This window comes from Pan troglodytes, chromosome 2 (assembly GCF_028858775.2).
Source record: "Pan troglodytes isolate AG18354 chromosome 2, NHGRI_mPanTro3-v2.0_pri, whole genome shotgun sequence".
NCBI classification, from domain to species: Eukaryota; Metazoa; Chordata; class Mammalia; order Primates; family Hominidae; genus Pan; species Pan troglodytes.
Genome location: NC_086015.1, coordinates 158,294,182 through 158,438,360, shown reverse-complemented (window position 1 = coordinate 158,438,360; position 144,179 = coordinate 158,294,182). Strand labels below are relative to the sequence as shown.

The window sequence follows — 144,179 nt, the reverse complement described above, 5'->3', positions numbered from 1 at the left end:
AAAAATATGGACTTCTCAGTAATAGGTATTGATATAATTGTGTAACTAACTGGGAAAAAAATAAGTTTAATCTCTCACATTGTCTACTGGTATAAATTTTAAATGGATCAAATATTTAAGTATAAAAAAATGAAACCATATAATTACTGAAAGAACATTAAATAGGTTATAAGATTTGAACAAGAAGGGTCTTCCCATGACTCAAATTTCAGATGCCATGAAAGATAAACTAAGTAAAACCCAAAAATCTCTGTATGATCCCCCCCCAAAAAACTCACCAGAAATATGTTTAAAAAACAAAGAACAAACTGGGGAAAAATCCTATTTATTTACAAATGAGAATTAATATCCCTAATGTGTATAGAGCTTCTTTAAATTAAAAAGTATATATATTTTTAAAAAATTAACCAAATAAATGAACAGATATAGAAAAAATAAATATAAATGGCCCTTAAAATGTATGAAAAGATGTTTATTCAGGGAGAGGCCAAGATGGCCGATTAGAAACAGCTGTGGTTGGAAGCTCCCTCTAAGAAGAATGAAAATGGTGAGTGAATTCTGCACTGATAACTGAGGTATCAAGGTTCTCTCATTGCGACTGACTAGGCAGTTGGCACAAGCCAAGAAGAGTGAGGAAAAGCAGGGTGGTGCCACGGTCCACCTAGGAATCACATGGGACAAGGGAGCTCCCACCCTCAGCCAAGGGAGGTGGTGAGTGATCATGCTACCCTGCCTGGGAAACCATGTTTTTCCACAGATATGTGCAACTTGCAGATCAGGAGATCCCCCTCATGAGCCCATGCCACCAGGGCCTTGGGTCCCAAGCACAGAGCTGTGCAGATTCTCAGTGGCCACTTGGTTGGAGACTGCCTAAGACTACTGAGGTCCCGGGGGTTGGGGCCGCCATCATCACTGTGGCTGCCTGCTGCCTAAGACAACTGAGCTCCCCAGGGGAGGGGTGGCAGCCATCATTGCAGCTCCAATCTGCCATTTTTCCCCTGCCGGTCCCAGGGATACTGGGTGGTTTAGAACCAGGAGGAATTCCTCACAGTGCAGCTCAGTAGCTATGGCAGATCATGGCCAGACTACCTCTTTAGGCCAGACCCTGACCCATCCCTCCTCACTGGGCAGGGCCTCCCTGCAGGAGTTTCAGCAACTCCAGCCCGAGTTTTAGGGACAGAACTCTGATCTCCCTGGGACTGAGCCCCTGGGGAAAGGAGCAGCTGCAGTGTCCATGGATCAGCAAACTTAGCTTTTCCCCCTGCTGGCTCTAAGGAATCCAGGCAGTTCGGACAAGTGGAATTGCCCCCCGTGCAGTGCACTCTGTCTGCCAAGGGGCAGCCAGAGTGCTTCGTTAAGCAAGTCCTAGATCCTGTGCCTCCTGACTGGGTGAGAGCCCCCCAACAGGGAAGGCCAGACACCTTATACAGGAGCATTTCTGCTGTCATCAGGTTGGTGCTGTTCTGGGACAGAGATCCCAGAGGGAAAAGCAGGCAGCCATCTTTGCTGTTCTGCAGTCTCCACTGGTGACACCTCCAGGTGCAGGAGGGACCCAGGTGAATAGGGTCTGGAGTGGACCCCCAGCAAACCACAGCAGTCCTAGGGAAGAGGGCCCTGACTTAAAAGTAAAAAAAACCAGAAAGCAACAACAACAGCATCAACAAAATAATCCCCACAAAAACTCCATTCAAAGATCAGGAGCCTCAAAAATCGAAGCTGGGTAAACTTTCAATGATGTAAAAGAATCAACAAAAAAATGCTGAAAACTCAAAAAGCCAGAGTGCCTCTTTTCCTCCAAATGATCACAACATCTCTCCAGCGGGGGCATAGAACTGGGTGGAGGCTGAAATGGATGAATTGACAGAAGTAGGCTTCAGAAAGTGGGTAATAATGAACTTTGCTGAGCTAAAGGAGCATGTTCTAACCCAATGCAAAGAAGCTAAGAACTATGATAAAACATTACAGGAGCTGTTAACCAGAATAACCAGTTTAGAGAGAAACATAAATTACCTGATGGAGCTGAAAAACACAAGAACTTCACAATGCCACCACAAGTATCAATAACTGCATAGATCAAGCAGAGGAAAGAATTTCAGAGCTCGAAGACTATCTTGCTGAAATAAGAAAGGCAGAAAAGATTAGAGAAAAAATAAGAAAAAGGAATGAACAAAACCTCCAAAGGCTATGGGATTATGTAAATAAGACTGAATCTATGACTGACTGGGGTACCTGAAAGAGATGAGAAGACAGGAAGAATGGAACCAAGTTGGAAAATTAACTTCAGGATATCATCCAGGAGAACTTCCCAAGCTAACAAGACAGGCCAACATTCAAATTCAGGAAGTCCAGAGAACCCCAGTAAGATACATCATGAGAAGATCAACCCCAAGACAAATAATCCTCAGATTCTCCAAGGTCAAAATGAAGGGGAAAATGTTAGGGGCAGGCAGAGAAAAAGGACAGGTCACCTACAAAGGGAAGCCCATCAAACTAGCAGAAGACCTCTCAGTGGAAACCCTACAAGCAAGAAGAGTTTTGGGGGCCAATATTCAACATTCTTAAAGAACAGAATGTTCAACCTAGAATTTTATATCCAGCCAAACTAAGCTTTATAAGTGAAGGCGAAATAAAATCCCTTTCAGACAAGCAAATGCTGAGGGGATTCATCACCACCAGGCCTGCCTTGCAAGAGCTCCTGAAGGAAGCACTAAATGTAGAAAGGAAAAACCATTACCAGCCACTGCAAAAACACACAGAGGTACAAACACCAATGACACTATGAAGCAACTACATCAACACGTCTGCAAAATAAACAGCCAGCACATGATGACAGAATGAAATTCACACGTAATATTAATCTTAAATGTAAATGGGCTAAATGCCCCAATTAAAAGACACAGAATGGCAAGCTGGATAGAGTTAAGACCCATCAGTGTGCTGTATTCAAGAGACCCATCTCACATGCAAAAACACACATAGGCTCAAAATAAAGGGATTGAGGAAAATCCACCAAGCAAATGGAAAGCAGAAAAAAGCAGGGGTTGCAATTCTAATTTCTGATAAAACAGACTTTAAACCAACAAAGATAAAAAAAGACAAGGGCATTACAAAAAGGTAAAGGGATCAATTTAACAAGAAGAGCTAACTTTCCTAAATATATATGTACCCAATACAGGAGCACCTGGATTCATAAAACAAGTTCTTAGAGACTTAGAGGCTTAGACTCCCACACAATAATAGTGGGAGACTGTAAGACCCCACTGTCAATATTAGACAGATCATCAAGGCAGAAAATTAACAAGGATATTCAGGACTTGAACTCAGCTCTGGATTAAGTGGACCTCATATATATCTACAGAACTCTCCACCACAAAACAATAGATATACATTCTTCTCAGCAGCACATCACCCTTACTCTAAAATCGATCACATAATTAGAAGTAAAACACTCTTCAGCAAATGCAAAAGAACTGATATCATAACAAACAGTCTTTCAGACCACAGCACAATCAAACTAGAATTCAAGATTAAGAAACTCACTCAAAACTACACAGCTAGATGGAAATTGAACAACCTGCTCCTGAATGACTCCTGGGTAAATAATGAAATTAAGACAGAAATCAAGAAGTTCTTTGAAACCAATGAGAACGAAGAGACAACGTATCAGAATCTCTTGGGACACAGCTAAAGCAGAGTTAATTTATAGCACTAAATGTCCATATCAAAAAGCTAGAAAGATAGCAAATTGACACCCTAACATCACAACTGTTAATAAAGGAACTAAAGAACCAAGGGCAAACAAACCCCAAAGCTAGCAGATGACAAGAAATAAGCAAGATCAGAGCAGAACTGAAGGAGATAGAGACACAAAAAAACCTTAAAAAAAAAAGTCAATGAATCCAGGAGCTGGTTTTTTTGAAAAAATTAACAAAATAGACCACCAGCTAGACTAACAAAGAAGAAAAGAGAGAAGAGTCAAATAGACACAAAAAAAAGTGATAAAGGGGATATCACCAGTGACCCCTCAGAAATACAAACAACCATCAGATAATACTATAAACACCCCTATGCAATTAAACTAGGAAAGCTAGAAGAAAAGGATAAATTCCTGGACACATATACCTGCCCAAGACTGAACCAGGAAGAAGCTGAATCCCTGAATAGACCAATAACAAGTTCTGAAGTGGAGATAGTAATATATAGCCTACCAACCAAAAAAAAAAAAAGACCAGGACCAGACAGATTTATAGCTGAATTCTTTCAGAGGTACAAAGAGGAGCTGGTACCATTCCTTCTGAAACTATTTCAAACAGTTGAAAAGAAGGGACTTCTCTGTAACTCATTTTATGAGGCCAGCATCATCCTGATACCAAAACCTGGCAGAGATACAACAAAAAAGGAAAACTTCAGGTCAATATCCCTGATGAACATTGATGCAAAAATCCTCAATACAATAATAAAATACTGGCAAACCAAATTCAGCAGCAGCACACACACACACACGACAAACAAATAAACAAAAAAACTGCTTATCCACCACGATCAAGTCAGCTTCATTGCCAGGATGCAAGGCTGGTTCAATATATACAAATCAATAAATGTAATTCATCACATAAATGGAACTAAAGACAAAAATCACATGTTATCTCAATAGGCACAGAAAAGGCTTTCAATAAAATTCAACACCCCTTCATGTTAAAAACTCTGAATAAACTAGGTATTGAAGGATCATAACTCAAAACAATAAGAGCCATTTATGACAAACCCATAGCCAATATCATACTGAATGGTTAAAAACCAGAAGCATTCCCCTTGAAAACCAGCACAAGACAAGGATGCCCTCTCTCACCACTCCTATTCAACATATTATTGGAAATTCTGGCCAGGTCAATCAGGCAAGAGAAAGAAATCAAGGTATTCAAATAGGAAGAGAGGAAGTCAAACTGTCTCTCTTTTCAGATGACATAATCCTATATCTAGAAAACCTCATCATCTCAGCCCAAAAGCTTCTTAAGCTGATAAGCAACTTCAGCAAAGTCTCAGGATACAAAATCGATGTACAAAAATCACAAGCATTTCTATACACCAATAATAGGCAAGCAGAGAATGAAATCATGAAGGAACTCCCATTCACAATTCCTACAAGGAGAATAAAATACCTAGGAATACAGCTAACAAGGGAAGTGAAGGAGCTCTTCAAGAAGAAATACAAACCACTGCTCAAGGAAATAAGAGATGACACTAACAAACAGAAAACATTCCATGCTCATGGATAGGAAAAATCAATATGAAAACAGCCATACTGACCAAAGTAATTTATAAGATTCAATGCTATTCCCATTAAACTACCATTAACATTCTTCACAGAATTAGGAAAAAAACTATTTTGAAATTCATATGGAACCAAAAAAGAGCCAGTATAGCCAAGACAATCCTAAGCAAAAAGACCAAAACTGGAGGCATCATACTACCTGACTTCAAATTATACTACAAGGCTACAGTTACCAAAACAGCATGGTACTGGTACAAAACAGACACAGACCAATGGAAAAGAATAGAGATCTCAGAAAAAAGACTACACATCTATGGCCATCTGATCTTTGATAAATCTTTCCCATGCCTATGTCCTGAATGGTATTGCCTAGATATTCTTCTAGGATTTTTGGGGGTTTTACATTTAAGTCTTTAATCCATCTTGAGTTAATTTTTGTATAAGGGATAAGGAAGTGGTGTCTAGTTTCAGTTTTCTGCATATGGCTAGCCTGTTCTCCCAGCACTAGTTATGAAATAGGGAATCCTTTCCCCATTTGATATGGTTTGGCTGTGTCCCCCCCAGATCTCATCTTGAATTGTAGTTCCCATAGGCATGGGCAAAGATTTCATGATGAAAGTGTCAAAAGCAATTGCAACAAAAGCAAAAATTGACAAACAGGATCTAATTAAACTCGAGTTTCTGCAAGTAAAAGAAACTGTCATCGGAGTGAACAGACAACCTAGAGAATGGGAAAAAATTTTTGCAATCTATCCATCTGACAAAGGTCTAATATCCAGAATCTATAAGGAAGTTAAACAAATTTACAAGAAAAGAAAAAAAAAAACAACCCCATTAAAAACTAGGCAAAGGACATGAACAGACACGTCTCCAAAGAACACATTTATATGGTCAAAAAACATATGATAAAAAGCTTAACATCATGATTATTAGAGAAATGTAAATCAAAACCACAATGACATACCATCTCATGCCAGTCAGAAGGGTGATTATTAAAAAGTCAAGAAACAACAGATGCTGGTGAGGCTGTGAAGAAATAGGAATGTGTTTACACTGTTGGTGGGAATGTAAATTAGTTTAATCATTGTGGAAGACAGTGTGGTGATTCCTCAAAGACCTAGAACCAGAAATAGCATTTGATCCACCAATCCCAATATGGGTCTATACCCAGAGGAATATAAATAATTCTATATTGTAAAGATACAAACACGCATATGCTCGTTGCAGCACTATTCACAATAGCAGAGACATGGAATCAACCCAAATGCCCATTAATGATAGTCTGGATAAAGAAAATGTGGTACATAAACACCATGGAATACTATGCAGCCATAAAAAGGAATGGGATCATCTCCTCTGCAGGGACATGGATGGAGCAGAAAGCCATTATCCTCAGCAAACTAACACAGGAACAGAAAACCAAACACCACATGTTCTCACTAGTAAGTGGGAGCTGAACAATGGGAACACATGGACACAGGGAGAGGAACAACACACACTGGGGCCTGTTGTGGGGGATGGGGGAGGGAGAGCATCAGGATAAATAGCTAATGAATGTGGGGCTTAACACCTAGGTGATGGATTGATAGGTGCAGCAAACCACCATTGCACACGTTTACTGATGTAACAAACCTGCATGTCCTGCAAATGTATCCCAGAATGTAAAATGAAATGAAATTACATTAAAAAATGTTTATTCCTCATAATAAAATAAATCCAAATTAAAACTATATCAAGATACCGTCTCTCACATAGTGAATTGGTAAAATCTAAAAGTTTCCCTTCAGGTACATTCATATGTTGCTAGTGGGAATATAAATTGGTACAACTCCTTTAGAGAGCAATTTGACACCAATGATCAGAATTACAACTGTCAGAAGCATTTGAACCAGGGCAATGCCATCTTGAATAGGGGCTACATAAAATTAGGCTAAGACCTGCTGAGCTGCATTCCCAGATCATTAGGCATTCTAAGTCACAGGATGACATAGGAAGTCAATACAAGATACGGGTCATAAAGACCTTGCTGATAAAACAGGTTGCAGTAAAGGAGCCAGCTAAAACCCACCAAAACCAAGATGGCAACCAAAGTGACCTCTGGTCATCCTCACTGCTACACTCCCACCAGTGACATGACAATCTACAAATGCCATGTCAATGAAAGGAAGTTGCCCTATATGGTCTAAAAGGGGGAGGCATGAATAATCCACCCCTTCTTTAGCATACAGTCAAGAAATAACCATAAAAATGGGCAATCAGCTGCCCTCGGGGCTGCTCTGCCTATGGAGTAGTCATTCTTTTATTCCTTTATTTTCTTAATAAACTTGCTTTCACTTTGCTCTGAATTTGCCTTGAATTCTTTCTTGTACAAGATCCAAGAACCCCTTGGGGTCTGGATCGGGACCCCTTTCTGGTAACACAACTGCATTTACCCTTTGACTTAGCAAGGTCACTTCTGGGTATTTATCCTATGAATATTCCCTCCCTCGTGCAAGATGATGTATGTATGAGGTTGTTACAGCAGTGTTTGTTGGAAATGGTCCAAGTGTCCAGCAAAAGAAGACAGGTTAAGTAGCTCACGGACATTCAAGAATGGGAGTACTACTTTGTCACTAGAAACATGTGGACACCATGCACGGATATGGAATGGCTCCAAGATATATGGTTACACAAAGAAAGCAAGGTTCACAGCAACATGTGTAGGCTAACCTTTGTGTAGGAAAGAGAGAAGAGTGCACATTCGCATTATCTTGTATTTGAATTTAAAATCTCTGTGATACGTTTACCCATGTAACAAATCTGCACATCCTGCACATGTATCCCTGAACTTAAGATATAAGTTGGAAATAAAAAAAAAAAAGAAAAGAAGTGTTGGGCATGAGGTCTAAAAGAGAATTGATATCAACTAAATCCTGTCAACCTACAGGATATGACAAAGAATTAATACTGACTAGCTACTAGATATAAAGATGCATACATATAAACAAGTGTATTTTTCAAAATAAACATCTTGAAACTAAACAAAAATCTCTGTGATAAATAAGAAACTAATAAAATGGTTGAGGATAAGGGGGGCAAATTGGATTCAGGGATTGGTAGGCTTGAGACATCTTTTTCTTTGTTTTGCAATTACCATGTGGCTAATAGTTTTACTGAAAAGAGGAATATCTGACAATATTTTTTAACACTTGGACCTAACAATGAGAAGAAGACTTTTTACTGTATTAATTTCTATACTGTTTCATTATGAATCAGAGGACTATATTTCCTATCTAAGATATAAAAAAATATGATAAAGCCTCTGTGAAAAAGCAAGAATGGGCAGATCTCAGATGAATAATGTCATAAATCAAAATAACATTTTGTTCAGATGAAAGTGAAGGGAACTATAGAAAATCGCACACCAACCACAAGAGGAAAACTCCTGAAGAAGATTGTGTAATGAATGAACTGCAGGGACCTTCAGATGCATTTTTCCAGGGTGAGAGCGGGACCAGCCATGCTACCTCAAGCAGTGTGTTGAAAGACTACTTTTTTCCCCCGAGACAGAGAAATCCATCTACTGAAATGTTATTTCAAATAGGCTAAAAACCGCAAAGAAAAGGTGTTACTATTCTTCAACCATGTATTTTAGCTGCAAATAAATATTTTCACAGTGCTGTAACCACGAGGAAGGAGCCTCTGGCATTGCTTAGGAGATTCAATGTCACAAAATTGCTTCCAAAGCCCCAGACAAGGGAAATGAAAAGGAGAAAATGGTTGCAACCATTGCTTTTATAAGAAAAAGATTTAAAAAAATAACTTTGCCCAAATCCTAGACAACACTTGCTGTTGCCTCATTGGTCTAAACTGTGTCACTTGGCTGTTCCTAAATGCAAGGTGGGGTGGGTCAAGAAAGTGAGTATTTAGCTTTGCCAGCCTTTGTAGTAGAAGCAGGAAGTGAGAAGAGTGTTGGAAAGGCTGGTTGGGTTAGCTAATGTCTGCCCTGACTGTAAGTAGGGGGCTACCTGGTGATGGGAACACTCTACCCATGCTCTCTTCAATTGCCAGTGCTCAGTATAGTCCCAGGCGACTAATTAGATCCTTAGCTGAATGCTTATTTGAGGCTGATTTTCCCTCTATTAAAGGAAGATGGAATAACAAATTTCTTTGAATTTCCCGGGCCTTTAACCTTTAGGAACTGCCCAGCTGTTTTTCTTTAGCTGTCCAAGTCTAGTGCACTTTAAAATAATGCTATTCAAACCCCATGTTTGTGTTAATTACTATTATGATATTTTCGACTTTATTTAAGAAATTAAAAAAAAAATTTAAAGATGGGGTTTCACTGTTGCCCAGGTGAGTGCAATCGCCCACTCATAGTTCACTGCAGCCTCAGTGTCCCAGGCTCAGGCAATCCTCCTGCCTCAACCTCCTGAATAGCTGGAACTACAGGTGCACACCACTATGCTTGCCTAATTTTTAAATTTCTTTTTGTGGAGAGGAGGTCTTAAACTCCTGGGCTCAAGCAATCCTCCCATCTCAGCTTCCTGAGCATCTGGGACTACAGGTGAGTGCCACCAAGCCTGGCTAAGTTTTAAATTTTTTTTAGAGACTGGGTCTCACTGTATTTCTCAGGCTGGTCTTCAAATCCTGGGCTGAAGCTATTCTCCTGCCTCAGCCTCCCAAAGTGCTGGGATTACAGGTGTGAACCACGACACCCAGCCTATTTCCAACTTTAAAATGGCTCTCAGTAAGTACTTGAGTAACATTTGAGAAAGTTATTCACTGAATATTTGAATGTCCTGAATGGCACATTCCTTAAGAAATCCCAAGATAAAAAATCTCTGGTTTGAGTTACTTAGATTATTTCAGCACCTTTGGCAGCTTGGGAGGCATTTCTAATCACACGACTGTTAAAGATTTGCATATAATCTTTCAGCCCAATCAAATAATTAATGTAAGCCAATTCTGGTAAAGTGGGAGTGAATATTCTTAATCAGAAAGTAAAAATTTAAAAAGGTGTTACTTTGCCATCATGGAATACTATGCAGCCATAATAAAGGATGAGTTCATGTCCTTTGCAGGGACATGGATGAAGCAGGAAACCGTCATTCTCAGCAAACTAACACAGGAAGAGAAAACCAAACACTGCATGTTCTCACTCATAAGTGGGAGTTGAACAATGAGAACACATTGACACAGGGAGGGGAACATCACACACCGGGACCTGTTGTGGGGTCAGTGGCATGGGGAGGGAGAGCATTAGGACAAAAACCTAATGCATGCGGGGCTTAAAACCTAGACGACGGGTTGATAGGTGCAGCAAACCACCATGGCACACGTATACCTATGTAACAAACCTGCACATTCTGCACATGTATTCCAAAACTTAAAGTTAAATAAAAAAAAATGGTGTCACTTTGCCATTACTCCCAGAGCATGCCTCTCCAACAGGTTTATGTTACACTAAAGAACAATGTAAGTATTTTTCTTATTAAAATTCAATGTTAACTTTTCAATGATCAGCTTTTTCAAGAACGCACTGTACTTAACATTGTACAGCCATTCCGCAAATTGATATTTACAATATTCAGGCACACGTGGCATTTCAATGCAATGATCTCCCTGACAGAAAATTGCATTGGTGATTTTATTCTAACGTTATTTTCAACTCCAGCTAATATACTGTGATTTTGTGGTTGTGCATGTTTAAATATGTCATGTTTTTTTGAAAATCTGCACTTAAATTTTTTTTTTTTGCTTGTAAATTCAGGTTCATAAAACCTGATTTTAGAGTGAGAAAGGTATCCTGAAGGACTTCAGGCTGCCCCACAAATACAAATGTTGACTACCTGCTTTCTGATGCTTGATATCCCTACAAAAGGAGACAGATTTTTCATGTTACTATTATAGAATCCTTTGAATGTAAAATCCCCTGGAAGAGGTAATACCTAACCTTAATGGGAAAAGGCTTTGCTCATCCTGGTGATGAGATGATGATGAGAATGAGGAACAGATCCTAACAACTGGGCGGAAAGAGACCTCAGTGAGGTATTTATCACTTGTTCAAATAAACATTTCTTAAGGGAGGGACAATAATCTACCTCTAGAATTCACAATCTATCTATTCAATTGCTCATTCAACAAACTTTTACTAAGCAACTACTGCGTAAAAGACACTGATACAGAAAGAAAAGTCACTGTGGGAGGTGAAAATATAGAAGGCTCAAGGGCAATAGTTTCACAACATATTTAGTGCCCAAGAAGCTCATAATTTTTTTTTTTTTTTGAGATAGAGTCTCACTCTGTCACCCAGGCTGGAGTGCAGTGGCACGATCTTGGCTCACCACAACCTCCGCCTCCTGGGTTCAAGCAATTCTCCTACCTCAGCCTCCTGAGTAGCTGGGATTACAGGCATGCACCACCATGTCTGGCTAATTTTTGTATTTTTAGTAGAGACAGGGTCTTGCCATGTTGGCCAGGCTGGTTTCGAACTTCTGATCTCAGGTGATCCACCTCAGCCTCCCAAAGTGCTGGGATTACAGGTGTGAGTCACCACGCCTGGCCAGAAGCTCATAATTTAAGAACATTTACACAGATATCCTATACCTAAAGCAGATCCAGACCAAGTGTGTAGTGGACACAGACCCCTGACAGTCCAACTGCTCTTCTCACTGCCTGAAGTCTCTACAGGGTGCAACTTGAACTTTTTTGCTTAAGGGATTGAAATGAGCACCCACACTGAATGGTGCACCATTCTGAAGAGCTGCCACTCATAGCTCAGCTATTGCACATCAAGACACCTACTATTCAGTTAGTGGCCTGGTCACAGACGTTGACATCCAGCCTCCAGAATTCTTGCAATGGCCCTGATATTCTACAGGAATGAATGGGTAGGAGTAGGAGGCCACCTAGCTGGCACCAGGGCTGCAAATTGAATGTTTACAATAGCACATAGAGGCAAAGTAGTTAAGCCAAGTGACACAGTGGGGCCCAAGGTGACTGTGCTGCATATGTCCCATCCAAAGAGGACAACAGCTCTTCAGCTCCAGCTCATTGCTACCCAGATCTTTACATTTTTTGAGAAAAGCTCTAAATTTATATTTTATATTAATAACTAATACAGATCTTTAACAGTTTGGGAGCCAAATGAAACATATCTGTGGACTGCTGTCCATTTGAAATTTCTGATTTAGACCTTACTAGAATATCTTACTCATTGACCAAGGTTATGTTTTCTGTCTTCATCATTCCATATAACTGAGATTGGCCTTATAGATCAATATATGCAAGAGAGGAGGAATTGAGAGGTAAAAAAAAAAATCCTATAAGATGCACTAGTTATAGTACAATTAAATAATTTGCATGTTATATGAATGACAAAATCAGTCACCGCTGGTAAGTTACTTAACCTTTCTTTCAATTTTCTCATTTGTAAAATAAGGATATACTAGTGTCTACCTTTATAGATTGTTGTGAGGATTAAATGAGATAATGCACTAAAAGGATCATGCAGAATTAATGATACATGCTATTGAGGTTTTGAAAGGAGGCCCAAAATAATACCTCATTTTGTTGCCCAATTTCTGAACCAGTTAAAATAGAATTATTCCAAGGAGAACTAAAATATCACCATTATCAATGATAAGGGCTAGGTTGCAAGACACAACTTAGTTTGACCAAAAAAATGGGCTTGCTAAGTGCCTATCCCCATTATCAGGCTTGGAACAGCTTACCTGAGGGAAATTTTGCTTTAGAGGCGCACTTAATCCAGGTTACTAATTACCCTTGGTCCAGATGCAGAGGAAAGAGAAGAGGCTTGATGTCTTTTGTTGCTTCCACTTTTGATACATAACTTCTACTCTACTGAGAAACATTGGCCAATGGCTGTTCCCTAATAAAAGCTCTTCCCCAAGGGAAGGAGTCAAGGGTGGGACAAGAGGCCAGAGGTATTGAAGAGAAATCCTCCTCATGGGAAAAAAGGTAGGGAGTGAGGAAGAAGCATTTTCCCTAATTATTATTATCATTAATTATTATCATAATGATTATTATTATCTTAATATGTAGAACCCTGACAGTTTTCAGCCTGACAGCTTTTCAATGAATTGCAAGGTAGGCCCTGCCCAAATGTAAACAATGTATACCCAAATTGGAATTCTGCAAACTGTGTTTCCTAAAATGCTAAAAGGTGTGCTGGGAAAAATGGATTTCGGCCTCAAATAATTCCTGGATTAAGGAAACCAAAATAGACTTCTTCACTATAGAGTATACTATCTTTTTTTTTTTTTTTTTTTTGAGATGGAGTCTTGCTCTATCTGCCAGGCTGAAGTGCAATGGCGCGATCTCAGCTCACTGCAACCTCTGCCTCCTGGGTTCAAGCGATTCTCCTGCCTCAGCCTCCCGAGTACCTGGGATTACAGGCACCCGCCACCACACCCAGCTAATTTTTGTATTTTTAGTAAAGACGGGGATTCACCATGTTGGTCAGGCTGGTCTCGAACTCCTGACCTCGTGATCTGCCCTCCTCGGCCTCCCAAAGTGCTGAGATTATAGGCGTGAGCCACTGTACCCAGCCGCACTACAGACTATGTTAGAGTTTTTTGTGTGCTAATGTAAAACACTGGATGTACTGATAAATACACATAGTGAACATCTCTTTTAAATTTATTTCTGCTATTATACTTTCTTCTAGTATATTTATTAATAGTTGAGGAACAATATTCTGGGAATGACAGTTAAGGAAAAACTAATTCAGATTTAATTTAATAAAGTAGTTTATCCCAATACTTAGGAAAACCAACACAGGTTGTTGCATATGGTACATGTAAACTCACCACCAAATTTGACCAAACAAAATGAACACACAGAAAGCAAAGTACATTTTGTAAAGTACACCCACCTTCAAAATATTCCTTTTTTTTTTAACCCTGACCCCCACTCACCCCTCCCAAAATAACAGCTGTTAAGCAAATTCTCTCTTAGGCAAAGTTTTATTGCTTTGTCCAGTTTGGTTTATCAGTGGCCTTTGTCATTTTCAGCTGGGCCCCTTACTCTGAGTGGGCTGACTCTGCACTGAGCCATGATATACACTGTTGGGAGGCAGGGGACATTTGAATTTTGGACCCATTAAATTTAAGTTTGTAATGAAAACAAAAGTTTCTTGAAAAACTGGTTTTGACCTGGCAGTTTATTGCTTTACTTGTAAGGTTGTCATTATAAAAATAAAAGAATTAGAAGTCATCTGCTGCCAATTCCTTTATAACTCTTGTTCCCAGATGTTGTATTAAAAATTATTTGTTTAAACATAAAGTGCTGAATATTTTTATTTAATTCAACACATTTATTTTAGCTTTGTATTTGGCAGGTATAGAAGTCTAACACATTTCTACAACTACGTACAATTGTTCTTTCAGTTAATTTGTATGATACCCTGTTTCAGCCTTGTTGCTCTCATTAATTAAAAAAAAGCAACTAATATTTGCAGAAGGTGTGCCAAGCATATTATTCTGTTTGATCTTCACAAAAATCTTCTGAAGTAGATGCAATTATTTTGTCCATTTCACTGATGGTGTCTGGGGCTTATAGAGAGGCTAAATAATTCCCAAGGCCACCCAGTTGTACGTAGCAGTAGCTAGATGGGAATCCAGGCCACCTGTACCACAGTCTGCCCTTAATCACCATATCCAGTTTAAGAGTAGTACTTGGAGATACAGTGCTTAAAATCCATCTGGTTCTTCATGGTCTTTCCAGAGTCATAAATTTGTGTGAATCCAAACATACTTTGTTTACTGTTCACATGAATGAGTCTATATTTGGTAACTCCCAGGGCTTTCTCAATAATTAAAAAACCACAATGTTCAAATCATCCTGGGAGGGAAAGATTAATAGGAACAAAGAGTTAGCTAATCTTGCTTAATTGGGCCAGCATGAGTAGCTGAATAAAAAAGAAAAAGCCTAGTTCAGTAATGGATGGGAGAATGTGGATTGTGTCCTGGAGCTTTAAATGGAAATGGATGCAATGCATGGCAAAAATCCATGCTTCTTAGGAACATGAAAGATACTTTATAATTAAGGCCAGGGTGAAACAAAAGTAGCAGAAATGCTAAGGCCTCAGATACCTGAAAACTGCTTTCAAAACATTTACCACAAACTATGATTTCTTGACATAGACACCTTGGCAGATGTGCCAAGATTTATGCTTTAGCTGCTTTGAGTTCTGAAAGAGCAGATAATCACAAATGAGGAAAAACTGCCTTTTCAAATGCAGAAATATTTCTTCACTTAGATATGTTGTGGCTTTGTTTTTCCTTCTTTCTGTTGTTCCAGCTTGAGAAATGTTCTATCATGTGAAACAGATTATAATCTGTGTGATCATCTGAAAGTATATTAAAGCCACATTGTCATTTGGCCGGCATGCTGCTTAATTTGGTGGAAAAACTGTAGTTCCTAATTTTAATAATCAAATACTCAAGCAGTTGCATTCTAGGAAGATAATCAAATTATGCTCCCTTGTCTTTTCCTTCCTTCAACCCCTGCCCGATTGAGCATGAAGGTTTTCAAGAAACCTTTTATTGAGCATTTACCAAAGCTATTGTATGAGATAATAATATGCCTGAAAGAGTCCTTTCTTCAAAGAAGACAATATGCGTAGTCTTATGGAGTGTCCCACATACACATCAAATATCTCACACAATGAGGAAGACTGTGGTGAGGGCTCTAATGGGGATATGAAACTTGGTGGGGCCCAGAGTAGGCACAGCAAAAGAAACTACCATCAGAGTGAACAGGCAACCTACAACATGGGAGAAAATTTTTGCAACCTACTCATCTGACAAAGGGCTAATATCCAGAATCTACAATGAACTCAAACAAATTTACAAGAAAAAAACAAACAACCCCATCAAAAAGTGGGCGAAGGACATGAACAGACACTTCTCAAAAGAAGACATTTATGCAGCCAAAAAACACATGAAAAAATGCTCACCATCACTGGCCATCAGATAAATGCAAATCAAAACCACAATGAGATACCATCTCACACCAGTTAGAATGGCAATCATTAAAAAGTCAGGAAACAACAGGTGCTGGAGAGGATGTGGAGAAATAGGAACACTTTTACACTGTTGGTGGGACTGTAAACTAGTTCAACCATTGTGGAAGTCAGTGTGGCGATTCCTCAGGGATCTATAACTGGAAATACCATTTGACCCAGCCATCCCATTACTGGGTATATACCCAAATGACTATAAATCATGCTGCTATAAAGACACATGCACACGTATGTTTATTGTGACATTATTCACAATAGCAAAGACTTGGAACCAACCCAAATGTCCAACAATGATAGACTGGATTAAGAAAATGTGGCACATATACACCATGGAATACTATGCAGCCATAAAAAAGGATGAGTTCATGTCCTTTGTAGGGACATGGATGAAATTGGAAATCATCATTCTCAGTAAACTATCGCAAGAACAAAAAACCAAACACCGCATATTCTCACTCATAGGTGGGAATTGAACAATGAGATCACATGGACACAGGAAGGGGAATATCACACTCTGGGGACTGTTGTGGGGTGGGGGAGGGGGGAGGGATAGCATTGGGAGATATACCTAATGCTAGATGACGAGTTAGTGAGTGCAGCGCACCAGCATGGCACATGTATACATATGTAACTAACCTGCACAATGTGCACATGTACCCTAAAACTTAAAGTATAAAAAAAAAAAAAAAAAAGAATAAGGAAGATTTTGACTGGTAGAAAAAAATGTTAGGGGTTTGGTGTGGTGGCTCATGGCTGTAATCCCAGCACTCAGGGAGGCCAAGGTGGAAGGATCACTTGAAACCAGGAGTTTCAGACCAGCCTGGGCAACATAGTAAGGCCCTGTCTCTATAATAAAAGAAAAAAAAAAGTTAGGTAAAAATTTTAAACCTTAAATTAGTTGCAATCAAAAAGCATTTGTGGGGTTGATGGGTAGTTAAACGTAACATACTTACTTAAAGGAATCCAAATCTACTTGAAAAACAAAACACAAACACGTTTGTTTCAGACTCAGCCTGTGGGTTGTCAGTTTTCAACCCCTTGGGTTAAAGAACAAAGGGCATGAGACCGTAGTCAATAACCCCCATCTACCAGGCAGACTGTCAAATCAGCTTTTTTTAAAAAAATAGCCTTACTCTTAAATATGAGCAGACAATCAGATACCTGAAGAAAACCGTTACCATGAAAGACAAAAACTAAAACAAACACATATACACAAAATAGATAACTTAGAGGAAACCAAAACTATGCAGAAACATGAAAAAATGAAGAGGAAAACTACCATAAACATCCTGGGTGAGACAGGAAAAGATATCGTATCCTTGAAACATGAGCAAGATGCTATTGCAAAAGGAACATTCAGAGAACAAAAAAGAACCTTAAACATAAAAAATGTGAAAGTGAATATAAGAAAAATTTAAGATTAATGTTGGGAAATCAAGTTGAGAAAAGTTCCTGAAAAGCAAACTGTATTCGTTTGCTATGGCTGCAATAACAAAGTGCCACAGACTGGGTTGCTTAAGTAATAGAAATTTATTTTCTCACAGATCTGGCTCGAAGTCTGAGACCACGGTGTCAAGAAGCTTGGTTCCTTTGAAGGCTTCTCCCCTTGGCTTGTAGGTGGTTATCTTCATGTTCAGATGGCATCCCCACCCCCTCCACTGTGTGTGATTGTGTCCAAATTTCCCTTCTTATAAAGACACTAGTCATATCAGATTAAGCCCACCCTAATGACCTCCTTTTAACTTTATTACCTCTTTAAAGACACTTCAAATACCACCTTCTGAGGTATTTAGGGTTAGGACTTCAACATATGAATTGGGGTGGGAGGGGAGAGAGCACACAACACCCCATAATATAGACCAAAAAGACTTAGAAATGGAAACTGAGAGCCAGGCAGGTGGTGCATGTCTATCATCCAAGCTACCCAGGAGGCTGAGGTGTGTGAAAGGAAAATAAAATCTCAGGACCTCAATTCACTGTGCCAAGAGGTAAAAATTAAGCTGAAAGCTGAGTCATGCAAGAAACTGCCTTTCATTTTGTTCCTAAGCAGATAGTTACAGAAAAAAGTTTAGATATCTCCACAGGTAGCTACTCTATGTTCATCTTATGTAATGTAAACTGCCAATTTACTGAGTGCCAGATGAATACACAATTGACTTTTCCCCAACTGCACCTTTTCTCCTGCAACATGTGGATTCAGTAGTGTAACCATACCTCCCTCTTTCCCCTCAGCTCACTTTTCCCCTTTAAATACTGAAGTCCTCAATCATCTTTGGAGAAAGGCACAGACTACAGACTGTTTTTGTGATTCTGTGTTCCTTTCCTCCAGGCATGTCCTTAACATTGGGAAAATAAACTAAATTGACTGAGACCTGTCTCAGATACTTTTTGGTTTACAGGTGGTAGGACTGCTTGAGCCCAGAAGGTCAAGGCTGCACTGACCCACGATCATACCACTGCATTCAAGCCTGGGTGACAGATCCAGATCTTGTCTCAAAGAAGAAAAAAAGAAAAGAAAGAAAAAGAAATGGAAACTAGGAGAGAAAATAACAGTATAGGAGTAAAGAAGAGTATTGATTAAGAAGATCCAGCGTCTAAAAAATGAGTTCCAGAATTAAAGAGAGAGAGAGAGAGAAAAGAAGAAGAAGAAGAAGAAGAAGTCGTCATTAATGGAGAAATTTATGAAAATTTCCCTGAATTAAAAGACTCAAGTTACAAGATTAGAAGGGGCTATGAATATGCAAGAAAATTGGTAAAAATAGACCCATACTATGGCAATCATTAAAACATTTTTTAGAATACTGAGGCAAGAGAAAGATCCCATCAACATCGGGAGAGAAAAACACAGATTATATGCAAAAGGTCAGGAATCAGAATGTCTTCCAATTTCTCAAAAGTATCGTTGAAAGCTAGAAGACAGTGGAGCAATGCCATCACAACTTTGGAGGAAAAAAAATATTTTTCAGTATGAATTCTACATTAGTTAAGTTATAAGTCAAGTGGAGAATAAAATAAAAGCATGTTCAGAAAAGCAAAGTATCTAAATTTGTTCTTATGTGTTCTTTCTCAGAGCTTCTGGAGGATGTGATCCACCAAAATTAGAAAGTACCCAAAGAAAGATTTAGATGGACTAGTGGTTTTTATCGTTAGCTATTCATTGGAATCGACTGCAGTGCTATGATGCATTCTGTCTCAAAATGTTCTGAGTTAATCGGTCTGTGATGAAACCTAGGCATCAGGGTTTTTTAGCTTCCCAGGTTATTTTTTTATTTCCCAGGTTAAGTGTATTCAAGGTAAACATGGAGAAACAAGAGCCAGGAAGAATCTCCATGATGATAGAAAAAAGGATTCTGGGGCAAATATTCTGCACTGAGAACAAGGTGCAATCCATCCAGAATAAACTAGGGAGGAAAACTCCATGAGAAATTTCTTCCAGTAGATGAAATTGGTATAATATCTACTGCAAAGTATAGAGAGGAGCTTTAGACAATTAGTGGAGAGTTTGGGGTTGAACTAATCAGGAGTATATAGGAAACCAAACAAATTTTAAAGCAAGAAAATTACTAACTCCATGGAAGCAAAAATATATGCAGGGAAGGAAAAGTTCTCCGAGCTGACTACATGACTCAATTGTGGAAAGAGTTTGACTATTGGAGAAGAGGGGGAAAGGAAGTGTACAGGTGTGTAATGGGGTGTGTGTGTGTGTTTAAGAGTTAATTCTCTTCTTCCGTGGTGGGAAATCAATAGATAATGGTCAAAAATAAAATGTCAAAAAGTAGCAGTTCAAACATGCCATTTAGAAAGCTAAAAATTTTGTAAGTGGTTGCTCTGGAGTGTGGGAAATAGGTTAGAGGGCTGGAGATTGCTGTTTTTCTTAACAAGTTTTGTGAAACTATTTGACTTTCTACGTGATGCACAGATTTAACTTCATAAAAGTAAAAATTAAAAAATACAAAATCCAGAAGCACTAGAAAAGAAAAAAAAGAGGGTGGGACAAACTGCTGAGGGATGACAGTGAGAAAAATGAAGACAGAGAGAAGCTAGACCTTGCCTTGATTTAAACATTGATATCTGGGAGATCAGCCAGATCCTTTTACAGAAAACGCTTTGAGTTGAGATACCAATATGGAAGACATGTTAGGATGAAAGAGCTGTAACTTCTTTGAGGGGTTAGACCTGTCCTAGATTACCTGTCCTAGATTTTCTTTAAGGTCAGAGAATATCAGAGAGTAGAGCCATCTAAAGAGATCAAAAAATATAGGATTTCATTATTCAACTATTTATTCAACAAATATTATTGACCATCTGCACTGCACTGGATGTTTGCTATAACATTGTCCTGGATGTCTATATATATATATATATATGTGATATTCTATATATATATATATATGAACACCACAAAAGCTTGTGGCTAAAAAGGAAATTATTCAGAAAAGATCAAATAATGCCTAATAAACTCTGGTTAGAATTATGCAGCTTATCAAAGAGAAACAAAGAGACATCAAGAGTTATATGCAGGACTGCATTGTAGAATAGATTAGAAGGGATAAGAATGGATAATGAAAGGTGATTGCAGCAACCCATGTAATATTGGCTTAAACTAGGGAAGAGTCAGTGAAATGGTGACATGCAGACATGTAGGAGATATTAAATTCCATAGAATTCAGAATTTAGTGATTGACTGAATACGGGAATTGATGACAGAAAAGGAGTAAAAAAGACAGCCAGGTACTGGGTGTAATGGCATGAATGATAGCATCATTCTCAAAGATATGAAGAGAGGCAGATTCCAAGGGAAAAGTATCTGGTTCCATTTTAGACATATTGAGTTTCATATGAAAGGACAATAGCCAATTAAACATGTATGTTCAAATGTGTAGAGTAGAGCTCTAGAGAGACAACTGTACAGATGACATAAAGTTGAGAGTTCCAGTTGACAGTTCAAGGCATACATAGAGAGAAGATTATGAAAGAAGAGCCCAGAGAATAAGAAGAAAAGACACTTTTGGACAGAACTGTGAGGAGGACAAGTATTTACAAAATAGTCAAAGGATTAAGTAGCTGAAGAAGAAATTGAAAGAAGTGGCAAACTGGCAAAAAGATAACCAGAAGACAGAGATTCAATTAAGAAGAAAAGGAGTATACATGGAGGTGTGGAGATAATGAATAGAACAATGCACTTGAGGAGATAAGCAAGCTTCAGATAAAGAAGGAGGAATGCTATCTCCTCCAATTCAATAGGAGAGAAGTAGAAAAGGATAAATGCAGATACTTGTAAATTTTAACTGTTTATTTGTTTTTACTTTTTATACAGATGGGGTCTACTGTGTTACCCAGGCTGGTCTCAAACTCCTAGACTCAAGCAATCCTCCTGCCTTGGGCTCCCAAAGTGCTTGGATTACAGGTGTGGGTCACCACACCTAGCAGTAAGTTTTAACTTAGATGGCAGTAACTCAACTTGAGTCTAAATCCACTTGATTCTCTTTTATCTTTGAAGTAGTAACCAAGGTAATATGCTGAGAGTAAAAGGGGATAGTCGATTTAGAGTTATGAGGAAACTGGAGAATGCATGAAATTCCTTTCATGGAAAATGAGAAATAAACCTATTAAGAAAATATAGAAAGATTCCAGATAGCTTTGAGAGCTCATGTGGTGTTGGGAACCATGCAGTTTGTATTATATAATTTTCTCTAGCAGCCTTGCAACCTGTTAAAACGACAGCCCTTAAAACCTGCTGTCTTTGGCCGGGCACAGTGGCTTACGCCTGTAATCCCAGCACTTTGGGAGGCTGAGGCCAGTGGATCATCTGAGGTCAGTAGTTCAAGACCAGCCTGGCTAACATGGCAAAACCTTGTCTCTATGAAAAATGAATCGCAAATTAGCTGGGTGTGGTGGCAGGCACCTGTAATCCCAGCTACTTGGGAGGCTGAGGCAGGAGAATGGCTTCAACCTGGGAGGCAGAGGTTGCAGTGAGCTGAGATCGTGCCATTGCACTCCAGCCTGGGCAACAAGAGCGAAACTCCATCTCAAACAAAACAAAACAAAACAAAAAAACCTGCTGTCTTTAATTTCCTTTGTGTCTTCAGTCCACACCATCACTTACAAAGCACTTATTCTTAGTCATTACCTTACTGCAAAAATTCATGTTCACAGCCAGGAGTGGAGTAGAGGTGGGTGTGTTTACTCAGGATTTACTTGAGGGATTTCTTGTCTTAGGTGGATGGGGAGGTTCTGGTAACTAGACATAGTAGCTAAGTTTCATCCTAGTTGGACGTAGACATAAAACAACATTTTTTAGAAAGTTGAGAGTGATAACTGAGACTGCCTATGACAACAAAACTATAGACAATCTAAGTCAACATGATTTTGTTGTTTGTTTCAGGAAAATTTTGTCTTGGGAAGAAATACTCTAACCAATAAATAACTTTTCTATTTGTTTCAGGGAATTTCTACATATCAACTAATTGGAGACAACAATCTGCTCATCTGGGCAAATTCTTGCTTATCACTGTTTACATATCAAGTTTGGTTTTAAGACCCTGGCCTTGCTGGACCCACCAATCTTAAACTATTATGTCACAGACTTTGCTGAATCCCAATCAGTTCCTCACTTTGAAAGCCCCACCCTCACCTTAAACAACTTGAGCTTCGACCTGAAAGTCCTATAAAAATCCCAATTCTGGCAGGGCACGGTGGCTCATGCCTGTAATCCCAGCACTTTGGCAGGCCAAGGCGGGCGGATCACGAGGTCAGGAGATCGAGACCATCCTGGCTAACATGGTGAAACCCCGTCTCTACTAAAACTACAAAAATTTGGGCATGGTGGCAGGTGCCTGTAGTCCCAGCTACTCGGGAGGCTGAGGCAGGATAATAGTGTGAACCTAGGAGGCGGAGCTTACAGTGAGCCGAGATTGCGCCACTGCACTCCAGCCTGGGCAACAGAGCAAGTCTCTGTCTTAAAAAAAAAAAAAAAAAAAAAAAGAAACCCAAAAAACAAACAAACAAAAACTTCCAATTCTGATGTCCCCTTCTGAGATACTGCTAAGACTATGTCAGTTCATATTTTAGGGAGGTTCAAGGGAAAAGTTTAAAGAAAACAAATGATTGCAATTCAGAACTTCTCACCAGTTCTGGGCTATAAAATCTCTCCCCCAGGAACCAGGTTCAACCATTTTAAATTCTCCAAACTTTTCTCTACTCCTCCCTGATGGATGGCATATTGTAGAAACCCCTCCTTCTAAATACCTCTCGTGCTGAATCCATTGTCCCCTCCTTCATCCTTACCTCCCACAAGAACTCAATTAGCAACATCTGTTGATTCTGCCTCATAAGTAGCTCCCAAGTCCATGTGCGCTTTGCCATCACCACAGCTGCAGCCTCATTCAGCTCATCTGGACTTGCGCAACGGCAACATAATTCTCTGCCAGTGCTTCTTAACCGCATCCACAGCGTGCGATGTTTGCATTGCACATTGATGTCAACGAAAAGGTGTGCTTGTGGCTGGAAACAGATATAGATTCTGGCTACTCCAGTTTCCTCCTAGTTGTCCCAAAGACTGAAGAGATCAATATCTTGAAGCATTTACAGATACAGGTGTTATATCCTTCCTAGTACCCTGGGTAGGAAGTTTTGCACTAGATTCTTCCCAGTACGTTAGCTTTCAGAGCATTTATTTATCTTGTATCACCAATTCTTAACAGTGTGCCTATCACATACTAAGTATCTAATGTGTGTCATTGAATCGATACAAAGTTCTAAAGCTGATATCTTGAAACAAAGATTCTTCATTTCATGATGAGCAAAAACTTTTGGGGATCCATAATAAAGCTGTACTTCTATGCATTCATCTATGTTTCTTTCAAGACCATTTTATAGAGCTCTCCCTCTCTCACTACAAAGCACCTTTTCAATTTGTCCTGGAGTTCTACTTGGGAGATGCCTGGACTATCACTTAAGGCTCCTGGCCCCTGCTCTGTATTCTTACATTGCTCTATGCTTTCTTATGTTATGTGTTCCACTCAGCACACCCCTGATCTCATTTTTGAATGAGCCTGAAGAAGCTTGTTAATCCTTGAAAACCCAATTAACTGTTGCTTCCTCACTTAAACCTTCTCAACATGACTGTTTCCTTTTCATATTTTCCTAAAGTACTTGATAAATAGTCTGTAGTGGAGTAAAAAAAAAAAATCTCATTACCAGGTAACAGAATTATTCTTAGGAAAGAAATCACATTTGTTTGGGAAAAGGTCTTCATAATCCCCAAAATAAGTAACATGTTAGCAAAAGATCCAGCAATAAAAATAAATGGTCCAATGATTGTGAATGAGAAATGAATAGAAATTAGTGAGTAGAGGGGACTGGGCAAAAATAGTTGACTAACACGGTACAGCAGCTTAAAGACTTACAACAGGGTTGTCAATACTTAATTTCAGGGCATTTGTATCCTTATATTGTGCATCCCATCTGTATTTCTAAAGCTTTCAGTGAAGTATGCCGCACATTCAAAAGCCTCATGAAAATGTAGTTATTTTATTTATTTTGGAGAGGCATATTTGGTTTAAAAGTAGTGGAAATAAATATACACTAAAAAGGCATAGAGTTAAAAATAAGAAGTTGACAGACCAGAAAGTCAAGGCTGCAGGTGCTCATGAGTCAGGGAAAAAAAAAAGGGATTTATGTCAATTTTCTCTAGATTTCAAGGGACAGGAAAACTTTAGCTGCTTCTGAGTTTCACTTCAATCTTAGCAGTTATCACAATCCATGTTACATCAGCAATGATTGTAGGTGATGTGTATAGTCTTGGGGGCAGGGTCACATTGAAACATAGCTGCCTCTGCTTTAGTTATGGATGTCGAATGGGGAATGGGCCACTTCCTAGAAGAAGGGGGTTCCAGGCAGGAAAGCAACAGGAGTCTGTTTCAAACAATAATCTTCTTTACTTAACTAAGATATAATTATTAATGTCACTATTGGGTCATTAATCCTGTGTTGTATATTATACTGTCAATTGAGAGATCCATGTAGGGCTGGCCGTTACAATACACCATAAACTTCTTGTTGGAATATTACATTTTATAAGCACTCCCTTTGTATCAAACACAAGAGCTCAAGGTTAGTTTTTATGAGGGCAGAAATTAATCAGTTCTGTTTGCCATGGTGTCCTAGGACAGTGCCTGGCCCACACTAGAAGCAAAATAAGTATTTGTTGAACAAATAAAAATTTAATAGTTGCTCAGTTAATTTTTAAATAGTTTCTTGAATAATGTATTCCAATGAGCTGGGGCCAGAAAAAATGTGGTGTTTGATGACTGATGAAAAATACCTACAGAATGTGCTGATCTATATAAGCTACGATCGTGTTCTCTTTCTTTTCTTGGTGCCAACTAACCTTATGTGATACACAGTGGAAACACAGTTATCTCAACTCTCTGGCAATTTTCTGTGTAATTCACAAATGAAGTTCAATATTTGCAAACGAATTGAATTGGGTTGACTAAAACACAATCTTATTTTCCACACTGTTTGAATTCTATTCCCTTTGTGCTTTTTAAAGCAAACTAGAAATGCATATGAAAGCATGACCAGGATTGGGCTGTTGGAGGCTAGTGCTGAAGGTTCTAAGAAAAGGTATCTATGAAGCCTGTCACTGTTCACTCCTTGGATCACCAAAATCACTACCTGCCTGCACTGAGCTGAAATTTATGACTAAGTTGTATTAGTTAAACATCTTTCGGTTTCTGAGAAATATCAATTTCCTCTGTGAATTAAAAATACATCTGTCAATATCATATGCTTGAATCTTGGAAAATACAGTTCTAGGAAGCATTAAAATCACTTATCAGACTAAAAGCTTTTATATTGTAAGCAATTCATGTAATTAAAATACTTGGTTATGTCTGATGGCCTCATTTTCTAAATACAGTAGTGGTCAGAGTAGAGTAAATATTGATCAAATATTGTATTACTTTTGCCTTCTGAATTTTTTATTTTTCTGAATAATTTTGTGTTATGTAATTTGCAGCTATTTGCTTTTGCCCCATGTCTTAGTGTTTACTAAATGGTGGCTGTCTTAATTTCCTGGGGCTGCTGTACAACAAACATGGTGGCCTAAACAACAGAAAATTATCTCAGGTTCTGGAAGCTAGAAGTCCAGGATCAAGGTGTCAGCAAGGCTGTGAGGAAGCATCTGTTCCATGCCTCTCACCTAGCTTCTTCTGGTGGTTTGCTGACAGTCTTTGGTGTTTCCTGACTTGGTTTCCCAATCTCTGCCTTCATCTTCACATGGGCATTCTCCCTGCGTGTCTGTCTTGGTGTCCAAATTTCCCCTTCTATTTATTTATTTTTTGAGATGGAGTCTCGTTCTGTCTCCTAGGCTGGAGTGCAATGGCGTGATCTCAGCTCACTGCAACCTCCGTCTCCCAGGTTCAAGAGATTCTTCTGCCTCAGCCTCCCAAGTAGCTGGGATTACAGGTGCATGCCACCACGCTCAGCTAATTTTTGTATTTTTAGTAGAGACGGTGTTTCACCATGTTGGTCAGGCTGGTCTCGAACTCCTGACCTTGTGGTCCGCCCCCTCTCGGCCTCCCAACGTGCTGGGATTACAGGTGTGAGCCACTGCACCCAGCCTCAAATTTCCCCTTCTTATAAGGACACGAGTTATACCGGATTAGGGGCTACCTAATGACCTCGCCTTATGTGCAAAGATTATATTTCCAAACATGGTCACATTCACAAGTACTGTGGGTTAGGACTTCAACATCTTTTGGAGGGACACAATTTAAATCATGACAGTTGCATATTATTGTCAAACAATAGTGTAAAGTAAGGTGAATAAGAAGTAGAAATTTCTTGGGAATGTTGAGTTAGGCCCTGAAGGGACAGGGTACTACAAGGTCTAGTGGAGAGAAACTGAATGCTTCATGAGCTGTGGGAATACAGATTTACTGTGATTCCTTTGATTGCTATGTTATACCTGAGTCAAGCACAAATGGAAAAGCTTTTTTGAAAGAGATAAATAGCAACAACAACAAAAGAGCTAGATTTCAGTCCTCGCTCTGCTATTTTTCCAGCTAAGTAATCGTGTTTGAGCAAACCAACTTCAGCAAACCTCGTTTTCTTTGTAAAGGGAAGATCTAATAGCTTGAGGCTTAAATGAGACACCCTAGGTAAGTACCCAGAAGTGTATCTGTAATTTAGCAGAGCTCAAAAAAAGGACTTCCCTTTTCTTCTGCTCCTTTTTCCATTCTTCTTCATTCTGTCCATTAAGTCTTAAAATTGCCCTTACTAAGTGAATTTAAATAAGTGAAAATTTTATATCTTCATACTGTAATTTTTAAAGATAAGTCACTGAAGGATAAGGTTGCAGTATGGACAATATATATTGTAAAACCTGAAGAATTCTGAATTGCTCTTCCACTTCCTATTCTGAGTCCTGGAATTTAGAGTAAAAGCATTTGGTCTCAGCAGTTCCTTTTCAAATGCTTTCCTCTGACCTAGGAGACTGTGACATGAACATATGAGCATCCAATGGCTCTTGAGGGGTGGGGCTGTTTATTAGATAAGTCAATAGTCTTGAGAAAATATGAGATCAGAGTTGTTAGGTCCAAAATGCTTTGAATCGTTTACTTAGTATTTATTAAGCTCCTATCCTGTGCCAGGCATTGCGATCAGCGTGGGTGTCTGCCCTTGAAAAGCTTGTCTTTTCCTCCCTTGGGAAGCCTGTGCTTCTGTATGTGGGGAACTGCCCCCACAGGTAGGTTCCTGGATGTGGGGGCTGGGGAAGCCAAAGGTAGGGAACTTGAGGAAAGGATGCTATCAAAGCTATGGGCAAAGAGGGAAGGCTCCAAGGACCCACTTCATTAAATGCCTTAGAACTGGTCCCGATGGAGAAAAAAAATAAACTTTGCTCCTTAAACCATGATTATTGTGATAAGGCAAAGGTAAATATTTTTGTTGTGGGTATCCCATGAAAAATACACCTCAAAGCAGAGCACATTGAAAAACGAGTGGGGGAGTTTGTACAATATCCTGAAGGCAGCCATGTTGTTTAGCAGGCACAAGTAACAATGCCCTATTACGGGAATTAGGAGAGAGCATTGAATTTAGGCATGATGGACCTAATTCAATGGTAAGAAATAAGGCAAGCATGTGCTCCCCTCAGGCTCTTGTTCTTATTCTTCACAGTAACGTATCACTCCCTTTATTTAGTCATGCTGAGACTTCAAAAGTGTTTTCATGAAAAACAATGTTGGAGCTGGAACAGATTATAGACATCATCTAGTCCAAGTCCCTCAACTTAGATGAGGAATGGAAGCATGTGAAGATGAATAACTTGCTCAAGATCATGGTTTTTTTCAGGACTGATCTCCTTACTTCCAATTCTCTTTTCTTTCCTTTTGAAGTTGTTAGTAAAAAAATAATAATAAATGATTATTTACATTTTTAATTGTCAATTTTTCCATGTATGCTTACAAACGGGGCATAGATTTTCTACTTTTACCTACCTCCATCAAATTAAAGTTAAATGTTGGTTTTAAATGAGATTTTCTATGATTTATACTTGAATTGTTTGAAATAGACTTCATTAGCTCAGGAAACTTGAATTCTTTCCCTTTTTTGCAGGGTTCCTTCTTTGTCTGTAAATAGTCATCTTGACGTGCTTCGACCATTCCACTGGCTATTCTTACCATTTGATTTCAGTTTTTATTAACTTCCGGGTTAGGCAGCTGGTCTCCTCTTTTTGGGTTCATCTTAATTTTTGGGTTACTCCGTTATTAGCCTGGACTGTTTTGTATAGACTATCTTAATGGCTTGGCCTAACTCCAAATTACAAAAGGTTTGTAATTAGTGAGATACTTGCCAAATTCAGTTGATTTCAGAATAAGCCATGGTTTTTAAATATTTCTCACTAAATTTTAATACTGGCCTTATATGACAAGTTTATTTATGATCTTAGAATTAAAAAAAAAAGTCATCTCAATGTTCAAAGCTGGGAATGTCAAGTAATTCTAAGTTTGTTCTTCAAGGTTCATAAGTCACAGGCATTCAAACAAACAAAGGGATTATTATGTCTGTTTTATATTTCTTAATAAAGCTGGTATCTTGCAGGCATTTATTGCACAAATACCCAGTTTTATTAGTGTCAAGAAAGAAGCAGTCTCTATCTTCCTTTTGAAGACCTAAGTGATACATAAGCCTATTAGCCACCAGATTAACCAGTGTTGATAGACATTTTGGAAGACTGCATGGCCACAAATGTGATCTTATTTTGACATTGCATGTCACTAAGCCTATTAACAAGAATTTCTTGGATTGTCAAAGTCTTCATCAGTTCAGATTATCTGCACTGACCCCCAAGATGACTCATCAGGGAAGAGGTAGAATCCTAGGAAGGGAAGAGTGTAAGCGGGTACTTGCATGGCTAGGCTGAGGCAGCTTTACAGGCCATGATTTTCCTGCTCTCAGCTCAGAGGCAGAAAGTCCCTGGAGAGAAAGTCCTTTTGAAGAAGTGTTGCTCTTTTCACAGGTCCCTCAGCAATGTCTCCAGCTGGATTGCCCTTCTGGGTAATACAGCCAATCTACACATTAGCAACAATTCTCTCCAGGAAGGGTGGCGTGGCATATTGATTGAGCAAGCTGCCTAATCTTTGGTAGAAAGCATTCAGCCTGCTGAATTTGTTCAGGTCAGAGACCATTTAGGCTAATAACCCGTGTAATTTTTAATTTTTACGGTATCTGTTCCCCATTTTCTTGCAGCTCAACTACTGTAAATAATGTTCCCACACAATATAACATTTCCTTGCAAATCTTTAAACTGTTTAAATACACCCAGTTTCTCCACAGTCATGTTCTGAGAGTGTGTACAAGCCATCAGGCTGTGGGCCCACATTGCTCAAATAGCTTTGGGTCTATTTGTCACGTTAGGTTGGCCTTTCTGCCAATCCTTGTTCTAGCTCTCTTGTTTTCCCAAGTGAGGGTAGTGACTTGTGTGTGGTCACTGTTTCTTAGGGATAAAGTGTTTTAACATCTGTTCCATTTTGTAGGAGTTCTGCACTGTGGAACACACTGAGCTGTACTGAAACCCATTTTGTGAGAATCTGGAGAATGGTTCTTTGGAGGATCAATGTATCATTAAGCCCTCTAGGCACAGTGTTAACATCAGTAAAAAAGTTTAGACTTGAAAAGGTTATTGCCTCCAACATATGAAAACTTTTGTATAGTTATACATAAACCATATTTCATGTGGGATCTGTGTACATTTCAATGTTTAGTGTGAAATAGGATAGAGCATCTAAAAGTGAAAATGCACAAGGTCTAGGAAGCTCTTCAAAAGCCCTGGTTTCTAAGACATAAAATTTTAAATTAGAGATCCACTGAATATTAAGTGGAACAGACACCTCAGTAATCACCTAGTTCCACTCCATCCTCTCCAGTTTCAGTGTTTTGCTTGCTTATTGGCTCCCAGATGAGGACATGGAGTCCAGAGAGGGTGACTCTCCCAAATCTGCTCAGCCAGTTAAGGACACAGCCTGAGTGAGTGCACACGTCTATCTCCTGGCCCATCACACAACAGTTTATAGCTATATCTTGATAAGGCCAACTAAACTCTGCGTTGGAACTAAGAATGCAATTTCCGCATTTCACCAAGGATCTCAAATGAAATGAGAAAATAAATTTTAATCTCTTAACTCCCATAAAATTAGGACCAACATTGCAGAATGAGGACTGTTCTGGATCCTTCCTAACTCTGGCATATGTTAGACACTACACTTAAGGGCGTACTTAACCGCAGAGAGCAGCAGTTACAGAACTGCAGTGCAGAAGTGCAGAGAGCAGCAGTTAGAAGGACAATAAATTACAACCAATGTTTAAGGATGTTGCTTTTTAGAGCAGTCAAAATAACTGCTGTGGAAGAGACAGAACATATATGAATATTTATGAACTCCCTACATTTCCCAGTCTTGAATGTGACTAATTCTGATCAGTGAAGTGCATGTGAAAATTTGGGCCCTCGCTTCTAGGTCCAGGCTCAATGTGCTCCGTGTCTTCCCCAGGCTCCCTCTCTACCGCCCCCCTCCAGTGACGTGTTGGGAAGAAAATAATTTCAAGTTGGTAAGTAAAAATACTAGAAGGTGGGCATGGTGGCTCACACCTGTAATCCCAGCATTCTGGGAGGCCAACGCAGGAGGATTGTTTGAGCTCAGGAGTTCCAGACCAGCCTAGGTAACATAGGGAAAACTGTCTCTACAAAAAATTAAAAATTACCCAGGTGTGGTGGCACATGCCTGGGTCCCAGCTACTTGGGGGTTAGGTAGGAGGATTGCTTGAGCCCTGGATGTCGAGGCTGCAGTGAGCCGTGATCATGCCACTGCACTCCAGCTTGGGTAACAGAGCAAGATCCTGTTTTAAAAACAAAAAAACTAGAAGGAGCCCAGAAAGTGGAGTCACAGGTTAGAGAAGAACCTTCCAGGAAACCTGCCTAGTTACATAGGACTTTGTGTGAGGGAGAACAGAACTTTTATTTTGTTTTTAAATTTTGGGAGTGTGTGTTTTAGTAGCCAGTATTAATTGCCCCCAACAAATCCAACAACTTTAAACATTTAACTCATTCATTCATTTTCCTATGATTGGCTGGAAGGTCATATGAGAGAAGTGGCTATAGAGGACATCATTAAGAAATGACTTTAACATAATTCTATTTTGTCTTTAAACCCCGAATGGGGTAGATTTCCAGACTGTCATGTAACTTTTAGCATCTAAATCTAAAGTTTAGGCCTACAGTTTTTCTTCCCAATAGATATTATTTCCATGTTGACTACACAGTCCCTGGCGTTCTATCATGCATTTCTCTGGTCACTCCTATACACATATTCAAACATTTGTTTATTTCTTCCAGAGACTGATAGTTGTTTGCATTTGTCAGCACACAGACTAAGTTGCTGTAACAAAGAGACATTCCTTCTCCATCAAAAAAACAAAAACAAAAAAACTCAAAGTTAACAAGTCAAACTCATACAAGATAGGAGTTTGTTTCTCTCTCAACAGTCCAGAATACGTCAACAGTGAGAGTGACCAGTGACCCAGGTTTTTTCTATCCTGTTACTTTACCATCCCAGCTTGAGGCTGCCTCATCAGCCCCACATTTGTCAAGTCCAGACTGCACCTTGCAGTTCAGGCAACTTCATTTCTAAATGATGTGACCCAGGTAGTATATATAGCTTCATCTCATATTCTAATCACATGTCCACTCCTGGCTGGAAAATGTAGTCTCTAGCCAGGTTGGCTATGTGCTCAGATAAAACTGGGGAATTCTGTGATGAAGAAAAAAAGAAGAGAATGGATGCTGAGACACAATTAGTAGTTTTTTACCTGACAAACCACTTTGGGACCTTTAGGTTATGCTTCAGTATCAGAAGGAATCTGTTTTGTCATATTCTGTACTACGCTGCAGTGTATTCATCTGTAAGTGAGAAGCACTGACATCTCCTCAAATAACAGTCAATACCTTTAATATGATGTAGCAATCTTATATTTTTCCCACTATTAAGAAACTAAGGCATGGAAAACATTTTCCTTTGATATTTTTAAAAGTACCGTTCTGTGAGCCTCCACTGTGTTTACCCTAGGGCTGAGGTAGGCCTGGAGATAAGGGACTAGCCAGAATATTTAACACCAGTCAATCAGAATGGGTGCCAGCTGTGGATGGATGGCACACTTACCTAGGCACATACCAGCTGAGTATCAGCCCTGTCTAGGGGCTGAGGCATCTCAATAGGAATTTTAGAATGAAGTGAGGAGCCTCATAGGAGATAATTTAACCTAAGGGAAGTGAGTTGAAATTCAAAAGTTTGGTTTGGGAAGGAAAAGATTCTAAACTCACTGCATTATCTGTCACTTGGAATGCCACCATAAGTTCAAATTTGAGTCCCACGTGAAGAAGTCAGCAAACAGGCAAATAAACATGATAGACAGAGATATGTTCCCCTCCCCCCATAAAAATCCGTCAGATGTGGGAACATGAGATTTCAATCATCTAGTAGTTGATGCAATGGAAAGATTCTATGCTGCAATCTTTGGCAGTAACAAGAGATAGTGCCCTTGGGTCAGATGACAATGCCATCAATGTCTGGCATCAGCATGCTCAGAGATATGTTACTAGGGATAGGTAGCTGTGGCTGTCCCTTTGGTGTGGATTGGCAGCAGTAGCCCCCTTTGTGGACACTGGAGCATAGCTGCTGCATTAGGAATTGGCATTAACAGAGGAAATCTTTGTAGAAGACTGGAGCTGGGGAGCAGGGAATTCTTTAGTAGTCAAGGGTCCTAAACCTGGTTTTATATGGGACTTACGTGTGGGCCATGTAGGACTCTCAGAAATATTTGAGAGAAGCTTAAGAGGGCCTGGAATTTTTCTCTACATGATGATGCGAGTTAAGACAGACTGTTTGACATTTACTGTGACACTTTCTCTACCATCTCTGTTTATTGTTTTATATATACGGACCTCACAGTTAGTGCTCTTGATCTGTTCCATCTAGTGCTTGAGCCCTCATCAGGTAGAGATTCAAGCCAGTTACCTTACTGCCCCACCATACTTGTCCTGTCATTGATTTGCCAGGATTCCCAGAAGAGGGAAGGGTGCCAGTGTAGCACCCTTTCTATTCAGGAACAGGCAATCTTGAGGCTGAAATAAAATGGGCCTCTTCACTAAAGTATCTCATTTCATTCAACTTCAGTTTCTTTTCTGCCTTGATCTCACTTTGAGTACCATTTGCTGCTGCTGATTCACAGCTCCGTGACAGAATGAGAATCATACTATTAAGCAAGTTTCTCGTGTTCTAGCCTTTTGTCAACAATTTTTCTAATTATGTTCTTCTTATCATTAATTTTGTTTCTTAGCATTTTAATCTGGCAAGATGTTTTACCAGAGGAAAGGATACAAACATCATTTTATAAAATGACTCAAGAGATGGTTCGGGGGTTGGCTTAGTTGGATATGCTGAAGATATTTCAACAGGTGTGTTTTGTGGTAGAATAATTAAGGACAATAGCATAAACTCACCTTTTAGTTCCCAAACAGAAAAAAAGAAAGAGTGCTAAAATATGCCTGGTGCTGTAACAAGCCCTGAAGTTTCAATGGTAAAAAACAGACATGAAGTCTGCTTTTGTGTTGTCTACCAGGTCTCTATTTTCATGTTAGCGCAATCCTCTTTTTGGCAGAAAATATGGCTTTAAAATTTCAAATGCACTTCCAAAATTAAAACTTCTTAGTTTGAATTCTAGATGCCCCCAGTTTGGCTCTGAACTACCTTGAAAAATAACTCTTTTGTCTGGTTAGTTTGAGATAACCCAACTGACTCGAAGAACTGTCCCAATTACGAATGTTGATTCAGGTTGTATTCTTCTCTTGGAATTCCCATCCTACCATTCACTCTTGGGGAAAAAAAAAATCTCTCCATCTTTAAAACCTACCTCAATGACACATTTTACTAAAGACTTTGCAAATATTCATAGGTAAATGTAATTTCTTCATTTGATTCCTCCATCACTTCGATCATTATTGAATCCTATATCATATTCTATTTATTCTGATAATCTTAAGTCAGTTCAGGCTACTACTATAGAAAATTGTAGATTAAGTAGCTTAGAAACAACAGAAATTTCTCACACTTCTGGAGGCTGGAAAGTCCAAGATCACAGCACCAGTAGATTCAGTGTCTGGTGAGGGCCTTCATCCTGATTCATGGATGGCTGTCCTTTCACTGTTTCCCCATATGGCAGAAAGGGCCAGGGATCTCTCTGGGGTCTCTTTTACTAGGACACTAATCTCAAACATGGAGGTTCCACTCTCTTGATGTAATCACCTCCCAAAGGTGCCACCTTATAATATTGCCTCTTTAGGAATTAGGTTTCACATGAATTTAGGGGACATAAACATTCAGTCTCTAGCACTGACTTAGGTTAACCCCTCAGGTTAGCATTAGCACACATATTGCCATTGTGTGAAGTAGAAAAAGGCACTTCTTCCTCAAGATACTTGACTTTCATCTGTTGGAAGGTTCCTTTAGCATACCAATTCTATAAGAATAAGAAAATTATAGCCATCTGTCTGAAAAGCTACAAATATGCAAGTCTACTTTAACTAAGGTAAGAAGTCCCATAGATTGTATATGCTTTAGATGATGGCCCTGGTTTCACTTCCTGGACTGTAAATTGCCTTTGTAAAGTGCAAATGCTGAACAGTTGATTCTCCAGGAAAAACAAGCCAACCTAACCTGACTTCTAGTGTTAGCTGATTTCAAGCTAGCAGTATGACATCAGCTAGCTCATGGGATTTCTGAAAATTTAACAATCAGCTCTCATGAACTGTTGAGGCTGGCTCCAGCACATTGTGGGCTGGGCTTTTTTCATGTACTTTGCTATCTATAGAACTCAAAGGTTGAGGAAGCCCTGAGCAATGTAAATATAGAACTTATAGATGCTGTACACTTAAAAACCAGCAATATTCTTTATGTCGTTACCAAGGACAGCACACACTTGCCAGTGTGACCATCCTTCTTTATTCATAATGCTTAAGCATTTGGAATATCTATTTTTAATGACATGCTCTTTAAAGCTGAAGTGCAGAAGTTCCTTAGAACAGAGCAATTCATTATTAGCTTGCCTAAGGTAAAAATAATACATATAAATAACTTTCAGGAAAATGCAGTGTGCCAAGTGCAGTAAAATCTGAAGGCTGCCTTATGATTAGTATTTCTACGGTCCCGAGTTTCTATTTTCTCAAAGCTTTGCCTAAACAATTTATATTTTAGCTACTTTAGTGGATAAAGCCATAAATATTTTCCTGACATATTAGTGCTTATACAGGGAAGGTCCTCTCAGTGGTTAATTAGTTTGCATGCTGTGATGAAAGGTGGGTGATAGGCAAGGCTTGTTAATTGCCAAATACCTAACCTCTGTATGATGAATTATGTTTATTTTATAAAGGCCAATGTTTTAGTCTTTGCATGAGTGAATCAATTATGATCACTAATTTTAGTTTAAAATAATACCAACTCATCTCTAGTTATCTCGAATTGATGTTGTATCCCTAAAGTCACCATTTAAAAACAGGTAAGTGAAGAATAGTAAGTAGTTTGAGATGAAATTTTTATAGTTGCACATACTTTACCACTGGAATATCTGAGATTAGAATTCTTTTCAAAAGGTTTAAATAATTCTGAAGTATTATTTGCTAAATAATTACTTATACTATGTGTTTTCTATAGCTGCTATAACAAATTACCATAAACTTAGTGGTCCCCAAACAACACAAACTTATCTTACAGTTCCGTAGGTCAGAAATCTGACATGGTCTCACTCAGCCAAACAATGGTGTCAGAAGGACTGTGGTCCTTTCTGTGGGCTCCAGAAGAGAATCAATTTCCTTGCCTTTTTCAGCCTCTAGAAGCTGCCTTTATTCCTTGGCCTGTGACCCTTCTTTTCCATCCTCAAAATCAGCAAGAGCAGGTCAAGCCCTCCTCACATCACGTCACTCCGACTTTCTCTTTCGCTTACCTCTTCCGCTTTGAAGAACCCTTATTACTTTGGGTTATTATCCACCTGCGTAATCCAGCCTACTCTCATCTTCTTAATGCCAGCTGATTAGCAACCTTTATTCCATCTGCAACCTTTAGTTCCCCTTTGCAGTATACTCTGACATATTCATAACTTTTGGGAATTAGCATATGAACATCCTTGGGGGACCATTATTCTGCCTACAACACACCTAAATGGCAAAAATGTGTTTACGTTTTAATAGTTCCTTTCTGAGCAAACTAAGTTTCAGAGGCGTTAAATAGCTTTCCTGAGGTCTCCAGGCCAATGACATTTTCTGAGCAAAGTGAAGATATCTGCATAATGCTATAAACTGTTTTCCCCAAAATTATCATCTTGCACAAAACTTCAATTTTGGACCGGGCGCTTGGCTTACACCTGTAATCCCAGCACTTTGGGAGGCCGAGGTGGGCAGATCACTTGAGGTCAGGAGTTTGAGAACCAGCTTGGCCAACATAGTGAAAACCTGTCTCTACTAAAAATACAGAAATTAGCCGGGCGTGATGGTGCACACCTGTAATCCCAGCTGAGGGTGAGGCAGAAGAATTGCTTGAACCTGGGAGGCAGAGGTTGCTGTGAGCCGAGATCGCAACACTGCACTCCAGCCTGGGTGAAAGAGCAAGACTCTGTCTCAAAAACAAAAACAAACAACAATAACAAAAACAACAAAAGAAAACAAAAACCACTTCAATTTTGTTTTGAGTATGTTCCTGCTTTTGCTCTTTCAACTTTTGAAGAAATCTCTTACTATTTAAAGGATTGCACTTTTTGTGCCTTTTCTGTTTCAAGAGTGTCTAGTGAGAAAAATGATTCAAAAGGGACCAAGCAAGTGATTCACTGAAAGCAACATGAAAGGTAATATGGTAAAAAAACAAAAAATAAAATCCTGGTCTTTTAGCCCAAAGCCCTGATTTTTAAAGATCCATAGAGCTTAATGCTGGGGAAAAGTCAGAGGTAAGAATAAAAGTCTTAAATTTTAATGCAGCTGCAAATATAATTTATTGGCAACTGGTACAGTACCCTTCCCAGAGAGGTGCAAGTGATTATGACCATTTTGCAGAGGAGGAAATTGAGGAGCCAAATGCTTATAGACATTTGGAGGGTCTTTGCTTTGACTTTCTGTGTCCCTAGGTCTATGTGACTCTCTCTGGATTCAGAAGTTTCACAACACTGTTCTCTAGTTCCTGGGCAGTCTGATATCTCTCACCATTCTCCAGAAGTGTGGTTTGCAAAATTCTGCCTGTCTGCCTTCTGATTTTCACAAGGCCTTGATCCTAACTATGATTTTAATTCTGAGACAATAGAAATGCAGAGAAGTTAGTTATTTGCTCAGTGCAATGAATTAGCAACAGGGCTGAAATAAAAGCAGAGTTCTACATTCTCCGGAATAGGATGAAATGTTATCCTATCATGCTTCTAGCAAAATGCCAAGAAATGCTTAAGGCATCTTTCACATCATGAATAAACTTTGAGAGTAGCATAAGATGTTCAAATACATAAGGAAGGCTTTTCTTGGTACAGGCATCAAAAAGGCAACTGTAAATAATGAATAACTGTGTCAACAGATTCAGAGTGCATACGTCCCACTGCTATGTTCTTTCAGATTTAGCATTGCTACAGAGTAATTATGGGGTTCTTACTATTTTGTTATCTAATTTTGCATGTGAGATACCTTTAGGCCAAAATATTTCCTTATGTCCTGCTTTAATTGCCAAAATCCCAGCCATATTGTCAAGTGCAAATTACATTCTATCCCATCCAGGATGTCTTTACCATGATAGGAAAGGAAATTCTCCTCAATTTTCAAATTTTGTTTTCTCTATATCTCTTGGCATGTCATGTTTAGCTGTGTAATATGTTTGTGTACATTTTTCATGTCTCTACTATATTAAAAGGACAATTGTTTTCATTTGTCTTCTAATGGATCTGGTATAGTGCACCACACATAAATAATGCTCAATGTTTCACCAATGAATAAGTGAACACATGTAGTAGAGAAGTACAGTACTGGCTAAACAATATTGCTTTATCTTGCTTTTCTTTTCTAACTTTGTGTTTCCAATATAGTATCTTGAACGTATCAGATGATTAATAAATGTTTATTGATAGAATTACTTAAAATACTTGATAATATGTATTATTTCTTTTAAAATAGGAGACATATAAGTAATATACTACTTTTCATTTCATTTTTCTAAAAAGATATATGTTTTGGGAATTATTAGCTATAAATAATAAGTAGATTTTTTTTTTTTTTTTTTTTTGTGAGATGGAGTCTCGCTCTGTCACCCAGGCTGGAATGCAGTGGCACAATCTCGGCTCACTGCAAGCTCCGCCTCCTGGGTTCATGCCATTCTCCTGCCTCAGCCTCCCAAGTAGCTGGGACTACAGGTGATGGCCACCACGCCCAGCTAATTTTTTGTGTTTTTAGTAGAGATGGGGTTTCACCATGTTAGCCAGGATGGTCTTGATCTCCTGACCTTGTGATCCTCCTGCCTCGGCCTCCCAAAGTGCTGGGATTACAAGCGTGAGCCACCTTGCCCAGCCAATGAGTTGATTTTGATAGGATTAAGTGCATTTTATAGTGAGGTACAGATTTGATAGTAAATTTACATAGACTTTGCACTTCAATATAACTTGGTTTAGTCCCTGGTCTTGTCATTTTCTGTGTGAATCTGGATAAGTCAGTTAAACTCTCTGAAACTTAAATTCACCATCCATGAAATGGGGGTACTGGCTGGGCAGAGTGGCTCACACCTGTAATCCCAGAACTTTGGGATCACGAGGTCAGGAGTTCAAGACCAGTCTGGCCAACATGGTGAAACCCTGCCTCTACTAAAAATACAAAAATTAGCCAGGTGTGATGGTAGGTGCCTGTAATCCCAGCTACTCGGGAGGCTGAGGCAGGAGAATTGCTTGAAACTGGAAGGCGGAGGTTGTAGTGAGCCGAGATCATGCCACTGCACTCCAGCCTGGGGGAAAGAGCAAATCTCCGTCTCAAAAAAAAAAAAAAAAAGAAAAAAAAGGAAAGAAATGGGAGTACTAACATTAACCTCACAGGTTAGCTATATTAAATGAACACTTTATGCAAACAACTTAAATTATGTGCCCGGCTCACAATAAATAGTAAGTATCATTGTTCTTCCTGCCCATCCTTCTTTATTAATAACTTCATTTTCTTAAATATTAAATCTAACTAAACTATATAATGTCTTCTTTTTGATCAAAATGAAAATTAAGATAACATTTATTCTAAGAGTAATATGCACAATATAATCCAACCCGAAATGTTTTGTGAAGCTTTTGAGAATCATCTGGTAATTACTGGTGTTTTGAATGTCTTTTTCTTTTCCTTCTTCTTCTAGGAATGGTGCTTTTCTTCTTTTGAGAAATTGTCCTTCTTTGGCTCCATAGGAGATGAAAGATCATAATTCTACAACCTCCCCAATTCCTCATGCATTATCCACAGGGGCGGGCATGTTTCTAAAATAAGCCAATCGGTTTTTCTCTAGGATTTGTCAAATGTGTATTGTGATAAGAAATCTATCCTTCTCTTGGAGAGGAAATGGAGAATCTCTGAGCCTGAGTGTGGCTGACCATCATGACTTGACTTTAGAGAAAGCAAGTCTGCAACAATAAAGTAGACAGGGAAAGAAGGCCCAGTTATTCACACTCACCCCATATTTGGTAAGGCAGGTCAAAAAAATCTCTAGTTTTGGTTTACTTAGAGTGATTCTGACTTTCACATTTGCAACTAAAGTCTTACCAAATTTAAGCATATTTAAGCAGTGAGTCACCTGGGATTAGCTGTATCCTGCTCTTTCCTCCCTATTCAACCTCTAAATTTTAGCATCTGACCACAAGGTGAATTGTGGTGCCTACCAGGTGAAGCATTTAGATCTAATTACCACATAATCTACTGGTTTGTCTTTCACAGCCATACACTGTATCCTCATCTGGGTCAGGGTTTGGCAAATGCTGGGGTTTGGGGCAGGTTGGGGAGGTGCGGAGGACCAGGTGGGAGAGTGTGGCTGGGTCAGTCAACCTTTTAGCATTTTCAGGAAAAAGCCCCAAACCTCCTCTAGATTACATGCTTTGTTCTCACAGAAGCACTTTAAGTACCAGAGGAAGGTCCAGCAACTTCCTCCATTCTGTGTTATACAGTGTGTGTCAAAGTTACTTTATAAACAGATCTGGCCTGTCCTGGAGGCAGCAAGCTCTTGACCAAAATCTACTTCACCAGGTTCCTTGGGTCTAAGTTGCCTGAGACATCAAATTGAATAGGTCCTTAAAAGAATTAACAACCCTTTTATTTAGGGAAATTATATTTTTCTTTTTGGGTCAATTTCCCCCTCACTCCCCTCCCTTTCATATTCCTTTTCTTTTTCTTTCCAAATAATATTTTTAAAATGACTTTTTAAGAGTAACATTTTCCTATCACAGAAAAACTTAAAATATAGAAAACCAAAAAAGGAAAATAAGAACTGCTTGTAATACTACCACCCAGAGATAGCCCTGGTTAATTTTTGCCATATATTCTTCCAACTCTTTTTCTATGGAATAATATTTTAACATAGTTGATATGATAATGCACACTCAACATTGTGTCCTTTTTCTATTTTCATTTACTACATCTAAATATTTTCTGCTGGTTAGGTTTTCTGTTTTATTTTTTGGTTTTTTTTGAGACAGTCTTGCTCTGTTGCCTAGGCTAGAGTGCAGTGGCATAATCACGGCTCATTGCAGCTTTGACCTCCTGGGCTTAAGCGATCCTTCCACCTCAGCCTCTCGAGTAGCTGGGGTCACAGGCATGTGCCACTATGCCTGGCTAATTTTGTATTTTACTTTTTGTAGAGATGGGGTTTCCTTGTGTTACCCATGCTGGTCTTGAACTCCTGGGCTCAAGCAATCTTCCTGCCTCAGACTCCCAAAGTGCTGGGATTACAGGTGTGAGGCACTGCACCCAGCCCTAGTTAGTGTTTGAATCCCTATTTCTTTGGTGTTATAAAGCTGCCATACGTCCTAGCATTACATCTTTGATGCAGTAAGTCAGAGGACATAGAGCATTCATAGCATGTAAGAAGGATTTACACCAAGGTAAAACGATAATACAGATACTTGGCTCCATTTGTCTTCCTGGATATAGCATAAATGTCAGATTGGAGATTCTATCAAGTGTATTTATAAGAGCGAAATGGGATGCTAATATGCCTAATACCCGCAAAATTGTTAGTTTCTGGGTAGAAGGAAAATCCAGAGTATAAACATTTATCATAAATATTAGGCTTTCCAGTCTTTCTATACTTCCCCAAGTTGGAAACTCATCATTATTTCTGGCAAGAGCCAATGATTATTTTTCTGCCAGACTTCCTTTGTACAACTGAGAAGATCTGTTTTGTCAAGCAAAATAGAAGCACAACATTTTGTCTATGAGGTTGAAAGTGAAAGTAGTGTTTCTCACTGTTTTAGAGGAAATGCAAAATACAAAGAAGCAGAAATTAAGAAAACATTGTTAGATAAAAGATTAGAATGCGATAAACATGTGCCACTTTGACCACCAGTCAGATGTGACTCCTTTGTCCACTTGACCAACCAAATGGTCAACTTCTTCAGACTAGAGACTGTGGATAAAGACACTTACTTTTGGCTTTTGCCTAAGTCATCTGATTATGCTAGTGACTCCATATAACATTTGATGGCCATTTCACTTTTGAAAAAAAATCCAATCAGAAAGTCATGGTGATCTTTGAAAAAGGGTGGGGAAAACAAGGACATAATGGATACAAAGTTTATATCATTCATTTTCTAAAAATTCAATTTGAAGCTAGTGCGACATGCAAGACTACAGAGATAAAAGCTCCATTTAATCTTAATATTTTTCAAGAAATAAACGGGGTAGAGATTTACACAGGAGTTGGCAGTTTGGAACAGAGTTGACTAGGCATAAAAGCAATAGTATTAAAAATGTTTGTTTTTATTTTGTATTTTTGAGACTGGAAACTGATAAAAATTTCTGATTAGGAAACTTTGAGAATAGAGTCTTTCTTCTTTCCAAAATAACAAATGTCTTTTAGTTTGAGAGCTCCAGCTGTGGCAACAAGAATGATAAATGCTTTTGAGAAAATTAGCAAGGTTTTGCCCCACTTAAATGGTTAACAGTAACAGCAGCACAGACCCAAACTTGATAAAACTTTGGTACTTGTTATTTGGACTAAAATTTTGTCTCACTCGATTCAGACACTTAAATGGGAGTTTTCAGTTTATCCTGCCCACTGATTCATAACTGGGAGACAGATTCATGGGAAGGCAGCATTGGACACATACTCCTTCTCTTGCTGAGAACCACCAATATAATCTAATTCTCTTTTTTTAGGTGAGAGAAGCAGAGGCCCAAAGGAATATTGCAAATACCCAAGGTCACCCTGTCAGGAGTGGCAGAATAGGGCTGGAACAAGGACTCTTTTCTCTGGACAGCTTGCACCTACAATCCTTTCCATCTTGCACCTACAATCCACTCGAACACTGCAGCATGGAGGCAGACTCCTTGCCAACGGGTATTGTCGAGAGCTTCTTCCTACCATCATTTGTGAGTTTCATCAGCTCCCAACCCTTTGTGTCTCAGATTCTAAACTTTCTTTCTTTGACCAGAACTCAGCCATAGTAGAACTGGATTTATGGATGGGATTAGAGATATGTCTTATCTGATGTGACAACTCCAAAGAATCGGTAGTGCTTTAGAGACATCAGAAGGCTCTATAGAACTCAACAAGAGTACCATGTAAAATTCATGATGTCTGGATGTGTGAGGGATAGGGAGGCATTGCTATTTTTGACTTTGATCTATCCTTTAGGCCCAGAAAATCTTATATTTATAGACAGAGGGGATCCAGGCACTGGAGAGTTGTTCCTCCATAGGGATGGGAGCCTAATGTTTTAAAAAGCTAACAGTGAAGAGTCTAGTGGCTTTTTATAATTTGTACTAGTCACTCTTCACTTCTGGCTCTTCACCTGCTCTGACATGATGGAAATAAAATAAGTTAGAGATAGCTGTTTTATTAGAGCTGGAAGCTCCTATTACTCCAACTACAAATGTCACTTAGGTAAGTTTTAAATGTATTTTAAGGAAATATAGATATAAGTATACTTGTAACGGTGGTTGTGATAAAGGAGGAAAGGGTAAGGGTATCCACAGTTGGCTTGAAACTATAATTTCAATGCTTATAATAATTTTTGGAAGGACTTGAAGAAATAAGTCCATTAAAGGCTCAAGTAAGATGGTAACATGCAGTACATTCATAGTTGCACTATTTGTAATAGCGCCAAACTGGAAAGTTCTCAAGTGCCCATCAACAATAGGATGAACAAATTGTAATAAGTCCCACAATAGAACATTATTCTGCAATGAGAATGAAAAGATCCACAATCAGCACAATACAGAGGAATCTCACAAATGTAAGGCTGAGAGAAAGAAGCCAGGCACAAAAGAATACATACTGATTGATTCTATCTACATAAAAGACAAAACCAGGCAAAGCTAGTGAATGATATTAGAAGTCAGGATAGTCGTTGTTCTGGGAGTAATAAAGTGACAAGGAGGTGCTTTTAGAGTGCTGGTACTGCTCTGTTTCTTACAGGCGCTGGCTACAGGGCCATTGTTCAGTTAAAGTTAAGTTTATTGAACTGTATACTTATGCTTTATGCAATTTATGTACATATGTTATAGTATTTCTGTAACTTTTTTTTTAAAGGCAAATGGGCATTTTTCAAGAGACAGGGAACTAATACTCATCATTTAGATAGAAATTCCCTGCTTTCATCTTTTGTTAGGAAAAATAAGAATTTTGGAAGTGCTCCTCTTTTGTAAAATCTTAATCAGGTAATGAACGAAAATAGTCAATACAACAGGAAAAGAGAGGAACAGAAGCCTCAAAAGATGAATTCCTATCAAGCAGTAAACAGTTCTTTTCCAGAACTCTTTGTGACTTAGAATTCTAGAAGGTCCATCAGAGGCCTCCCATTTCTATTCAGAAATGCACTTCTAAAGTTAGACAGTTGTCACAGTCTTAGGGAGCAATGAGTTCACAATTTCAATTTATTATCAAAATATTTCCATCTGATGACAAACCTGAAAAGACAGGAGATGCAGAGCTACATAGGTGCAGATTTGCCCTTTTATCAGAGACACTCTCAGGGACAGATTTAATTTTGAAAGTCCAATTTGAAAACCACAAGTATATATATCTCTAGACAACTGTCCAATGGCAATTTTTACCCTAAAGTTTGTGCTTAAATCTTTTCATCAATATGATTTATAAGTTTAAATAGTCTCAAATTTTCATCTGTATATCGCTTTACAGATCTTGGTTCACAACTGTTTATTTTAAGCTGAAACTTCAATATTCATTGATTACCTATAATAATAGTTACTCATAAATGTAGTTAATAATTAAATATAAAAATTATTATTTTTACATTTATATAAATCTCTGAAAAATACCAAGTTTTGAGAGATAGAGCAAGAAATTGCTTAGAAAATTGCAGGAAGCCTGAAGAATCTCAGCATCAGTCAAAGCAGGTACAACAAAAAACAATTTTAGACATTCATTTTTTGCTTTAAGAGTGCTTAAAATAAATGATCACAGAATGATTAACTGATGTATGGCAAAAATGAGTTTAAAACTATGTAAGCTCCAAGGCCCCAATGTGTATAAGAATTCTTTGGAAGGATTTTGAAGGACTGTAAATCTTGCAAATAAAAGTAAAAACTAGTAGTTAGGCAATGTGTTTTAAACTATAGTGTCACCTACTGTTCTTCTGGTGCCTAACTGTATTCTTCAACATCTTCTTTTCCTTTTTGATTAGAAATCTTGGTCTACCTCAAAGGTTTTGCATTGTTTTCTAGGGACATCAGCAAACTGGTAGACCATATGAGAAACAGAAATAAACAGTAATATTATCTTTAGAAATTAAGCATTATGTACACAGTGAGAAGTGATTGACTTGATAGACCTTAGACCCCCTTCCTCCCTCCACACCCTTTCTAGAACAACCTAATGTTATCTGTATTGTGATGGTGCCCTCTCTGTTAATCACCCTCAAGTCAGTACAGTGACCCCTAGGGCCCATTTTCTTTCGATTAGAGAATTCCCCATTTCTGCGGTGTTGGCAAGTCTAGCCAAGGGCTGCAATGCTTCTTTTGAAGATCACCAAACCCGGCACTTCTTTTCTGGATTCATGTATGAATTCTTGCGGCAGTGAAAGGCTTCTGAAAACTCTGCAGAGTTCTGCAAAGTCCCAATAATCCTTTGAAACAAACAAAAAAAGTCACCGTCAGCATTTGATACTCACGTCCATACCACACTGGAGCCCTGAAGCATTTCCCTCTGCAGGTCAAGTGAATGAATTTGGAATTTAAAGTTAAACTTAAAATAACCTGGTACAATGAGTCAGTGCCTTCTCATTAACAGAATTTTTAAATGGAGAAGTAACAAAGAACAGGAGTTAAAAGCAATTTGGGAGACAGACTACATGGCTTGAATCCTGCTTATGAAGCTTCTTTGTGCCTTGGTTTCTGCACAATAGAACATGCATCTTAAGGTTGTCATGGAGAGTTAATAATTTATAAGCATTATATGTGTTTGTAAAACATGAATAATTCACATTTGAAAATGCAGGTATTTGGAGTTGTATTATAATAAGAGTTTGGTCAAAGAATATAATCATGATTTCTCACTATGTCTTGAAAGGGCTCACATAATGACTTAAATATAATAGACTTTAAATAGATATTTTTTACTGCTTTGATAGAGGATTATTTTCCTTTTTTCCAAAAGGGCTCCTTAAATATCAGAAGCTGGATTCAGCTTGAATAACTGGAAAGGGCTGGCAAAATGCCATTTTCCTCTTATCTCTGACCCCAGTGGGCAAAAACAACACAGTCCAACTCACTATCTGCACCTAGCAGTGTTTGAGGGGAGAGATGGGTCAGTACATTGATGCAGAGGTGATGTTTTCACACCCACCCTGAACCCTGAACCACCTCCTTCCCTTCTCTTCCTGCTGAGGCCAGCCTACCATGCTTGCTTGGGTTGGGAGGAGGGGCCTAGAGACAAGTTGACTGGTTTGGAAGGACTAGGCACAAATGACAGGTGAGTCCATTTTGATTTATGGAATTCTCCCTACGTGGCAGGTGTACTACCGTGTGTACATCTTAGGACTTCTCTCTCCTCCAACCATTCTCCACACCACAGTCAGAATGATCTGTAAAATTTAAATCAGATTCCATAATCTCAGATTTAAAACCTTCCATGGACTTGAAGGAAATCTAAACTCCTGTCCATGGCCTCCAATGTCCTCCTGATGGCTCCAGTCTCCTCTCTAGCCTCCTCGTGGTACATTTCTCTTCCTGTTCCTCCTTAGGCTCAAACTATGCTGACCTACCTTCAGTTCCTCAAACCAGCCAAACCCTGTCCCTCTTCACAGCCTCCTGCTACCTGCAGACCCTACTCCCTGGAAAGTTACTCACCAGTCAGTACATGGCTAACTCCTCAGCCTTCATGCCTTTGCTTAAATATTCCCTCCTTGGCCCCCTTCTTTGAATGCCATCTAAACTAACTCCTCTTACAGGGACTATCCCTATCAAAGCACTTACCACATTTACAATGATTTGTTCTCCTTTTTTACTTCCTGACACACCCACTAGACTAATTTCTATGAGGGCAAAATACAGCCTTTCTATCCTTGAGTTCCACATCTGTGGATTCAACCAAATGCGGCTGAACATATGTGGGGGTAATATTTTGTCTACTGAACGTATGGACTTACTTTTCTTATCATTAATCCCTAAAGAATACAGTATAACAAATATTTACATAGCATTTACATTGTATTAGGTATTATAAGTAATCTAGAGGTGACAAAGTATAGGAGGGAGAAGGTGTATAGGTTATATGCAAATACTACACCATTTATATCAAGGAGTTGAGCATCCACAAATTTTGGTATCTGCAGGGAGCCTGGAACCAAACCCCCACAGATGCTGAGGGAAGATGCTGTACTGTGTATGTCTTGCTCACTGCTGCACCCCCAAAGTCCAGCACAGGACTCAGTACATACTGAATGAATTAACCTGTGACCTGGTTGGTCACAGTGATTACCTATAGAGAAGCAATAGGGCATTAGGAAGAAAAACACGACTTAGTGTTTCTGTTGTTTGTTTGATATTATGGACCAACTGGAAGGGAAAGAAAGCATTTTCTTTCCCTTTCCTCATTCCAGAAAAGAGAGATCCATATGGATTTTTTGTAAGTCTGACTTTCTAATATGTCACCCATCAATGCATCAACTAACTTCTCTATCCCTTTCCACCACAACTCCCCTATCTTTCATGGAGGATGTAATCTTTTCTGGTTGTTTGTTTTTTAGGATTCCTAGAGGAGTCTTAAAGATGAAAAATAATCTCCTGGTGTGGGAGAGTTGAGGTGAAGTGGAGTCAGAAGCTGGAATTTATATATTAGTCCACTTGTCAGGGAGATGATTGGCCTTCCCAAGAATGGGGTAGGTTCCAGTAATGGCAGGTTGTGTGAATGACAAGAAGATGCTTCCTGCTCTGAGCAAGGCCCTGAGAGGCCCTCTGATAGCATGGCGTGTGGTTGTTGGAGAACCTGGACATGAAGAGTGGAGGCTCTGGAACTCATGAGCATTGGAAGGAAATGGAACCACTGACTCCAGCTGGAGCATTTGGACTGTAGGGATCTCAGCAGTGACCACAGTGGGCTGAAGATGGAGGCTATTCTCTAATTTCTATGCCTGTGTGATGATTTCAGATTCCTGAATAACCCTGAAAGAGTACATTGAAAAACCACTGAAAGTAAATGGCTCATCTCCTAGCTTGGTCTAAGAGCTCAGAGTTTGGCTTAATTTGATTTAAAAAAACAAATGTCCAGGCCGGGCGCGGTGGCTCACGCCTGTAATCCCAGCACTTTGGGAGGCCGAGGCGGGCGGATCACGAGGTCAGGAGATCGAGACCATCCTGGCTAACACGGTGAAACCCCGTCTCTACTAAAAAAATACAAAAAATTAGCCGGGCGTGGTAGCGGGCGCCTGTAGTCCCAGCTACTCGGGAGGCTGAGGCAGGAGAATGGCGTGAACCCGGGAGGCAGAGCTTGCAGTGAGCCGAGATCGCACCACTGCACTCCAGCCTGGGCGACAGAGCGAGACTCCGTCTCAAAAAAAAAAACAAAACAAAAAAACAAAAAAACAAAAAAAACAAATGTCCATTTCTTACATCTGAAATATTGAAAAACAAATTCACTATTTGGACCATGTGAGAGTACAAGAAGTCTGCAGTCTGCAAACCAGAAGATGGCCCTCACCAGAACCTGATCATGCTGGCACCCTGATCTTAGACTTCCAGTCTCCAGAACTGTGAGAAACAAATTTCCATTGTTCATGAGCCAAAAAAAAAATCACTTCTATAATGTAGTCAAAAGTGACTGTTTATGTAGGAATTAAAAGAGCTTAGAAATTAGGAATTTGCATTGGTCTTTAGTCTTTCAGGTTGCGGGACTCAAGGATTCTTTATGTTAGAGAGGAGCTTTGATTCATTAATGCAACCTTCTTCCCAATTCAGGATGCCTAGCTACTGGCTAAAGACGGTCATCCTGTCATCCTGGGCATTCCTCACACTAGGGAGCAAGCTCCCTGGTTGACAGGGTAAGCCATGAGCGTCACTGACTGGAAGAGTTGCATGTTTTTGTTTTTATTTTATTAATTTTTTCCAAAGGATTCTGTCTTAGATTTAATCATATGGGAACAAGTACTTCGGTAATAATGTCCAAACCCACGACTTAATTCTATATTTTTCTTAAAAAGTATTTTTAGGATTTATATTTATAAATCTCAAAATAAAGTTAAAACAACAAACAAAAAACACCTAAAAGAAAGAAACGTCTTCAGATAACACTGCGGAGAGTGGGCACTGCAGAAACACTCAGCCTGGTGTGCACTCAGCTCTCCATGCCCATTCTGCCCATCCTCTCTCCATCCAAAGATTCTACCTAATTTGATCCTGAATAGATCAACAACACACTAGGGCTTCACTTACTTTCTTAGTTAACATTTGGTGTTTATGACATCAAATCTTTGAATAGATCATCTATTTTTTCTGAGACAGGGTCTCGCTCTGTCACTCAGGTTGGAGTGTAGAGGCACGATCACGGCTCACTGCAGCTCACTGCAGCCTTGACCTCCTGGGTTCAAGCAATCCTCCTGCCTCAGCCTCCCAAGTAGCTGGAACTACAGGCATGTACCAGAATGCCTGGGTAATTTTTTTGTTTTTAATAGAGACGAGGTCCCACTATGTCACCCAAGCTGGTCTTGAACTCCTGAGCTCAAGTGATCCTCCCTCCTTGGCCTCCCAAAGTGCTGGAATTAACAAGTGTGAGTGACTGTGCCAGGCCTAGATAATCTATTTTGAAAAGTGAATACATTATCAATAAAACACCTTTTTTCTAAGAGTGAGATCACATTACGTGAATTATCTTCTGTTATTAGAAGATATGTACATGAATTTCATGCTTTACAAAACTGTGTGCTTGTGTTTCTAATAACAGAAGATAATAAAGCTTTTATTAATTATTTCTTAAGGTGATTTACTTGAAATTTTTACTTTATTATGTAAAATAACTTATTGTACTGCTGATGTTTATTCCCTTGGCAAACAGTTACTTGTATTAAAAACATCTGAGAGATTTGGCATTGGGACCAAGAATGGACTTTATATCCTATCTGACTATTCCTGCCTACTACAATTGGACTTCTGAATTACTGTTTGCAATTAATGGGTCCTCAGACAACCTTTTGTTAATTCTTGTAAATGAATGACTTGGCTACAAAGTTGACTGCCTTCATTCAGGAATAAGGTATCCAATCTTCATCATTAATTAATTTTTATGATTCTTTCAAAGCAAAGTCATATTGATGAGTGTATGTTCTGCTATACAGTCATAAAGAAATAAATGCTGTAATAGATTTCTAGTTATCAGCTAAAGATTGGAGGGGCTAACAGAAATTCTACAAAACTCACTAAAATCTATGTTCATATCTATAAATATCAGGAACCAATGCTAATATTGAAGGGAAATGGAAGAAACAGAAGAATTTCAAAGAGGGCTTATTAGCATGCTAAATTACAGAGTTATGAAGGAACAAAATAGCCATATTAGTTGAACATGTCTATATAAAACACTAGACAAAATATTCCTTCAAAATATTAGAAATTAAGCTGTGAGAAACATTTCTTGCTTTGATAGTGGTGTCAGTTCTAAAAGTGCCCTTTCTTCCTGACTGGAAGATAATGTTGAGTAATCTAAGCACCTAAATCATTTTGTCTATTTGGACTTGCTTTACAAAATTATCAGACCCTTACATATCATATAGAAAATTACATCTAAATAATTTTAGAAACATATTTATAGATTACATATAAATATTATAATAACTATTCCCTGAAATGACTATAGATGGCTAACCAAAAACTGGATTTCCAAAATGAAGTTAATATTTAAATTATAGATTCAATTTCTAGACTATTAAAAGAAAAATGTTTTTGGATTAAATACCATTTAAATTTAACAAAATGTTTTCTGAGCTAATCAAAATGGAGGAATTAGGGAACTAAAGGCAGGCAATACAATAATAGGAAAGAAAACTAGGAAAGAAACAAACACACAGAAAAACCCTACTAAAAACCCAAAATAAGTCAAAAAGCATCACAATTGGTATAAGAATAAATAGCTCCACAGGCTAAATTAATAAACAGTAAAACCATAACTAATAATCATAAAGTAGTCTGTGTCATCAAAATTTTAAAAAAGGTTAGGCTTTTTTTTTCAGGATATTGTTTTAAGGCAGGAAGGTAGAAATGTGTTTTTAATAGATAAATTTTAATCCAGTGGTTAAGATAAAAATGTTAATACTTAAAAGAGACAAACTTTACCTATCAAAACTTAATTTGCAACCTCTCATTCTCTGAGGATGGTAGATATGCTAGGTATTACAATAATATTACTGAAATTCACCTAGGTTTTTATGACATATGTTTTAGTTTATGGAGATATGCAGGGCAAACCCTTGACAAATTAGGTTGCATGGTGGTTTGTATGAGCTTATAAATGCTAGCTGCTATCCTTAGAATTAGATTCTTATACCTTAACTTCTAAAGTTTATTTTAAAGTACATAAATAAAGCTTTAGTCAGGAAGAATAAAACAACAATAGGTTAGACATAGCAAATATGGTTTTATGATGCAACTTTGTATCAAGTGTATTTTGCCTTTTGTTTTAATACTATGGCTATTTAAACATAAGGTTACAAATCTCTCTCTAATTCAGAAATATTTCTATATAACCACCAAGCACAATTCTTAAATAGCAACTCGATATCTATTAGTTTTTAAAGTTTTTTTAAAAAATATGTTTTACTTTGTACAGCCAGGAAGTGGCCTGTTTCCAAAACTAAATGTAAGCTCAACCTTTTGCCAAGAAAATCTCCTTACCTCCAGAGAAAATAATAATTTCCTTGACAAAAGGTTGGCATTCCATTTACCCATTCCATTTACCCTTCACACACACACACACACACACACACACACGCTTCTGTTGTTATGAATGAAAAATAGTCGATGAGGGATCTTTGGAACCAGAACAACAATAAAGACTTAAAGATACAAATAATTTAACTTATTTATAGCAAAATATTGTTTTCAGTTTAAAATTGGAGCTAGAAAACAGTTATATACTTATCTACATTTTACTTAACTGCTGATCAGTTACTAACATTCTGAAATGTGCAGAACATAAGAAATGAGCACCAAAAAAGCCTTGACTGATAGGGAACTATTACAAAACGCGTAAGAATTCTTATTCTGTTCATACCTCTTGTCTACAAATAATCCTAGTATGGACTTTCAAACACACACACACAAAATAGGCTCTTCATTTATATTAACGTTAATCCTCTAGCAACTCTCATGATAATTTAATCCTTATTTTACGTATCAAGAAACTGAGGTACAGAGGTACATTAACAGCTAGTAAATGGTGAAGCCATGGTTGGAACTCAAGTGTTTCTTACCTCAAAGCTTAAGTTCACTTTAGTAAGGAAAAAGACAACTTAAAAAAAATTAAAACTAAAAGTTTTTTGAATAAACCACAATGGGAATTAATCCAGTCACTTTTGTTGCTCATTACCTATAAAGCAGTTAATTTGAATATCTTAGCAGAACTAAATTTAGCTTGGATTACAGAGATAATAGGCATACCATAAGCAGTTATTGAGTGAATGAATATTGAAAGAAATGTTAAGGCAAATACTAGATGATGATGATGATGATGACAATGATGATACTAACAAGCTGAATAAATTCTTTAATTTTTAAATGAGCTACTTTATTGCTTCATAATTAAATGTGTTTTTCTCCATAATCGAATGTGTTTTTTCCCAGGAGTAAATGATCTGGGCAGTATGCTTACATTCATTTTATGTAGAGCTTTTGAAATTTAGCCCATTAGTTCTCTTTTGTTCTCAAATTTCATTTTCCAACTACCCTACAAAATTTTTAGGTTTTTTTTTTTTTAACTTTCTTGCCTGAGAGGTGTTGTTGATCAGCAAATGAGTGACTAAGCGTTCTAGTACATGGGAAAGGGGTAGCATTAGGAATTCAGTTCTTAAACAAATACATAGGATCTATGATTTAACATTCAAATGTTGGTTGGAATGACTCTCTTCAATCATTGTTCTCTTTGATTTTCTAATTTGGGAAGAACTTTAACTTCTTCTAGCTCAGTTTTCTACTCTGTAGAGCATTTTTCTCTCACATCCTTGATGGGCTGTGCTTCAATGTACTCTCTCCTGAAGCTTTGGGAATAATGTTATTCCATATTGAAGAACCTCTAATTAGTAGAAAGTTTCCTTTATGTTGAAATTTTTCTTTGCAAGTTGGAGCTCATTGGGTCTCGGCCTAAACCATTCACAGCCTCTTAGAAATGTCTTTGTGCTAGCTTTAAATTGAGCCACTGTTCTGAGGCGACATCTTTGTTGGAATAGATCAAGCCCTGAGCCTTGTAGATTCTAAGGAATTATAATTATTGTAGATTCTAAGAAAGAGAGTGGCCAAGGCTATGCTTATGTAGAATGCTCCAATGTGTTCTCTCGATCCTACCTTTGACTCTCAAAAAAAAAAAAAAAAAAAAAAAAAAGCACTGAATTTCCAAATGTAAAAGAATCAGAGTTAGAAAAGTCTAAATTCCAAATGTGGAAGCAATGGACCCAATATAAGAGCACCTTGATTGCTGTTCATACCCACGCACCTGAAATTGCCTGGACTGTGCACATCTGTTTTAATGGAGTTAACCGCATACTCTGGCCTATAGGTTCCACACCACACCTAGAGATAGGAATAGGAAAAGCAAAGCATGTACTCAGGTTCAATCAAGGATTATTTGTTTGAGCAAGTTGAGGGGAAGGAGAAAAATTAAATTGGAATTCTGCATTCCTCAACCATTCGCTCTTCAAATAATGTTCAATGAAAGGCAACCAGGAACATAGTTATTTATCATTAATATGATCCAACAGTCTATTATAAACAATGAAAGTGAATCAAGTCAAATGCTCTGTAAAACAAGGGAACTCAGCATGTGACATCTAACTTACTGTGAAATTATAACTCAAAATGGTTTTCATATCTATCAATCAAGAAAGACACAATACCTGTGCAAAGTTCAAGAAAAATAGTTGTTTGTGATTTAGGTCAAGTCCAGGAAGTAATTTTTCTTCGCCATTCTTTTTAATATAATTCTGATAGGCCTAGGCAGTTGATAAAATAGAAAAACAATAATAATAATTCCTAAGGTTATATATAAACCTATGTAAAAGATCATGCCACCAAGTAATTAACATTTTATGTTAAAATCACCCTAATAATACATTTAGTTATGGTAACCTACAACTATTTTATGGATTAGAAAGACAAATCAAATTTATTTACAAATGCTTTGAAAAGAAGAAGCTACTGAATAGTAGATGACAAGAGCCTGGCACATGTCAGGTGATCAATAAATGTCAATTGAATGAATGGATGGCCTAAATAAGTGATGAAAAACTTATCAAAATGTTGTTTTATAAATTGATGAATAAGACCAGTCAGGACAAATGAATTGCCAAGGAAGTCTGCAATTGCTACATTTAACTTAGTTACTACTATCTTAGCAAAATAGACTCACCAGACTAAGATCGAGTGATTCTTGCCAAGTCAAAGGATTCTCTTGAGATCCCTTAGAGGCCTAGTCTCCAATGAGTCTGAGGATAATAAAATGCAACTATTCTGGTCTTTTGAAGACAGGACAAAATGGACTGAGCCTCAGGTACATTTGAAGGAAAATATTTAGGTAATTTGAATGTCAGAAAATCCTCTTAATTCTTAAAGATTTATGCTACTGAAAAAAATGAGTTTCCCTCTACTAAATAAACTTTTAAAAGGAATTCATAATAAACGTTCTGAGATGTGTCATTTCCAATTTAATACAAAGGAAGGTGACCAACTAGATGAGCAGAAAATATATTTCATTTCTTCCACTTACCGTCAACATAGACTTACTGAACCTCTACTATGTAAAGATGCTGGGGATATGGGAAAGGCTTGCACCTGCTCCCTCTTAGAGAGCTCGCAATCTAGCAGGGGGGCAAGGCATTACACGTTAAGAATTTACATATTTCCAAAGTGTAATAAAATATTTGCACAATTGTAATTTGCTTCATCATTAACAATTCTGTACTTGCTCTAGGTGAGGATCTCCATGGGAGTACTATCAATCCCAACTTTGGCTGGATTTTATAGCAGTGATTCTCAATCTGGCTGTGTATTAGAATCACCATGGGAATATTGAGTGCCAATGCCTTCCACTTTCAGCCAAGATGGAATGATAGGGACTGGATTTAACTTCTTGCCGAAACAACTAAATGATGAACAAAATATTTAAAACAATGGTTTGCATAACACTGAACATCAGGCAAAAGGAGAATGACCCCTGAGAGATGTTAAACTTTACTCTCAGTGAGTCCCATGACTGCTGAGTTTATTGTCCTGAGAGTTTTCAGGCCATATCATAGGAGCAAACCAGTCAGAGCTGGGGGGACTCCTTGAGTTGTGGATAAGGAGCTGAGAGTTCAGGGACACCAAGAACAGGTTACCAAAGAGGAGAAAGCTACACAAAAAGAGAACCTCAGAGATTACAGATGGTCACCCTCAAGCATTCAGCTTAGTCTTGATCTGAAGATGTGTGTGAGCAAAATACCCAATGCTAGGAAAACAATATCTCAAAAGGATTAGAGATAACAATTTATGGTACTTACACAGGACAAGAATGGAAATCCCCAAGATTCACAGAGTAGATTCTTATCTCAGCAGTTGATAATAATGTCCCTAGACTGAACACTGTCCCCATCCCAACCAATAAAAGTTACAAAAGGAAGACCCAAAAGGATCAAACCATTTTCAAGGAATTTAACTGTATCCTAGAATAAAGCTCAAGAATATTTATAGGAACAAAAGAACATCCAGACCCAAAGAGGTAAAGTGCGGCCAGGCACAGTGGCTCACACCTGTATTCCCAGCACTTTAGGAGGCCAAGGCAGGTGGATCGCTTGATGTCAGGAGTTTGAGACCAGCCTGGCCAACACGGCGAAATCCCATCTCTACTACAAATACAAAAATCAGCCAGGAGTGGTGGCACATGCCTGTAATCCCAATTCTTGGGAGGCTGAGGCAGGAGAATTGCTTGAACCCAGGAGGTAGAGGCTGCAGTGAGCCAAGTTCGTGCCACTGCATTCCAGCCTGGGCGACAGAATGAGACTCCATCTCAAAAAAAAAGAGGTAAAATGCACAATGTCTGGCATCGAGTAAAAAAATTACTAAACATTCAAAGTAGCAGCAATCTACCATGCCCCTGGAACTGGTTGGACTCATTCTTTTGGAAACCTTGTAGCTGACTTAATCTCCCAAGCTTCACACTCTGATCATCTTTGGTCACTGACAAATTGCAGGCCCCATCAGTCACCTCTTCCTCCACTTCTCTGGTGCTTCCTCTTCCCTGACCCAACCATTGATGTTCACCTCCTCCACTCTAATCCAAACATTTCTATAATGAACAAATGATTCTACATCCTCATTCACTCCACTGATCATTCCATCCATCCTTGTCTTAGAGAAGCCTAGTTCTAGCCTAGGAACAAGTTGTTCCTTGTGACATCTCAAGTAGATGCTGCTCTTTCTCCTACATATGGGCTACTTCATAGTTGAGAAAAACACTCAAAATCATCTTCATTCCTTTTTGTTGCTTCCTAGACCATCATTCCTCCACCCTTTTATGAAATTCCCTGCTTTGTCTTATGCACATGGCATCCACCAGACTATTTTTTAACCCTTGCTCAGATCCTCAAATAATGACCTTTCATAAAGCATTCGTTGCTTTATCTCCAGCTCTTTGAATACTGCCAAACCTATTAAGCCTCAATGAATATGTATTGAATGCAAGAATGAATGGAAGGCTAAATGGGATTCTAACGGATGCTCCACTGTTAATAGTCCTCTGTGTATAATAGTGTGGTTGACTACAAGGCCATGTGCTGGAACCATATCACGTCAGTCCCTTACTGTATGATATATGAACTATGGTTTAATATGCCTGTGATTTACATTGATTTTTGTTCCCAAATGCTACTTCACCTGCTACAAAACTGAAGGTCCTGTTTCTTATATTGGTCAAAGACCCTGAAATAATCCTTCTTATGGGACATTTCTTCTAAAAAATTATTCCAGAGATTATTTCTTGGAAAAATGTTGCCTCCTTTGTGAACCTGCTCTCTCCTCATTTCAGTTGATATAATATTCCATGTTTTCTCTTTTTCTTGGCTCTTTGCAAACTTAAGTGTTCAGCTCCGTCACATCAATGTATTGACCCTTATGGTTAGCATATTCACCACTCTTTCTTCTCATATTTTTTTCCATTTTCTATTCATCATTTACTGCTTATATGAGTTTCTTTTTTTGCAAAAGGTTTTAAATGAATTATTAAATATGAGAAACATTCTAAATCACTAAAATGGAAAGAAAATCTTTTTTACTTACTCTGTATGCTTGACCAAGACCTCCATTATCAGCAATGTTTTCTCCCAGTGTATTAATTCCATTAAGCTGTTAAAAAAGACACTTTATTAGGATTGTTAAAAAAAAATCCCACCAATAATACACTTAAGATTGAACATGTCTAAAACTTTTCAAGAGAATGCTAATGACATACGTGCTGTCCACCTGCCAGGTCCCAGGAAAAGTTTCCATACTGATACACCATGCACTGGGATTGCTCCTTAAAGTTACTTGCAGACTGTTGAGTCCACCAGTCAACGAGGTCTCCATCTTTGTTAAAGTTTCTGCCTATAATATATTTATTTAAGTAAAATGGGAACTCATTGCAACAAGAATTATAAGATATCTTTAATTCAAAGTGCAAGGACTGAAATACTGCTGTGTGACAGAACATTAAATTAGGCAGGCGATGAGAGAAACTGTCATCCCTCCTCATCACAGAGTTGGCAAAGCCTGGACTGCCAGAGCTTTCTTTACTAATGCTTCTCAGCATTGACCCAGACATTTCACCCATTTGGCTCTTGATATCTCAGAAGAGGCCGCCAGACAAAATATTCTTGAAGTTATGCCTTGTTCTGTTGAATGGTTTTTACCTGACCCAAGTCTGTTTAGTTTGATATTCTGAGATTTTTTAAATGGCCAACATTTTTATTCTGGCATTTTTATATTCCTGGACCCTTCATAGGACACTGTGGACTCATAGTTTCCCTCTACTTCAAGCACACAAAAAAAGTCTTTTTCTCCTATAGCTTCCCTGCCAACCACAAACTACATCGATCTTTCTCCCTTTTGAGCTCCAATTGCATTTATATGTATCATGTGTTTTGACACAATATTACCATCTTTTTCATATTTGTCTATGACGTAGTGATTAAGAAAAGGGCTATGTAGCCAACCTACTTGAACTCACCTTCTGGTTCTACCAGTTCCTATCTTTGTTACCTTTGGGCAAATCTTTCATGTGTTTTTATTTTTTTCCACTTGGAAAACAGAAACAGTATTAGAACCTACCTGTAAAGACTGTTGCATAGTTTGAGTTAATAGACACTTAGTAAGTCTTTTTAAGAATTCTAACATTTCTGTCTCTTTTTCTTTCTCTGGCTCTCTAAAATGGGGATTAAGTATTTTCTCTCTATTGTTCTCTACTTTCTTTCCACTTGTGAATGAAATTTGTCATAGATTGAACTATCACCTCTTTACATATTTCATGTCTTTATTCCTCTCAGGAATTCAGCTTTGATTGAAACTCTAAATTGATTTTGCCATTTAGGGTGGCATTTAAGTGCCTAACTGTTTGCAAAGACTTGAACTAGGTAGTAGGTACAAGACGAAAAAAAAAAAAAAAAGGTCTCTTAAGCAGCTTAAGAGTCTTATGAGCACTTGGAGAGGCAATATTTTCTGATTTTACATCTGATTTGAAGACATAGACATGCAGCCTGTCCTTTAAGAGTATGACAAGATACGTCATATACAATCAGGAAACTAAGACCAAGTATTATCACTGCCGCTGACAAACACCATAGTATTTTCCCAATGGGAATATTTACTTCATTCTGCCAGAGTGTAAAGCACACATTGCTTAACTCACTATGATAATTTTTTGATCTCTTTAAGCAACAATTTAAAGGGAAAATTGAAAGTGTGGTGAAAATTAGAGAAATGATACATGTTTGAATAAATGTAGCTTTGTAGTAATAAATTATAATAACTCTCAATCAAATTTATGAGCATATACCTCAGCCAAAGGAAAATGTCAACTGCACTTTACCATTGTCATCGAAGCCATGGGTGATTTCGTGTCCTATGACCATGCCGATGCCCCCATAGTTCAATGAGTTGGACTGCTGGGCACTAAAGAAGGGGGGCTGCAGAATGCCGGCTGGGAAGACTACAAGGAGAGAAGATAGTTAGAGATTATTTGTGGCATAAGTTTTTAAAATTTTTATTTTCTTAGAGACAGTCCTCCCTCCTCAGTCTCCTGAGTAGCTGGGACTACAGGCACATGCCACCATGGCATTATTCAGTAATGGCAGGCTTGGGGTTGGCTTTGTGCTTGCTAAGCTGCTGTTCACTATGTCAGTTTCACTTAGTGATATAAAAAAACCTTCTGTAATAGAAACCAATGCAGGCATTTTATTATGGATGACAACAGAGTTCACCCTGGAGTGGTGCTATAATCTATGATTTATCATCACGATTCACTTTACAATCCAAGATTGTTTTGTGCTGTAAGGAGTTTGAAGCAAAGGGAAGTTATAACCTTCATTCAGAAGGTCCTTTCTGCCTTATAAATATTTGGAAGAAATAGTTACTCAGTAACACCAATATTATTTTTAATGTTATTGCAGAAATTGTATCCATCTACAATAATATCTTAAATAAGTATTGCCACTCAATTGAAGGTATACCTCAATCACATAACCTTACCTTATTTTCATCAAGGCACTTATGACTACCTCATATTCTATTTATTTCTTTATGATCACAGTCCTTCCTTTTCTTGTCTGCGCTAATCCTACCCCAGCTCCTCAAATATTAGCCCTTTGAGAGCAGAGATTTCTGTGTCTGTACATATATTTGTTTATTTTTTAATTTCATACATTTTTCTAGTTCATTATCTAAATGCCTAAAATTGAACAATGCCTAAAACTAGAATAGTACCTGGAACATAATCAGGGCTCAGGAAATGTGCTGAATCAATGAATAATCAATGATAAATAAATGAATGATCACCCTAACTTACTAATGTGTCCTACAGAGTTTAGTGAATAAATAAATGAATTGTAGTTTTCAGTATGTCTACTCTGACATCTGCATTAACTTGCTAACTTTCTCCATTCAGATGTCTCACAAATGTGTAATATTTAATGCATCAAACATCAAATTCATTTTCCCCTCTAGGCCCTCAGTCTTTGTATTATTTCTGCTAACGGCCCTTGAAGGGTCTCTATCAGCAAAAGTAAATGTTTCTACTTATCTTAGATGCCTCCTTTCTTTTACAGTCTTTTACAAGTCTGCTTAGGCAGAGGCTGGGTGAGGTAGCTTTCAGGAGCATCTTTATCTTCTCCTGTCAGTATTACTGTTTACACATACTCTCATTCCTTGTCTCAGGAATGACTTAATTTCCTAATCAGTCTCCCACTTTCTGTTTCACCCAACTACAATCTATTCTAAATCTAATCTACTCTCTGAATCTATCCTGTAGCCAGATTAAAGACAACTCTGGGCATCATCATTCTCCTGCTAAAAATCTTTGGAAGGCTTACCATTGCTCTCTAGCTAAACACATCTTTCTGGCCTATGGCTCCAGGGTCCTCTCCCACCTCTCCACCTCCATCATACCCTCCCCTTCCCTGCCCCATTCCAGTATCCTCTTATAATATATACTCTCATGAAATATATTTCACTATTTCTGAAATATACTAATAATGTGTCTTAAATACTAATACAAGATGGAGAGTATCTTCCCTTGGAATATATTTCCCCTGTTTAATGAAATTTTGGGTCATGTTATTTGGAGGTAACTAATCTTTGACCTTAGAAAGAAATTAAAATTAAATTAATTAAATGTTCATAGTTTAGTAATTCTATCTTTAATGGCTTAAAACTCTAGCATCCACTGAATAACTGAAACATTACTTTCTGTAATTAAAAAAAACCCTTCAGTATCAATACCTATTAAGTGCAAAGCCCTGGGTCATTGCTATGCAGGACATTAAGAAAATAAAACAAGGGCCCTGACCTTAAGAAATTTAAGATCTAGTTAACACAGAGTAGCACATGTTATTTCTTTGTCTTTCAGGAGGGCTGAACACAGTATAACCTTGCATGGGCTTCAGGGATAAATATTAGATATTTACAGAGAAGACTTCAAAAAGCATCTGAGCAATTTAATTGCTCCCCAGACCTCTACAAAAATTTGGAAAGTTGCCATAACATTCAAATGACACGACAACAAAAAAGTACTTTTGTCTTTAGAGAATTTTTATGAAAGTTATACCTCACGTGTAGCAGCCTGAGCTAAATGGAGCCATGAACTTATTTTTAGCTTAAAGTATAAAAATTATGTGCAGTACTTTATTAAGTTAAAGTGAATACTATCTCCCACACTATGTACTTTGATTAAAATCCACCCATTATATAAAATGCTGTTATGAAATGTGCTATCAAGACTAAATATTAACTATAAAGATCCTGCTGCTTTAATCATACCCTGATATGCCATTCTTCAGGCAAGTGATAAGACTTTTATGGTTCTTATTAAATATTAGTCTTCAAGTTCAACTTTGCTAATTATGACCTCCCCTTTTACTTTGTCAGCTAAATCTCCGTAAGGAGGATTTTCCCCACTAGCCTTATTGCTGTTACCTAGTAGGCATCACAACTGTTGTTTATAACCAACTGCTTAGTTGTGCATTTTTTATGTTCATGATTGTCAACAAGTTAGTTAATTAAATAAGTCATTGGGCCATGAAGCAAAAGACCATGTCTCCTCTTCCCCCTGTTTTTGCCTCCCCAGCACAACTTCTGTGGTTTATTTTCTGAAGGCTGCTAGCAATTCAATTTTAGAATATTTCATATGTAGCCTAAGGCTGCAATTAAGTAATTTTTTTGGTGGAAAATAATTAAACATTCTTTTTTTTTTTTTTTTTGAGACAGGGTCTTACTCTGTCACCCAGGCTGAAGTGCAGTGGTGTGACCTCAGCTTACTGCAACCTCCACCTTTCAGGCTCAGGAAATCCTCCCACCTCAGCCTCTCAAGTAGCTGAGACCACAGGCATGCATCACCATGCCCAGTTAATTTTTTGTAGTTTTTGGTAGAGATGGGGTTTTACAGTGTTGCCCAGGCTGGTATCAACTCCTGAGCTCAAGTAATCAGCCTACCTCAGCTTTCCAAACTACTGGGATTACAGGCATGAGCCACCATGCATAGTCTAAACATTCTTTTTATATTAAATGGAGTAACAATATGTTTGGAAACAGTCTTAATTTTCAAGTCTGAAAATAAAACTCCTAAGAATAAATAAGGCAATTTAGAAAATTTAACTATCTCAAGGTATTTATAGTCGACACAGACTGAGCACACTAAAGAACTTATACATTTGAGAAATTAAAAAAATTGATTTAAAAGATCCTTTCTGCAATTTTAATGAAAAAGGGGAATACACTAAATTATTTCCTTGACTGTGATTTTAAGGTTTAATAAGATGACTGAACAGCACCTAGAACTTACAGAGAACCATATGACAAAACATTGAAGCGCAGCTTTCCTAATGTCATGGCACAGGGGCCTTCTAGAGCTCCACGAAGTAAACATGCAAGGAAGAGGAACAGTGGATTAAGCACTTTTAGTTTGACTTCTTTCTTGGAAATTGACTTTTTTGTTGATATGAAGAGTAGGAATGCATACAAATTGGAATGTAGCCTACATGTGTGAGTTCTAACAAAATGGTGAAAACTGAATTAAGAAGTAGAAATTATTGATATGAGTAAGTCTCTATATAACAAAACAAGTTCTTTTTTTAACATAACAACATAAAATGACCAATCCCGTGAGAAAGTGTATGCAGTCTAATTTGGAGTATTTGTATGTCTATGTGTGTGTATGGAGGGAGGGGCTCACTTACGTGGCACATATTACTCTATACCAACCGTAATTTTATAATGGACATTATCCCAAATCCATTAAGACAGTGTTGCAGAAGACATGTATATAGGTAGGTATGTGTGTATTTATATACACATACACATTTCTTTTTCTTTCTTTCTTTTTTTTTTTTTTTGAGACAGAGTTTTGTTTTGTCACCCAGGCTGGAGTACAGTGGCATGATCTCAGCTCATTGCAACCTCTGCCTCCTGGGTTCAAGCGATTCTCGTGCCTCAGCCTTCCGAGTAGCTGGGATTACAGGCACCCACCACTACACTGGGCTAATTTTTGTATTTTTAGTAGAGATGGGGTTTCACCATGTTGGCCAGGCTGGTCTCGAACTCTTGACCTCAGGTGATCCACCCACCTTAGCCTCCCAAAGTGCTGAGATTACAGACATGAGCCACCACACCCAGCCCACATAAACATTCCTATCAAGAAAAAAGATGGAGATTTGACTCTTCAACTACTTTTAGTTAAGACAATCCCCACTTTGAAGATTTAAATTGTGAAAGAAAAAAAGTGTACATTTCAAGGATTTCCCTTCTTCTGCTGTTCAAGAACCAGACAAGCATATGAAAAGAGGTTAACAAGTGTTCTTATTTTATATTTCCATTGGATCCTTATTTTAAGGATCTTGGAAAAGGTCTTTTTTATATATTCAGAATTGTTATTATAGCTAATTCTTGATTTACCAGAGGATTATTGTTTATTTTGTGAAATAGACCACTATTGGGCCACTTTTACCTTCTTTTTCCTTTTTCTGTGTGCTTCTTTGGTTTCAAGACATTATACTCAAAATGAAAATATTTTCAGCTCTTCTCTGATCGGGGAATCCCTGAAGTGGGCCAATTTGGAGCCACCTCCAGGGGCTTGGGGTAATTCAGAATCAAACAAGGTCCTGTCTTGGCATAAATGCCTGAGCCTACTCTAGAGAAGGGCTGAAGGACTGAACATGCCAGAGTGGTCCTACTGAGGATGCACCAGCATGAGCTCCGATAGGATCCAGGGTCCTCCCTGGGCTGGACTGAAATGAAGCTGCATCCCTTATTCTGCTCTAATGCAGCACTACGGAGTCTAAGTTGCCTTGCTTTGACTTGGGATTCCATTGAAAGTTAATTATTACGTTTGTCTCAGTACCAAATGAACTAGACACTGACAGAACTACTGAATATTAAAAAGAGGGCTTCAAAGTGAAGACTCTCTAGAGATAAAGGCATTTTAAAACAAGATCTGAATGGTTTCAAATAATATATTATAAAGGACTGACTGCAAAGGTTCTGAGGAGTTGATTATTAAGCACGTTCTGGTATGGGTTTGGGTAATCATTTCCCTAGCCAGAAAGCATTAGCTTAGACTTTGAGCTAAGTAATTTTAAGCCAAGTAAACATATCTTACTTATTATTTATATGTTATACAAAACAGTCTTTTCTGGTTACTTTATATAATTCAGTTTCAGGTCATGTACCAACGTAAATTCCAGATGGATTCAGGTTTTACTCCAAAAACAGAAATCATAAAAATACTAGAAGAAACTGTAGATAACTTCTTAACCTAACTCTTTTTAGACTTGAAAGCAACGGGGAAAGGTATAATCAAACTTTAACATAAAAATACACAATTTATTTTAAGGTTAGTTTTTTTTTTAGCCAATGATAAATATCTTGTAAGATTTTTTATAATTTCTAATCTAATTGGTAATAGAATTCAATAAAAATGAGGCTTACAACAGACTCTGAGCTATAAGAAGAATGGTTTAGAATAATGCTGAGATTATCTTCTCTCTTAATTCTAGACCACGTTTAGAAATGAAGGGCAGGACTGAGTGTACCTGGAGAACTGAGTGCACCTGCAGAAGCTTGCTCTACTATTTGTTTAGAATATTTCTGGCAGTACTGAATCAGTTGAGTACCTTTCTAATGCTAAAAACCCCCTGAAAAAAAATGAGCCAATGTATGTGATAAGTGATATATGTGAGCCAATGTATGTTCAAAGATGTCCAGGCCTTCCCAAGAAGAAGAAAATATTTTTGTCATATTATGTCACTCAGTTATTCATCATATATGATAACTTATTCATGTGTTAATGTATATATATGTCTGTAATAATACTATAAGTGAACTTATGAAATTTTTTCTTTTTTGATCAATTGTGGCTAGGTAAATACAATTTCATACGATTCAATCGAATATAATTGAGATTCCAACTTTCTAAACCCCTTGGAGCCTTCCTGAATGAAGATGACACAGAATAGGATCATCTCTCACAGAGCCAGCATACAGAATTGCCAGGAGGACTGGATCTGTGAAAAGTTGGCTCTTGAAACCTTAAACCACTTTAAGAAGCTAATGCTTAATGAGTCTTAAAGTCAATATGACTTTATATAGATATATTCAAGGGACTTTAAAAAAGGTACTTAGAAATAAAATAAAAATATTTAGAAATAAGATAAACCATTTTAGATATAAATAAGAATATTGTAAAAGAAACAAAACTACTTAACGTGATTTGTACCAATCTGAATTTTCCCACTATAGTGAAAGAAGGCACACGGATGCATTTACTTTCAAGAAATGCATTCAATAGAGCAATAACTCAGCCTCAGCTGTGCTTGTTTAGAGGTATTGTAATTGGTCATACAATGCACTACAGGTTGGGAACAATAGAGAAATATTAAATAATTATTTAAGAATACACCTTACCTATCTGATTTCTTCCTGAAGAGTAAAATGCATTGACTACAGCTGCTCCACTTATCCACCTGTAGAAAACATAAGAACTCTTTACAAATGATACTGCATTATCTGATTCAACCCACTCACACAATTAAAGCATTATTACCATTCCTAGATGAATCTTAACTTTCTGTTTGAAACATGATCAACAAATTAAAATTAGTTCACTAGGTGAGAGCTCATTTGAAAGCATTTCTATTTCTTGAAAAACATCAGCATATATTCAAGTCTGTAATCTTTTATTTTATTTACATGGATTTTTATGGAGGCCTCTGATGTTGCAAAACCTATTAAAATGTATCACTTCAGAAATTGCAATGGGTTAAGATTGTATTGAAATTTATTTAGCTTTATGTTCCTGATACTAGGTAACTATGACAACGATTCTGGAGCAGTCGACAGAATACTGAAGTGTGGGTCATTAAAACTTCAGATCCAAGTATATTAAAAATAGTTAATTCCTGGTTTACAAAGAACCTTTTTGGGAACTAAGATATCTCAAGTAGTTGTCTTAGAGTAATATGTCTCTGATTATTGCCATTTAAAAGTGTTTTCAAAAACTACAACATTCCAGCTAATTGAGCAAAGATATATTTTTGTATGACTTTAAAATGAAACCCAGGTCATTCTTAAGTAGATTTGTCGGTCTGTCTGTCTGTCTATACCATGTCTAAGGCTCTGTATAGAACCCAGAGATTTTATAAAATACAGTTCCTGACTTCAGGAGACTCTAGTTTAGTTGAGGAGATGAGAAAAATGCATAAATAACTATAGGCTGAATGAGAAAATGGAAAAAAATGGCTCCCAGATGATAATTTGAGGGATGAGGATAGGAGCCAAAGTTCCCATGTCTCTCTGCTCAGATGTTATGAAGACTGCATATTAATAATCATGTGTTCAGAAATTTTGCGCAACAGGACTAAAGTTCTCATCTCAGTAGACTACTACATATATCGTTACTTGCTCATTGGAAAAATGGATACTGCTTGACTTCAGATAACCTCTTAAATGTCAGCATACATGCATACATTTAAGGTAGTCAGAGATCATCATCTAATGGCTTCACTGCAGTTGTTCTACTTTCATGGCAACTGTTAGTACGACAATTATCCTACTCACAGAAGGGGTGTACAGTAATTAGCACAATTAGGTTACATCAGAACTGTTTCTAGACCCTGCTCTGCCAGGTGAGCTGTACAAAGTAGGCTTTAGTTACAATGTCGCTTTAGTTACAATGTCAGTAACTATTTTGGGCTGTCAGAAGTGAATTTTATTTTGATCTCTTAAAAATAACTAGCACAGGGCAATATATAACAACTGACTGATAAATTCTAAGAATGGGTTTTGTCTACAACAACTTATTAAGACTTTTTATATAAAGGATTTGGGACTTAAAAAAATTTAGTTAACATTTCTGTGAATTTTTCTTTAGGAAGAAAAAAAGCTTGGAGATGGGGAAGAATGATTGATCAACATGTTTCTTCCTTAGTTTGTTACTGCTGTTGTTTTAAATCGAGAAAGCATTTTTAAACAGGATTGGGGGGGACTGATAATATCAGTCCTCCTTAATTTCATTACAGCCGAGTCATCAGTATTTTAGTATTTCTTGCAGGTTGATGATTACAACAATATAATTTTATTTATTTTAATTAAACTCTATTTGCTTCCCACATAATTTGTGTTGACTCACAAGAAAAACATGTATGTGTAAACCCAGGGATATTAGACTAAAATTGAGAGATCAGAAACTATGTAGAACAAATAGATTGCGTTGACGTGACTACGAAGTATTATAAAAGAAAATAAACAAAAATCATGATTAGGAAATATATTATGACTATGTTTATATATATTCAGACAGTTACTATAATTCAGGTTCAGATACGATTCCAAGCTGTCTGGCAAGAAAGTCAAAATGGAAAATGTGCTCTTACTACTCCTAGGGGGAAACATTATTCCTTGCATGACTTCTGAAAGGTAATTCTGATGTGTCCTCGACATTTTCATAGCAAACGTGGCAGCAAATTTTTTAGGTAAACAGCTTATAGTTATTAAAGTTTTAATTGCTATAAAAGTTAATTTAACAGGTATCTAGGTCCCAGTGGTTTTAGGGTTCAGTTTCTCAATTGCGAACTTCTGGTTTAGTGACAGTGAATTCTACATGGGTTTTACAGGTAATTACAAATAACAGTTGCATATTTTTTGGCTCTGGACTAGTCAAAAATCCTAATATTGAAATAGAAAAGGTGCCAATCCAAGTTGTTTTTAAATTGTGATTACAGAGGAGAGGAACAGGATATATGAAATTAACGTTTCAGATAACAATAGATCACAAAAGTAGGACACGAATGAAGTTTATATATTATCCATCTTGTGTCTATTGCTTTTGTAAAAATAAATGTCATACCTTTTGTTTTAGTGCTTTTCTGCTCTTCTGTTACATTACATTGAGGGCTTTAAGACTGCATTTTGATTTATGTTTGCAAATTTCCAGCAGGGAGAGTTTTGCATATTAAAATGTCCACTGTGAATTATACCTTAAAGAAAATAGGTAGCTATTTATCACCACCAAACATTCAAATAAAATTAGAATTATGGTGGTTGGGTTTACACAGCACTAGTGTGTAGTATTTGCCTTTTCTTCTTTGAGATCTTTCTTGATGTGCCCTCAAACCAGTCTGGGAATTACCAAAAGCACAGGACATTTTGTCCCTGGTAATAATCAGAACCTCTGGAAGTACTGTGATTAGATCATTACATCTTAAATAAGGTGATGATAACAACCATAGACTGAATGTCTAATATTTGTGATCAATCACAAAATATCTCTCAATGTTAATATAAAAACTAAATTAACAGGGCCAACTAAACAGTGATGTAACAAAAACTGTAAGTTCTTTTGGTTGGAATGCAGTCCAAATTTGATGCTGACTGGCAGCACAGAGAAGAGAAAATTCACAAAGAGAAAGTGTAATTGTTTAGGGGCAAGTGATTCTTGCCCCTAAAATAATAGATAGTGTAGGTTACCTGAAGATACCTTTAAAGTGTGGAGGCCAAACACTAATAGCCTCCACAGAGCAGTATCAGACTTTAGAGATGAACCACTGTTCTTCCATTTCTCATCCTTCCTCTGGTGGTCTGTATGCATACAAATGTGGGCATGTATGTGGTATAAAGTGAAGAGTGGGGAAGCAGGAAGGAAGAAACCTTATTTTTAATTTATGAGATGTAATTTTGTCAGGTAAGCTTATTCTCGTTTGGGGGCATTTGGCAGTAAAACAAAGAGGGGCCACTAGAAGCAGTATGGCCCTCAAAGCTGAGCTAACAATGTGGGTGGGGAATAGAACTGAAATATACCTGACAGAGGAACCAGGTGTTTCTCTTCTACCTCTTATTGCCCTGAAGAAGCTTACTGCTGATGAAAGTGTGCAGAAATAATTTTTATAGCTGGGAAGAAAAGCAGAAGACAACAGACTGATCCTATAGCCTTTTGGGTATTATAAGCCCACTAGATTGCAAAAGCACCTAGAATAAATTTTTTTCACCCACTCTTGTGTAACTTAAAAACTGAAAACAACAAAATTGTTAGTGAGCCGGTACTGCCAGTGTTCAATTTCTCAGCATTTAGTAGTCTCAAAGCAACTCCTTTGAAATCAGCAGTGCAATACGATAGATTTTCTGTGTCTTCCTCCAGTCGCCTGGGTGGAAAGAATTCTTACCTTGTAATCACAATAATCACTCTAATCCTTTACAATTATCAATATTCTCTCATCAAGACTTTGAAGTTTTCTGTATACTTTTATTCATCTTTCAAACCATCCATATATTTGCAGGTATAGAAACTGAGGCACAATATGGTTATTAAACTCTTTCCTAATACACCTACAAACTACGTTATATAACTGGGAAAATTATATTTAAACTAAGAAGAATAGGAACCTGCTCACCTTCCAATCAAATCTCCTACTCCTAAGCTGTTGATCTGCACCATACACAAAATTTCATTACAGGGATTAATGCCATTTTCTTGCCATCCTCTTTAAAAATGAAGATGACCATTTCTTACTACTATGTCACACTGGTTACTATTTAATGAGCACCTAAGTTATGTTCTAGGTGCATTATACAACGTAGAACACAACCATGCAGGACAAAAGTGAAGTCATTATCACCAGATTATAAAGGAAAAATTCTAGGTTCAGAGGTTAGGAGGCAAAGCAGGAATTCTGACTCAGGTCTACTCCCCTCACCCCCTGACTCCACAGCACAGGCTCTTCCCAATGATCCATAAGTGTAACTTTTTACCCAAAGGCAAAAGCACAGTAGGACCAAAGAACTTCTATTGTTGCATATGGTTGTTAACATAACTGAAGTACTCTGGGTGACTTACCTGAATCTGTCTGAGGCTAGGACTCTCATTTTGACACTAAACTGGGAGAAGCCACTTCTCTTTCAACAAAAGGTAATGGAAAATTACTACTGCTTTCCTAGATGTTACCAGTTGTTTGTGTGTAGTTCTGTTTGGCAACAAGGCACAATCTTTTTAGTCTTTGCTAACCTCATATATGTGTACATGCACATATATGTGCATACACACTTGGTATGCTTTATTTCGGAGAGATTCCTAATTTTGGAGACACTTGGGTGGGTGGATCATTTCTGTCAGAATTTTCTTTGGTGACTTTTCTCCTGATTTAAAGTAATTCTGAGAACTTCCAGGAAAGAACTGAAACCTGTTCCATACTGTATAACCCTCAGTACTTACATAACTTGACATAAGACTATTGTCTACCTAGCTCATTAGAAGGTAATTCCATGAAGGCAAGAATATTCCATGTTTTGTTCTTAATTGAATCCTAAGGCTAAGACCAGTGGTGGGAGCATAGTAGGCACTCGGCTATTTGGGCCTTGGTATAGCATTGGGTCCTCCAAGTTCCCAGAGTGCTGACCCATTTCATCCTGTGACTCTAGGAGGGCAGAGGGCACCATTGCTATGCACGTCATAGAGAGTGGTGGCTGTCAGAAACTGTGCACCGTTGAATGTTGTCCTTTCAAGAGATGACACTGAAATAAATGTATCAGAATTCTTTTGCAAAGTTCTTTCAGTTTAAATGGAAGTTTAGGAACTTTTAATTGTGTTGTTTGAAGATGATATTTTTGTTTCGTTTTGTTTTTAAAAAAGAACTACCTAAAATTTCAGCCTTTAAATTATTCGGCTTCCCTTTCTAATTCCCCTTCCCCCTCTGGAAAACAAAACAAAACGAAACAAAACAAAACAAAACAAAACAGAATCCCTCACCAAATGCTGACTAAAAAGCAGAAATCTTTTTGCCAATAGAACATATTTTGCTAACAACCCCAAAACACAATGAAAATCTGCAAAGACTCTGTTGGCTTAATGGAAGCATAAAACGTAAAAATCTAAAATTTTCATCTGTTACAACATGTGCAAAACATGAGGATGCCACAGCAGATACTGCCTTGGGAAATTAAACTGATTTGTTCAAGTTTAGTGTATCTCTTCTTTCTGGCTAATACTTGCTGAGTCAAATAGTCCTTTTTACAAATCATCTCCGTCTACATTTATGGAGAGTCATTTGTCTCAAGTGTCCGGTGCTCCGCCTGCCCACCCTTGAGAGACTATCAACTTTCCACTGCTGGGCCATCATATTTACCCATATAATTTCTGCATAATTATTTTTCCTTTGATACTCAAGTTGAACTACACAGAACTTAGTTAGAAAGAAGGTTGGTTATAGAAACATTAGTGAAGTGGAAAAATCAGAAGGGATATTTTAGAAAGAAGCGAGGTACTTCTCTGCCACTCAAGAATGTGTTTTTTTCTCTTGGGTCATTTGATGCGGAGAAGCCAAGGAGGAAAACTTCCTGGCTCTTATGAAAACTTCACAGTAAGGTCCACAGAATTTTAGTGCCAGAAAGAACCTCAGACACATTCTACAGTCTAGCACAGCCTACTCATTTTATAAATAAGGAAACCACAGGGCTTTTAAAAGGCCACAGGTTGTGAATGGCAGAACTGGAACACTAAAAGAGTATTAGGCACTCATTGCAGTGGCAAAACTACAGTGTCACTTCCCAGGGTGCCAACTGCTCTGCCATTTTTGGTGGTGCTGGCCTTTCAGGAACTTTCTATATGCACCACGGAGTCACAGATGTTGAGCTGCCAGCTTTAGGGGTTCCACTTATTTCAGAGGTGTGCCACCATCCAATTGCACCAGATTAGGAAAAAAAACACCATGCTTGAAGCAACCAAGGGGCAGACAGAAATGAGCCAATCATTTTTGTTTTGTTTTTCGTGAATCCTCTGCTCACCTCAATATTAATTTAAATGCTGACATATTGATTCCAGAGAATGTTTTACTAATAAGTAAAGGTTTAATTGTGGTTTGAAAAATTGTGTTTTACTAATAAGTAAAGCTTTGTGGTTTGAAAAAAGTGCTGTTCTAGCACTTTGTTTCCTGGTAATAGCACCAACCAAACCCCGCCTTTCATCAGATTTAATTTTTAATCATCTGCCCCTTAAGATCATAGCCTCCCGAGTAAAGGGCAACATCTTGTTCTCCTCTTTGTGATCTATTTTGTTTAGCACAGTGCTCTGCACAAGCTAGCTGCTCAATAAATGTTTATTGACTTGGCTCCTGTCAATGTTAGTATGCTTTCATTTTGATGCAGAACAGCAAGAGAGATGCACCAACGAGATTCCTCTTTGTACTTTATAAAAAGTTAACTCCAGCGCTCAACAGTTATGATTCACAAACACTAGCAACACCCATCACAATTATATCACAGGAAGTTCTGTCCTGAGAAACTAACAAAATAACATCAAGTCTAAAAACAAGAGACTCATTTTGTTTTGTTCTTGTACATCTTTTTCTTTAGAGATTCATGTTTGCTCTATGAACTCTAAATGAAAATTCATGTTACTAGAAGTAAATATTTTAGAAATATTATTAAGTAACCAAAGGGTATTATATTCCCGATTCAGCACTATTTCTATGTTATAATGACATGTTTAAAATTCTTTACAAACTGGCGCAAAATCCTTAAAAGACATAATGTTTGAGATGATTTTGGAAACACATACTAGGCATCAGAAACCACATGAATCAAGAGCTTTTAAAATTTAAATCGCTTTAGGAGGCCGAGGTGGGTGGATCACCTGAGGTCAGGAGTTCGAGACCAGCCTGGCCAACATGGTGAAGCCCCGTCTCTACTAAAACTACAAAAATTAGCTGGGCATGGTGGTGCACGCCTGTAATTCCAGCTACTCGGGAGGCTGGGGCAGGAGAATCGCTTGAACCTGGGAGGTGGGAGCTGAGATGGTGTCACTGCACTCCAACCTGGGTGACAGAGTGAGACTCCGTCTTAAAAAAAAAAAAAAAAAGTAAATCCCTGTCCTTTGCAGGTGCCAGCCACTCATAAGAGCAGAGGGAGGCCCTTTTAGCTAAATTATTAACTTGGGTGTCTCACATGCAGACTTCCTGACTTCCTCAATTTCTTGAATTTGTTAAAGATGATGTTGTGTATCTTCCCCAGCCATGATAGTGAAATGTTTGGATGTGACCATTTTTTTTTTTTCTTTGAGACGGAGTGTCTCTCTGTCGCTCAGGCTGGAGTGCAATGGTAAAATATTGGCTCACTGCAACCTCCACCTCCTGGGTTCAAGTGATTTTCTTGCCTCAGCCTCCTGAGTAGCTGGCATTACAGGTGCATGGCACCATGCCTGGCTAATTTTTGTATTTTCAGTAGAGACGAGGTTTCACCATGTTGCCCAGGCTGGTCTCAAACTCCTGACCTCAAGTGATCCGCCCACCTTGACCTCCCAAAGTGCTAGGATTATAGGCGTGAGCCACTGGGCCCAGCCAGATGTGACCATTTTTATTTTAGCAGCTGAGTTAGTTTTATTATCATTATTACAAATTGGTAATTTTATCATTTATTCATCCCATAAACATTCATAAAGAGCTACATTCTGTTCATTAGTGTTTAAGCTCTGGTGACACAAATATCTGGTTTTTGCTTTCAATAGGGGCTAGTCCAACTAAATGTAGTAAAATGTACTGGTACTTTGACCAAAATGTGCAAAGTGTAGTACAGCCCAAGGTGAAGAGAAATATGCAATGGGGTCTGTGAGGAAGGAGGTGACACTTAAAGTTTAATCAAATCATGTGTAGGTTTCTGTTAGATGAACCAGGGCATAAAGGGTGGTCCAGGGTAAGAGACAAGGATGTAAGAAAGACAGAGAAAGGATTTGGAAGTAATTCATATGGTTGGAGCTTTGGACAATGGTGAGGTGTAGGGTGAATGTGAAGGAACTCTGGAGTGCTAGTGTGGGGTATGAAGAGCCTTGGTTCTCTTCAAAACAGTCACACATCATGAGACAGGCAACAGGGATACACTGAAGTGTTTTCATCAGGAAATAAAATGCCAATTTGTGTCTTCAAAAAAATCTCTAAGGTAGTAGTGTGGAGGATAAACTGAAGATATAGAAGATGGTTGGTAAAAAAAGTAGGATAATAATTGAGATGAGTCAATGAACAGTGAGAAATGTCTGAATTACAGAAGTGACCATGGGAATGGTGAGCTAGAGATCCCCTCTTCCCATTCCTACGTAATATTTAAATAGCGGCTGGTGGATGCAGACTTTTTTTTTAAAATGGAGATTTGAATTAACTATCACTGTAGATGTCAGGAATAACAGAAAGGGTTAAGTCTAGGATGATTAAAATGAGTCCTTGGTTTCTGTCTTGGTAGCAGTAAAATGGAGGTTTCTAGAAAATGGGCAGATATTATTTTTTGCCTAAATGACAAATGCTGTGTTTTTAGGGTCAATAAGACATCTACATGGAGATGTTTCATAAGCATGTAGACATTTGGATTTGAATCTTAGTAAATGGAGCTGAGTCAAATACAAATATTCAGCTGACATGATGATGATAGAAGATGTCGAGAAGTAAAATGAGTTTGCCCAGTGAGGGCATGTGAATTGGGGGGAAAAAAGTGTCTAGAAGTTTACTATTTGGCTAATTGAATTCATTTACATTAGTTGCTGTCTTGAAAATTTAATGCATCATCATTTCTCTGAAGTGCCCTACAATACAACCCTACAAAAGTCTCAACTCTGTCCCTTCAGTTTTGGGTATGCACACATATTTCTCTTTCAAGACTTTGGGAGTGAGGATCTTGAGCATCTGAAAATGTAATTCTCTAAGATGTAACTATGGGCTATGTGTACAAGTAGAAGCAACAGAAATTATCTGTCTAAACATACACAGCAAGGACTTGAACTTGGTGCTCCACAAAAAGAGAAAAGAGAAAAGCGTAATGACTTTATTACATTTTTTTTTTAGACGGATTCTTGCTCTGTCGCCCAGGCTGGACTGCAGTGGCGCGATTACAGGCCTGAGCCACCATGTCCAGCCAACTTTATTACTATTAAGCAGGTTCAAAATAAGTCAGTAACTTTCCCTGCAAGAAACCTTAATAAAATGAGAGGAGCTTCGATCATGTTGTATCCTATAGGGCTCAGTCTTAATGATTTGATGCAATTACTCTCAGAGGGTTTGATTATTTTGGAAGATAAAAATAAATTTTAAACCTAAATTGCCAAATTAAAGGCATCATCTTGTGAAAAATTCCATAAAATTGAATATGAACAGGAATGATACCATACAAAAGGGAAATAACACTAACTCAGGGGTTCTCACTTGGTGGGTGGTACTTAAAAAGAATACTAGTATCTGGGTTCCAGCTACAGAACAATTTACATCACATTCTAGGGTGCTTGAGCTGGGGAATCAGTGTTTTTTAAAATGTTCCCCAGGTGATTATCATGTGCAGCTAGAGTTTTGAACCTTTGTATCTGGTATACAGGCAGACTATAGGAAAGAAAGGAAAGCTGGCTCCATATAGCAGAGAAGACCTTAGAATTCATATTGCATTTGTGATCATCAGAAGCTCAAGGGGAGGACCAAAAAGTACTACTGAAGCATGTGTGCTATTGACCATTCATTCATTAAAATATTGTATACACTTTTGGCTTTTGATTATCTATCTTAAAAAGAGAAGAATGCAGAGAAAATCAGCCCATATGATGAAAGGGAATGAACAGTGTAAATTATATGACAAAATGATTATGAAACTGGCACTACGTTAACCTCAAAAGAAAACATCAAGCAATAATTCAACAACTATTTCTAGAATTATGAAGAAATTTCCTGATGTCCTATGGGTACTGGTTAATTTGGCCATTTCAGAAATAATATTTGACAGTATTTGTCTACAGATATTTTATAGTGCTAACAATTATTAAATCTTAGTATGTCTATTTTTAAAGAAATACAAATATACAGACTTATAAGAAATTTCTCAGATCATAAATTCACCCAGATAATTATTTTGCATAACTTTTTGTGTGTTTCAAGAGACAGGATACGGTAACTTGATTATAATGCCAAGCATGTGTATTCACTCTCTTTCTTTCCCAGATGGGACACTAAACATTCTATAATATTTGCAATCCCATTTTTAGCATCAGACAACACAATATTTGTTCCAATATGAACTTAGAAGTAAGCAAAAGAGTTGCTCTCTCTTTCAGGACACGTCAGTGTTGCAAGAGTTCAACATGTTGAGTAAGGATTAAAATGCACTGGCATTTCCATTAGCAGTTTTGTCCAACCTGTACTTGGTTTACTGAGAACAGAACAGTCTTATCATCAAATAAGCCCACAGCACTTTGTACTTTGCTTGGCACGACATTTCCCTCTTCGTGGTGCAGTTTATTACATCATGTCTTGTCTACCTTCTGCTCTTGTAATGTAATCAAAGTTCACCTTTGATTCTCCCAGTACCCAATGACACCTGGACTTCGTGTTCCAAAATGTTAATAAATGCATGAAAGGATAAATGAATGCATGAATGAAACAAGCACCTCTTTGGCATGTTACTGTGTTAGTTACCACACAAATCAAGTTAGTATATTTATTTTTCACTTGCTCACTCACTCATTAATTTTGTTTTAACTGAGATTCTTCAGTATGCTAGATGCTGAGACTTTATGGTCAAAAGGAATAGCCCCTGTTGTCTAGGGGCTAAGAGCCTAGGGAGAAAAAGTCAACATAAGTGGTCCTAGGAATTTCGGTGCATAAACACATATGCTGATAAATATGTTAGTTATATCTATTTAATAGAAAAAATAAACTCTAAACTAATAGTTACTAGGAAATACTAATGTCACTAATAAGCAGAGATTAAGAGCATAAGAAGACTGTGAATAAGAATGGTTCCTAGCATTTCCTATTTGACTACCACAGGGTTAGAAAAGTCTTACATTAACTATCTATGAAGGGGATGGAGTTGTGGGATTGACTGATAGAAAAAAGGTGGGGCTGTCAGCAGAAGAAAATTCTGGACACAGAGTAAGGCCTAAGAGAAGGCTTAAAGGAGCTATGAATTGGCTTACTTAAGCTAAGGTTTTTGAGAATCTTGTTCACAAATAAATTGAGCTGATAGGCAATAACATAAGGAGAAACTAAAGACATGTAAATTTGAGGATACCTTAATGAGAAAGGTATTTTAATCTGGTTAAAGTCTTGATCCATATCTTTAGTATACCATAATTAGATGCTTTTAGAAGTTCTCAATAAAAAGAGGACTTTGTACTTTTTAATATTTTTCTAACTGAGGCTCTTTCACTTAATCCAACAAAGAAAGGAGGGAAAGACCTGCTTCTAAATGATCACATTAGAAATGAGAATATACGCACTCATCTTTGTCCACCTTTTCTCGGAGCTTCTTCAGTTGTTTACTTTGGCTGAATTTCAAATTTTGAATTATGTTCTCGAAGTATTCATCTTCTTTGTAGTTCAACTGTATTATAAAGAAGATTTGGGAAGAAATATTAAAACCGGTATCTTCAAAATTTTTGCTAAAAAACATAGGGATTTTCTTAAATTATATCAGTCAATGAAGTTAAAAGAGAGCATTAAAAAACTTACCAAAAAAGGATGTAGTTCCAGTTAACCTAATTCTATTAGTATATCACAGGTCAGTATTCCAGCCAAATCACAAATTCAGTGTATTATTTTATAATAATCAAATGAAACCAAGTATCAAACAAACCTCACATTAATGACATTAATCTTCACATAACACATGTGGATAATAGCACATTCTTCTTTAGTACTTACCATGTGCCAAGTACTATTCTAAGTACTTTAAATTTTACATTATACTCATTTAATTCTATTATACTAATAGAATCTAATATTATGTTCATTTAATACCGATGAACTAAGGGCTCCTATCCCCATTTTAAAGTCAAGGAAACTGAGATATAGTTTAGTCACTTGACCAAGTTTAAATGAGTGGTGGAACTGGGATCTGGAATCAAGGAACTTGGTTTTGAGTCTGTGTTCGTAGCCACTATGCTCCTGCTATAAGGCCCCCTGGGGCTTGCAAGCTATAACCAGCTCATTTAAAAGAAAAAGTCAAGTTTCTTCTGCAAATGGAAAGAGAGAAGAAGGCAGTATGGTTTGCAAATCCCCATGCTAGACTAGTAATCAATGAATGAGGAATCACTGTCATCCCAGGACCTGGGCAAGGATCACCTCGCTGTCATCAGGGTATCATGTAGTTGTGGTGACTGCAAAGTTAGCAGCAAGACTTTCAGTTGAGTCTGAAATCAGCACTGCAGTGACTTTAAGCAACTCTCTGCTCTTTTAACTGTTACATTACCAGGGCAGAACAAAATAGTTTTCAGTTCTCAAATATCAGGGTTTGTTTTGTTTTGTTTTTAAAATACAGTAGGCATGAACTGGTTTTTCCAGTAGAGGAAAACTTAGAAGGTGGAGGGAAACTCGAAGCCTGTGTAAAACGTGATAAGAAGCCTGCCTGTTGTTCACCACCTTGATGTCTATCCCTTCCTTGATACTCTTTAAAGGACACCAGATTTTACTTACGGTTCTTAAAATGGAATATATGGAAACCAAATGAACAATAACCAAATATAGTCCTGGCTAATGAAAACAAAAAGGCTAAAACAAATATCATTCTGGCACCAGCGTTGAAGGCTTTATAGAATACAACCTGTGGTTTCAGGCTACTTCATATAATTTCAGGCACCCCATAGCTAAAAATGACACTACTACCAGCCCTAAGTATCAGTAGTCCAGAGTCTATTTGATAGAGACTTACCTCGAGGTACTCATTATTCAGTTTGTTATCATTTGAAACAATGTCATCAGGATAGCCGATCCTTTCTTTAATTGCTAAGGCCTATGAAAATTATAATATTGAATGTGAAGATGATTATATAACTTTCAGATACAAATTTATAATCTGCCCATGACTAGCAATTGAATAACTTGATCCATACTGTTCATAAAATGAGTGTCTGACATACTTAAACAGAGATCTTTGCAATGGCTCTTTCCTGGGAGGTTCAAGAATAAATGAAAATCGGGTCTGAAATTGAGTTTCTAATGCCTTATCCTTATAGGCTGCAGCGTTCTCAAGAAAACCAACATAAAAACTGACAAAACTCATTGTTCCACGTATTTTGTACTTTTATGAACTTTTTCTCTCAAAGCTTTTTTTTCCAATTTTTTAGAAGAAGTAATATTTACAGCTTCCATTCCAGCAGGTTATAATTACCTTTCTGCCTCACTGATTTGACTGAGAAAACAGATATGGGCTTATAGGTTTACTGCTAATACTAGTCCTAAATATTGGTTCCTGGAGTTTTTATGTTCTCCTTTATTCTCCAAAGTCAGTGTACCTATCTTCTCAAGTTCAATAAATGACATTAATTAGTTAAGTGGAAAACGGGGTTTTCCTTGTTATTCCAGCTCATATTTATCATGTATTTACTACTATCTTTTTTTTTTTTTTCTTTTGAGACAAGGTCTTGCTCTGTTGCCCAGGCTGAAGTGCAGTGGCACAATCAGGGCTCACTGCAACCTCCACCTCCTGGGCTCAAGTGATCTTCCCATTTCAGCCTCCCAAATAGCTAGGACTACAGGCATGCACCACCACGCCCAGATATTTTTTGTATTTTTTGTAGAGACAGCATTTCACCATGTTGCCTAGGCTAGTCTCAAACTCCTGGGCTCAAGCAATCTGCCTGCCTCGGCCTCCCAAAGTGTTGGGATTACACCAGTGAGCCACTGCACCTGGCCTATTTATCACTATTTCTAAAGTTCATTTTTAATTATTTTAAAATGGTTTATTTTACTTATTTTATTATTTCATTATCACTTGTTTACTACTTGCTATTTCTATTTTTATTTTATTTCTCTCTTGATTTTCTCAATGATACTTGACTTTTGATTTTACCACTTCATATCACTCTTAAATAATTTAATTAATTTAAATTTTTCATGGGGGGTTTAGCCTGTATCTCTGAGTTACATGGTTTCCCATCAAATGGATGCAGTTTTATTACAAATCTGTCACATGAGCCCAGGATTTCCCCAGTCAGTGGATCAGGCCTCATATGTATCACTGAAGTCACTGAGGCCAAACCCATTTTCTTGTAGGTTTGCCATCAGTCATGACAATCCAGCCCCCACTTAATGATACTTTATTTACTGTAAGACATTTCCTTAAAGAGTGTTCTAAAGGATACAAATTCTACAGAAAGTATAAGGTAGTAAACACACAAAAAAATTATTGTCAATTACTTTGGGTAAATACTGTCGCAAAAACATTAAGCAAGTTTCTTTATTGCAGGACTTCTTACAATTAAAAATGGGTTAGATTATAAGGTTAGAATCATAAGTTATTATAAATGTCCAGGATGGGAAATTAATTTATCAATTTACTCACTCAATATATTTCAAGGGTCTACCAAGGGCCAGGTAGGTTATAAAGGGCTGAGGATATAATGCTAGGCAGTATTTTCTGCCCCCCTGCCCCCAACCATAAAGAGCTTATTGTAAACAGCAATGATAAGCAGTGAAATAAATATTAACTCCCACTTATGATAATAAAATCACACCCTAGGAGCATGTAACCCAGCCTAGGGTGAGATGAGGGAAGCCTTCCTACAAGAAGTGTTCACCAAACTCTTTTGACCATGAGCCTCTTGTGGAATAACTTGCATGTCCAGTATTTTGTGACACCACTTTGGAAATGCCGATCCAGAACAATCCAACTGGCTTTACCAAGCAGAGCCATGTCATGCACAGCTGTGACATGAAAGGAGCAAATCCAACCTGAATGTCTGAAGAGCTGGCCAGAGTGATGGAAAGACAGCAATACTGGGGGCAGAGGTTCTAGGCCTAACCCACTCAGGGCTCTTTGAGAGCTGAAAAAAGATAGTCCTTCCATGTGATTTAATTCTAAAAGAAAACTAGACCAAGGTTGATTATCTCATTAAAATACATTTATTATTGTCTCCTCTATCAGTCCAAATCGTCTGCTTTTTCTGCCAACCTAACTACAGAGATTAGTCAGGATGCATGTGAATGTTGCTCATAAAGCATGTTAACAGTTTTCACAGGACATGTTCCCCCTAGTTATTATATAATTATAAAGACAAATGATCACAGTAAATTTAAACCTAAGATTTCCTGAGAAATCTTAGACCTATTCTTATGCAACTCAGTAAAAGTCTCAATAAAAGCTGCACATTATGGGTGGGCATGAATAGTTATAAAAAACTTCTTCAACATCTCTTTAATTATAGATCTTATAATGCACCAATAGTGCACCACCTTACATTTGCTTGAACAGAAACTTAATATTTTCACCTTGCTAGAGTATTGGTTGCAGAGATAAAAGATTAAAATTGTAGAAATATATCTTTATCCACAAAAACTCTTTCTGGAAACACTACATATTGAAGGAGCTTACAAGTTTTTATGCAATCTTTGATTATATTTTTTTCTAAATGCTTTTAAAGTTAATTTTTCCTATACAGATTTTTCTTTGCTAGTTAGCTGTCTGCTCTTTACCTTTTCTTCAGCTCTCTTTTTTGTCTCGGCATCCATCCAAGTGAGGTCATCTAAAGTCTGAATAAAAACTTCTCGGATCTGTGCAATCAAATCCTCGACCTCAAATCAGAACAGAAGACAAATATAGGTCATTAATTCATTCTTTGTAACACAGATTTTTAAAAATAGAGCTACATGCTATCTTTGTATGACTTAATATGTTAATAAACGTAAATTTATAGACAAACTGTGACCTAAGCTAACAGATATATGGGACCATTATATTTTAAAAGCAATATTGATATTATCGACACTCTTGATTAAATTGGTCTTAATATATGCATTAAGGTAAAAATCATTTTCAGAATGTAATGGTTTCACTATCATACTGGAAGAACTAATGTAAAATATTAGGGCTGTCATTACCATTAGTGGTTTAGCTAAGCATAAAGTAGCATTTCAATAAATTCTTTCACCATACCATTAAGTTCCACTGTCTTCATTTTCCTAACAATGAAAAATAAAGCACATTTCTTATACTCCAAATAAATCCTGTTTTACTTTCTATGTTTTTAAGAAAATACTAATTTGGGGGCAATTTTGATAATAGAAGAGTTTATAAATGACTATATCAATAGAACATGTTACTGGGTACTCCAAATACACTGCTTCTGGAAAATGGTGAGTTGGTTTCGGACTAGACAGTATTAGGAGCAGAAACATAACTAGACTCTTAGGGAAGGCAAGGGAAGATTTATTGGGAAACAATGGCATATTATGATTCAGAGGTTCTCTGCCTAAATTAATAAAATTTTAGCCAAATGATGGAGAACTGTAATTGCTCATCAATGTGAACAAACTGATAGTGTCCTGTATAACTGACAGTGTATTATTCTGAAAACATTACCACGTGTTTACTCTCTCCAGCAAATGCTGCTTCCACATAAAGCCTCCCCACAGCATTTTCCATATTCCCATTGACATAGTTTGCACAACGTCTCCAAGTTGCTGTTTCTGAGGTTGTACCATAAAGGGCCTACGGAAAAGAAAAAGGAAATGGCATTTGACCAGAAGGAAAGGTCTGGAGCATGTTAAGAGCACACATTTCACAAATGTCTCATCTAAGTTCTTGAAATATTCATCACTTCTCCTCACAAGGCACATGTTCCCAGCCTATGATGAAATGTAATCCAAATGGATTGTTTACTTATATATGATCTGAAAACTAGGCATATTTTCAGTAGATGCCCCAGTAGAACTTTTTGCTATTACAACTTAATATCATTGTAGAAAGCGTTAGAAAAAAATACAACACTGTAACCACTGCACAAACATAAATGTGAAGTCATATTCAATAAATGTAATGGGGGAAATATGGTATATGAGAAAACACATTACTGCTTTTCAAGGTTTCAGCTGAACTCTGAGTACTTACAGAACCTGTATGTGTATAAATTTAAGAATAACAGGATAACCTAAGTAAGGGAGATTTAGCACAATACATTTTTGCATTCTTTAATTTTAAAAAGATGTCTACATTTTCTTTTTAAGGATAAAAACTAGAAATTTTAATCAGTCCACGTTATTTTCTTTCCAAGACTCCAACTAACATGTTTGCTGGAGTCTCTCCTTCCTCAATCCCTACTGTCTACTCCCCTCACCATAGTACCAAAATGGTGATTGTTTAAATAACATAGGTATAGGCTAAGAAAAGGTCTTATTTAACTCCAGGTAGGGGTACTTTCAATAGACTGCCCACATCAATATTGTCCATCTGTGTATATGTCCAGTGTGCAATGAGCACCTGAAAATCAAATTAATTAAAATAGATAACCTCGAAATTACTTTTAACACAATAACAACAACAAAAAATCCAGACAGTATTCTTTCATGAACTGGTTAAATAACCAAATGTAACTCCTTACAGGACAATGCAATCATGGTGCCACATAGACTATCATAAGATGGTAAAGCCCATGAAGATTTATCTTCCTCAGCAACATGTCCTAAATATGTGCAAGATAACGAACTTTGGCATTTTGTCCCTTTGCAAAGTTCACCATGTCCTAGCAGTGTACATGGTAAGCCTTCATAACCATGTATCACTTTATGCTTTAAGTCTTAAGAAAAGAGAGATTTTTTCTTCACCTTGCGGAAAGCATTTCTGGACTCCTTGTAGGTTCGGCTGAGGCTGCTTACAAGATCCATTATGAATCTCCAGGACATTAAATTTTGAAGATCTCTGTATAAAAAAAACCACCACCCAGCAACAGAAAAGATGAGGCTGCAAAGCTTCTGAAGAGTGATATGAAATGCAAACTTTGAGGACATGGGGACTGTGACATACCTACCTGGCAGAATATTTGGTAAGAATGGGCTTAAGTTTGGTTAAATATTCTGGAGCATAAACAACCACATCTTCCTCATTTGTAATACTAATATTCACAGTTGACATGATTTCATTTGTGAAATTCAACCAGCTGAATGGCTGGAAAAAAGCAGGCATGAAACATTCAGAAATTGTGGATTTCTCTTCTTGGTTCCAAGATTCAGTTATAGTTAGAGGGTTGGACATTAAAGGGTGTCAGTTGCATCACATAATTATCACATTGATCAGTTTGATATTCACTTGGGATTCTTCCTCAATTGTTTCAATCAGTTTTTAAATAAAAACTAGTTCTGCAACATGATTATTTACCTAGCATAATTAAGCCAACCATTTAAGAGCAAAAACAAAGCCTTTAAGCTTAAGGAACATATACCTAGAAATTAGGCTTAATGTCATCTTCTTTGTCTAACCAATACAGAAAATAAAAATATAATTTAAATTTAAATTTAAAAATAAAGCTTTTTTGGTTTATGCAAAAATGGAAATGTGTGTAAAGTGTTTAGCTTTTAAAAGTGGGTATTAATAAACAATTCATTCAAACACAGTAACACATCTCAGTGGAAATCCTATTATAGATGAAAATATACTGTTATAGCAGTGGTACAGTGATGTTATGAAGTCAAAGAAAACAGCATCTTTTCAATTATCGATATTGGGTCTACAGGCATGCCATGTTTATACTTCAGAAGCTAAGTACGGAGTTGCCAAAAGATGAAATCTTGTCTTTCTAAATGGGAATTGATAATGTTTAAGACTATCAATATCTTAGGTTGTATTTTACACACACAGACACAAGCACACATCACTTACTGAGTATAGGGTGCTATGCTATACAATTTTCTTCATTTCCTTTGGTGGTTTAGGTCGTTCTTTCAAAACATATTTATTAAACACTTATTATATTAAAAATTTCTATGTAAGATGTCTAACTCAATAATTTATGCCTTTGGAAAAGTCCTTGTTAACTAGAATTAATGCCAAAGAGAATGTCATCGCTGAATGTGGTAGTTTGTAGGTTTTCCCATGGATATTGCTTCATCTCTTGGCTGTGTGCATCAACTATTACACGAGAATAAATGCATAGCCACAAAAAGAGATTATTGGATACTAGGTAAGGAAAAAGAAGTCAACTGCTGTTTATAAATGGAATCTATGAGAGAGCTTTTCTTTTTATTTGTGTCCTATTTCTGAATTATTGTTCTGAACACCTCTGTAGATGGCCTTGATGAGAACACGGGAAGTTCTATGAATAAATTATCCTTTTTTGGAGTTAAAAGGAAATCTAGTGCTTTTATTGTGTGACTGTCCAAGTCTGATGACTACATAATGGCCTCTCAGAAAGATTTTCAGTTTTAGTATTTTTCAAACCCCTTCCTATGGGAGTTTCTAGTATTATTGTATAGCTGCCTTAAAAGGAATTTTACCAGCTGAGAGTGGTGGCTCACACCTGTGGCTAACACTTTGGGAGGCTGTGGCCGGCAGATCACTCGAGCTCAGGGGTTCGAGACCAGATTGGCCAAACCTCATCTCTACTAAAAATACAAGAATTAGCCAGGTGTGGTGGTGCATGCCTGTAGTCCCAGCTACTTGGGAGGCTGAGGCAGGAGAATCGCTTGAGCCTGGGAGGTGGATGTTACAGTGAGCCAAGATTGTGTCACTGTACTCCAGCCTGGGCAACAGAGTGAGACCCTGTCTCAAAAAAAAAAAAAAAAAAAAAAAGGAATTGAAGTCCCATTTATTTCAATAAATAAAAACTTGACGAATTTTAGAAAGAGTATTTCAATGTTATAATTTAGAAAACGGCACAATAAGAGAGCACAAAAAACTTACCACTTACCTTCCCATTGATCTCTAGTGAAAAGTTATTTTGGATCTGGGCCAATGTCATCTTGTTATAAAGAAGCATTGGATCATTTCGATCTTCAGGTTTAGCCGTAGCCTATGGATTTAATTTTTAATCATTATTTTAGAATTAAGAATTCTTTAGAAAAATATAACTACATATGAGGGTAAAAATACAGGATAGGTACAACATAATTTAAGTCCTATTCTGTACTTGTTTTTGTAATTTGTTTTGTCATTTCAAAAAAAGTGAAATGTAAGAGATTTTTGGAGTATAAGTAGTAAGAATTATTGAGATTTGGCTGTGGTGTCAAGTTTAAAATTTTTAAAAAATCTGTCTATATTTTGACAACTGCCAAGCCATATAAGCAATATTTATGAGCTATGGCTAATGGCCAGTTCAGTTGTGTCTGTGAATGTTTCATATTTTAACTTTCTTTGATATAGTCATCTCCAATTTCTCTCTTAAATACTCTCTCTCCCATCTTCACCATTACCATTCGGTGTCCTAGTTAAATTCAGCAAGGAAAAAAAGGCGCAAGAGTTTCTATAAGAATTTATCGCAAGTAACAGAGAAACTTCCTAGTACAGAGCACAATTTGGTTGCAAGTTATCTGAGAATGGCAACATCATGGATCTTTGTGACTGTTCTCCCATCCTGCCAGACCAGCAGCATCCAATTTTATTTCTTTCACTGAATTAAAAAGAAAAATTGCAATAACAACTCCCCAACTAGTGGCTGAAATGAGTAAAAGCAATTTTAAGTGAGAAGAGACAAAAGGTAAAGGTTTCAAATTGGAATTATTTCTCAGTGACAATGGCTCCAGTTTCCCCTTTAGGTCACTTACCTATTCATTTACTGAAAACAATTATTTATTGAGCATGTCCTTTGTGCAATACTATGCTGGATTTTGTTAGAGATGCATAAATGATTCAAAGACGTCTAAGGCCTCATGCCAATCTAATACAAGAATCTAATACAAGAGTGAGAATATAGACACATAATGCTGAGGTAAGACACAACACTACAGAGCTGATGCTGGTCAAAGGAGCGCATGGTCTGGGAAGGTGCAAGTGGCAAAAACCCAGAGCAGGAAACATTTCTCCTCTAGCAAGTCTGTTTCCAACACAGAACCACATGTAACCCATTCAAATGCCATTCATTCAGTGGCAGCTCCAAGAACACCCTGGTTCTGATAGGAGATTTTTGGTTTCACGTAGCCCCAGGAAAGCTAAAATTGCCCTCCATGATCTTAACTCTTCAAGATTCTGATGAGCTTAGATGGCAGGGGCAAGCAGATAGGGAGTCAGGGATGCAGGTTGTCGTTTGCAATGACAAAGAGAACTCTGTGGGTCCTAGACTGACTCTGACGATGGGTTTAATCAATAACCTGGATGCTGCTTAGACTCAGAGTTCACTCACTTGAGACTGCAGTGCCCTATCAAAGAATCATCAGGGAAGAAAGTGCCAACTCAGACTCCAAGGGTTGATCTAGAGCCAGAAGAAATTCAGGAATACACTCCTTGGGCTTTGTTGCAAAATTATTGTCTTACCCTCCGTCAGCTCAGCAGTCTGACAATTTGAACTCAGTAGTATCACATTGCCACATGGCTATGTTCAGGGGTTAATACTTCTTAGCAAAGAAATAGAGACAATCTCTGTGATCACTTTAAACTTTAAAATAAAGTAATATTCTATATATATCAAAACTAAAACAGCTTTGCATTTGCTCTGAGTCTGAAGGGCATCTAACAACAGTTTGACTGTAAATGGTAGAATTCTGATGGAATCCACTTATAAAAGGCAATTAAGTGTTTCTAGTTTAATATTTGTCCAATTTAGTGTGTCTTTTAAATGTCAGGAACCCAGTTTACTATAAAATTCTTTAGTTTCAAAGGTCCTTTTGAAGTCAATGATCTATTACCAAGCCACGCATTTTTACTACTTGGTTAAAGTGCTGTACCTTTTACTCTTAAAGTATGATAGAGAGGGGAAAGAAAAAAAGCGGTTGACATTATTCAGTGTATCAGAAAAAAAAATGTGTTTTACATTGGCAATTTCTTTTTCCAATTCCATAACTTTATTCATTTCCAAAGCAAGCTGGTTTTCATCGATGGGCAATCTTTCTTCCTGACGAATCAATCTGGCCACAGAAATCATAAAATCCACATATGCTGTACAAGCCTGCAAGAAAAAAATAGCACTAAACTGTTGGAGTAGCTCTAAATATTCATCATGGTACTTAAAATTTATTTTCATTTCAATATTAATTTTTGGTAATAGATAACCTTAGTAAAATAAAAATCCTTTTCTAAGTATTTAAAGAAATGACCTGCACAGATTCTTAGACAGTCAATATATCTTTGAATAAGAGCTTAAAGGAGAGCAATGAGGTATCACTTTGAAAGTAGTAAGTAATGTATAACCACTTGGTTATGGAGACTGTAATTTTCAATTTTCAATAAAGTTATTTTGCCTTGATTAGAATGAGTTGCAAAACACTTGATAAGCAATAACATATACTATTTTTTCCCCTGAATAATAATACATTTCTTTTTAAATTTTATTTTACTTTTTATTGAGACAGAGTCTCACACTGTCGCTTGGGCTGGAGTGCAGTGGCGCTATCTTAGCTCACTGCAACCTACATCTCTACGGTTCAAGCAATTCTCATGCCTCAGCCTCCCAAGTAGCTGGGAGTACAGGCGCCCACCACCACACCCAGCTAATTTTTTGTATTTTCAGTAGAGACAGGATTTCACCATGTTGGCCAGGCTGGTCTGAAACTCCTGACATTGTGATCCGCCTGCCTTGGCCTCCCAAAGTGCTGGGATTACAGGTGTGAGCCACCGTGCCCAGCCATAATAATACATTTCTTTACCAAATCTCTTTTTCATAGTCATTTTCTCAACTATTCATGGAAAAATGACCACAAACTTATATAATATAATTGGACTTCTTTTTATCTGTCTCCTTGAGTCAAGCAGTTTCTTTTTTATGATTTTTATGAAGCTGTGTTGTCAGGAGCTCCACCAACACACACCGGTAGGTTTTAGTTAATTCCATAAATAGCTCCTGTTACTGTAAAATTTCACTATACGATACCATAGATTTAGATATTAGTTTTCTTCTAATAACTCAAATTATTTATATTTTATCTTCACATACATCTTAATTTGCAAAAGTAAACTATAGAATAGTTGTATTACTAACCTTTTACAGAATATATAAATGCCTCATTCAAGTTCACAGTGGCAAGAACACTAGGAAATGGAGTCCCACTTTTGTTAGGTTTGAACCAATTGCTATTTATTAGCCATTATTACCTATTAGCAATTAAAATACATTACGATTCCACCTCATTTTAAAATTTAGTAAAGCAGTCAATTGTGATTATGGATAGGTGAGATTTCTATGCTTCAAAGACTTGTTTGCAGGGTAAATACAAAGAAAGGCTATAAAGCGTGCTATAATGTGCTTTAACATTTTCACAGTTTTAGGAAAATTTTACATCCTTACGGAACAATTAGAAGTGGAAGGAACATCCATATATTCACTGTGAGTGCAAAGGTGCATCTGAATTTACAGTGATCCCTTAATCAAACCTAAAACTAATAGGAAAATAGAAATATTCGATCAAGCAAGAACTTAAGAAAAATGTACAAAATTATTATCAATTTGTAAGTCCAGAGGTTTATATACTGGTATTCTATGACTTTTACTAAATGCTAAGTAAACAGTTCTTTTCATGGATACTATGTAATGCTGTGACTATCTAGCTGTGATTGCTATCCATGGATTTGCTACTCAATAGAACAATTTTTCATCTGTGAATCTGCATTAAGATCCTAATCAATTTTACCACATCAACAGAATTAAAAACAAATACCACTGGACTATCTCAATAGATGTGGGAAAAGTCTCAATAAAACCCAATGTCCTTTCATAATAAAAACCCTTAGTAAACTAGGCATTGCAGAAACATACCTCAAAATAATAAGAACTATCCATAACAAACCCACAGCCAACATCATACTGGCTAGGCAAAATGTGGAAGCATTCCCCTTGAGAACAGAAACACGACAAAGATGTCCATTCTCCCCACTCCTATTCAACACAGTACTGGAAGTCCTACCTATATCAACCAATCAGGCAAAAGAACAAAAGAGAAGGCATCCAAATAGGAAAAGAAGTCAAACTCTCTCTTTTCACTAATGATATGATTCTATACCTAGAAAATCCTGAAGACTCTGCCAAAGGGCTCCTGGAACTCATAAACAACTTCACAAAACTTTCAGGATACAAAATCCATGAATAAAAATTGGTGACATATCTATTTACCAATAATGTTCAAGCTGAGAGCCAGATCAAGAACACAATCTCATTTGCAATAGGCACACACACATACACATTACGAAAATACCTAAGAGTATATCTGACTAAGGAGATGAAATATTTCTACAAGGAGAACTACAAAACATTGCTGAAAGAAATCACAGAGGAAGCAAACAAACAAAAATATTTCATGCTCATGGACTGGAAGAATCAATATCATCAAATGGCCATACTGCCCAAAGTAATATACAAATTCAACACTCTTTTTATCAAACTACCAATGTCATTTTTCACAGAATTAGAAAAAGCAATTCTAAAATTCATATAAAACCAAAAAAGAGCCCAAATGGCCAAAGTAATCCTAAGCAACAAGAACAAGACTGGAGGCATCACATTACCTGACTTCAAATTATACCATAATGCTGCAGTAGTCAAAACAGCATGGTCTGGGTACACAAATAGACACACAGACCAATGGAACAGGATAGAGAACACAGAAGTAAAGCAGCACACCTACAGCCATCTGATCTGTGACAAAGTTGACAAAAATAAGCAACAGGGAAAGGACTCCCTATTCAAAAATGGTGCTAGGGTAACTGGCTAGTCACATGCAGAAGAATAAAACGGGACCCCTATCTTTCATCATACACAAAAATTACCTCAAGATGGATTAAAGATTTAAATGTAAGACTTCAAACTCTAAGTGTCCTAGAACAAAATAGGAAATACCTTTCTGGATGCCAGCCTTGGGAAAGAGTTTATCACTAAGTCCTCAAAAGGAATTGCAACAAAAACAAATATTGACAAGTGGGACCTAATTAAATTAAATAGCTTCTGCCACAGCAAAAGAAACTACGAACTTAGTATACAGACAACCTACAGAATGGGAGAAAACATTCCCAAACTAGGCATCCAAGAAAAGTCTAATATCCAGAATCTACAAGAAACTTAAACAATTCAACAAGCAAAAAACAAATAGCCCCATTAAAAAGTAGGAAAAGACATGAACAGACACTTCTCAAAAGAAAACATACAAGTGGTCAACAAATGTATGAGACAACATTAAATATAGCTAATCATCAGAGATATATAAATCTAAACCACGATGAAATACCATCTCACACCAGTTGGAATGGCTATTATCAAAAGTCAAAAATGAACAGATGCTGGTGAGGCTACAGAGAAAAGGGAACACTTATACACTGTGGTGAAAATGCAAACTAGTTTAGCCACTACAGAAAGCAGTTTGGAGATTTCTCAAAGAACTTAACATAGAACTACCATTTGACCCAGAAATCTCATTATTGGATATATACCCAAAAGAAAATAAGTCATTCTACCAAAGACATATGCACTCATTTGTTAATCACAGCACTACTCACAATAGCAAAAACATAGAATCAACCTAGAGAATCATCAATGGTAGACTGGATAAAGAAAATGTGGTACATATACACCCTGGAATACTATGCAGCCATAAAGAAAGAATGAAATCATGTCCTTTGCAGCAACATGGATGCAGCTGGAGGTCATTATCCTAAGTGAATTAATGCAGGAAGAGAAAACCAAATACCACATGTTCTCATTTATAAGTAGGAGCTAAATGTTGGGTACTTAAGGACATAGAGATGGCAATAATAGATGCTGAGGATTACTAGAGGGTGGAGGGAGAGAGTGGAGCAAGGGTTGAAACACTAACTATTGGGTACTATGCTCACTACCTCAGTGATGGGGTCATTCATATTCTAAACCTCAGTACCATGCAATATATCCATATAACAAAACTACACATGTACCCCCTGAATCTAAAATAAAACTTGAAATTATATTTTTAAAAAACTCTAATCACTAAGGTAACAGAAATGAAAAGACAATTTTACCTATATTCTCAGCAACTCAATTTTTTTCTATTTAAAGGTAATCAGAATTTTTGTTTCACTTTGAAGTAAACGAGTATGTCTGAGTTCATACCTCATGGGACCAACTATTCCAAAGTACAAGCATGCAGTGTTTTGAATTAACTGTATTCCCAAAGCATATAAATCAATCGACTTTTAGCAGGGTATTACTGCTGACTATAAACAAAATGGTAGTTTGAATTTTCCAATATCAATCTACTGAGATTTATATATATATATATGAGATTGATATATATATATATAGAGAGATATATATCAATCTCAGTAGATTGATATTGGAAAATTGATATTGGAAAATATATACCCATATATATATACACACACCATATATATAGATATATACACACCATATATATACACACACTATATATGTATGGTGTATATGTATATATGGTGTGTGTATATATATAGTGTGTATATATACATATATATGGTGTATATACATATATATATGGGATGCTTTTTGTTGATGAGGTGAGAAAACAATAACAGTAATCATCTTGGGCACTTTGTTGACTCAGCAAACTGATTCTGCTCCAGTCTCTTTATCCTTACCGATGTATTTAAAGACTATAGAACTTTGATATAAGGCAAGCACAAGAACTTTGGATGATGCTTCTAGTCTGCTAAACTGGTCAAGTTTCTCAGAAAACTGGAAGCATATAGTATCACTAGCTTCTGGGATGCTCGAGTATTTAATATAGCTACATGGAATATACCACTTCTTTTAATGAATTCCATTACCTGGTAACTACTCCAATGTAACTGATTAAAACATATGTCTTAGTATCATGACTATCTTTCCTGACTTCCAAATTTATCTGGTGTCAGAACTTAAGGTTACTGCCATGCTAAATCCATTGTACGAGATGTGATTCTACCTTAAGGTTTTAATTTTCTTTATTATGATACTTCCAGATATGGAAAATGTGAAATGATGATAATTGTCATGATTTGAGAAGAAAGTTTATACATATATATATATATATATATATATATATATTTTTTTTTTTTTTTTTTTTTTTTTTTTGAGACGGAGTTTGCTCTTGTTGCCCAGGGTGGAGTGCAGTGGTGCAATCTCGGCTCACTGCAACCTCTGCGTCCTGGGTTCAAGTGATTCTCCTGCCTTAGCTGGGATTATAGGCATGTGCCACCATGCCCGGCTAATTTTTTGTATTTAGCAGAGATGGAGTTTCACTATGTTGGTCAGGCTGGTCTTGAACTCCTGACCCCAGGTGATCCACCACCTCGGCGTCCCAAAGTGCTGAGATTACAAGCATGAGCCACCATGTCCAGCAAATCAACATGTATTTTAACACTTAAAAAGTAGATTGGCCAGGATACTTTTTAAACCCAAATTTAATTTTGTGTGTGTGTGACTGAGAGAGCAATTAGTTATTACAACAGAGGCCAGAGTCAGCTCTCATTTTTGACAGTCATAAGGTAGATTTCTTGAAGCTTTGAGATAGCAAGTCAATGATTCTTTACGTGAAGAAGAATCCACCAAAACATTTATGTAGCTTTTCTTTAAAAAAAAAATTGTAAGTCCTAGTACTCATAACAGTAGTTTCAAAGGTGATCATTGGTTTTAAACAGTTAGATAAAAATCCATATAATAGCAGTTTTGTGGGTTTTAAAATCACACACTACCAATGAGATGATATTTACTAACACCCAACACCATGGATAGTTACTCTAATTAGGACTATCTTCATTTTGCAGAATCAGGTAATGATATTTATAAATTGGCTCTTTAGAAATGAGGCTCTTCCTGCCTGGAAAAAGCCTGATGTTTGTTAGATTTGCCAAAGAGGAAGAGAGCAAATGAATGCCATTTGACTACTGTCCTTCAAACTTTAATTTCATTCCTAATGAATGACAATCAAGACCCAGGGAGGAACAGAAAACTGTCCTGTCAGACTGATATCTGGGTAACCTAGCGAGCCAACTACCTATGGATCAGGGATTTTATTTCCAAAGATTCTGAGACACCTAGCTCTTACCAATGTTCTGCCTTCCCCATTCTAGGAAGAAACTCCACTTAATGTGGAGCATGAAGTGACTGAGGAGTCACAGAACTGTGTCATTCTTGGCCACTGATGTTGGGGAATATTTAATAATGCTACACAAGAAGTTTGCTGGGGGAACACAGAGGGAGACTAAGCAGGAAAGATTATTTCCTACCAAAAAAGCTTAGAAACATTTCTCAATTTAAGCAGCATGTCAGCTAGTGTGCAGTTGTTAGCAGAGAGACCTGCTTCCCTCCAACAGACTGCAAACATATAGTCACACAGCCATTTCTGGGCACTGGAAATAAAAAATAGCCCCCAGTCGAGCAGGACGCTAGAGCAGGAGGAACGTGGGACCTAAGAGGACCCAAACTTGGACCAGCATAGGGACTGTTTGGGGCTTTCATCAGATTATCAATAAGAACCTGAAGGTTTGTACAACTTCTTGCATAACTTCCAAGGTTTATTCCATGCTTGGGTGGCTGAATCTAGCTCTTTTTACAAACTGAGTTCAGTTGATCTCAAAAATTCTCTGTCATATTCACTAAATCTCATGTTTAAAAGCCCCCTTTTGTTTTCTTAAACACAGATTACTGGACTGAGTGAAACCTTCTGACTATTAGTCACTTGGTACCCAGAAAGGACAAAGTGAGGTCAGCAGTTTCCCTTGCAGGGCCTGTCTTATCATGTCATAGCTGTGTTATGCAGTGAGACGAGCTCCGCCACGTATCACTGAGGCACATATTGGCCGAGCAGTTTAAAGTACACAAACTGTTTCCCTATAATGATAGAGCCACCTACACAAGATTATCTTAGGTCTGCTCAGATTTCTCTATCTGACTTGCTGCCATCTGAGTCCATCGTTATCTTTCACATGAATTACCATGTGGCCTTCTCTGATCTTTCTGCTTCCATTAAAACACATTCTACAAACAACAGCCAGAGATGGTTTCAGCAAGCCAAATTGAATCACCCATGCCTTACCCCAGTCACTTATTATTCTATCATCTTGATTTATTTTCTTTATAACATTCACAGTTTGTCTCATTTCCTTAAATTATTTACTTGGTTATTTGTTGTCTATCTCTTCCCATTAGAACATGAGTTCCATGAGAACAAGGACCTTGTTTCCTTGGAATGTCTACTGCCTAGAAAAGTATCTGTCACATAGCATAAGCTCAATGAAGATCTGTTGAATTAAAAAAAAATGAAGTTAAATTGTAAATATATTAAGTTTCTCTCACTTCCTATTTCCTCGGAACTTCTATTCTTAGCTCAAGTCCTGAACAGTTTCTCTCAGCTTGTACATTGGGTAGGTGGACAAAGAAAATTCCCTCTTGTTTAATCCCAGTTCCAGCTTGCACCTGCTCATCTATAGGATAGCCAATCTCAGCTTGTGTTCTTTCCCAGGTACATATAATTTGGAGACTTCTCCTGGCTTTTCTGATCTAGGAGCACAGACTCTGGGTCATCGCTTTCTGGCTTCAGTCCATTGTGCCCATGTTCCAAGTCCTCTATCCTCATCCCTAAAATGTCTCTATTTTTATGAACCCCAGATTTTGTGAAGGCTCTACACTTCTTTATAACTCTGGCTTCTTCTCCCTAGCCATGCCCTGCAGCAGTATACCCTGTAGCTTCTACTCTCCAGTTCCTTTCCCACCTCCTTATGCTCTCAAACTCTAGCCTGAGTGGTTTTCTTACTTTTCTTTTAGTCCTGAAATGCTCTACTCAAAGAAATGTTTTGTTGATGTATAAATGCACAAGTAAAAATAAATCATAGTGGCTTTTGAAGTGTGTGTACATGTGAGGTGTTTCTGCACAGAGCCCTGTAATTGGCACATACAAAGTAGTCCTTAGAGTTGGAAACCACTAACCTCACTTATTGCTCCTTCTCAGGCAAACATCAGTACAGAGCATAAACATATCTATTATCTAATTATGCTCAAATATTTTGGATTCCTAATCTTCAGATTTCCTTATGAAGGACAACAAAGTAAGATAACAATTGCTCTTGAAAAGCTAAGAAGGTAGAGAAAGGGAAGCTTTGAGACCAATTCCAATTCACCCCCAATACAGAGTTCAGACTCTTCTGAAGGTGGGTGATTTCTTAAGAAAATTAAGGTCCTCATTTCTCTCAGTGAATCAATATAGAAGAACATTCTCACATGAGGTTGCTGGTTGGTTTCATTTACAAATTTTGTGAATGGGAATGGTTATGTTTATGGGCCATGTGTATCTTTCGTATTGTTTTCCTAGCATAGAAATTTGTACCTCTGTAAGGAATAGAATTGTCTTGAATCTCCCTACTTCTGTTCTTTGAGATAGCAGTGTGTCATTAAGTAATCTCTTCAGATAATCAGAATACCTCAGAACTCAGGCTCCATCTCTTTAACAAAGATATAGCACAAGAAGCTCCTTGATGAGAACATCTTGAGAACAGTTTGTTAGGAAGAGCAGACACGGTGAATGTGGGCCCCTTTCTGAGATGATGCAACTATTCTCTATCACTTTCCCTTTCTAGATTATAATAATAATCAAATATTACAATACAAAAATTCCATTATGAGGGTATCCAAAGCAAAAAAAAAAAATGACTTCTATAAAGTGAAATGATCTTTCTTAGTAATTGTGGGGGCTATTTTCATAGTCGATAAGAAGTTTGGTTTTAAGATTATGGAAGATGATAGCTCTGGATGACCTGGATATCCTGGAAGGAAGGATCAAAGAAGACCTGGGGAAATAGGCTGAGTTAATAATCTGATAAAGGAGACCTATGATTAGAGTACTTTTGACTGAAGAGGGAATGTGACCCTCCGTGATCCTCAGCCTCTGAGGCATATCTGCAGAAGGTAGACCCCACACTGAAGTTTTAAGATTATAGGCTAAAGCGATGGGCAAGGAAGCCAGACCTCTCTGGGCTAAGACCATCTTTCTTTGACAAAAAAAGTTGGTGACCCTATGCCAACTCTCAAAACTTCTCTTGATTATTTTCAATAAAATAATGTAAACTGCAAATGTATGATACCCATTGATTGTATAAATATACCTCAGGCAAACTGAGTTTAGCAAAGAAGTAACTGGGGATTGAAAAGAGAAAAGAGAACACAGAGTTTGTAAAATGCTAAAGAAATGTATGCTATTAGCTATAGATGCCCTAGAGCTCATGTTTCCCGGAATCAAGGGAAGGAAACAAGGAGGGCTTCCAAAAGATTGGGTTCTTCTTTCTTTTGTTTCCTCTCTTCCCTGCCATCTTCCCCCTCAATCATTCATTTGCTGATTCTGTAGTATTTAAGGGCCAGAAACTTTGGTAGGTATTAGAAAAAGAGCAAAGGGCAATGAGACACAGCATTGCTTCCACTTCATTTACAGTTTTATAGAAAAAAAAAAGACATTAAATTAAAAAAACCTGGGTGCTAGGAAAACTATATTAGAGGAAAGAGTGTAGGCAGGTGGTGTGTGTGGGGGGCAAGTTCTAGGCAAAGGGAAAAGCATATATAAAAGCCTATAAGGGAGAAAATCATTGAAGGCCAATGATACACTGACATTAACATTCCTTCCAGATTTATAACTCCTCTACTGAAGGTAAACTTGTTATTCTACACTTCGCACCATTTTTTGCTCATGAAGCAATAAGACACAAGACAGAAATACTTAAGGTGGTTGACATCTTTCAAAGATAGCAGAGTAGTGGAAAAACTAGAATTAACTTTTATTTGATAACTTGCTAGAAATGCAGGGGAAACTGAGGGATTGCAGGTGGTAGGGATTAGGAGAGAGTAGAAAATATCATGGGAAAAATAAGGGTAACATTGGAATTCTTACTGTAACTACACACGCTCTCACCCCCATGCCCAAAAGAATGGATTTAAAAAGAGGGAGAGGGTGCAGAAATATTCAGATAATTACCCATTTCTGGGATGACATGTAGCTTTTATTTTATATGCAACTCCCTTCCACTGAAAGGAGATTGCTTACAGCTTGAAGCACTACCTTAAGAAGAATTCTGAGATCTCAGGTTAGCAGGAAAGAAGGATGTCACCAAAAGTACATAGTTATGGAAGAGGAGCAAGGCAGCAAGCATGCTGCGTGTTTGCTAGTCTGATTCAGATCGTGGAAGAGCACCTAATTTAAGCTGAGAATAACTTCCGGGCTGTAAGTGCCAGTGCAGGTTAGTTTCCTCTATCATTTGCTCATTCAAAGAACTCTACTAGTATGAAGTACCAACTCTTAAGAAATTGTAATAATGTAGTAGAATGAAGAAGAGAGAAGGACCAAAGTTTGCCACTATACTACTGTTCTGCTGAGTGTTGAGGGCAAACTTCTGAGACTCAGATTTCTCACTCATAAACTCTATAAACATATTACTGATTCTAGATTTGATCACCACTGTGTTATTTGATCACAAATACAGTATTCCCTAGATCAGTGGATGTAAACTGTGGCAGAGTCTGCTAAATGACATTGGTATATGTACTCCTCATCTTTTAAATGATATGACCTTCCTCTCTGCCAACCAAGTTTTAACAAGACACAGACATGGCCATTCTGCTCAAGACTACATTTTCCTGCCTCCTTTATATTTAGTTGTGGCCACATGACAATGTTTTAAGCAACGGAATGTATGCAAGTTCTGCGCCATTTACATAAAGGTTAACTATTTGTCTACCACTTTCTCACTTTTCTTCTTCCTGTGGCCTGACATGTGAACAGGGCACTGGTGAACCAACTTTGACCAAATAGACTAAGAAAAACACCAGAGGAGGTTGATGTTAGAGCAACAAAATCAAAGAAAGCTGGCTCCCAGGCATTCCCATGGAGCAGAGATTCCTGCCTCATCTGGATGGCCTGCCTACTTCCAGACTGGCATGACAGACAGAAGTAAACTTTTTCTTGTTTGAGCTACTGTATTTGTGTTTTTACTGCTGTGGCTTAGCCAAGACCAGACTAATATACAAAATCAAGTGCCTACAGGAGCCAATAAGTCAATATAAATCGATGAATCATGTTGATGAGGACTGTTCAAACCTGGAGAACAAATGCCCTTTCTTTTTTTTTTTTTTTTTTTTTTTGAGATGGAGTTTCCCTCTTGTTGCCCAGGCTGGAGTCCAATGGTGTGATCTTGGCTCACTGCAACCTTTATCTCCTGGGTTCAAGCGATTCTCCTGCCTCAGCCTCCCAAGTTCCCAAGTAGCTGGGATTACAGGCATGCAGAACCACGCCCAGCTAATTTTGTATTTTTAGTAGAGATGGGGTTTCTCCATGGTGGTCAGGCTGGTCTCGATCTCCCGACCTCAGGTGATCCACCTGCCTTGGCCTACCAAAGTGCAGAGATTACAGGCATGAGCCACTGCACCCAGCCAATAAATGCCCTTTCTAAAAGGAGCAACCACAACACCACTCTGGTCAATTGCTGCCATATAAGAATGCAAGCTAGGGGCTCAAATTCTACTGACTTACTAAGAAATCTGGATTCTCAAATGAAATCTTTCAATTTTGAAAAATATTGACAACTAATTCAAAATTAAAAAAAAAAACACTACAGGTTAAACAAAAATGCTTCTATATCAGATTCAAGCCAAAGACTGCCAGTTTGTGACCTGTTTGAGATTATGGGATAGCATTGAGTATAAAATGCAAAAATGCAACATGTTAACAATTAAAAAAAAAAAAGCTTTTACTGCCTTAAATATATACATCGACTGCCAGGTATACCTTGATATCAGAATTAAAATGTAAAAAAAATATGTATCATAGGATTTGAAAAATTTGATATAAGAACACAATCCTAAATATGAAAAGCATCCCAGTTCATGGTGATAAAAATGTACAATAGTGAACCAAAATTCCTCAATCACTTTCAAATCTGTAACAGAAAGCAGCTGCATTGCTCTTAAAGCCAGTAGCTGTACCTCACACAGCAACTAGATTGTACTGAACTCAAATATCCCATACCCATGTATTTATCTGTGCTATTAATTGTGGCCTTTGATGATATATCTTTTTCTTCATTTCAGTGTTGTGCAGTCATTCAAAAAGATACCTTACAGTGAATTCATTCCATGTTATTCGAACTTCATAATTTGGCAAAATAAATGCCAATCATAAACATATTTAGCCAGTAATTTTAACTAAAATGTAATTTTAGTCACATCACTACACTGTGAGCCATTAGGATCATCAAAGATAACTTACTTTTGAGCTACAAAATAATTATAAGACAAACCTTTGTAGAACCAACACCTTTCCCCAATATCTAATAATATGTAAGATTATTAGTTTTGTCTCCTGTTGTTCCTTACTCTCTGTAAGAAAAGCACATGGGCCAGGTGTGGTGGCTCACATCTGTAATCCCAGCACTTTGGGGGGCCGAGGCAGGTGGATCACAAAGTCAGGAGTTCGAGACCACACTGGCCAAGATGGTGAAACCCCGTCTGTACTAAAAATACAAAAATTAGCTGGGTGCGGTGGCGGGCACCTGTAATCCCAGGTACTCAGGAGGCCGAGGCTGGGAGAATTGCTTGAACCAGGGAGGCGGAGGTTGCAGTGACCCAAGATTGCGCCACTGCACTCTAGCCTGAGTGACAGGACAGAGCAAGACTCTCTCAAAAAAAAAAAAAAAAAGGAAGAGCACGTGAACATCAGCCCAAGGGAGGCAAGGTTGTGAGACAATAAGAAAGCACTCCAGAACATCCAAACGTCCACTATGGGATATGATGCCCACTGGCTACCTGGCCAATGTTAGAGTCACAAGGTAGCTGCAAAAGTTTGTCTGAGCCCAATGTCACTACCTGCATAGTTCTCTGACAGTCAAATCAGATGGTTCCAGAAGGATGCTGCAGAGTGTATCTCTCACTGACCCTCTGGTCCTCACCAGCACCACCCTAGACCATGATAAATCTTTTCATTTTTTAAATAATGCAGTTTACAGGTGGATTAAAATATTTTAAATTAACTTTTCAAAATCGATCATATGTTTTAAATACTAAAAACCAAGATACAAATAAGGAATTTCAAGTTTCCTAGTTTTGTAAAATACCTTCATTCATTCTATTGAGAATGTTCATTCTATCAAAGACAGCTCACTATTATGTGTGATTTTAAGTCCCTGTCATGAATGAAAAACATCAGAGGGCTAAATTTAATTTGGCTTTATCTTTTTCATTACTTATAGGTTTACACTAGGTCATTTTGTAGTTTGGTTTTGATTATTTTTTTTTCTTTTTACCTCTTTATAGATTCCAGTGCATTCATAGTAATCTCTAGAAGGGAGGCCAAGTCGAGGTTGGTCAATCTATAAAAAATATACATAAAAGAAAATAAATCATTCAGTGAATATAGAAAAGTTTGAAAAATACAAGCATGCCTATCTATGTATGTGAAAGATCCTACTCTTGCTGTTTATGGGGTAACCATCAGACACTCAATAAATACCTAGTTAGGAAATGCTTTCTACACTACTTGTAAGTGTTATACTAACGGGCAGTTAGATAATCTGGAGGACTATGCTACAGATATTTAAGGAAAACAAAAGAAAGTGAACAAAAGATTTACTAGGAGGGATTTTTAATGCAGAGCAGAAGGTGCAAGTGAACAAAAACATGTTAGATTCTAGGACGTGGAAATTTCTAAATTACATATTCACAGATTTCTCAGCTTCCTGAGATTCTAATGTGCTCCCCTGGGAACATTCTCATCTGCTTCCACCCTTAGTTGGGATCCCCTTTCATTGGTGGGAGTGGGTTAATATTCTTCAAGTTGATTTGGATGGATGGGGAGAAGTGGAGAAGTGGAAAACCTCTAAGGTAACTCCAGAATCTTTCAGCTAATGTAACTTGTGCCAGAAAATGTTTTTTAAGATTCTCTACCCTAAGGGAATGGAGGCGACTTCTCCTTGGTTCTCCTCAAAGCTGCTCTGCTCAGAAGAACCTCAGTAGACCCAGATAGCAGTTAAGTGTGTGAAAGAGGAAACTCAGTTTTGCGCTAACGTGTCTGGTCCATCTTTAATACCCAAGTGGGAGCTACCTGGGCATACTGCAGCTTTGCAAGATTGTTTCCTACTCACTGCATGGCAACATGAGTGTGGAGGCCAAACAGAGCATTTCTGGGTTAAAGAGAGAATCCTAGCAGCTGTGGAGAGCCTAGGCCAATACAAAAGAAAACATAACCCAAAGAACTGGTATGGAAAGAGCCAGAAGATATCTCCACATGAAGGGCCCTGATCCTTCCCCACCCCCTGGTCCTCAAGGTGATCCTGCAAGGAGAAAGTTTCAGAAGAGAGAGAGCCCACTGCAGGAGATTTGGGTTCAATTCCTTTCATGATTTTTACAAAAACGACCATAAAGATTTATGCAATAGTGACACAGATATGATTAGGTGATTCAGTAGCCTGCAATTTTTTTGTATAATTTCTTACACAGGAAACCAAAAAAAAAAAACACAAAACAAAAAAAAAGGAAGAAAGAAAAACTCTTTAAATTTTTCAGTACATTCCAAACATAGTCATTAATCTAGTCTTAGGTGACACCTAAATCAAATTGTTTACATTTGTAAAAATACAATAAATCCATTTTAAAAGAAAGGCATTTTATTTACCTTTAGTTGAGAAAAAAGTACAGATACTCTTTAGTGAGGAAAAAAATGATGTTTAAAAATCCCTTTTCTGTGTTCTTTTTGAAAGCAATTATTATTTTTTGGTTTCTAGACCTGCATTACTTCTATAAACGAAAGCATGCTCCTTTCAAGTACTATACAAAGAAATTAGGAACTTTTTCTGAATAGGTGGGGCCTGGAGCCCTTCTTATCATTTGTTTTGTGAAGGGAGAGGTATCTAAAACAGAGGTAGCAGAAGCAAGGGGTGAATGTCGAAAACAGCATTAAGAAAATACTTTCAAAATTGGAACTCCAGGTATTAGGGACAGAGCATGGATATACTACCTCCTTGCTTATTCAATTCAGTTGAAAATAGCATTATTTCTAAATATCAATAACAACAATGTGTGTGGAAGTTTTATTACAATTTAAAGGTAACTTTAGTTATTTGACACACAAACTTACATGAATTACATGATTCACAGAATTCTTATCATCAGTGCCAACAAACAAATTAATAAGGACTTTTTTCCCATATTTAGAATTCAGTTGTGCAATAGCTTTTTCAGCTGTCCAAGAAGCACCTAAAGCAATAAAAGATAAAATATATCTTTAGAAGCTTTAGTTCACTAATGATATTATAACATAGATTTTACGTGGAAATTTCTTTTTTAGTAGGAAAATTGCCATACCATATTTTTGCTCCCAGTTTTCTGTTGCTACTGGCCACCCATATATGTCTGGTAACAGTTTGAGTAGAGGCTCTCCACCTCTGCTATCAATAGCAGCTTTTGGAAACAACAAACATAAATTCAATTAGAAATCTAGGCATAGTTTGGCATCAATATATATATACTCCTAATGAAATCAAATGAAGAGCACTTACATTCATTTATACAAGACCTGTACAATGTTTTTGCTTTCTGCACTGCTACTATATCTTCAGTTTTGGGTTCTTGAAGGACATCTGAAATAGGACATTTAATAAAATGCATCAACATAATTGCTCATTTGCACTATGCAAACATAATTGCTCATTTGCAGTAATTAACATTTGCAAGGTGGGTTCAGTTAAAAAAAACCTTGCTTTTCTGGAGGTACATTCATTTCCTCCCCCCGGTTCCAAAACATTATAGGAAAAACCAAACCCCTTACCAGATTATCATTCCTAGCACAGAACTGGGAGTCAGTTTAATCAGCCAATTTAGATGAAAGTCCTTTTGACTAGATTATCTTTTTTTTTTTTATGAACAGTGATGCATACGGCTCTGCCATAGGTAACAGTTACTTTTCTTGAAATTGAGATTAAAAAAAAAACAATAACACAGTGGAATTTGGAATTTAGTATGAATAGTCTTTTTGATGGCTGGAAAATAATTATCTTTGTGTGACTGTACCGTTCATGCTCCAAATGAATGAATTGAATTGTCCTACTTGTTTCAATGTTAAAAAGTAGCAAAAATTGTTCTTCTACAAAATAACTTCCAGAATAGGGGAGAAGAGAGAACAAAGGATAGGAGGGACTTGGCTAGATTTCTTAACTTCTCAGGGAGACAGTCTTAGCCAGGTTAGAATATACCTGTGCTGGGAAGGCAAATCTTAGTAACATCTTACAGTAACTTTAACACAGGGTTTGGGTAGGGAGACTACAGAAGTAGGTTTCTGTGCCAATCATTTAATTTTTTTCTTCTGTAAAATGGCATAAAACTACCATCTTGGCTGGGCATAGTGGCTCACACCTGTAATCCCAGCACTTTGGGAGGCCAAGGCTGGTGGATCACCTGAGGTCAGGAGTTCAAGACCAGCTTGGCCAACATGGTGAAACCCCGTCTCTACTAAAAATACAAAAATTAGCTGGGTGTAATGGCAGGGGCCTACAATCCCAGCTACTTGGGAGGCTGAGGCAGGAGAATTGCTTAAATCTGGGAGGCAGAAGTTGCAGTGAGCCGAGATAGCACCATTGCACTCCAGCCTGGGTGACAAGAGCAAAACTCCATCTCAAAAAACAAACAAACAAACAAAAAACCAAACCTGCCATCTCTAGAGATGATACCGCTTTATTATTTGCATACCTACAAATGAAAGCAGGAATGCTAAGAGATGTCAACACATTAATTTCAGTGTCTGCCACTATCAGAGTGACTTGGTGGTGGTACACAAATCCTGGAAGGATTATTAACTTTTTAATCTTCTGTGACATTCTTTGTAATGGCTAACAATTGTATATTTAAAAAATGAACATATTAAGAGAGAAATCTTTGATGCACAGACACAATCTCTACTAACCTTTCAAAACGACTTCTAGTTCATCTCTTAAAATGTCAAAGTTGCCGTAACGGGAGCTCGTCTCGGGAATGACATTACGTTTCAACCAGCCTCCGCAAGCATATTTGAAAAAGTCTGTACAAGGCTCAGCGGTGGCATCCATGTTTTGGATCAGTCGAGCAGCTGCAAGAGCAGAGAAAACACTAGATAAAATGATGGGTTTATTTCTTAAGAGGCTTAAAAGGAGAAAAAGGCTTATTGCTCCCTTTTGATTGCATCAATTCGTCGGATGCTCCGTTTTCTTTTTTATATAAGTCAATTCAGGGGGATGAGGAATACTATCTGTGTATAGTTCTCTTTTCCTTCACTATAGTTGGTTCATTTTATTTTGAACTGTGTGGGTCCTTCCACCCTGGGTCCCACAGCCTTCCCACCCCACCCCCGAATAACTAAGTTTCTGGCTAGTTCCTATCTCAGAAGAACAAAGAATAGAGGTCTACTTTGAGTTGGCCATCCTGCGCCTGAGGTTAGCATGCCATTCTTCACTCTGATAACTTTAGTTGCCAACTCTGCTCTTCAAAGTGCTGTGACTTTTGAAAGTCTCTGAGACTCCAAGCCATGGAAGATTGTTAATGAATTTTTATCATTTTAGAAAGGATCTGAAGCCACTGTTATTACTTCCTGGACCTTGCTCAAATAAATTTTGTAATTCAAATTTGACATCCAATTTGCATTTGTTTATATAGAGTCTGTCATTATAAAACTGGCTGTAAGCTTATTAGTTTTTCTTAGGTCCACTTTTATCTTTCAGGACTATGATGAAAATGCAAATCAACCAACACTGAGTATTTACAATCAAGACGTTGACTCTAGTAGGAACTGCAATTGATAGAAAGATGTATAAAATAAGAATTATTACCAACGAAGAGGAGAATATGGCCCAATACCCATAATGTCTATACCCGGAACAGAGAAAATTCTGCTCCTGCCCTCCCCACTTTGAGTCTCATACAAGTTGAACTGTTTTGCAATGAAAACAAAAGAGCAATTGAGAATTCATCTGTATCAAGAGAATATAAGCTCTCAGATGAGCTTTTGAAAATACTTCACTTTATGAATTAATTAATTAATTAAAAACTTCAAACAATTGCTGAGCTGTGTGGATTTTTTAAACTTGGTATGGTAAACATGGTTTCCAGCTGAGCCTCAAGCCCCCCCTTTGAACCACTTTTTTGGCATGTTTGCTTGTCTGGAACCTCAGGACCCAGCTCTTTAAAACAAAACACTCAGGACTGTTACCAAACCAGTCCTCTCATGATTTTTATGCCTTAGTATACAGCACAGTTGCTATCATAGCCTCCTGGATTTGAAACTTTGGGTAAAACTGTATTTCTATTTCCCCTTGGTTTACTGGTAATTCCTTTGCCTCTCTTCCATACCTCTCATTCTGATTGGTACCTGGTTTATATCATCATTCCTTTTTGACTAGAAGTCACCCAGTTCTTCATCTTGATATATTCTACACATCTTCCACAAACCAAACTTCCCGAAAGACTCTTTGACACTGGCCACAACCTTGCTGAAAAATGTCAGTGGCTTGACATTTCCCAGGTTAAATTATAAAAGCTTGGCAGGGCACGGTGGCTCACGCCTGTAATTCCAGCACTTTGGGAGTCCGATACCAGCCTGGCCAACATGATGAAACACCAACTCTACTAAAAATACAAAAATTAGCTGCCCATGGTGGCAGGCACCTGTAGTCCCAGCTACTCAGGAGGCTAAAGCAGGAGAATCGCTTGAACTCGGGAGGTGGTGGTTGCAGTGAACCAAGACAGCGCCACTGCACTCCAGCCTGGGTGACAGAGAGAGACTATCTCAGAAATAAAAATAAAATCTTTTAACTTGGTTTCTAAACCTTTACCAGAATAAATGTATCACCCTACCTTCCCCTTTTCCTCTTTTGGTGGTTTATGCAAACTCTGTTCCAACCAGATGGCCCTCGTCAATGTGTCACAAACACTCCTTGTGTTTTCTTAGTCCTGTGTCTTTGCTTTAACCTCCTCATCCCACAGCTTTGATTGCCCCTGTCATTCTTTCCAAATTCTACCCATCATTCAACATTCAGCTCATGTTCCATCTCTTCCCTGATGCTTCTGTGACTCCAAACTTCAAGGAATATTTCTCTTGACTCCTGAGAGCTCATTGCCTCACTCTGTCTTCAATGTGAGACTACTTTGAGGTTTTTCATTGTAAATACCTACTCTGTCTACCTAGCCATTTTGTTGATGTGATTAATCTCTTTGTATCACCTAGCACCTAGGTAACAGGGGTGCAATTATGGTTATGTGTGACTGAATCATCTATGAGTCTTCTTACCACCTTCTCTTACAGCCCATCACTCACCTCCTCTCCCCTTGCCACAGAGGTCAGATCCGTTCTCAGTTCATTGCCTCCAGAGTCCATTCCATCTTTCCCATTGTTTCCATTCTGTCTCAAGCCCTCTTTCTCTCAGACTCTATTTGTGCCCTTTTGACAAAGTTGTGGCTCCAGGCCTCTTCTTACCTATGTCCATTCTGTACTCCACAGGCAGATTCATATTCTCAAAATACTTCAGAATGTCATTTTCCACTCCGAAGTTTTCAATACCATCCTTTTGCAATCATAATAAAATCCAGATTCCATAGCACATTCTAACACTAATAGAACGAATGAAGCTTCTCCTTTGCTACTTTTTCACATGAGCCATCTGTCACAGTTAAATGAGTATATTCAGTTTCTGTGAGACACCTTATGGTTTTCTGCCTCTGTAACTTTGACCATGTTACCCAGCCCCTACACGTACTAATAAATATTATTTCATATTATTTCATTTTGGAATTTCAGACATTTTCAAAGCCCATTCCAAATACTTCTTTATGAAAGACTGGCCTGACAAAAGTCTGTATCAGCTCACAACATATTCATTTTTTGCATGCAAATTCATTATCTCCTCACCTGGACTGTGGCTCTGTGAAAATAGAAAATGCATATTCTCTCTCACAGAGCCTAACACTGTGCTCAGTCAAGACTTGCCAGTAAAAACTCCAACTTTAACACCTCAGTTAAAGACTAGGAAACTGATCTAAAAAAGGTAGAGAGAAAAAGCAATTCCCTCGAATTTTGAAGGAAATAAAAATATGGTAACGGGAAAGGTGAAAAATAAAGATCCTAAATACATAGAGGATTATTATGTAAAGTGAAAAACCAGAAAACTAGAGCCTGAAAGAAGTGCTAACTACAGACATTCTAAGAACACACTTAGCAATATATAACTCTTCTCTTTTAAGATACTTAAAAACATTTAAACTGAATGTTGTGAAGGCTATGCCATTTGGAGGGGGCACTTCTGTTTTCTTCCTCTTTCTGGGGAAATGAAAGCTTCTGTCACGACACCACAGAGCAATAAACTCTACTCAGAAAAGTAGTGAACAAGTAATGAACAAGCAGAATGAACAAGCAGAGCATGAACAAGCCCTACTGCCTATTTGGAAATACCACCGGTCCTTAAACACTCTGAATAAAAAGGATGGCTGGAAGTTTCAGTTCTCTGATCATGAGTGCAAATTCTCCATCCTGTAAAAGCAACTGTACTTCCCACATCTCCCAGGGGGCAAAAAGTACAGTTAAATTACTTGCATCTGCACAACAAACCAAAGAAATAACATTCGGTTTGTGAGGGATGTGCAGAGCAGAGAGAGGAAGAGGCAACTTTGCTAACTCCTTCCAGGGCCACTCTTTAAAATTTCCCTTTGACCAGAGAGCTTGTCTGAGCATGGATGCATCCAATCACTTCAAAGAGCGCTCTCTGTTCTGATGAATATTTTGGGGCCATGGGCCAAGGCAAGTCACGGGCTAGCACTTTTATGCTGGGTCTTTGATCAACCTTCCTTTAATCTCTTATCGTGGGTTTGATTCTCGTTTTGCACCTTATCCTCTGGACCTCCTCTGTGCTGACTTTTCTTTGAAGTCAGCGGTAGACTTGTGGGTAGAAGGCCGTAGGAAACAGACGTACAACTGTCAAACTGGTTGTAATTGTTTTTATGTTTTGTACTTTGTTTTGAATTACTCAACCTCTCCACATAGCCACACCTGGGCTCTTCAGATGTTTCCTTATCTGTGGGTCTCTGACATCTGAGTAAACAAATGTGGTTTAAAATCAGACTAAATTGCTCACCTTAATAAGCAGATATAAAAAATAATGTAGTAAAGGCAAATGTATTGACATGGAATGTTGTTGACCAGATATTGTAAAGTGAAAGAGCATATACTATGATTTTTTAAAATCTGTATAAAAGCACAGAAAATCTAGAAGGATATATACTAACATATTTACAGCAGTTAGATCTGGGCGGAGGGATTAAGAGTGTGTTTAATTTTGTATTATTTGCTTACCTTTATTTTCCAATTTGTATTAGATGAACATGCATTACTTTTGCAATAAGGGAAAAAAGTTATTTTTAATTTAAGCAAATGGTCACACAAAGACAAGAGAAGTAATCTTCTATTAATAATGAGCTTATTTCTTACAAATGACAATTCTGAATGTTTCGAGCTGATAATAAATGACACCAATTTCTTTCTAACTAATCTTCTTGTAACATTCTCCCAACTTATTTGACTATAGGAATTTAAAAGCAAGTTCAACTACCATCTGGGAAGTTATTAATTACTGTATTCCTCACTGAAAAGTCTATTGTGTGTGTATGGATTGGGAGATATAGTATACGCTGGGAAAAACGTTTGGGCTCTTTTAACCCAGACAGACCAGTTCTGAATCCCAGAGCTCCACCACTTTTTAGTTGTACAAGATTAAGTAATTTTTCCAAGATCAAGCAGCTAGTAAATTATGGGGCCCCAAGGCTTGCACTTAAGCATGTACGGCTCTGAGCCCACACTCTTCCCTCCCTGCTTTGAATGCAGAAGGCTGGTGGGGAGCACGTGAGAAGCAGCACCTTGCAGGGCCCTCCTTTCCAGTCCTTTTCAAGTACCTTTTTACTCTTCCTTTGTCTTGTCTTCTCCTTTACTTACTCTCTTTCCTGCCACTCTGCAGCCACAGCCTCCCCACTGTCGGACTTATCACCAACAATTCTTGTTGGGACAAAGGCAGGACAATGTACAGCTTGAGGACTTGGAGAGTCCGCAGATGAATTTTTTATAGTGGAGTAACCAGACAGGAAAGTGGCATGGAGGCCAAGCTAGGTGGATGCACTCAAAGATCCATCCAGGGGTGCGTCTTTTTGAAGTGGTCATGTAGCAGGGTTCCTGCCTAAGCTATCTTTGGAGCACATTGGAAAATGGAGTGTGAAAAATCTCAGAAATATGTTTTAGGACAGTACTTGTCAACCCTGGCTAAACATGTGAATCATCTGAGAAGCCTTTTAGACACACTGATGCCCAGAATCTACTCCTGATCAATTCAGTCAGAATCTTTGGAGGGGGTCCAGACATTTTTTTAAGGTTTTCTAGAGTGGGTCTAATGTGCAGTCAGGGGGAACCACCACATTAGACAATCGAGAAACATGGAAATGAGGACCAAGAGATCCAATATCAAAAAAGTATAGTCCCATACTTACTTGAATCAGGAATATTTCCTTTTGCCTTTTCAGTCTGCAAATGCAAATGGGCTTACATCATGGCAACCTATGTTTTGCAGTGACTTCAGTCTCTTATAATTGGCTGGTAAAGTGTTGCACGGAACCTCACATGTGTCTCATGCATAAGCCCACGACCCCAAGGCTTCCACTCTGCTCCACTGACTTTAGCCTCCACAGCCTCCTACCCAGACACCACCCATGATCCAGTTCCCGCTAGGTGCTGAAGCTGGATGATGCAGGGAAAATACCTCCCTTCCTCATCTTTCATTGTCTCAAGTCTTGAGGAGGGCTCTTGTGCCTATAGGTAAACAGGTCTCTTGAATTTTACCCCCATGGCCTCCTCTCTCAAGAACCACAAGAACCAACAGGCCTGGTTTTGGAGTGATTATAATAGCAAAAACTATACTATATTCAAAATCACTTCTCTCTTCTGATGGCCAAGAAACACTTTTGTTGGTATCTCATGAGGCTCATAGGCCTCTCAGAAGAAACTTGAGGCACAGCATTCCATCGGTCTGCTAGACACGATTAGACATGGTGAAATTTCAGTTACACGGGACCCCACTGCATGTCTCCCTTAAGAAGACGCAACCTTAAGTCTGCCTTTGAATGGCCTCCAAGCCACAAGATCTCCCCTTTCTTATCTGGATGCCTTGCTTTCCAACATTACCAATAGTTTGCTAACTGAAGATAGGATTTTGGGCACTATACACAAAAACTATTTTAATATTTATATATGTGTATTCCCTGGAGGCTTGTTTTCTGGTGGAGGGGGGAGGGTTTAAAGGAATTTCTACATTTTCAAGTGCTTCTGGGGAAATTGTCAATAAAACAGGGTAAAGTTGACATAAATATGATAGTCACAAACAGCAAATGAACAAAATAGATAGCGTAAAGTTTTGTGCTGTAGTACTATTATATGGGTTTAATTTGTTTTTTTTTTTTTTTAGACGAAGTCTCGCTCTTGTCCCCCAGGCTGCAGTGCAATGGCGCGATATCTGCTCACTGCAACCTCTGCCTCCCGGGTTCAAGCGATTCTCCTGCCTCAGCCTCCCAAGTAGCTGGGATTACAGGCGCCCGCCACCACGCTTGGCTAATTTTTATATTTTTAGTAGAGACGGGGTTTCCTCATGTTGGCCAGGCTGATCTCGAACTCCTGACCTCAGGTAATCCACCCGCCTTGGCCTCCCAAAGTGCTGGGATTACAGGCAAGAGCCACCACATCCGGCCCAGTTTAATTTTTTTAATGTTCATCATTACTTAGCAGGTCTTTGATGGTTTCCCATATGAATTATTTCACAGGAATTAAAAAACAAGTGTGGTTTATTCCAGTTATTTATATGAGTTTTGTTCTATATAAAGTCCCTACTACACTGAATTAGTGAATACTGAATCATTGACCCTAGGGGAAATACAAGGTTAGGTTCCTGTGGGCTTCTGGACACACAGATGATTAACACATAGCCTTGTTTTATGTGTGTTTCTGTTTAAAGACACCTTATTTAATATATTTTGTTGATGCACTAACATTTAACTCACACCAACAGCACTATAACTGATGCCTGAACGATGTTTATCCATTGCTCATATTTTCTCTGTAAGGCATATCACAGCCTTCTTGTGCTTCAAAACACTACATAGCACTTCCACACTATGGTTGTGGACCATTTTAACAGTGAAATCATCATCAAAAAGCACAAAAATGCAAAAAACGTTGACTAAATGGACTACAAAAAGGATCCTTGTCTATAGTTCCCTTGTTCAATCTCAGCTGAGTACATGTGTGTAGAAAGACTCAAAGTTTTTTCACCAGTCTGTGCATGTCTGTAAATGACTGTGAGAGAGCTGCAAATAGTGATTTGGGGGTAATAAATACATTTTAGGGAGTAGGTGAATTAGCAAACAGAGAATCCACAAATAATGAGTAATGACTGTGCTTATATTCCTTTTTTCTTTGGGTCTTTTTGAAGCATCTAGAAAAATGTACAAAACAGGAAAGAAAATTAAGTGGGAAAAAGATACAAATCATTTCTTTCTCAATTACTACTCTATTTTTAAAACTCTTGGTCACTATAAATTAGCCACATTTTAAATAGGTTAGGCATCTATTTACAACATACATACCACATATATACCCCCAGTGCCATGACAAAATTCCTCCATTGACTATTCCTTTTTTTTTTTTTTTTTGAGACAGAGTCTCATTCTGTTGCCTAGGCTGGAGTGCAATGGCACGATCTTGGCTCACAGCAACCTCCAACTCCCAGGTTCAAGCAATTCTCCTGCCTCAGCCTCCCAAGTAGCTGGGATTACAGGCACCCGCTGCCACGCCAGGCTAATTTTTGTATTTTAGTAGAGATGGGGTTTCACCATGTTGGCCAGGCTGGTGTCAAACTCCTGACCTCGTGATCCACCCGCCTCAGCCTCCCAAAGTGCTGGGATTATAGGCATGAGCCACCGCGCCCGGTCCCTCCATTGACTATTCTTAATCTGCACTGAATTAATGTTTAGGGAATGGTATATGAACAAAGCTGTTTTCAGCTTGTTGTCTTCAAATTGCCTAAGATCTCAGCTTCCTAACCCCAAACACACAACACCAGTATCCTAACATCATTATAATTAGCCTAATTTATAACTGTTCTAGAAGTGTCCAACAGAGGTCAGAGAAATGTTGGGGAACCCAGGAGCAAATGCTCTTTTGTAAAGACCTTAGGACACCCATTTCTGACCGAACCTTCTGTTGTAAATCCTTGCTTTATTAGCAGACACTAAGCTTGATATTACTTCTAGGCAATTTTTGACAATTTAAAAATCTCTTTTGACAACATTCTGAAAGTACAAGTGACCCTATTCCCTTGCTGCCACCCTCCTCCCACCATCCCCCGAACCACAATTCAGAGAAAGTCAGAACTTTTTAAAAGAACACAAGGAAAATGCAATGTAATCACAACGGGTCACAAAGGATTCAATTCAAAAGGCAGCAATGTGAAAAATGGAATCTGGGGAACCATTCTTGAAGAGAAAATGACTGAAAACTAGCAAGCACGTAGACTCTAATGCTAATAAAAACCAAATGGCTTTCATTACAAACACTCAGGATGCTTCCACAATCCACTCTCCATTTTTAAATGAAAATCCCTGCCCCCAAATTGCTTTTGTGATGCCTTGGTTGAAGAAAGATGGAGAGTGGGGGATACCAGATGCTGAGTGTAAACTGGACTGCTAGTTTATAATTTAACTCAAACACTCCCTGTCAACCACTGGTTACGTTCCAAGAAAGCCAAGGTCATGACTTATACTTGTCTAATTGGTGAGTACCATGAAACCATCACTATACAACTGTTCAGAAACTAGCTGCAGACTTACACAAATAGATATGAAAGAAGTTTCCAAGCATAGTGAATTTACTCTGTACAGCTGTACTCTTAAGTAAGGAGACCTATTTTTGCTGTTCTAGTTTGAGGAGTAATTAGTTTATAACTATATTTCATATATACATGTGACTAATTTATCTTAAATGCATAGGTCTTATACATACAACAAATATGCATACACACACATAGGCAGAAGCATATGAATAATCAACCTGGAATCCATTTGCTATCAGATAAATTCACTATCAGATTTAAATATACAATGTAAATTATAGGATTTTCATTTAGCTTTAGCCAAAGACGCTTAAATGTAATAATAATAATAACAATAGAAGCCAACACTTGACATATGTCAAACGCCAAGTGCCAACTTCATGATGGCTGTTTTTTAAATGCTTTCTTTAATGTTTGTTTTCTTTTAACCTTGTATGGTAACTATATTTGTGTCCCCATTTTCCAAATATAGAAATTGATGGTAAGTGATTTGTGCCCAAGTTCACATAGTTGGCAAAGGATAATGCAGTGGTTTGAACTCAAGAAGCCTGGTGGCCAGCGTCTGGGATCTTATACTATGTGAAACTGCCTTGGGTTCTAATCATTTTTCTTCCTTAGAACTGCTTTATAAAGTAGGACATATTACTCCTATTTTAAGAAAATCTAGGTATGGGGTGGTTACAAACTCAAGGTCACCAATGTAAATTTAAGGAATTCAACTAAAGCTGAGCCTAGGTCTAATTTTAAGCTGATGCTTTTTCCACAGTATCATTCTGCCTTAACTCCAAATGACATTTAAAAATTTTCAGAAACTCTACAGAGAGGCAGAGGAACCCAAATTAAGTTATAGAGCAACCACTGTTTTTCTTGACACCCAATTAAAATATTAATTGCTCTATAACATGTATATAGTCATATAAATTTTTTCCACCTCACTTGGACCTGGATTTTAGAACTCATTGAGATAATCACAGAAATCTCATGTCTAGTGGATTCACAATAATAAACTTCAGTTGGCACTCCCGAAATTAGTGAAATTCTTCAGTCTTATCTCATAGTCCATTTCAATGAATGGCTCAGAGCCAAGGGAGGACTGGCAATTATTTTCCAGTAGGGATTCCTCCAGAATTCGCAACCGAAACATATTCTATTAATAATAATAATAATAAAAAGTATTCTAACTGTGTTACAGTTAAGTTAAAGTGCCATAAGTCTAAAAATAATTTTTCTTTTTCAGGTGCAATTTGCATTTTGAATCCTGAAAGACTCTGCTGGCAAAAAGCTATTAGGGATTATACTGTAATTTAAATACAATATATCACTTAAAATGAGTTATCAGATCTGCTGTTGATTATAATGTTAGCAAATGATGATAATGTTCCTTTTTTAAACTAAAGCTAAAGAAGGTCATGAAAAGGCAACATTGTTCCCTTAGTAACACTCTTCAGGTAGATCCCAAGTTCCCTGGACCCTGGCAGACATCTCTGAAGAGGGAGCAATGGGTGTCCACACCCATGTTCCTTCTGTTTAAACATTGTGTTATTTTGGATCATATTGTCTGTCAAGAATAACCAGCTGACTTCAATAATATGTGATTACTGAGAGTAACTCAAAGCATCTTGCCTTTGCATCAATTTTGGTTAGGGAGTGGTACAAAAAGACAACAGCCAGAGGAAAGCTGAGTCGACAGTGCTTCTCGAATGCTGCCTAAAATGAAATCAAATTCTAAAAAGGCTCTTTTCTAGAGAGCACTAATAAATTTAGTAACTATTAATAAACCAAACATTTGATTGGCACAAGGCAGTATTTGGCTCCATATGTTTATATTTTTTACGGATTAAATAGCTATTTTCTATCATAGAAGATCCAGAAGATTATGTTAAATCATTGGCTTTCTCCAAAATATTTTCTTCTTGTGAAGCATGAAAAGACTGAAACTTTTCATTTAATTTCAACAAATATTGACGGCCTCTATATACCCGACACTCTTAGGAACTGAACATACCATGGTGTGATAAACAGACATAATCCCTGCCCTCACAGAGCTTGCAGGGTTTCATCTTAAACAAGACCATTTCTTTTATAATGCACGTGAACTCCTAGATGGTAACTATATCTAGATATGAAAGGTTGTTTTGTGATGCTCAGGTCTCATTTTCAATTCTCAAACTTACTCAGTGTTCAGTTGACAAGTAAAGCTCCTACTGTATTCAGTTGATAAGTAAAGCTCCTCCTAACCTAGAGGTAAGGAGTCTCTTGTAATGTCCTTCCATAAGTGAGTTTATGCATGTATGCGTGAGCTGGCTAGGAATTTGAATTTGTGTGTTATGAATGAAGTGAGCAGGGACAGAGGAGTTTTAGAGGATGGTGGTTGTTGAAGAACAGCAACACTTAGCTAAATAATGATGTTCAAGAGAAGAAGAACACAGAGTGTTAAAAGAGAGAAGAAATAAATTATTGAGAAGGGAGGAATTCAGAACAAACCACAGTTGGAAAAGAAAAACCAGACGATAGAGACTTTGCTCCTAGAGAGCTGGAAATGCTTACACCCAAGTAGAAAATCAGTTGAAATTTTCCCTTAAACAGAAAAATAGTGGGAAACAGAAACACATCCGGAAACTGTTTCCTCATTAACCTAGTTCTAGCTTAGGAGGGTAGAATTAGCAAGGTGAATTAGACAACTGAGAAGAGCGTAATTGACTTTATTGCTAGCAAAGAAGATGGATCAGATAGAAAGGGGCTAAACCTAGGAGGCTTGATACAGAAATACTGAACTGAGAAATCTGACTGACATAAGCAGGACCTAGCTAGACTGAAAAAGTTTCCTTGAGGCAGCTATATTTGTGTATTAGGTATGCTTACAAGTCACCTTGCATAGGCATCAATAGTTTTGTGACTTCAAGATAAGGAACCTGAGAGTATATTTATTCAATCAATATTTATTGGTAACTTACACATTGCTGGGTGCTAGAAATAGAATAATGAATAAAATAGAAACAGTCAAAAGTTACATTTTAGTGGAAAAAAATCAGACATTGAACAGCTAAAAACAAGTGGGATATGAGTTATAGGTAAAGCGTATAGGGTGCTCTGGGAATGAAGGGGGAGCTACCAGTCAAAGGTAGAGGAGAGAGGGCAATTCATTCATTCCGTTGGCCATTCAACAAATATTTGAGTCAGGTTCTGAGCTGTGTCCCAGGCAAAGAAAGTAGGTGACGTTTTTGACAAAAGAGGCAACCGAAAGAGGATTGGCATGCAGAGTGACTCTCTGCCGATGTGGACAGGTAGGCTACCCTCTGAAGAAGGGATAAAGGAGGAAGAGGTAGGTCTCAAGGTTTCGGCATGCTGGGAGCCCTGCCTGTTGTTGACTGGTGGGAGCAGAGGCCTGGTCTTTGTCACCCTGCCCAGTGAAGGGGAGGGAAATGATCGTGGGAAAGAGACCTCATTCTTGCTGAGGTAGCAAGAAACGGCAGCCTTGCCCTAGAAGCCCTCATCATGGGCATCTCATGAGAACAGCTTTACTTTTATTACAAGCTGTCTTTATTGTTCTGGCTGGTTGCAAAGTTCTAAATCATCTTGTTAACACATGCCCTGCCAAGTTGACTTATGCTATCTCAAGCCCAAGTGCGAGCAAGTTCTTTCCATGAATCCAGGAAGGGCTCTTGTGGACTGCAAAATGGATGACCATGTGGTTAGGTGAGGGGATGAAGCCTCAGATCAACAGTGCAATGAGTTATCAGATCGGTATGGTATGCACAATTTTTGAGAAATGACTCAAAGGATATTTCAAGGTAATCCATAGAATACAAAAGCAATAATTTTAAGTATACCCCCACCCAGGGAAAGGATTCTAATTCCTACGCCTAGCACAATGACTAGCCCATAATGGACACTCCAAAAGGATCCTTCATTCTCAATTAATTACACCTTCTTATAGTAAATCATCACCATCTGCTATTTGTAAATTAAAACCTGCACATGCACTGTATCAGAATCTTAAAACATTCTGATACTAGCTTCTTTTTCCTGTTACTATCCATGAATAAAAAATGATTTTTATTGCTCATTTTAAAGTCATATAGGCAGGATCTAAAATTTTTTTAACTTTTAACATATAATTAGATTTCCTTTTACTAAATAAACAAAACAAAAGACCAATTCCCCCTTCCTAATAGGTGTGATGGCTGATAGGTGAAGGACAAGCAGGATCCTTGGCTGTCTGTGTTGGCATACAAAATCAGTAAAGCTGTTCCTTCCTCAGTAAATGAAGAAACATTTTTTTTCCATGTAAAACATTCATCATTCACATAAACTGGGCTCTGGTAGAAGTGGTTTGACTAGCCCAGTGAGACTGAATCCCGGTTTAGTTAAACTATAAAGGACCATCAACAGAAGAAGTTATCAGCTACGAGCAACAGAAAGAAGTCTCACAGGGAGGGCACCCACAGCAGCTGTGAGGAGGGAGCTATAACCAGCAGATGGTGTGTGTTCATCCAAGGAAACTTCAGTTCTCCGTGGTCTGACAAAAGGTCATGAGGTTAAGAGCTAAGCTAGATTTCAGTCCCAGAAGACAGAAAAGAAAAAAAGAAACTCATTTTCCAGAAGGGGGGAATGAGCCAGGAATGAAATCCCAATGGGAGAAGGCAGAAACCCATTTACTAGAGCTGGGGTCAGAGGCAGATCACCAGGAGTAGGGCTGACTGGAAGTGGAATGTTTGAGCTACTGACCTTGGCCCCAGTGAGTGCCTGGGCCTGGAATGGGACTGATCCTACAGCTGGAGTTCCATATGGAACTCAACCAATTTGTCAACTTTTCAAAGCTTCCCACTTCTTTGTTTTCACTTTATTACCATAGTTGATATGCACCATGCAAAATGTATTAGGCTGTTCTTGCAATGCCATAAAGAAATGCCTGAGACTGAGTAATTTATAAAGAAAAGAGGTTTAATTGGCTCATGGCTCTGCAGGCTGTACAGGAAGCATAACACCAGCATCTGCTTTTTGGGAGGCCTCAGGGAGCTTTTACTTATGAGAGAACGTGAAGGAGGAGCAGGCATCTCACGTGGCAAGAACGGGAGGAAGAGAGTGGGTGAGGAGGTTCCACACACTTATAAGCAACCAGATCTCATGAAAACTCATTCACTATTGCAAAGACAGGGCCAAGTCATTTGGGATCTGCCCCCATGATCCAAATACCTCCCACCAGGCCCCACCTCCAACACTGAGGATTAATTCAACATGAGATTTGGGCGAGGACAAATATCCAAGCTACATCAAAAAGTTTCATAGCACCAATTGCTACTAAGTTATTTATTTATTTATTGAAGACGGGGTCTTGCCACGTTGCCCAGGCTAATCTCCAACTCCTGGGCTCAAGTGATCCTGCTGCCTCAGCCTCCTGAGTAGCTGGACTACAGGTGTGTGCCACAGCACTCAGCTCTACTATTTTATAGTAGCTATTAAAAGATTCATATTTGCATGATATGAGTTTCTTTAAGGCAATTTTCAAAGTTTCATGTGCATCATTTCTTCTCAACATATTGTCAGATCCTTGCTAGACTATTATCTACAGTGCTTTGAGTAATTCATAGTTGAGTTAATGATTGTGGGTACACTGCATCACAATACTATTTGTATATTTGATTCACTCAAACATTATTAAAATTATTTCTCTGAGGAATCGCCACACTGTCTTCCCCAATGGCTGAACTAGTTTACACTCCCACCAACAGTGTAAAAGTGTTCCTATTTCTCCACATCCTCTCCAGCACCTGTTGTTTCTTGACTTTTTAATGATCGCCATTCTAACTGGTGTGAGATGATATCTCATTGTGGTTTTGATTTGCATTTCTCTGATGGCCAGTGATGATGAGCATTTTTTCATGTGTCTGTCGGCGGCATAAATATCTTCTTTTGAGAAGTGTCTGTTCATATCCTTTGCCCACTTTTTGATTGGGTTGCTTGTTTTTTTCTTGTAAATTTGTTGGAGTTCTTTGTAGATTCTGAATACTAGCCGTTTGTCAGATGAGTAAATTGCAAAACTTTTCTCCCATTCTGTAGGTTGCCTGTTCACTCTGATGGTAGTTTCTTTTGCTGTGCAGAAGCTCTTTAGTTTAATTAGATCCCATTTGTCAATTTTGGCTTTTGTGGCCATTGCTTTTGGTGTTTTAGACATGAAGTCCTTGCCCATGCCTATGTCCTGAATGGTATTGCCTTGGTTTTCTTGAACTAGAAATACCATTTGACCCAGCCATCCCATTACTGGGTATATACCGAAAGGAATATAAATCATGCTGCTATAAAGACACATGCACATGTATGTTTATTGCAGCACTACTCACAATAGCAAAGACTTGGAACCAACCCAAATGTCCAACAATGATAGACCGGATTAAGAAAATGTGGCACATATATACCATGGAATACTATGCAGCCATAAAAAGGATGAGTTCATGTCCTTTGTAGGGACATGGATGAAGCTGGAAACCATCATTCTCAGCAAACTATCGCAAGGACAAAAAACCAAACACCACATGTTCTCACTCATAGGTGGGAATTGAACAATGAGAACACTTGGACACAGGAAAGGGAACATCACACACCGGGGCCTATTGTGGGGTGGGGGGAGGGGGGAGGGATAACATTAGGAGATACACCTAATGTAAATGACGAGTTAATGGGTGCAGCACACCAACATGGCACATGTATACATATGTAACAAACCTGCACATTGTGCACATGTACCCTAGAACTTAAAGTATAATAATAATAAAATATATATATATATATAAAGAAAAAATTATTTATCTGTCACAAACACAATTACTACTATTTTGCTTCTTGGCTTCTAAGTTAGTAATATTGCTACATACATGTGTTTTAGAAATAATTCATTTAGTGTCAAACTAGCAGAAGTATCAGAAACATCCTAACTTCATTCAGCTAATTTCATTATTCCAGAAAATTAAGCCAAACAATGTAACAAAAGCTTTTTTTTCTGGGAGTATTTTTAAGTAACTACCAGATCCTCAAGTATATCTTATTAGAAGTCTTTAATGATTTGGAGTTTTTTAAATAAGAATTTCTTTGAAGTTCAGGGAAGCCTTGATTAACAACAAAAAAAATTCCTTAGAAGATACGGCCTGGGCCACATCCACCATTTAATACTTGGCTTGCTTGTTTTTACCTAAGCATCAAGAACAGAGAAACAAATCCACTGCTGGCTATTGGGTACCTGCTCAGTGACTTCAATTTAACTTAGCAATCATCTAGTCTAGTCTACGCAGTGGACCAACTCCCTTTTCATTAGCTTCACGGTGAAGGCACTGTAGTTGGACTCCTCTGGATTGAAGAAATGTAAGATTAAAGGAAGATTATACCGCTGAGAAATGTTTAAACAAAACATATTGTTTTAAGATAAGAACTCATTGATTCATTTTGAGTTTTTATCTAGGATAGTGAAAAGATAAAAATGACTAAAAATGAATTCATTTGTAATTCTATCAAATGGAATCCCACACTATATGCCAGGCAGGTGGCCCTCCAGCACCTCTTCTTATTAGTTGCTGCTTACCCTTTTGAGTGATAATTACATATGACAACACGTGTACTGAAAATACTAATCCATATGAACTAATCTCATCAGGTGGCATATCCCTCCACCTTGCCCCAACATGGAAAAGCAAAACTAGTTTTCTGTTATCACTTGGTGCAATAGCCAAATCCTTACTGTCCACTCTGCTTATTTAAGCTTCTGCCAGTCAACCTTCCCCGCCTCATCTACTTTATCTCTGTCTTCTACTGACTCCAGAGGCATTCATCTCTGCTTGTTTAAGACTCTGGCACTTTGTGCAGTCTGCCCTTCCACATAAGTTCTACCATCTTGATATGTAACATCAGAGACCCTGTGGACAACCTCTGCTACACTCTAGCTTAAGAATTTCTTGACCATCTGAACTCTCCTAACTTTCACCTTCACTTCACATTAGTCTACACATTTTCATGACAACATCTTAATGTTCTCATCACCCAGAACAGTTGTACCTCTGAAATCTTCATCTCGAGTAACCCCCCTCTCCAATAAGAGTCTTCTGATTCTTAGAAGTGTTTTTTGTTTGTTTGTTTGTTTCATTTCTTTATTCCCTCTACACCTGTTCTTCGACTTCACTGAAAACTCTCACCCCATGGCCACTCTTTTTTTTTTGAGACAGAATCTCACTCTGCCGCCCAGGCCGGAGTGCAGTGGTGCGATCTTGGCTCATTGCAACCTCCACCTCCTGGGTTCAAGTGATACTCCTGCCTCAGCCTCCCGAGTAGCTGGGACTACAGGCGGGCGCCACCACGCCCAGCTAATTTTTTTGTATTTTTAGTAGAGATGGGGTTTCACCATGTTGGCCAGGATGGTCTTGATCTCCTGACCTGGTGATTCACCCGCCTTGGCCTCCCAAAGTGCTGGGATTACAGCTGTGAGCCACTGTGCCCAGCCAGCCACTCTATTTTTACTTTACTTTTCTTTTATATCTTCTGTCCAGTGTACATCCTGTGGTGCCATCCCTGAAACCATCATCTCACCAAAGTATTTCATTCCCTTGCCCCCTGCAAATGAGCCTACCCTGAATTGATCCAGCTGCCTTCCTTTTCCCTTCCAACTCTAGTCTATCTAATAATGTTTTTTATATGTGTGTGTTTATTTACTGGCTCCTTTACTGCTGTAAGCTCCTGTAAGCAGGGACATTGTGTTGCTCACTCTGTGTTTAGGTGCTAAGTATCCTTAGCATCTAAAACAGTGCTGACAATATCTGTTGAAGCCATTATCAGTGATGCTGGAGAAACCCCACAACTGCCTGGTTTAATGCCATTTCAAGTTATAGCCTTCCACTTCAACAGAGCCATCAATTCTGTGTGCATGGCCCACTCCTCACATGGACGCTTTCCAGTCTTCATACTCTCCTTACTTACTTTCTCTACCAGCTCACTCCCAGGCGGAGATTTTTGCTTGTTACTTCACAGAGGCAACTGGATGATGACCCATTCAACTTCCTGTCCCTCCTAGCTTCCAAACATGTTTGCATTTCAGCCATCTTGGCTTCTTTCTCCCTAGTATTAAATAAAAGGGGGAGGAGGAGGCCATCCTTTATCTCAGAATCATCCTATATTCTTTTCTCTGGATATACATCCTCTTTTACTTCCCCTGGACAAAATCCATCAATTTTCCACCTGATCTTCACCTGACTCTTCAATGTCTTCCTTTCTGCTTTCAACATTTAGCCTACTCAACCTCTCAGCTGTGCTTAATTCCAATGATCACTCTCTAATTTTGGACAGCTGCTCTTCCATTTGCTTTGGTGATTTTACACTTCGCTGATTTTCCTTCTACCTCTCTGATTACTTCTCGGTTTCTTTTGGAGTTTCTTCCTTCTCATTTTTAAATGTTGCTTTATGTGATGCAATTCTCGGTTCTCTTCTCCATTTCCTCCCTAAGAAATCTCAACCATATCATCCACATGATGATGACCCCTGAATGTTTATTTCCAACACCATCTTCCCTGAACCCTACCACATCGAATATGTATCAGTATCTCAAATTTAAACTATCTCAAAGTGAACTCTTCACTGCATTGGTCCCAGCCTATCACCCAATAAGCTCTGCTTCAGTGCTCCCTAGCTTGGTGAACGGCTGACTTATCACCCAATTTACCAAGCCAGAAACTTGTGTTACCTTTTCCTCACTTCCTTTTCACAACCTCACCTATTTACAGAAACATTGTGCCTTATGAATTCTACTTCCCAGTAAATATTTCTCAAATCTGTCCATTTCTCAGCCTGGGCAACATGGTGAAACTCCATCTCTACAGAAAATTACAAAACTTAACGGGGTGTGGTGGTGCATGCCTGTAATCCCAGCTACTCAGGAGGCTGAGGTGGGAGGATCGCCTGAGTCTGGGGAAGTTGAGGCTACAGTGAGCTGTGATTGTGCCATTGAACTCCAGCCTGGGTGACAGAGTGAGACCCTGTCTCAAAACAAACAAACAAACAAACAAACAAACAAACAACAGCAACAACAATAAAAACTGTTGCCATTCAAATCCAGGCAACCATAATACTCATCCAAATAAGTGCAGTAGCCCAATTTCCTGCCCACAGCCATTCTTTATTTCTTCTAGTCAGTGATCTTTCTCAATAATTCTGATAAAGTCATGCGTCATTTAAAACCCTTCCTTCTGTGACCTCCCACCGCTACTAGAAGGAAGTGCATTCACTTTAACACAGACTACAAAATCCAATTCCTGCTTATTTCTTTTGCCGATAGTGAACACTTCTCCTTGCCTCCACTCTCATATCTTCATACACACCCTCTATGACAGCCTTACAGATATTCTTTCAGTTTCTCAATATTGCCAAGCTCTCTCACACACCAGGGGCACCGAAATGTTATTCCTTTGTTTGGGTAAATCTTTGCCTCCACTTTACGAGGCTTGAGCTAGACAGCAGCCAATCTTGACAATGTCACACATCCCTATTTAAAATCCCTTAGATGTCCCCTGCGGCATTTTAATTTTATTCATTTTCTACAGACTTTGGGAGATAATGCAACCCATTTATCATGGCATATAAGACCCTGTGTGACCTGGGCCCTGGTTACTTCTCTAGTATCATGTCTTGCTAGCTTCTACATCCCAGCCATCAGGAACCACTAGTAGGTCCTAAACTTCCTGAGCTCTTGCCTCCATCTTGCATACAGACTATGCACGTGCTCTCCTCTGCTCCCATTGGTTGGGCAATTCAATTATCCTTCAGAACTTAGCTGGTGAAGTGGGACTGCTTTCCCGGCCTCATTGCTATCACTTTAGCTGCCCACTCCCAGACCCGCTCTGGTTTAGGTGCTCCTCTCTCAGGGCACCTGTAGCACACAAATCTTATCACCATCATAGCACTTATCAAACCATATGGTAATGTTGTTTATGTCTGTCACACTGACCAGGTTTTCATTTTCCTGATGGCAGGTGGTATTTTAGTTCATATTTCCAATGTCTAGTGTTCAATGTTTAGAAGCTGCTTGATTAATGCTTTTGTGGGGAAAAAAAATGAATGCCAGGTATGGTGGCATGTGCCTGTAGTCCCAGCTGCTTGGGAGGCTGAGGCGTGTGGAGTGCTTGAGCCCAAGAGGTTGAGGTCAACCTGGGCAACATAAGGAGACCCTGCCTCTAAAAAAAATAAAAAATAAAATTAAAAAAATAAAATTAATTAACTAATGAATAGATAAATGAATAAATGAATGAATGGAAGAGGTAAAAAGTTGTTCTAATGTCTCTACAGAAATATCATGCCTGCATTACACTGGGGAAATTTAGGAAGACATTCCAGGTGCAGCTTGTCCACGATAAGCAGAAAATCAGGCTCAGTGTCTCTCCTCTCTGACTTAAAGTCTTCACTCCTCTCTAACTTAAAGTCTTCACTGAGCACACAGTCTGAAATTGAACCTGTTAAAGCAATCAGTTGGTCAATATGTACCTTCTTTTAAAAATGCAAATATCCAGGCAATTCCTATACCCCTTAACATCTATTCATTTACTTAAATTGCTTTTCCTCCTAACACATAACAGAAACTACTCCACTGAAGAAATGGAAACTTTGTGTGCCCAGGAAGAATAGAAGGTTTAGTAGTATGGGTACATTTCAAAAGCTTCCCAAATCATTGTAATAAGCAGCCATATTTGAAAATCACTATTCCTCAGTGCTTCTCAACCTTATTTTGCAGATCACCTGAAGAGGCTACTGAAAGTGCAGCCGCAGATTCAGTAGGTCTGAGGCGGAGCCTGAGACTGCATTTTTGCACATTCTCAGTGGCTGCTGCTGTTGTTGGTCCATGGACCACGCATTGAATACCAAGGATCTAGTCATTCTCCTGATGCAGACCTCTGACTTACTTACTTTTAGGGATTAATCAGAGGTGAGAAAAGGGGTACTGGCAAGGGCGAGTGCAGATTAGCTAGGTTTACAAACTAAGGTGTCCCTGTTGGTAGGCTTTTCTTTACAGGAAACACAGATTCAAGTGTTCATTTCTGATTGTGCTCATTCTAATTGATTCAAAGCCTGAACTGTCACCCCCATACTAAGACAGAGCACAGCAATCAAATAAAATGTTGTTCATAAAGGATGACACATTTTTATTTGAGAATATGTAAAATGTACCACATTCTCTCTTTTCTTTCTCTCTGTTTCTGGCTACAACTTCCTCTTTAAAAATATACTGTTCGCCTTTTGATTTGATTTTTATTTGATTCTCAATAAAAAATTTTAAATAGTGCATTTGCAATTTTCATGAAATAAGATGTCATATGAATCCTATCTGTGCATTATACCTATGGTGCATCTCCCTGAAGGACGTGTAACATGAAATAGGCTGTCGTTAGTCTTTGCTGTTTCCCTGTAAAATGAGACACTTTCAATTCCAATTTTGTAGATAATGAAAATGAAATGCAGAAAGCTGAACTGACTTAATTAGGATCTCATACCAATCACACAGGATGTGGCCAAAACTTACATCCCAGATCTCCCATGCTAAAAGTTGGCTTAGTGGAAAAAGAAGCAGTAAGCTTCCAAAAATTGTGCCTCCGTTACTCATAACACTTGCATCTCTTTGAAATAAAGTTTATAATTTAACAGCCCTTCTCCTGCACATATCAGTTGTTGGAATTTATATTCTATTCATCTGATTATTAACCTACATTCTTCCTAAAATAATTCAAAGTGGCCTTAGAGGGATACATAAAATAAACTAATATACATTGCATGAGAAAGAAAAGAGGAACAGGAATAAAGCTGATGAAGCAAGTTTATACAAAGAAGTCCTACAATTTCAAGTTAAATTCAAATTTGGTTCTTGACTTTCTTTTTTCGTTTTTTCAATTTTTTTTTTTTTTTTTTTTTTAGACAGAGTCTCACTCTGTCTCCCAGGCTGGAGTGCAGTGGCAAGATCTCAGCTCACTGCAAACTCCACCTCCTGGGTTCAAGCAATTCTTGTGCCTCAGCCTCCCGAGTAGCTGGAATTACAGGCGTCCACCACCATGCCCAGCTAGTTTTTGTATTTTTAGTAGAGGCAGGGTTTCACCATCTTGGCCAGTATGGTCTTGAACTCCTGACCTTGTGAGCCACCTGCCTCGGCCTCCCAAAGTGCTGGGATTATAGACGTGAGCCAAAACGCCCGTCCTGGCTCTTGACTTTCTATCAGTTAAGGTGAAAAGGAAAACATCTCACAGCACCCGTGTGAAAAACCAACACATTTTTCCAGAAGCAGGAACTGCTAACTGCTCTGTGGTAGACCAAGTGGTCTGGCTTTGATCCAGATGGCTGGTACACCTGGACACATATGTCTTTGACTTCCTCTGTAAGTGAAACCCCAGGGGGTAAAAACAGGGCTTCCAACACATAATCCTGAAATAATTTTAATTTCCCAGTTGATTTACTATTTCCAGAGACTTTTCGTCAATATATTGCTAATATAATTAAATAATAGAGGCTCACTCAAACTAAAAAGCTTGAGTTTATTTAGTGAAGATTTGAAAACTACATTGAAAACTACATATAATCATTTAAACTGCAAAAATGGAGCTCAATGGACTCAACATACAATAGCAAGCATAAGATCAAAACATGAGATAACTATGTAAAAATGGACATTGGAGAGATGGGGGAAAGAATGAAGGTGAATTTTTGTTTGCTTTTTTTTTTTAACGGCTTTGGGTTATTAATTTGTATACCATAAAATTCACCCGATTAATTTTTGGTAAATTTACACGGTTGTGCAACCATCACCACAATCCAATTTACACTTGATCTTTAGCCAAAAAGCTGAGAATTTGTCACAGTCCAATTTTAGAACACTTTCATTACCCCAAGAAGTCCCCTTATGCCCATTTGCAGCCAATCCCTGCTTCATCTCCAGCCTCAGGCAATCAATATTTGTCTTCTGCCCCTATAGTTTTGCTTCTTATAGAAATTTCATATAAATTAAATTTTACAATATGCAGTTTGTGTCTGGCTTATTTCACTCAGCATAATGTTTTTGATGTTTATCTACACCATTGCACATAACAGTAGTTTGCTCCTTTTTATTGCTGTGTGGTATCGTAGTTTATAGCTATATGGCATTTTGTTTATTCACCTGTTAATACATATTTGGGATATTTCCATATTTTGGCTTTTATAAATTATTTATAAAAACAGCATTATGCTGTAATGAAGTCCTTATGAGGATATGTGTTTTCATTTATTTTAAGTAATACCTAGGAGTAGAATTGCTGGGTTGTATGGAAAGTACATATTTAACATTTTGTAAAAACTGTCAAACTGTTTTTCAAAACGTTTCTAACATGTTGATCCAGAAGTACTAAAATTTACATTCCCACCATTAATGTATGATGGTTCAGTTTCTCCACATCCTCACTCACAGTTGGAACTATCTTTTTCACTGTAGCCTGTGGTGGTTAATTTTAGGTATCAGCTTGACCAGGTTAAGAGATATCCAGATAGCTGATAAACCATTATTTCTAAAGCATTATTTCTGGGTGCATCCGTGAGGATGTTTATGGAAAAGAGTGGCATTTGAATCAGTGGACTGAGTAGAGAAGATCCACACTCTACCACCATTGTGGCTGAGCATCATCCAATCTGTTGAGGGCCCAGAAAAAACAAGAGGCAGAGGGAGGGGAAATCCTCTGTTTCTTCTGGAACTGGGACATCCACCTTTTCCTGTTCTTAGACATCAGAACTCCAGGTTCTTGGGCCTTTGGATACTGAGACTTTATATACATATACCATTGGTTCTGTTCTCTGGAGAAGGCCTGACTAATATGTGGCCCATCTAGGATGTTTTGAACAGAAAGAACGTATTCTAGTTTTCAGTTGGTTCAGAAATAGGATCAAAACAAGACACCACTGGCCCCCGACAAAATCTCCTTTTCTGAATGGTCTTAAAGAATGAAAATTTACAGGATTCAAAAGCTTGTGCAACATTCTCCTTATGGTTTTTTGAATTGTGTATTTTTCAATTTCCTTCAATTAATCTGTTTTATCAACTTGAGCTTCATATCATATCAAAGGCTTACCAGAAAGCACCTTGCTACCCCATGGATTTGCTTATGAGTAGGACAAAACAGGATCCTTCAACAACAGAGGAATCTTTCTATATCTCTTATTATAAAATGTTAAATGTCAAACCAGGATTCTCACCCCAGTCTAAGCTAGTTTGTATCCACCCCCTCTACATGTAGATAATTTCTGTAGCTATAAAATAAACCTTTGGAGTACCACTTAGCTTACCAGGCATTGCTAGTTGTCTTTCCCTTTAACTGCTTAATTCAACTTATGTATGTTTTCAATTTATTGACCATTCATTAAAAAATGATGGTGTACTACTTGCTTAAAGTTTCCCTGGAGGGTAAAAAACACATGTTATATATTTATGTATTTATGATATAACTGATTCCCTTTCTTGGAAAGGATTTGATTGACAGATGCTAATTTTGACTGGATAAATGTAAGGTAATATCCCTACACAATTTTCACGAGAATTGTGCCAGGGAAGCCACACAAAGCAAATTGCCACATGCCACATTTAAATTAACAAAGGTGTGCTTCAGTGGTCTTCCTACTAAGATGTCTGCTGCTTTCTTATTCCATGAAGGATTTTTTCCAAACTTAACTACATAATGAAATAGCCTCATTTCCTACACTAAAAGGCTGCTACAGGGCCAGTAGCCCCCATGAGTTAGCCATCAGTCCTTCCTGTATTTACCTAATTGTGCTGTTTTTCTTCATGGAGGTTTCAAGGTGTTAACAGGCAGGAAGGCAGAGATGCCTTGTGACAGCCAGGAGAAGGCTAGCTGTTGCCAAGATGCATCACCTAGGGCATCACCATGATCTGGCCCTTGCAGACATTTGCAAGCTTCATTTCAGTTCAAGGGTCATAGCTCAAAGCACACAAATCTGATTAAATCAGTATGTGCGTACAGTAGTCTCCCCCATATCTGTGGTTTCACTTTCCATGGTTTGTTACCCATGGTCAACTACAGTCCAATATATTAAATAGAAAATTCCAGAAACAGACAACTCATATGTCTTAAATCACGCACCATTCTGAGTAGCGTGATGAAAGTCACGAAGGAGCCTTCTCCATTATTATCATATCAACTGTTGCAGGATGATGGTGTTTGTGTTCAAGTAACCCTATTTTACTTAATAATGGCCCCAAACCATAAGAATAGTGATGCTGGAATAATGTTACAATCGTTTTATTTTTTATTAATTATTGTTATTAATCTCTATGTCTAATTTATAAATTAAACTTTATCATAGGTATGTATACAGAAAAAATATAGCATATATAGGGTTCAGTCCAGTGTCAGACATCCACTGAGGTCTTGGGGGATCCTCAGAAGATAAGAAGGGGACTGCTGTGCATTATCTCACCATGCTGAAAATATCTTTCAAGTAACAGAATGCCACCTCTCCTTGTATTAATAATTAAGTAATCATCAAAAGTTTTCTTGGTATGTGCAGAATTAAAATAAAAGGAGTGGACAGTTCTGAGAGGTGTTTCATCCAGGTCTTGATGTTCCACAAGCCTGTCTGTCAAGGCTGCCATCGACAAATATGCAGTGTACAACCTGCATGACTATACTGGTGGAGGTGGTCCACTTTCTCTTGTAAACTGTATTGATCATGTCTTAGCTTGGCTTCTGTGGCCTCTGGATAATTTAGGACCACACTTCTAACATATGCTTCTGCAGACCCCTCAATTCTCTGTTGTCTTTTTCTTTTTTTTTGGTGATAGAGTCTTGCGCTGTCTTCCAGGCTGGAGTGCAGTCGTGCAATCTTGGCTCGCTTCAACCTCTGCCCCCTGGGTTCAAGCAATTCTCCTCCCTCTGGGATTATAGGCATGTGCTACCATGCCTGGATTTTTGTATTTTTAGCAGAGATGGGGTTTCACCATGTAGGCCGGGCTGGTCTTCAACTCCCGACCTCAAGTGATCCACCCGCCTTGGCCTCCCAAAGTGCTGGGATTACAGGCATGTTGCCATATAAGGCAACATATTCAGAGGCTCTGGGAATTGGGTGTGAATATCTTTGAGAGGCCATTATCCTGCCTACCGTTAAGAGGGAAGCATTGATAACATCTTGAGACCATTTAAACCAGTGGTACCCAGTCATAAGTGACCGTGCTGCCTGCAGGGGACATTTAGTAATGGCTAGAGACATTTTTTGGTTGTCACAACTAGGAGAGGACTGCTACTGGACATCTAGTTGGTAGAGGCCAGGGATGCTGCTAAATATCCTATAATACACAGAATAGCATCCACAACAAAGAATTATCTAGCACAAAAATATCAATAGTGATTGAGTTGAGAAACCCTGATTTAAAGCACAAGGTTCCTTGATATCTAAGTTAGGAAGGTTACAATGCAATGGAAATCAGTTTCAGGATTCAGACTTACATGGAAAAGTCTGCAAAATCACATACAAGTTTTATAACTCTAAGTTTTTGATGACCTTATAGGGTAAATAAGTGATGAATAATACTTTGAAGCATTTTGATCTCTGCCTTAAGTTGTTATTTCTTAAGTGGTATTTATTTTACTTTAGGTCTGGTGTAATCTTTCATACTGATGCATTACACATATAGGCAAGTTAATTTAAAGTATACATAAACATCATTTTATGTACATCATAAATATTTAAATCCTAGATGCTCAGATTTTAAATATGTAACACCAAACAGATTTGAAACAGCCTTCTGCAATATTTTACTTCTGTCTTGGTATGGCTTGACTTCTCTATTCCTTGACTTCAAAGAATCAAAGATAAGTACATTTGCTATGACATTCCCTTCCACTGGAAGAAAGGTTCAAGTTGGGGCCATCTTTAACATAATGTAAGCACCCTGAGTGTCAATACTTGCTTTTCCCATTCTCAAGAATTTCTGAGCTCAGGTTTGAACCCACCCACTCTCTTAAAGTGACCTATAGACTTGCTGGTAAGATATTTTATATTTTTTCAACATCTCTCTTTTCATATTTCTTTCTTTTCTTTTCTTTTTTTTTTTTGAGATGGAGTTTCACTCTTGTTGCCCAGGCTGTAGTGCAATGGCACAATCTCAGCTCACTGCAACTTCCGCCTCCCGGGTTCAAGCAATTCTCTTGCCTCAGCCTCCTGAGTAGCTGGAATTACAGGCATGCGCCACCACACCCGGCTAATTTTGTATTTTTAGTAGAGATGGGTTTTCTCCATGTTGGTCAGGCTGGTCTTGAACTCTCGACCTCAGGTGATCTGCCCGCCTCAGCCTCCCAAAGTGCTGGGGTTGCAGGCGTGAGCCACCGTGCCCAGCCTTCTCTTTTCATATTTCTTTTTCTTTCCATCTACTCTACTCTGGCCACTCTTCTTTAATACTTGCTTTTGTCCAAGATTTCCTCTAGGGTTTTCCTAATTTGCAACAACTTCTAAAAGAAATAGTTGTATTTTTCTGTGGCAGAAAAGATTTCCTAACCAGCAGAAGACTGTGTGTGTGCGTGTGCATGAGTGTGTGTGTTTATGAGTATGCAGAGTGTATCCATGAGGGTGTGTGTCATCTTATTTATTCTCCTAGGAAGAATAGTAACTACCAATGTGAACAAGTATTCTAATGGCTTGTGAACCAACAGAGCAGAATGAAGAAAAATATACAGCTATACAGCAACCTTGTTTACCACTGAAGTTATTTCTATTGTATACATTTCTCTGCCAAGATACATCCTGCAAGGTGTTTTACATTTGGTTTGATTTCTAAGCTACAATTAAAGGATACAGGTTAAATACATTTTAGTGAGTTGAGACTTGCCAAACACTATTTAAAAATCATATCTCTAAACATTAAGTCACATTGAAGATTCCAGATTCTGAATGTCACATTGCTCCTTGGGAGGAAAAACCTGCCTAGATCTCTGAGGCAAAATCACTTGTCGTTTATAGAAATACGCCTACCTAGTCAAAAAATCCAGTTTCTTCGAAAATAAAATTCAAGGAAAAGAAGAGAAAAAGGAAAAATAGTGAGAGAAGAGAGAATCTATAGATTAAGATACCAAAGAGACATGTCAAGTGTATTAAAGACAGAAGAATTAACCCTTAGTAGTCAATATGTAAGTGGAAGTTTCCCAAAACAGGACAGCCTGAGCATATAATAGGGTAGCTGGTAGAGACAGGAAGCATAGGAGGATCTGGGGAGGAGGTAAACGTTAACTTTGACAACTTGGGCACATGCTGACTTTTGCACATGACCACGGAGATCCCCCAGCCAAGGTACCTGTGCAGCCATTTCCCTGGGGAATAAAGAAACTTCGTTTTTGAGAAAAACTTACTATGTCGAGCAGCAAATGGCTAACATCTAAATCAAGTCTCCCTCACGCTCCCCACATCACATCTCGGGGTGTCTAGTCATTGCTCTTGTGACCCAGAGCAAAAAAACCCATCAAAAAACAATACAAAAAAAAAAAAAAGCAAAGGGCACAGATTCAGGACATTAGACTATAACCTAGAATTGCCAGATATTTTCCCGTCATTTTTTTGCAAAGTTCAGTGAATAACAAAAATCCAAGTAAAGAATATCCAAGACTGGGTGCAGTGGCTCATGCCTGTAATCCCAGCACTTTGGGAAGACAAGTAGGAGGACTGCTTGATCTCAGGAGTTCAAGACCAAGCTTGGGCAACATAGTGAGACCCTGTCTCTACAAAAAAAAAAAAACCAAAAACCAAAAAAAAAAAAACCCCACAACCTAGCCAGGAATGGTGGCAGGTGCCTATAGTCCCAGCTACTCAGGAGGCTCAGGCAGGACGATGCCTTGAGCCCAGGAGATCAAGGCTGCAGTAAGCTGTGATCACAACACTGCACTCCAGCCTGGGTGACAGAGCAAGATCCTGCCTCAAATAAATAAATAAATAAATAAAATTAAAAATAAAATTAAAAATATCCAGCAGAAAATGGTTAAAATTATTTGGAGCAGTTTATTTATTTCTTATAAGACACACAGATGTTAGAAAGGAGGTTTAGAATCTCTTGTTAAAGGACACAAATATTGTGTTCATATCCCAGGTGCTGCCCTCAGCTACCACCTTCCTTTTTCTTGAAGAAAGAAGAAATACTCCCATTTTCACCACACTCCAATTGATGGGATTTATATAGCTTCATATACTTCTCTGTTTTCTGCTCTGACTTATTTTTCTTCTCTTCTAATCATTGATGTTGTTTAGCCCTTGAACCTCTTCTTAAGTTTAGCCCTTGAACCTCTTCTCTTCTTCTGAGAACTCAAATACTTCCAAGGCTTCCACTATCACTCCTAAATTGACAGATCTCAAATCCAAATTCCAGCTTCTTAAACCTCATCTCTACCTTCCGGCTGTCTATTCTCATCTTAGACCAAACACATCCACATACACCTCATAACCTCTCTATTTCTGTGTGGGCTGCCTCCATTCTCTTTAGTCCCTTGGGTTTTAAAACTTGGCATCATTCTCAATTCATTCATTTTATTTAGCAAGTCAGTTCTACTGAGTCACCCAATTCTCCCTCCCCATTATCTCAATAGTACTCTTCTCTCACCACAGGCCAACCTCTTTAGCTTACACTTGGAGTACAGAAGCAGCCCCCACCTGCCTGCCCTCCTTTTCACTCAATCCAGTCAACCTCACATTCGCAGAATCATCTTTCACCTTTGGCCTGATCACTCCTCTGTTCAAAAATATCTGTTTCTCCTGTATTACAATATCAAGGCTAAACATGGATTTCAAGGTTCTCCATAATGTGCCCTTCTATCAAGCGTACACTTTTACTACTTCTCAATAACATAGTTTATTTCTTTTGTGTTTGGAATTCCCTCTTCTGCACCGCCACATCTAAATTCTAGCCCTGCTTCAAGGTTCTTCCCAAATTTAAGGCTGGGTGCGGTGGCTCACGCCTGTAATCCCAGCACTTTGTGAGGCCGAGGGGGGCAGATCACCTGAGGGCAGGATTTCGAAACCAGCCTGACCAATATGGTGAAACCCCGTCTCTACCAAAAATACAGAATTAGCCAGGCGTGGTGGTGGGTACCTGTAGTCCCAGCTACTTGGGAGGCTGAGGCAGGAGAATTGCTAGAACCCGGGAGGCGGAGATTGCAGTGAGCCAAGATCATGCCACTGCACTCCAGCTTGGGCGACAGAGCGAGACTCTGTCTCAAAATATAAAAAATAAAAAAATAAATAAAATGAAATTTCTTCCCAGATTTTAACTTCTCCACCTAGCTTTACATGCCTACATCTCACTCCCTTCTTCTCACCCACCTAGTGAGGTGCACTGAGACATTTAACACAATGATACGAAACTTACCATTTCATATGTGTTCATTTTCTTTCTTCAACTACATGGCAAGCTCCATACAAATAGCGATATAGTTTTCTATTGCCCTGCTATACAGCCCAGGGCTGAAAATAGTAATATATTTTTCAGAGTAAACAAGTTAATTAATCTACTACTTAAATATATTTTTATTTCCATTGATTATAGAGCCAGACACATAAATAATTGATCTACAATGAATAAAAGTGTAAACAAAGCAAATTAAGATTAGCATTTAATTTTAAATATTATACATCAGTTGTATAACTATTACATGTAAAAACCATTTCTTACCTGATTTTATGCAGTCTGATGACTTGCAAATACCATCTAGAAAAAGGAGAGAATATACATAAATATTGGCAACACACATTTTTAAATTTCTATTTTTCTTTTGTTCTTTTAAAAACTGCCAATTAAATAAGCAATTTCTTAAAGCAAGAACTAAAAACTGAACATTATATATCATTGTCAGTGGTTAGAAAAAATATAAGAAAATAAAATAGGTAAAATCTAAATTTAAAATTTTGATTATGGAGAAAAATGTGTTATTATATCTTCTCTACCAATGAAGCCCCAGGCCTATTAAATTGAAATAATCAGTTGTTTTTGCTTGGTAATCATTTTTTTAACCATTAAACAATCAATCTTTTTTCATCCTTGTTGTAAAAAACTTCCAAGACTCAAATTAAATTTGTTAAATTCCTGTGAAGCCCTTTAGAATTTCAATGACACAACAAAAGTTGACTAATGACTACTACTAAACCTGGCCATAAAATTATGTATATTTTAATCAAATAAAACCATACTTTAGATTCCTCATAAGTAAGCATGAGCGCACTAAATATACTTGCAATTAATAACTTAGCTCAAACATAAAAGGCACCGTACTTCAAAGTTAATTATTTTGACATATTGATGTTACATTTTACAAATGAATCTCTTTGTCAGTCTTTAAGTGCCTCTATCCTTAACACATTCGTTGGATAGATGGTAAAAGCATGGAGGAAGATTTCCTTCTCTTTTGCACTTATGGATGCACAGGTGTGGGAGTAACTCACCATCGTAGGTTGCATAGAGTGCGATCATTGTCACAGCTATGATGGTGAGGAGCAGGACAAGGACCGAGAGGCTGATCTCCAGCGGGGTCCATCGCTGTTTCTTCTTTGGCTTTGGAGTGTTGATATCAGTTATATCCATCTGACTTTCTGATTTGCCCATCACCTAAAATCTGCAAAAAATGAAAATACTAATAATGAAAAACAAATAAATAAAAAAGAAAATGTCCAAATGCTTAATGTGGCTGGATAAAAGTAAAAGGCTCAGTTATTTTAAAATAGAAATACATTTTTGCTGTTGAGAAGTCAAAATTTTGTTGCTGAACGCAAAGTATATAGAGCCAAATGAATTTGACAGGTCTCAGTCACAACCTTTTGTTTTTTGTTGCTGTTGTTTTGTTTTGTTTTGCTTTGGTATATCACTGAAAATCTCAGCAAAATTAGACAGTAAGACTTGGTTAAATACTCAAGTAGGATTAATTCAGCAGTTTATAAGCAAATAATTGCTGTACCATCATTAAGAAAGTTTTAAACTCACCCTTTTGAACTCTGGACTAACATCAAAGGTTAATTTTATATCTTGCTCCAGTGGCTTCCTTTATAAGCTCAAAAACCAATGACTAATACCTTGAGGTTTTGACTAAGCAATAATTTGAAATATTAATATAGATAAACAGCAAAAGGAATGAACACATGAAGTAGTTTATTTTAGTCATAAAAACAACCTTTATTTTTACAGTTCAAAATTACTACTACTACTGATACCAGTATCTATTAACTGGTTAGACAACATTCTGAAAATGGTCACTCACTGTACCAAAAGATACCTGAATATCCAACCTAACCACAGCCAATCCCATTTAAGAGGGGAGTAAGGGGGATAAGTAAACAAAATAGTACAAAAAGTTACCAAGTTGATACTTGTAGTCCTGTATAAAGCAGGGTATGCAAAAACATACCTGTATTCCTAAAATCTTTCACCTCAACTGGAGATGTGTTAAAAACTTTAAACCAAAAAGTGGACACTGCCACAGAATAGAATAAAGAATTAGGAAACTGGGGCACAGAGAAGTCAGGCAACGTGTTCAAGACTACACAACTCGTCAATATTCTTTGTAAAGAACACATTTGGTCACTGTTCAAAATAAAGCTGTATCATCATGCAGTAAAAGCTTACTGTAGAAATTTAGGGGGAAAATTAAGGGGATATAAGCCTAAATATTAAATTTCATCAGGGGCCTAGTGACACTTTATCAGTCTCCAAGGATTAGAACACACAATTTCCATTTTTCTGCATGACTGTATAAAAGAACATCTTAAACTAGCAGTTTAGCTGTTTACAGCTCAATACAAATTGCTCTTAGAATTTGGTCCCAGGATGAAGTGGCGGCTCAGAAATGCTCTTATAATTAAAGATCTTTGTTGAACACACACAATTCTCTAAGGGTGTGTTTTGTGGAAACTGAGGCATAGGAGAAAGAAGAAACATATTCTACATTTGAAGTACGGTCTGGGAGACCCAGCAGAAAACTAGAAATTAACCTTCCCAGTGAATTATTAATAAGCGAACCACAGCTAGACCTTAAAGTTCTGGATACAAAGTCTTAAACATGCTGTCCCCTTGATTACATGAGGCTATAAGCAAGGACAGACTATCAAATAAAAATATTTTATTAGACAATGAAAACCGTGTCTGCTAAATAAAAGTGGAATGTAATGTACCTGAATGTTAAAATGTCTTACTTAATGGTTATGTAAGGCATGCTGGCTTAGTCTCACCACCCCTGGGGTTATGATATGGAATTGCATTGATTGTAGTCCTATTTTAATAGTGTATTGGTTGGGCAAAGGAAAGAGGGGAACAAATTTAATAATACTCTGGACACTTTACAGAGAGGTAAACAATAATAATTCTCCCAGTCTCCCCATGTTTCATGACTGTCCTAAAGAACACCTGAATGTTAAGCACATTTGCTAAAGTATTTCCCTTTCCTGAATATTGTTCCCCCCGCATATGTCAGAAGACAATGTAGAGAAATGTTTTACTGGTACAAAATGACTTTTTTTTTTCTTAGTTCTTCCTTAGAAATGACAGTCAGTGTCCCTGTAAAGTAAAGCGAAGGGGTGAACCAGGGCAGCCTCAGGGTTAAATTACAGGTGCTCTGTGGAAACTCCATGCCTTGTGGTGTAGTAAAGCTAGTGGATAAGCATTTCTTTCTCCCTGTAAGCTACTTTCCCTTGGCTTCTCCTCCTTACCCTTGAGGCTGGGTACTGAAGCAGCTGGGCTCTTAATGGGTCAGCACCTAAGTTTGCAGAAACAGTTACAGAGAAATGAAGACAGTGACAGAAGCTGCATCAAAACAATATAATCTTTGAATCACCTGCAAAGGCTTCCTCCATCTCCCCCTCTTGTAAATGCTCTGTAAATTCTTAAAGGAAGTCTTTTGCCCTTAGTAGCCTTTTTTCAAAAGCATCAAGCAAAAGCAGAAATGATGCAAGTTTAATCTCCTAATTAACTTTGTCATCATTTCCAGTTAATTCCAATTAAATTGGAAGGTTCACAATTTTTCTTTAAGACATCAGGGAACAGTATCTGGAATCTCACTGTGGAACATATGACTAAACCCCAAATACCTGAATATGCAACTTAACCACACCCAATCCCATAAAGAAGAGTAAGGGGGACAAGTAAACAAAAGAATACAAAAAAAAAAAAATACCAAGTTGACGCTTATAGTCCCATATAAAGCAGGGTATGCAAAAACATACCTGTATTCTTAAAATATTTCACTTCAACTGAAGATGTGTTAAATAAAAAGTTTAAACGGAAAAGTGGACACTGCCACAGACGAGAATAGAGAATTAGGAGGTCTAAGATAACAAGAACCTGCAAACTTCAGCTCGACAATATTACCAACAGAATAAATTACTATTTTAAGTGTAAGCTTAATTTCAAAGCAATGTAAAGCAGCAATTCTTATACCAGTTGAGCATAAGCATTACTATATCAGACAGTCAAAGCAGGAAACCTGGATAACTGATTTGTTAAAAAGGAAATCTCATTGACTTACAGACTTAGACTTAGCTAAGCAGTTTTCATCTTCACAGCACATTATAACATTAACTTATATCTGCAGGTTCCTGAAGCTGTGCTATGCAATTACAGTTTGTTTTATGGAAACTGAGGCACAGGAAGAAGGAGAAACAGTTTCCATATTTAGACTGTGTCTGCAGAAGCTGAGGACAGAGGTACTCAGGATAAATCATCTTCTTGTTTCCCAGACATTAATTAGGTGTTTCCCAGCCTGAAATACGGAGTTCTGGACACGAAGTGCCAACCATATTACTCCCCTGGTTAGTGCTGCTCTACAACCAAAGACACAGCGTTAAGTCCAAGAAATTACCAGACAATTTTTTAAAGTGCTAGAACCCACAAAAATGGCAGGGAATGAAGCTACACGCCTTCATACAGTCGATTTGCCGATAAGCACTTTCCAAATGCTGACGCTGCAAGTCAGGTACTAGTTTTCAGTTTAATAAAATTGCCATTTGAATCATATATGGGGGAGGAACCGACTTGATCAAGAAGCTAAAGAGGGATATTTGGTTGCAATTACCCTTATTTTGAAACCAGACAAATAGACTGAAACCAGTTAAGAGGTCTTAAACTTTCATCTACAAAAGGACACACCAGCCCCGCACCGACCAACCCATGTGAGATTTAAACATTAATTATATAATAGGAAATCAGGTTAAAAGCAAGATGAAGAGGTGGGATAATGAAAAGATCTTCCGGTTAAGAAAAGTAAAAATAGAAAAGTGAGTTACAAATGAGAAAATCCGACAGAAACCAAAATGAAAACAAACCTTGCTTTTTAAAAAGAAGAAAAAAAAATCAGTGTCTGTACAGCAGAATGGCAAATTCCCAGCCCCCGAATCAGCCCCGGTGCAATCTGGTAGCGCGGATCTCGGTAACAAAACATAACTCCCCAAGGCAGAGGCCGCAGGGAACTATGGAAATGAACCTGAAGAGCCAACCTGACGTGACTTCCAGAGCCCTCCTCCAGGTCACCTTCTGGGCCCCTCTCCCTCCCCTCACTCTTCAGGTCCCAGTAGCGGCTCCTTCCCATGGCACGCCTCCTCCACGGCCGCAGGGTCCTGGGCGCTCGGATCGCGCTGGACTTTAGCTGCGGACCCTGCTCAGCGCACCTCCCGGCAGCCGCTCCCCTCGGCTGGCTCTGCCCTCCCCGTGCCCGTCCCACGGGCTCCCAGCGCCCTGGGCGCTCGCGCCCTTTGGACCTTTCTCCCTCAGCTCGCTCTCCTGGGACTCACCAGTGGGATTCGGGAGAAGTTGGAGGCTGCTGAGCCGACACATCCCGACCAATGAGCGCACGGGGCCGGGTGGCAGTGGCGGGCTGAGAGCCCCGCCGAGCGCCTCTCAGTCGGTGCATCCGCCCAAGGCGCGCGGGCTCCAGGCTGAGGCCGGACTTGGGGGAGGTTCCGGACTCGCCTCCGCCCGGGCCGTGGGGCGACGAGGCACCTGGGCATCTCTCCGACCCGCACCCACAGAGACTCACCGTGACCCCTCAGCAGATCCCGCGCCAGGAGTTGGGCGGCTGCTCCAGCCTGCGCTCGGTCAAGCTTCGCCACTTGCACATCTCCGCGCCCCGCGCGTCTCGGCGCTCTCACGGCCACCCCCCCCCCCCACCCCCCACCCCGCCTCGCCGCTGCAGGACCAGCGAGAGGAGCAGTTCCCTGGGTGACCTGAAGGTTTCCGCTAGGTCTCCCAAATCCAGTCACTTCATGTGAGGGGGCCGGGGAGACGGGGGGCGGGCGGTGGCAATGAAAATGTCCCATCCTCCCCACCCTCCATCTCACCATTCCCAAAAGGGCTTTGCTAAACATTTTTAGAATTGCTTAGCTTCGGGGCTTTCAAGAAAACAATACACGGGCTCTTCGGGATTCTCTAGTCCTGATGAGGGCTCCATCTCTCCCCTGTGGACCGGAGACTGTAATGCTTGCCTCTTCTCACGCTCTTCTTTCGCTCTCTTTCTCGCTCCCTTTCCTCTCTGAATCCAAGCTTCCTTCCTTCTTCATTTAAATGTCCTCTCTCCCTCCCTCCTTCGTTTTCTTTTTTCTTACTCTCCCTCCCCGTTTCCTTCTTTCCTTCCTTGCTCCTGCTTTCTCCACCCCGCTTCCCTCTTTCTTCCCTTTCTTTTTCTTGGTCGAAGTACTCTGATGTCAAGATCTGAACTGAAACTCTCCGCTCCCACCTCCTGACTTCAGGGACTCTTAAAACGTGTGTACATCGAAGGTTGAGGGTGGGGAGTGAGAAAGAGAAAAATAAACTAAAGTGTGTCTGCTCTACCTACTGAAATCAGCCGTAATGCGCCTGGACCCTCACAGTTGAATGCAAGCAAGCAGCGTACCCCTTTCACTCAAGACACAGCGATTCCTCCTCAAAGGGGTAAATACAAACAAGGAGATAAATACTTTAGGCACAAAGGCAGGTTCTTTGTAAAAGCTACCTTTAGCAGCTATAATTGCCAAGGAGCTCAGAGGAACTAAACTTCCTTTTTTTTTTTTTTTTTGCTTCCAGTGTACAAGTACCTTTAATACTGATCCCTTTCCTCTTTTGAATCACATGTAATTACACACACACACACACACACACACACACACACACACATATTCACACTCCACTGCGGAATTCATACTGAAATAAAACTGGGTTTGCAATTATCTGTTTTTAATATCAAAATGATTTACTGCTTGAGAAGAGTCCCCTTGTGCTAAAAAATTTTCCATCTTTTTCATAGCAGAGAAAGCTGAAAAGCAAGGAGAAAAGGTAGTTCATCCTAATAAGTGGAATACAATGGAGAGACATTTCCCCAAAAAGCTAACCAATCTTTAAATAATTCGATTAATATAGAGGAAAAATGGAGTGTGTAGACCTAACAAGTGCTATTCACGTCTATTTACGCTTTCTCTGTGCATCTTACAGACACTATTTAGTCCTCACAACAATCCCGAAATATTGGTGTTTTCACTCCCACAAATAAGCATGCGGGGCTTGACTAGCGCCCTGGAAAGCATCTCAACTGGAATTTTTTTTTTCCTACAGAGTCTCGTGCTGTCGCCCAGGCTGGAGTGCAGTGGTGTGATCTCTGCCTCCTGGGTTCAAGCGATTCTCCTGCCTCAGCCTCCTGAGCAACTGGAAATACAGGCACGCACCACCACACCGAGCTAATTTTGCGCGCGCCCGCGCGCGCGCGTGTGTGTGTGTGTGTGTGTGTGTGTGTGTGTGTGTGTGTACTTTTACTTTCGGGGTTTCTCCATATTGGCCAGGCTGGTCTCAAACTCCTGGCCTCAAGTGATCTACACACCTCGGTCTCCCAAAGTGCTGGAATTACAGGTGTTAGCCATCATGCCTGGCAGTGAGGACACTTTTAAAGGAAAAAAAAAAAGGATTTACTTAAAATGTATGACAAAAGAAAAAAAAATGCCTACTTAGAGTTAATTTTAGACTCTGACTTTCAGCTGATAGTCGACAGTATGGATTGGTAACTGGTTTCCCAGAACAAATATTTTTTTCTTTTTCTCTTTTCTTTCTGTTTTTTGTTGTTGTTGTTGTTTGTTTTTTTTTGTTTAGATGAGGGTCTGTGTTGCCCAGGCTGGTCTCTAACTCTGGGCTCAAGCAATCCTTCAGCCTCAGCCTCTTAAGTAGCTTGGACTACCCACATCTGCCTTACAATATCTTGATTTCACTAAAGTTGATTAGAAACTTAGGGTTTTTGTTGTTGTTGTTTGTTTGTTTGTTTTTAAATCAAAAATGCTAAATCTCCTCCCAGAAGTTTGTGCAAGTTTGAGATAATTTTTTTAAGGGATCTTAAAGAGTCCCCAACTATTTACAGTAAGTAAATTTAGAC

The 144,179-nt window shown here is 38.2% G+C and overlaps 1 protein-coding gene across 10 annotated transcripts; it reads right to left on the bottom strand.

The window, feature by feature from the left end:
• Nucleotides 1–42,849: 42,849 nt before the first annotated feature.
• MME (membrane metalloendopeptidase) lies at nucleotides 42,850–142,275 on the bottom strand. Of its 10 annotated transcripts, none has more exons than XM_016942204.4 (24): nucleotides 141,289–141,490; nucleotides 139,507–139,553; nucleotides 137,254–137,423; nucleotides 136,487–136,522; nucleotides 105,810–105,971; nucleotides 104,410–104,490; nucleotides 104,216–104,311; nucleotides 103,989–104,107; nucleotides 102,160–102,225; nucleotides 88,721–88,855; nucleotides 86,666–86,767; nucleotides 84,791–84,927; nucleotides 84,588–84,681; nucleotides 83,347–83,475; nucleotides 82,461–82,559; nucleotides 79,699–79,779; nucleotides 78,269–78,372; nucleotides 66,448–66,506; nucleotides 59,867–59,986; nucleotides 58,253–58,386; nucleotides 58,081–58,146; nucleotides 54,666–54,761; nucleotides 54,266–54,342; nucleotides 42,850–46,199 (listed from the first exon to the last, which is right to left on the bottom strand). In XM_016942204.4, the coding sequence occupies exons 3-24, from the start codon at nucleotides 137,411–137,413 to the stop codon at nucleotides 46,100–46,102; spliced, it is 2,253 nt and encodes a 750-aa protein (XP_016797693.1). In that variant the 5' UTR covers nucleotides 137,414–137,423; nucleotides 139,507–139,553; nucleotides 141,289–141,490; the 3' UTR covers nucleotides 42,850–46,099. The 10 variants fall into 10 exon arrangements, with proteins under 10 accessions (XP_016797693.1, XP_009444986.1, XP_001148665.1 ...); XM_009446711.5 differs by lacking the exon at nucleotides 141,289–141,490 and adding an exon at nucleotides 141,118–141,175; XM_001148665.6 differs by lacking the exons at nucleotides 139,507–139,553; nucleotides 141,289–141,490 and adding an exon at nucleotides 141,828–142,275.
• Between the last annotated feature and the right edge of the window lie 1,904 nt (nucleotides 142,276–144,179).

Excerpts from the sequence above, each read along its gene's own strand:
- MME (XM_001148665.6), bottom strand. The coding sequence starts at position 137,413 with ATGGGCAAATCAGAAAGTCAGATGGATATAACTGATATCAACACTCCA. Across the intron at positions 105,972-136,486 it reads ATCAGACTGCATAAAATCAG|CTGCTCGACTGATCCAAAAC; the intron begins GTAAGAAATGGT and ends CTGCTCTTGCAG. Across the intron at positions 104,108-104,215 it reads AAACTGGGAGCAAAAATATG|GTGCTTCTTGGACAGCTGAA; the intron begins GTATGGCAATTT and ends TTATTGCTTTAG.